Source organism: Stegostoma tigrinum, chromosome 10 (genome assembly GCF_030684315.1).
Source record: "Stegostoma tigrinum isolate sSteTig4 chromosome 10, sSteTig4.hap1, whole genome shotgun sequence".
Lineage (NCBI taxonomy): Eukaryota > Metazoa > Chordata > Chondrichthyes > Orectolobiformes > Stegostomatidae > Stegostoma > Stegostoma tigrinum.
This window is the reverse complement of record NC_081363.1, coordinates 61735104-61879282: the sequence shown is the minus strand read 5'-3', so window position 1 is coordinate 61879282 and position 144179 is coordinate 61735104.

Sequence of the window (144179 nt, the reverse complement as noted above, 5' to 3'; positions counted from 1 at the left end):
CTTCAGAACAGAGCTCCTCAGATCAATGCACTTTACAACTCCACTCATTCATTTCTCTCCAGATATCTGATGACCTCATCTGAAGAGCCAATAGTGGTACTCATCCTTGCCCTGTTGGCATGATATAGCTATATATTACAATTACTCTCCAACATGATGTCCTTCCATTCAATCCTTGCGAAAGCATTATCAACACTTAAGATCTCAGCTGATGGTGACACCTATCAGCCAGATCCGAGAGTGAAACATGGTTTGATAGATCATAAATTTAACTTTTGGTTACTGCACTGGTTGGTCACTGAGCACATGAATCACATGAGGCTGTCAATGTTCTTTAACGAAAGAACAAGTTAACAAAAAAGCAAAGCAAAAAAGAACTGAACTATTTGCAATACAGTTTGGAAAGGCCTTTCCTTAAGGAAAAATAAAGTTTCAACCTTTTTCCCAGCAAGAGTAACCTTCATGGTTAATCAATATTTTTAAATTGAATTAGCTTCATTGTCCATGTATTCACATGAACACACTGAGAAGCTTACAAGTCGCCACTTATGGGGCCATCTTCGATACGAAGGTACCTAGGTACAGACTCTTGAGTGCAGGTTCTTTGGGAAAAAAAGAATTTAGAAGAATAAAGAAATAAAACTTCCAGCCTTACAGACATTCAAAAGTACAAAATCATAGCATAAATCTGAAAAATAAAAAAAATTCACAATAACAGTTCTTCCATGATAATACAATAAAGACAAAAAAGAATTTTTTTAATGAAAGAAGAATTTAAGACAAAGTCCACTCAATCCATTAGCTCAGTATTACTCCAATTTTAATTATTCTTTATATATCCGATCTCTTCTCAGGTCTGATGACCCAATCTTTTTTCCAATTCTGTCAGCTTGTAAACCTCTACACAATCTCTCCAAGCATGGGGACTTTACAAACTAAAGCCCTTCTATTAGTGGGAATCTGTTCTGTTAAACAGAACTCCTGTTTTTTTCTGAACTGAAATCAAAGCTAAACTAATAGCCTCGGGTCTGAGTTCTTTCTCTGCATTAAATTCAGCAGTAGAAACATTCGGCCTGATTTTCAATCCAGTGTACTTAAAAGTCCCAGAAGCCTGACTTCAAATTTTGAATTCTGCTTTGGGCCTATTTATGACAATGGTTCCAAATTCACTGCTGTCACCCCACCAAAACTCATCTTCATGTATCATAAAAAGAGGTCTTACTGAGAAGTAACAAACTCTAGAGGAGTTCTTTAAGTTTTATGCACATTTATTAAACTTCCAGCATTTTACTGGTGTAGTTGATGCCTCTCCTGGAAGATCAACAAACTTCCCTCTTGAGCTTATCTCCCTGTAGAAATGTAGTTTTAACATTAATTAATCTACACTCCCAATTACTTGTCGATAACAAAGGCTAAAACTTCTCAAAACTGTTTTTCCTGCTCTGATGTCTTGGCCCCTAAGTTTTTCATCAAAATCTTGTGCCTCTTGCCTTTGCTTTAGCCTTTTAAGTGCCATTAGGAGACAACTTTTCCCTACATATTCACCAAAGTGATCGGGCTGATTGTCCCCATCTAAAACATCTGCATACATGTCAAATTCTCTCCATGTAATTTTGTTGTTTGGCCTCATTTATTAACAAGCCTTCTCATTTGCTCTTGATCACTAAGACTTCCTGATCATCTGGGTTTCTGCTGCTGGTGCTATTGTTGGTTAATATTAAACTTATTGTCTGTGCTAAACTGTACCTTCTGTTCTGCCTTCCATCTCTTTCTGCACTCCTTTCCTATTATTATAATTTCTTTCAATGGTTCATGATCTCCTGTTTTTCTTGGGAGCATCTTCGTCCTCGAACCACTATTTGAGTTTACACTGCATTTTTTTGTGTTCTGACTTTCTACTTCACACTCCCTATTCATGAATCCAGTCCCCTGCCTTCATCCTGTACATTTATCCAGCTTTTATAGTTTTCTTTGAGCTTCCATACTCTCCTTGTAATGATCACATTTCTACATTCACTAACCTCTTCTGGTAGATATTTTTGTTGCCCACTTTTGGCAGTTCTCCTTTGGGATTAATGGCCTCATATTGACCACCAGAATTAGGTAGAATTACAATGTTAAACTTGTCCATATTATTCAGAGATGTGTAGGCAAGGTTGTTTCACTATGGCAAATGCAGGGATAAGGTTGGAGGTTTGTCTGGGTAGGATCTTCTTTGGAGGCTCAGTGTGTACTCAATGGCCTGAATGGCCTGCTTTCACATTGTAGGAATTCTAGAATGGATCTATTTATCATCAGATAAACTGTCAATTGTGGCTTCACCACATAAAACTCTCCAAACAGATTACTAGCTCGCCATATTTATACAACCAACGCACACCCAATTAACCCTTAATTAATATCCACAATTTATTCCCATGTTCTATGAAGTCTCAAGAATCACTTCAAACCTTATTAGATTAAAACATTCATGATCTCTTTTCAAAAAAAAGTTACCTTCATAGAATTGAAATGAAAATCTGCCTCTTGTATAAACAAAAATCCAGTTTCCCAAATGATAATGATGTATGCTCTCCACTATTAATACTTACTCTTAACTCGTTCTTTTCTCTCCATGCAGGAGAAGAAAGCAGACAACCTAGAAGGAAAGGAAAGGCATGAGAGGGGAGGACAGTCAGTGTAAACCCCCATACATCACTGTGGCCTCTGGAAAAGCCCGGATGTCAGCCTGCACTCTAATGCACTCTGCAAACATGAGCTCCCTGACGTCCCATTGATATTCAGGTTGTTTCGATATATTGTTAGAGTTGATCCAGCTTTAAGCTCTATTTCTGGATCTTGCCTTCTAGGAGATAGGACTCTATGTTCTTTGCATCTGTCATGCAGCTGGGGTGAGAGCAGTTGAAGCTGATGCTGCTCCTAATGTTCTTCACTAAAGGTAGTGCTCACAAGTTGACATGTCCAGGGTTAACAGCTAGGAGTAAAGCTGAAGGTAAATGAAGTACAAGGCAGGAAGGTAGGAATAGGAGTAGGATATTTAGCCCAACAATCCTATCCCGCCATTCAATGCGATCATGGCTGATCGAGAACTTCAATGATTTTTCCCCACCCTGTCCTAATATGCCACTGTTAAGCAAAAAATTGTCAATCTTTATCTGAAACTATTCAAAGACTGAACCTTGTTACGGCTGATGCTCTTCAATTGCACTGATCAAAAACTTCCAGGTGTATGCTCAGTGAAGCTGGCAAGTTGCCGACTGCGCAGGTAATATGTGAAATGGCTGTTAATACCACAACAATTGAATAATAAATATGAAAAGGAGTAGAGCATTCAGCACTGGAGTCTACTTTGCTAGTCAATGAGATCCTAGCTGATCTTTTAACTTCAATACAATCCCTATAACCTTGTAGTCATCTATTGATCTTAGACTTGATGAACTGAGCGTCCGCTACCCTTTAGGTCAGAGAATCCCTAAGATTAACCACCCTCATCTCAGTTTTAAATGGCATACTCCTTATTCTGAGATGGTGTCCATCCGTTCTTGAAGCCACCAGCCAGGGAAATATTGGCCCAGCATCTATCCTGTCAATCCCTGGAAGAGTTTTGTATGTTTGAATGAGATCAGTTCTCACTCTTCTAAACTGAAGGCACCCAGTATGTGCAGTCTTTCCTCACAAGTAAAGCCTCTAAAGTCTCCTTTCCCAGGTATTAATTTGACAAACCTTTGTTACATATCCTCGATGGCAAGTATATCTTTCCATTGTGAAAGAGGCCAATGCTGCATCCAATATTCCAGGTGTAGCTTTACCAAGGCCATACGTAATTGCAGTACAAGGTCTTTACTCATACACACAAAATGTCTTGTATTAAAGACTAACATACCCTTTACAATCATAATTGCATGATATACCTGCACATTAATTTCCAGTGACTCATGAACAAGGATTCTCCAAAGATCAACACCCCCCCACCACCGATTTCTCAACTTTTAAGCAATACTCGATTTCTATTTTTATGACCAATGGGGAGAAAATCACAATTCTCTCAATGTTATTTCATCTGCCAACTTTTTGCCCACTCCTAATCCTCTTAAATCATCCTAACAACCTCCTCACAATTCACACTCCCATCTAGTTTGTGTCCCTATGTGTCCTTGTGTCCTATCCCTATGGCGGGATAGGATTGTTGGGCTAAATGTCCTACTCCTATTCCTACCTTTCTGCCTAGTAGTACCACCTACTAAGCAGCAGTACACCAGTGGAAATAGACTGCCTACCATTCCCGAGTCTATGGAACTTTGAAAGATAAGCTCCAATGTATGTTTTATCTATACAGCAACTTCTTTCAACACTCTGTGTTGTAGATCATCAGGTCTGGGGGATTTATTTATTTTAAGTCCCAATAATTTCTTTAGTACTTTTTTGTATTAATAACATCTTGCAGATTTGCACTATTTCCTAAATTCTCCGTTATTTCTGGAAAATACAGAAATACATTGAATGTAGATTTCATTACAAGACTTAATGAGCTGTTTACATGTATAACCCTATAGGGATTCCCTGCTCTCTTTCACACCAACCCTGATAAACCCTGAAGATGGCATGATGATGTTGACCCCTGACCCAATATCACTTTTAGGCAATTTAACTCCCCACACAAATTTAAACCTTTCTTCTTATGCCTGGGAGTTTTGTCCCACCTACATGTTTTCATATAGGTGAAATCAGTTAGATAGAATAGAAGAGTTGAGTTCAGAATGCTGAGTTACAACATCCTGGTAGCTATACATCAAGGGACAATTAACGTAGTTTCTTCAATGTATCATTACTCTTAAACTACAGAGTGAGTGAATAAGCCCTTTCCTACCAAATTATCAATGAAGAAGCCAGACTATTATTCATGCACAAAACATGGTGTCAGTTTTTGAGTATTGTTGGAGCTGCCCTTATCTGGTCAAGTATTCTAATACCCTACCAAATTACTCCTTGTTCTGAGGAATGGTCACCGGATCTGAAACGTTAACTCTGTTTTCTCCTTCACAGATGTTGCCAGACCTGCTGTGCTTTCCCAGCAACATTGTTTTTGTTCCACATTAATATTACACCTTCTTTGTTCATCAAGTCTTAGATCTACAAATACAGAGTTTCTGACTTAAAGACAAGGATGCTACATTTGCACCAGAAGTCTCCACTTAATGCTGAAGAATATGTTTAAGTATAATCAGAGCTAGTTAGCAGTTGGTCAACAAATTGTTACGGGTAGGGGTTTGAACAAAATTAGTAGCAAAATTTACACAAAAAGTTCAATATTATGTTAAGTCAGTGCAGATGTCTACTGTGTTTTACCACAGCATTGATTCGAGTTTGAGGTTGTAAATTGGTACAATTGCTTCCAACAAAATTCCTCAGGTAAATGGCAACAGTTAGAATAGCTAATACATTGAATAGTTCATGTCAAGACGTGTGATGAACAACATTCAGAGCTAACACAATCTCATCTTCAGGAGTGTCGTGGTTGAATCTGTCTCTTTCATTCAGTCATTAGCTTCAGGAGTATTGAGACTATGAATCCCTTTGCAACAGGGTTATCTGTTGGTCTTTGTTTCAAATTAGAGCTATTTTAACAATGAGTAATGATATCTAGGCGAGATTCACTTCCACTTTTCTCCAAGTCAGACTATTTACAATAAAGTAATTTTCTTCTCGCTGGGGTATAGACAGCCACAAATTAACTTCAGACCTCTGACACTTCCTTAAAATACCTCATGCTAATAATAGAAGTCTCCTGAAGCTGATGGGTATTAGTTCTGATGGAAATAGAACAGAGAAAATAAAAGTTAATTTCTGTTTTAAAAATGGAATCTAATAAAGAACACTACTTTTAACATTTTTTAAAAATTCTGAGTGGCCAATGTTCTCTCTTTTTATGTGTGACAATGCTTTGGCTTTAAGAGATGTATTTTGTCCTGGTTTCTTTTAAGAGAGAGATTGAACGAGAGACACCAAATAGTCTGTGGTACATAAACAGCTTGTGAGGCCTTGAGATTTTTTTAAAGTTGAGACAATAGAAGCAGCCTGAATGGTTGTAGCCAATTCTCACAGACAGGACTTCTCATTTATTTTTAGCTTTTACATGCAGCAGAAGCTGGTGGAGTGCTGAAGCAGTAGAAGCTATTTTCCTCTCTCTTGGTCTACAGCTAAAAGCTGGAGTTTCTCTTCCTTACTGTGACCATCGCACACGAGAAAATCTGTTTATGAAATAGCCGTTTTGCCAAACGGTGTGTTTATGAGAGGTTACTATACTGAAATAGTTAATTAAAAATAGTACTGTATCTATTATTTCATTAAGTTTTCCAATAGAGTTATTATTCTAAGTTCTTCTTCCTTTTCTTGTATTTTAACTACAGAGTTTGATTAAATGATGTTTTGCTTAACATCAAACAGTTCAACCAGTTGCGTTGCATCTGGAACACAGCACTTAATTTGTTTTAAAATAATAAATCGTTAGGGTCTTGGCTACCTTCTTAAAATATTTTGAGTGGGTCTTGTCTGGTCCATAACAGTGTCAATCATCATCATAAACCAGGACTGAGTCATTGGCTTCCAGAGTAGTTGATTCTACTCATATAATGTACCACATGTTACTACTTTAAGTTTAACAAAGGAACCCGCACAGATATAAGCCAGCGGCCTGTCAATATCCTCCTTCAATTTTTCCTTCCCTGGACCTGAATGGATGAAAATGATTTTATCACTCTACTAATCAAATCTCTGATTCACCTTTGACTTAGCAGCACCAGTTTAATACCTGAATTCTGTGTTGAATGGATCTTCACAGGTAGTTCATAAACATATTTTCCTTGCAAATCTCAACAGTCATTCAAATCACTTTAAGGCGTTATGATTGTATGGTTATGGCACATTGACTGAAAATGTAGAGAAAGATCCATCCAAGATGGTGCAAGTCATTTAGGCAGGCTGTCAAATGACTTTCTTCATCAGTTTGACAAATCAGACAAGCAGCTCTGTCTGTGTGGAATTTGCACATTCTCCCCATATTTGTGTGGGTTTCCTCAGGTGCTCTGGTTTCCTCCCACAGTCAAAAGACGTGCAGGTTAGGTGGATTGACCGTGCTAAATTGCCCGTAGTGTCCAGGGGTGTGCAGGCTCGGTGGATTAGCCATAGTAAATGCAAGGTTACAGGGATGGGATGGAGGGTGTGTCTGGATGGGATACTTTTCTTAGGGTTGATGTGGACTTGATTGGCCAATTGGCCTGCTTCCTCACCGTAGGGATTCTATTCTGTAAAGTCATCCCTACTAAGCTGGCATGCGTAATTTCTAGTTCTGCTTTTGATAGATTACACATTTGGAATTTTGAACTAATCTTAATATCCAACAGCGTTATCCTGAACTTTTATCTATAAATACAGTGTTTTAAGTTCATTTTATATCTGGGAATGATTTCCATGTAAATGAGACCAATAATTGTATCCCATTGTACCTGACATTTCCCAACTTATGGATTGAAATATTGCATGTCCATAAATTAACCGTGGCAATTGGATATGGAATTTTCTGGCAGCACACAATATTTATTTTAAAGTAAATGTTTCTTGACTCTTTTAATATTTAAACTATAATCTATTTTATCGGAACCCATATTGATGTCGGTGTTCATGGTGGCTGATAAAGCATCTTGTTCAATCTAACAGTGGCTTAGCATAATCATCTTCTATTGCTATGATTACAGTAATTTTTCCATTATAAAAACAACTTAAAAAAGAAATTACTTTAAGTTGGTATGCCTTTTCCTAACATCCACACACTTGCTAAAGTTGGTAAAACACTGGTATGGAGAGCTGAAAGTACCTGAGTATTAGTTGGGAGCTGCAAGATTTATGTAAGATCATTTCTCATGGCATATCATGGTTAGTGAAACCTTGCAATGTTTCTAAGACTATAAGGAGTTGCTGAATTCATAATATTTGGTGTTCAGACTAGCAAAAGAGTTCGATAACACTTTGGAATATTAAACAGGTTGTACGATTCTTGACCCTATACAAGAAGCCAGTCCAATGTTCACAAAGCCACCATTCTTGCAAATGTGCTAAAAGCACCAGAGTTCAATCATGGAGTTCTTCAATTACTTACAAAAGGTGCTGTGACAATATCAATGGCTCTAAGTTCTCTAAAATATACAAGAGAAAAGGCTCTGTAACCATGGCAATAGAATCCAGCAGCAGTGAACCATCTATACTCAAATTATAAAAACACAATGGTAGGTCACTGTAGATTAAATTGTATTTAAAAGTACATTTTAGTACAACCAGATGTATTGTATTCTAAATTTTCAAGAGGTGTCGTAAAAGTAATATTTGTCACTGAAAGACAGGCGTAAGTATATATTATAAACGACAATCAGAAAATTGCAGACTTTGTATTTACTTTTACTATAGGGTATAAGTACCAGAGATTTTAAAAAATCATGGAGAGAAACATATTAGATTTGAAATCAATTAAAAATCGATAGTAAAATAATTATGTGACTAGAGATAGATAAATATCCAGTGTCTGATGGTTTTCACTCTGGCTATTAAATGAAGTTAGTAAGGAAATTGCAAGTGCTTTGGCTTTGATTTTCTAAAATAGTCTTAAATTGGAAAATTGACAATGTTACATCATTATTTAGGAAAGGTAGGAATGAGAGATTAGAATATCAAAGTTAACATTTCAGGTGCGGTGACCCTCCCTCAGAACCGGACCTGAAACATTAACTCTGTTTTTTCCTTCACAGATGCTGCCAGTCCTGCTGAGCTTTTCCAGCAACTTCTGTTTTTGTTCCTGATTTACAGCATCTGCAGTTCTTTCTGTTTTTATTTACAATATCAAACGCCTATTAGTCTAACGACTAATGTGCACATATTATTAGAATATGTTATTAGGGACAAAGTCAAAAATCACACAACCGAAGGCTATAGGCCAAGAGGTTTATTCAAAATCACAAGCTTTCAGAGTGCAGCCCCTTCATCAGGTGCAACGAGAGGGGAGCACACAGACACAGTTTGCAGGTAGAGAGATCAAAGCATCATACAATTGGTGTAAGTGGAATGAATACATTTAAAATGGCGCACAGTGACTAAGCACTTGACCAATTATGAATGAGGTAAAAAAAGTCAGAATAGTTTTTTTTAAAGGGCGGCATTGTCCAAAGCGATTATTGTTTGAGCCGATAATAGATCTGGTAGACAAGGGAAAGCGCATGGATTTTATTTTGATGGATTTACTGGAGAGGTTATAGTGTAGATTCACCAAACTATAGCAAGATTTTAAAGGTGAAATAATGAGGACAGATCGCAAAATATTAATTCATAATTTAGAAGTTGACAGTGCCCTAATACAGACATTTTAAACTGATAGCAGAATTCAGCGGAAACTCTTTCATCTGACGGGAAATGCAGAATAACAAAAAATAATTTTAAATCTAGAGCTAAGAATTCAGTTTTTGTTTTAATTGTTCATGGCATGTAATCATCACTGGCTGGCCAGCCTGTATTTCACATCCCCAGTTGCCCGGGAGAAGGTGATGGTGAGTAACATTAAACTGCTGTAGTCTTTGGAGTGTAGGAAAAGTCACAGTGCTATTAGAAAGGGAGTACCAGGATTTTGACCTAGCAACAAAGAAGGAACCATGATTCAACTCCATGTCCAGGTTGGGTATGTGCCGCAAAGGAGAACCTGCATTTCCCATGTATCTGCTGCCCCTGTCCTTCTCGGCCATAGAGGTAGAGGGCTTGGAAGGTGCTGGCAAAGAAATGAAATCAGTAAATACTTTTTCATACAAAGGGTAATGGAAGGCTGAAACACTCCACATAAAAAAACTCTGGGTACCATTAAAATTTGCCAGACTGAGATCATAGCTGTCTTTTAGGATTGGCATCAAGAAATATGGAACAAAAGAAGGCAAATGAAGTGAAGATGCAGACTGACCATGATCTAATTAAATGGTAAATGAGCTGTTCTATGTTCCCAGATGCGCCCGCAATCTGTCCTCATAATTTAGTGTTTAAAGCCTTGGCGTAATTTAATGAATATGCCCTATAACTTACTGGCCTTTTAAAAATCCATCACGGTAACAATCATTCACAACAGACAATCCTGGAGATGTAGTTAAACAAGGTAATCCTGAAGAAAGTATCAAGTTATGAAGCATAAAGAAACACTTCACATGTATGCAGCAAATCCATTTGAGGAGGTTGCTGCTCATGCAAATGATGTTATCTCCAAGGGGGTGTTCATGAATAAGAATACGAAAGACATTCACTGGACTGAGGGAGAGATGAAGAAGTGTAATGTTTGCACACTGATGGTAATGGATTGGTTCTACTGCTTGTGCACAGGGCACTTGAACTACAATATGTTTCCGAGCCTACATGGCATTTCTTCGATTCTCCTAAGTATTTGAAGATGCCTTCCTAGCTTGCTGGCAACCAAAGACTCTCTCAATGAGAGCATGCTTTCTCACCAACTGTCTACATGATTCTTAAAGCTACTTGAATATCTTTTTTTCCCCAAAATTCGGAACAAGTGCTACGTTGCCTCTTAATACACAAAACATATTTTTCTTTTCTATTCAGAGCAGAGGGACGCACATTAGCATCAGCGATGAGGTTTTGTTGGAATGGTCAAGCTGCAGTATTTCACACATCAGAAAACATTAGCATTCCCGCTGCCCAGATGGATGTGAGCCACGAATTGTATAAAGGACATCTTGATAGCTTTATGCCAGCCTGACGGGCTAAGTGTTCAATTCAAATTTTCTTCTCTCTAGCACCTAACACTGAGTGAATGGCAGAAACAACCAGAAGTTCTGAGGAAGGGTCACCAGACCCGAAACGTTAACTCTGTTTTCTCCTCCACAGATGCTGCCAGACCTGCTGAACTTTTCCAGCAACTTTGTTTTTGTATCTCTTATGTCTTGTTTTTCATCTCTTTTTCATATTTTCTGCTTCCTTTTCTTCCTCAGTGTGCAAGTATGTTTGTCTATTTTTAAAATAAGACTCTTACAGCATGGAAGGTGGCCATTCAACCTTCAGTGTGTATGGCGACTCTTCAAAGGGTTGCCCAATTTAGCCCCAAAGCCCTGCTTTTTCTCTTTAACTGGGCCTGTTGCAAAAGCAAATTGGCACAACAGGTGGAAATAACATTTTAAGACTTTATTTGGATTGTCGAGTGGGAGGTCACTTGATTAACATTGCTTTACAATGCCACTTCTTTATTATGTCACACATGAACAGAAATCACTTTCACACTTCTTAAAAATTTAAAGGTACATATCATAAAAACAGAAGAAATAGGAGCATGAGTCAGCCATTCAGCCCTTTATACCTACCACGACAGTCAACAAGATCATGGTTGGTCAGCCCCAGACCTCAACTCCTCATTTATGCCACCTCAGCATAGCCGTCAACTACTGACATGTCAAAAACATATCTCTCTCCTCTTCTAATACTTTCAGTGATCTAGCCTTCACAACCCTCTGCAGTGGAGAATTCCAGATATTCACTACTTTCTGTGAAAAGAAATTCCTTTGCATCTTAGATTGAAATGAGTGTCTCCTTTTACTGTAACTATGCCCCTCACTGTGAGATTCTCACACTAATAAAACATTCTCTCAATATCTACCCTGTCAAGCTTCCTCAGAATCTTTCATTATCATCTCTCCTCATCTTCCAAACTTTAACCTTACCTGCTTAAAACTTCTTTGCCAGTCTTCTATAGAATAAAGTAGCTAAGAACTACTGGTGAATAAGTGTTAGAAGAATTTAAATTGAGAATGGGAAAATGAGTGCAAATAATTCAGATTATTATGAAGCACATTACTTTACTCATCAGTATTAACTATAATGCAGAGTAAAATTGCAGGGCTTATAAGCACACACATTACTGAGACTTACTGATTTGAAAGTATTTGGAATGTGAATGAACTTAGATATTAGTTTTACAATCTGAATATGGCAATAACTTCCCTAGAGATACAAGCTTCGACAACGGCTGAAGAAGTCCTTCATTAGCATTATATGTGTGTAAATGCATACAGCATCCTCAAGCACCTTCTTCCCGACCACAATCTAATTTTGTGTTTTTAGATGGATGACTGGAGTGACTATTTTGCTATAATATGACCAAGTCATTATTCTCTGTTATACATCATCAGTTCTCCAAAATTTCTGATAGTCCTGAATATATTCTGTAGATACTGTAGTGATGCTTGAATCTCCTAAAAAAAAGACAGTTGCTATGGTAACTGTTGTTTCCTAGCATTTTTGTAGTGTGCTTTGTGTTCATTGGCTGAGCTAAGAGCATTGCCACACTTAATGTTGAACCTCATTTATTTGTCAGCCTTATGTACGTTATCATTAGTGACCCTGGGTAGATATGAAGGAAATGTATCACACTATACGGCTGCATTGTTAACTCCCTCAGGTCTGCAATATCAAAAAAGAGCTGTGGCATGTCTCGAATGCCTTAATTACAAAGCGAATTGTCTTATTCCATTTTTAATTATTTTTAAGAAGTCAGTGATAAAATATACATTTCAATTTTTAGAAGACATTTCCAAGTAGTACCAAAGATTTTCACAATTCAGTAAATGGGCTGCTAAATAACTTTTATTTTCTTAATATCTCTGTTGAATGTTTAGCACTGGGTTGTTTGTTTTATTTTTCACAAATTGAGAAATGAGAGCTGTTCTAAAAGCTCTCACCACTACAAAGCCCAAATGACATTAAATATCACATACTCACAGAACATAAGAGAACCGATCCAATATTCTGTTGTATTCTAATACTGATCAGGTTAGCAAATACAAAAATCTTTTATCATTATCAGTTTTTCCTTTGAGACAGGAAATCACATCCAAATCTTATAGACATTTCCCTTTCTTTTCTGCACCTTTGCCTCTTACATTTCTTTGCCTCACCTCAGTAAAAAAGGATGACATGAAGTCACCCAACTCTAAAACGTTTCCAAGTTTATATCTTTTTCATTTTTCACAGGACAGAGTAGCTTTGTTTACTCATTTAAGTGAATCCTTGGTTTACTCAGGCAATCTTAAACAACACGCTGCTATAGGAAGACCTGTTAAATGCTTTCAACTAAACCAGAATGTGAAATCTGGTTCCCTTTTGTGAGTTTTTATCCCAGTTCATGACATATTTGTGTAAATTTGTACGCTGCCTTAGAAATTAGACCCAGATTACTTTATCTCCCTGAATTTGTGAAAATGACACTGGTCCACTTCCATCCGGGAAAAAGGTAGGAAGTGGCTATGGGTTTCTGCCAAATCCACTCAGGGTAAAAAGTAATTTGGAAGGGGGTATGGTGAGATGAGGTTAGAAAGTAAGAAGACATAATCTCGAGTAAAGATGTACAAAGTAGCAATTGTGCACCTGTTTTTCATCAACTCAATGTCTACTCATAATAAAGGAATTTTCATCGAATCATAAGATTCCTATAAATTAATATGAATATGGCATTGCAAGTGCATACGACGTACATATGAGTTTATTTTGGGTCAATTAGTCTGTTACTCATGCACAAAGAGGAAGTTAATGTTAAACTGAGGTGCCAGTGTAAGTGAAACTGGACAGAAGATCATATTGGAACTGGCTGACCCACCAACCAAGCAAGCAAGTTATGATAACAAAGTGTGGAGCTGGATGAACGCAGCAGGCCAAGCAGCTTCTCAGGAGCACAAAAGCTGACGTTTCGGGCCTAGACCCTTCATCAGCAAGTTATGAGTTGGCTGACAGAATATGCTTTCCCTTCTTTGGTGCTCCCTCTTAAATGAAGAACAAACTGTGGCCATTCTCTGTTAAATCGTGAAATAATATTTCAATTAGATTTGGAACAAGACCATTTGTGTATGGTATCACCTTGAAAGTACAATAATGAACCAAAACTTTGAAGAACCGAAAACTACTCTTCAAAAAGTGGGGAAGGAAAAAATTAAAGTTAGAGGTGTGGGTTTTCAAACATACAGCATATTTTAAAAGTATTTTAAAATGACTGCCCAATTACTTGCAAATTGTGAATGGTGTCACAATGTTAGGACATTTATGCACAACTCTGTTAAAATTTCTGGACCTATACTACCAGTCCAGAATTCTTAAAAGATTTCAGAAAATCTCAAGTGCCCAGAATGCTTCAGGTGTGAAATTCATTTCAATCATCCTTTAATTTGTATAACTAACTTTTTGGGAAAAGTGATCTTGGGGTTCATGTTCACAGTTCCCTTAAAGCTGCCACCCAGGTGGATAGAGTTGTTAAGAAGGTATATGGTGTGTTAGCTTTCATTAATGGAGGAATTGAGTTCAAGAGCCATGAAGTTATGCTCCAGCTATACAAAAGCCTGGTTCAGGCACGTCTGGAGTATTGTGTCCAGTTCTGGTCACCTCATTACAGGAAAGATGTGGAAGCATTGGAAAAGGTGCAGAGTCGATTTACCAGGACGTTGCCTGGAATGGAGGGAAGGTCTTATGTGGAAAGGTTGAGAAAGCTAGGGTTTTTCTCTTTAGAACAACAAAGGATGAGAGATTACTTGATAGAGGTGTACAAAATGATCACAGGTATAGTTAGAGTAGACAGCCAGAGACTTTTTCCTAGGGTGGAGGTAGCTTTTATGATGAGACATAGTTTTAAAGTGAAACGAGGTAGATACAGGGGAGACGTCAGGGGAAGGTTCTTTACTCGGAGAATGCATTTCCAGAGAGGGTAGTATAAAGTTGGCCTCATTAGGGGTATCTAAGCGGCTATTAGATAGGCATATGGGTGATAATATAAGGTAGCGGTGGAGGTTAGATAGACCCTTGGTTTGACGTAAACATTCAGCACATCGAGAGCCGAAGGGCCTGTACTGTGCTGTACTGTTCAATGTTCTATGTAAATCATGCTGTGCAATATTTTCATTCTCCCAAACAGGTCTAATAAATTTTTAGGCTAAGAATTTTTAATCTGTTCCTCCCAATCACTTGGTCTCCCCTCAAATCAAATGGAATTCAGAGAGGGATAGTTAAAATTTCATTTGTGAAACATTTATGAGTCACAGAATGTCTGATGACCCTATAGTTCCTAATCCTTGTTAAAATGTTTATTTGAACTGGATCAGCTTGTTCACCTTCACTAGCTATGTAAGAAAGAGAAAGAAAGATGTGCTTTTGAGTTAGCTGTTGTGTGCCTTCCTGACTGGAATTATGAAGCAGTAATGAAGCACTTCACGGAATGTGCTAGCCATCCCTCCTAGTTTATGTCAATGACAAATTTAAATCAGAGAAGATATAAAAAATGAATTTCAGGAGGATATTTTGTCTCAGATATCAAGTGCTGCAATGGTTCTACAGATCCCCTTGACTAAAAAATATGCAGCATTAGAGACTCTCAGAATTTCTTTTAGAAATGTAATATTATTTGTATTGCATAAAATTGCATCATATCAACATGTCTGATGAGTTCCACGGTGAGTTTTTATTTATAGTAGTGTTGCGCATTAAATATGCCTGTTATAATGGGAAAAAAATTTTAACCTGAAAAATCAGGAACAACATTTAGGAATCAACGAACAAAGTGCATAAATATCAAAAATGATTCAGGATTGAAATAAAATCAAAATCTAGCCCTGGAAATCCCATGGTATAAAGGAGGTTAATTGTTGCTGCCATAAAGGAAAGCCATGCATTCATAGTTATAATGAAGTAGTAGTCTGTTATATGTATATGCTTGTAAAATAAAAAGTAAGGATATTTGACCATTTATATAGTTAACAGAGAAAAACAAATTGAAGAAACAATCATACTTCTACCATCTGTTTGCATTTCTAAATCAACTGAACTTTTGAACTTAGTAAAACAGAGCGGGGGTTTGAAGCACTCGGATTTTGTATTGTGTTTTTCTGGTAAGCTCCATGATGTTAGTGACAGGATGAATAAGGGTTTGTTGAAGGATCCAGAGTTTAATGTCAGTACACAGTAATTTATGTACAGTACATATTGAGAAAATTAACAACAGTCTAAATACCAACAAAACAGCCACGCAATAGGATAGATCTCATTGACCCCAGAGCAGACTCACATCTGACAGGATAATCTCCACAAAGAGCAAGCTTTCAGAGTGCTCTTAGCTATCTGTCAATCATAGGAACATCAAAGATACACAATCATGTAAAAATTATAAACAAAGACTTAAAATGACAGTTTAGAGGTGTGGCACTTAAGATGTCATTTCGCACCTCTGTGGTTGCAGATTAAATTTCCAAGGTCAGTCAGCAGGAAAACCTTATAGACACACATAATAGAAGTGCCCCATAGTGGCACAATGGTAGTGTTCCTACCCCTGGACTAGGAGGCTGGAGTTCAAGCCCCATTCTGCTCTGTAGGTGCGTACTAACACCTCTGAACAGGTTGATTAGGAAAAAAATTAAAAGTGACCAACCTGTAGCCACGTGATCAATTGCATTTCATCAATTTGCAGAACCTTACCCTGAGGAAATTATCATATGCAATATGCTGTCCACCCCTTTTCCATACTGACCTCAGAATTGTACAAATGATTAAAATACTCTCACAGTCTGCTCAAATAAAAATTACATTTCATTAAGATCCTTTGAAGAAGGCAAGTAAACTGAAGATATTCTGACAGCAGGCTAATCCAATTAGTATTTTGTAGGCCTACTGAAATGAAATATCCTCTGAGCAGAACTGATATCCCCTCTTACCTTTAACAATTGGAAAAAAAGACTGTAGCAATGAAACTTGTTTGTGGCTGGCTGGCTGTCTGCCAAATTTCCAAAGGTTTGAACCAACTTGCTTGACGATCCCATAGAATATATAATCACACATCATGTCATGTCTGCTATGTTGTCTCAGTGTACATTAATGTGGTTGTCACAGTAAATCACAAACATTAAACTTCATAAAAGCGAGTTTAATACAACACTTACAAAATGATCAATCAGCAAATGGCAATTTCACTTGTTTAAATGTTCCCCTTTTGTTGCTATCTCCAGCATTTCTTTTGATTCCTACACCTCACAGACATTACAACTGCTGACAGAGCAACCTGGCAACCTACACCCATTAGCTTTTTTACAAGACAAAGGGAAATCCCTTTTAATGGTGTTAGATTGTACAAACAATGCCCTCTATGACACAGCATTTCCCTGGGATCATGCTGTCCAGCCTCCTAGTGCATATATTCCCCCAATACTCAATTCCTTAACATATTAATTCAATTCATTAACATCTATAACAAATTATATTAATGTTAAGTCACTGAGGCCAGCAACTGTTTCTAGCTGGAGGGAATGTCACGACTATTTATGAATTTTGTCACACCTGGGCATCTACCCAATTTGTGACGACTTATAGGAACCCAGTCAGTCGTGACAATGTTCCACACACCTTGAAGTTAGAATCACTTCTAATGAAATGAAAAGTGATGAGATAGAATGGTGCATTTGTATTTTCATAGTTTTGCCCTTAGCTGTGATAACCTTGTTAATTATGGAGTAGACTGCATTAACTTCTCTTTGAAGTCGACAAGTAATAGCTGAACAACAATAATCCTGTATCAATAAATGAGGATGTCTAATGAAAGAATAGAGTTTTATCTGTGTTACAGATATCAATGGGAACGTTTACACAAAATCTACTTGATCATTATGAAGTAAAGCAGGTTGGTACCTGACCCTTTGATCGAGGCAGTATGAAGATAATATTACATCAGGTACTGATTTTCAGCTCCGTAGACCAAGAAAAAGCAAAATAACATTGAGATAAGTATTCTATATGTTTCAGCAACTTCTGGTTCATTTTTGTTTGCTTTGAAGATAATTAGAGATAATTAATGGTAATTTTTTGTTTGATATGTACTTATATCAGACAGAAAAAGATTTTGAAATTGGAGAGAACATGGGGGAGAATCATCTCTTGAACCATTGACATCCATTAGGGATGGTCAGTATATCAGTATACCTGTAAGTGATATGCCATGATATTATCGCTGTATCGAAGTACATGACTTAGGATATAAAGATCTCATACTCTACCTTATACAGGGTCACTTGAAGCATGACATGCAAATGGAAGCATGCTGTTGATTATAACTTAAAAGCTTAAGTTAGCCCAAACACAAGTACCTCTGAATGTAAAGTTTGTAAATAACAGCTGGACATAATAAATATCTGAAGGATTCTTCAATCCCACGATACTCATGGATCTCAATTTCTTATGATGCATTGCCATGTTAGAAACAAAACTCCCATGATGATTAGCCATGGTGGTAATCTACACAAAGAGACTCCAATATCTTAGTGGCCAAAATTTGGAAAATTAATTGAAGACCAAGTGGGCAGCAGCATTGAACATCAGATAATTCAGATAATCAGCAGCATCAGTATATATTAATTGAGACAACATACAGATCTAAAGATAGGTCATTGACCACGAAGATGGGCAGTACAGTGGCTCAGTGGTTAGCACTACTGCCTCACATCCCCGCCAGGGACCCAAGTTCAATTCCAGCCTTGGGTGACTGACTGTGTAGAGTTTCCCCATGTCTATGTGGGTTTCCTCTGTGCTCCAGTTTCCTCCCACTGTCCAAAGATGTGCAGGGTAGGTGGATTAGACATGCTAAATTGCTCGTGTGTTCAGGGATGTGTAAACTAGGTGGGTTATAAATTAGGTGGGCCTGGGTGAGATGCCCTGAGGGTCAGTGTGGACTTGTTGGGCTAAAGGACCTGTTTCCACACTGTAGGGATTCTGTGATTCTACGAGCTAAGTATTTGGATAAAACCCTGAAGAGGTTACTTGAAGGTGAGGATTTTTAACCTCAGATGTCTGGCAACTCCAGGAAGAAGCTATTAACTTTCATGATGAGGAGTTGGAGTTAAATAAACCACATTGAGGTATTGGGGAATGTGATTTTCAGGCGTGACCAGCAATGAAATCAGCTAGGATCATAACAGAAGTTTTAGATGTGGCCAGATATTGGTCAGTTCCACCATTTCATTTCTCCAAATCAAATAATTAAAAGTTGCTCAGGCGACATTATTATTTGAAACAAACTACAGGATAAACTGCAACTATAATCTTACAATTTTTAAAGCAACAGTTTTAAATGGACTAAGGAATAGAAGTTTCAGGGAAAAGAGCTTTTGAAATTTTTTTTGCGACTTGAAAGGAATTGACAGAACTACCAGAATTCTCAGAATTAACACAGTTGGACTTGAAGACCAGTTCAAGGCAAAAAATTAACTTCAGGATTAACAAACCACAATTCATGTCATGCAGACAGCAGACCAAAAATCTGTTGATGGTTTTGTCAGAAGATGCTGCAGCGAAGGGTATTAGTGTGACTTCTCTAAAAAAGAACAGTCACAGAAGCTCAATGGATTAGTCACTGCCACAACAGCGATGAAAGCCTTTAGGAGGAAACTTTTTGGCAAAACATTGTACTTAAGTATGGACATAGGTTTGGAACTATAGAGGCAAACTAGCAATAATTACATGCTGAAAGCACAGTCAACACTATTGCTATGATTAACAAAGTGCACCAAACAAAAAGCTCTAACTGATGTAGTTTGTCACACCAAAGCAAAAGCTTTCAGGTGTTTGCGATTTCTGTAAAACATGTGCTACCAAGGGATATTGGGTTTGCCTGTGTGGAAAATCTGGTTCCCAAGGCCAAGCCAGACTCCAGAGCAACATTTAAGTGACCAACATGATGATGGAATAAAACACCAGCAGCAAAGAAAGTATTTAGAATGTACATAAACATGAATGAGTTTCTGAGCCCAACAAGAGAAAAGCAAAAAAAAAGTTGCTGGAAAAACTCAACAGGTTTGGCAGCAGCTGTGAAGGAAAAAAACAGAGTTAACAATGCAGGTCTCATGACCCTTCCTCGGAACTTTGTTATTGTTATCCACAAACATTATGTTTATGGTATAAGCTTTTACAACCATTAATTTCATAAATCCTGAAAAGCATGATATCACTCCTTAAAAACTAAAATCAACACAGGAGGCTATTGTCAACACATTACTACCAGACACCCTGAAGAATGTGTACCTCACTCAGTGGCAGTCTATTGTACAACAACATCTAATAGATTACCAATTCTGTGCATTGGCAAAATTACATGGCAGCACTAATAAGAGTTGTAAAAGCCCTCTCTGTTTATCTACCAATGTAAATATTACTGGTGCAAAGACCTCTCTTTTTATTTTTCTGTATTTTTTGATTGTGGACTGAAGTGGGAAAAGGACTGTTTCAAAAATCAAGGATTCTGGAAATATTACTATACTTTCTAAAAACAAGTTTTAAAAACAACTGACCTTCATTTTAAGTGCTAGTTGCAGTTGGATGAATATATGCACTAAATGACACATATATCTCAGAAGATACAGTGGAAAGTGTTTTGTCACCACAATGTGGTGCATTTTGCGTTACAAAAAGATTTTTAAAAATTACTTCAGTATATTTCACCTTCTGCTCAAATTGGGCCTCAAGCACGGTTTCTGCAAGGCCTCTGCAATGTGTTCCGGGCTTCAGGAGCCCCCTTTCCAGGTACAGCAATGATGACAGTGATGCCCCAGGAGACACCAGCTCTGCCACTGCTGCTGTTTTGCCAAGACCATCAAGAGTCCCCACTCAGGGCCTAGCGCAGCTAACAGTCCCCACTCTAGGCACTGACCCCATCGGGATTCCAGGCTCTTGCCCTATCGCAGCCAGGAGTCTCCAGTCTGGGCACCACCACCACCAAGTGTTCAGGTTCCAGGCTTAAAGCCATCAGGAGTTCCGTTTTTCAAGAAGTGGTTTATTTCAAACAGGCTTCATCCAGAGTGTGTATATGAAGACAGATCCAGCTGGCAAAAAGGAGCTGATTGGTTCTGTGGATTGGTGACTTTTGTCAGTGAAAATGAGTATTTGTCATTGCCTCAGTGACATTATATTTGAACAGTGTGCTAAAATTCAGGAGCACTCCTGTCATAGTATCATGCTCTACAAGTGTCCCTGAAAGAGAAAATTAAGGTCTACAGCATCACTTTATGGTTATTCATCATCATCCTCAGTGCATCTTGTTCCTATTTTTGTAAGATGTAAGATGTTAGATGTGCAAAATGGTCCTGTGGTGCTGGAGATGCCTTTCCATCAATGAAATCATACTCAGCAACGAGTTAACTTTGACCTTTGCTGTACCTGAAGATTAAACAAGGTTGAAAGCTAATACTGGAACTCTGTTTCATAAAGGATGATGTGATTTGGGAATAAGACACAGGGCATGAATAGTCTCTTTCACCTTGCAGTGAAGGATCTGAAAGGATGGATACAGTCTCCTGCGCCCAATTGAACATTAGTTTTCTTATTATCAACCATTCAAGAAATGGTCTTGTCACTCTACCAATTTACCTTGCTGATCAGTAACTATTTCTTAGACCATAGTAGATTGGAGCAAAATAAAACAGTAAGTTCTGGAGTAATTCAGCAGATCTATTGGCATCTGTGGAGACAGAAATAGTTAATGTCTCAAGTTCAATCATTCTTCCTTGACTCTGAAGAAGAGTCTTTAGGGTCAAAACATTAACTCTGTTTCTCTCTCCACAAATGTTGCCCAAACTGTTGCATTTCTACAACACTTGCAGTTTTTGTTTCATTTCAGATCTCCACAGTATTTTGCTTGTATTCATAGCAGATAAAAATTATATGTTTTTCAACCCTTTGAGCTGAGGCCACTTTTTCAAGTCTAAAGGAAATGCATTCTGGGAAAAGTGTTAAATGTCTAGACCACCTGCATTTATGAAGTCAGACACTTGGCAGGTGGGGGAGATAGAGTAGTGGAAAACGTAATATAGTTAAATACATGACTGTATAACAGAAGACTTTTATGGAAAACAGCTTGGGGAGAAGTTATATAAGGATGTGATTCTGCAGTGGTAGGTTGAAATCTATTATTGCTGATTCAGTAAACCACTGCAAAGTGTATCATGACCCAGTGCACGTGTGGACATACAAAACTTTTTATTCCAACAAAACAGAAACTGAAAAATAACCCAGATGACTACAGATGCAAGTACAGTGGCCGTCTGCAGAGAGGTTCTGGTATGTCAAACCGATGTAGTCATCCATTGCTCACAACTGACTCACAAACTGGCCCATACATTTTTTTTTCACCTTGTTTTTTGGACTGTTCTTATTCCTACATTGAATATGTGGCTATTATGTTATTATGGCTTCTCACATTGAGTATGTAACAAACTCTTTTGTCTGCTCAGGAAAACCTGGATAAGTTAGCTGTTTTTAAAACAAAATCAATTTGGCCTGCGAGACAGGTATTGATAAGAGGAAGGGGTCCTTTCTAAATTAATGTTGTCATGACCAACCGACAGGAGCAGATTAATAAAGAAGGGAATCAGTTCACTTCTCTGTAGCTGAGATCTTAGTGATGTTGGGGATTCCGAGTGGAACCATAAGAAATTTAACAAACTTAGCCTGGAACTGAATGTAACATACAGCATTGGGAGCTGGGTAGAGTGCTGTTGATGTGAAGATTTGCTAAATATTAGGGCCTGTTAAATTGTATTTTGCTGGTAGTTACTGTATAGCAGTGAGATTTTACTTAACAGCTATTACAGCAGCAATTAAATTACCAAAATTCAGGCATAGGAAAACAAAAGGAAGAGTTACAAAAAAAACAGAAGTCATGATGCCTACAACTAGTATCAACAATTCCTGTGGTACCAAGTTCACCCTTTTATCAGTGTGCTGCTTGTGGAAATAAGTTTAGAAAGAGTAGTAAATGGACTCTTCAGATGACAGCGGGCCAGGGAATCATGATCATCCTACGTCATGACTCACTTTCCCATGGCCATCAGACAAAAGAGTTCAGACAGTTTGATAGACACAGTGAAAACAACCTGCTCCTAGAATTATGGAAAAACAATAAATGCCAGGCTCAGCAAGGAGTACTCAGGATAGGGGGCATCGGGGGAAGCTCACTGGGATTAGGCCAAATCCGTACGGGAAAAGCCGCTCAGAGGCCAAGAGACAAGGCAGATTTTGTGTTGGAATATCCACGCCAGGGCAAGGTAACCTCAGCACTGGAGGATCTGCACAGGGACCGAGAATGGTGTACACCTGGGCAGAGGGGAATTCTCATCGAGCACACTCAGTAGGCAGGAGTTCCAATCAGGCAACCCCCAGAGATCAGCCTTCACCAGGCAGATGGAAAACAGAATGAACAGAACAGACTCCCTACTGACCAGAAGAAGAGGACCCAGGGAAGATTTCCCTAACACCTCAGCTACAGCGCTGGATGCTACCACCAAACACTTTAACAGGACCGAAAAACTTCACACTGACAACTGTTTTGTCCTCTGGTATCGGTGAACCATCCCCAGTTGTCATGGTTAATTACCTTTTATCATCTAATTAACTAATGTATCACAGTTAAACTTTGTTCACTAAGTTTGTTCAGAATATCAGAAAATTCATTGCCATAAGTTGTTAACTGCCTAAGTTAGGTAATTGTGATCATGAGCCCCTAAAATTAAAAGCCACAGCGAAAATAAGAAGCAATCTCTGGAGCTACCTTCCAACTGCGGCTCTATCTTGCTGGCCCACTGCTACCTCCCTGATTAATGACCTGGAGTCAGTTGTCTTTGCTCCAAATAGTGGGCAGAGGAGAATTCAAGAGAAGTGACATTTAGAGAAATCAAAAAGAAATAAGGGAGTAGAGGTGCAGGGTAGTCAAGAGGCAAACAATAATTGAAACGTTACAGGAATGGGCAGGAAGTATAAGCAGGAGAGTGTAGAAGAAATTAGAACCAGTGTAAGTATTGATTAAAAAAGAAACCAATTCTTAACGCTTTTTATTAAATGCAAGCAGTATTTGTCACAAGATAGATGAGTTGGCAAATAGAAATAAATCAATATGTCTTAAAGCTATTACAGAGATGTGGTTATTCAAGGGTATTTGGCTTTCTGGAAAAATAAATAAAAAGAAAAGGGTTGTGGTAGCACTGTAAATGATGAAAGATATTAATGTGGTGGTGGTGATATCAGTACAATTGTGACGTGGAATCAGTTTGGGTGGAAATAAGGAATAATGAGGGAAATGGTGGCAATAGTCTTTGCATCCTCACTGCAGCACAAAGTATAGATCAAAATATAAGCCAGTGGGAGGTGGCTCAATGCATCCACATTTGCTATTTGGCTTCCCTGACAGTGTTCCAATTTGTAATTGCACAGTACACACTTAGTATTAGAGCCTTACCACTGAATATGGCCTGACACTATGGGCAACACTGATTTTCCCTTTTTAAGTAGACCTAATATGGGTTTATGGTCTGTTATTATTATTGGTAGAACTCCTGACTCCAGATATGACTGCCAAATCTTCCTTCTCCATCTGGGCATATTTACCTTCTGCATTTGCCAAAGACCCAGATGCGTATGCAATTGGGCGTTCCTGGCCATTGGGTCACTTAATGAGCTAATACAACCTGATGCCATATGGGCAGGCATTGCATGTCGATACCAGATCTTTGGCAGGATTGAATGGGTCAAGCTACCCAAATGATGGCATGATGCCAGAAATGCTTATCCCCACCTCATACAGGACTGGTGCAAGTGAATTGCTTCAGGATCATGCTTTTCTTTCGTTAACACTGAAATAACTCCACAGGGGCCAATATCCCGTCACCAAGTCACAGCCTTTTTTTATACGTGAAAAGTCCTTGATACTAAATAAGCTTTCTTTGAGCCAGCTCTTAGACCGAACAGAACCTCTAACATTACAGCTTATTATCTGTCAGCCAGTGCTCTCTAATTGGACCAAATTAACAACCCTAATCAGGGAACTAATATTCTATGATGTTCATCTGGCTGATCTTGTTACAATCACTAGAATTAGCATGCAGATGGAACATGTAATTAACAAAGCAAAATGGATTTTAAAAATGGGGAGGTCTTGTTACAGCCTTATGGTACTGTTAAGGCTGTACCTTAAGCTCTATGTATAGTTTTACCTGCTTTGCCCATCCCTTTTAAAATAGGTTGGACTTGTAATTAAGGCTATTTGAAAGAGATTCGCTAAGCTGGAATGATGGACTTGATTTAGCAGAAATGGTGAAACAGGTTATGCTTTTATTTATTACAGTATTAAAGAGTGAGAAGTGATCTTATTGAAATGTACAAGATTCCAAGGAGACAAATGTTGAGAAGATGTTTCCATTAATAGGTGATCTCAAGCTAAGAGACATAATTACAGAATAAGGGGACATTCATTTAAAATTGAGGCACACATAATTTTTTTCTCTCAGAGTGTTGAAAGTCTGGAATTCTGTACTTCAGGAAGATGTGGAGGCTAAATCACTGCAAATATTTAAAGAGGTCGTAGGCAGATTTTGAAATATCATGGAGTAAGGACTATGTGAAATTGGAACAAAAGAGGAGTTGAGACAGAACAACCATAGACTTAAAGAATGTCAGGACTGGCTGAATGACCTAATTTCTTAATCACATAATTATGAGCATATTTTCTATGTTCCAGGGAAATTCTCAATACTTCAGCTTACTGCACTGATCTTGGTAGTATAAGGCTGTGAGAATTATAATAAAGTTTCATCCAGCACTCCCACTACAGTACTGTACTGGCAATGAGTGCTGACAATTTTTTGTGAGGTGGTACAAATCACTTATAAAAGTATCAGTGGTTTTCATGGCACCTGCTTGTGTTGGCCAAACTTTGCCTGGTCGAGAATGCCATTTTGTCGTAAACTGAAATACGAGTGGAAGGCTGCAACTTCTTTGTTGCAGGCTGTGCATTTCGTCTTGTAACAGCGGCATTGCTACTGATTAGTACATGGTCTTTTGTTTTGCATTTTAATTGAAATGTGAAGCAATATGGTATCTGCTAAACCATCAGCGCCAGTTTACTAAATACTCAATCTGGTCATGGCTGTCCATAGGCAATAGAAAGTTTGGTAAATTTCTCCATCATAGATGTATTTGCTATGTGGGCTAGAGTGACAGAAATGCTTTTCTTTCCTGCCCTTGTAAGTACCTTTGATTTTTATGAAAGATTTAACTCCCATTTTGATTTGTTTCCTTGCCATATGCTCTGCCTTGGGCCTTTTCCCACACGTTTTCAGCTTTTGAATATTTAGATAAATATATGGATGATGATGGGATAGTATAGGGGGATGGACTTAGATTAGGTCACAGGTCGGCGCAACATCGAGAAGGGCCTGTTCTGTGCTGTATTGTTCTATGTTCTGTAAGTTCTAAACATCATGTTACTTTGGCTCCACCCATTCTGCTGACATCTTGGGCGTTCTCAAAGAAATGTACAGGATCTTCCTCCACGTCAGCTTCTTCCCAATGGCAGTTCCCCACGCATTGATATCAATGTTACATTTCTTGAGGGAAGCCTTCAGGGAGTCTTTGAAACTCTTCTTTGGTCTTCTTTCATTCAAGTGCCATCCTTGAGCTGGGTGAAGATGATTTGTTTTGGCAGTTGGAACTCAGGTATCCAAAGGACATAGCTGGCCCAGTGGAGTTGGTTTTTATAAATCATAGCCTCAATATTAGTGCTATTGGCTGCTGCAAGGGTGCTGATGTTCGTACACCTGTCCTCCCAGCTGATGTGGAGAATCTATCTCAAACAGCATTGATGGTACTTCTCAAGGAGCTTACATAAGCCAAGATCTGAGGCTCAGAGATGAGTTGAAAGAATGATTGCCTTATACACAAGTGTCTTGATATCAGCACAGATGTCATATTCATCAAAGATGCTCACCCTTAGGCGTATGAAGATTGGATGCATTGTTGAATATCTGCATCAATGTCAGTTTTGGATAAGAGGTAACTTCCTGCATCAGGGAAATGTTCCAAATTTGGGAGGATTTCTCCTTTGATCTTATTCAGGGAATAGACTTGACCCTGGATGAGTTGGTAAAGGATTTGAGTCTTGAAAGTTGAGTCTTCTTGATGTTGTGACTGAGACCAATTCTTTGCTGTACTTCAGAAAGTATTAAGCCAGGCTAAAAGATTCTTTTCCAGGAGAATAGAAATAACATTGTCATCCATATATTGAAGTTTTCACAAGAGAGGTTGGGTCATTTTCTTCTAGGATTTCACTCGGTTGAGGTTGAAAAGATTTCCATTCACCTATTGGCACCACTGGGAAACTTGTTCTTAACAAGATGAAGATGGAGAAAAGGGTGGGGATGATGACACATCCTTGCTTGATTCCTGTCTTGACCTCAAATATTACTTATTATATTACTGTTGGTGTGGACCTTGGCTAATGTGGAGGAGACAGACAATGTTGATGAATTTCACTGACAGCTAGCCTTTGACAGAGTCTTTCATTGCATTTCCCAACTGACTGAGGCAAAAGCCATGCTCAAATTGATGAAGGCCATGTAGAGTGGTTTGTGTTGTTCCTGGCATTTGTCTTAGAGTTACCGAGCAGTGGAGATCCTGTCCATAATCCCAAGGTTTGGTCAGAAGCCAAGCTGACTTTCTGGATGGATTACCTCAGCTACTGGGAGAAGTTGCCTGAAAAACATTCGGGTGATGACCTTCCTGATAACGGAATGGAGGGAGATTCCTCAGTAGATTCTATAGTCCCCTTTTTCCTTTCTTGAAGATGGTGGTTATGGAGGCATCCCTGAGATCAGCAAGAGTTTTTTCTAGATTTCTGAGAACAAACCATTGCAGAGTGCATGAATGGGTTGCGAAGGAGACTCAGATGATCGTTCTCCAGGCTGGTCAGCAGGAACCTGTCTGTGTTCCATCAATTTGGGCTCATCTGACATTGGATTTCATGTTGATTTATTTAGAGCTGGCATCAGCAGGTGTACAGCCTTCTCAAGATTGCCCGTACATTTGTCTGGCACCGTTTAATTGAATGCTAGAAATGCAATGCTTCAAGTTTAACATTTAGGACAACTTTAATTTTTTTTTCATTCATTCACAGGATGAGGACATCACTGGTTCAGCAGCATTTATCGCCCATCCTTTACTGCAGTTAAGTGTCAACCACATTGCTTTGGGTCTGGAATCTCATGTAGGCCAAACCAGGTAGGAAGGCAATTTCCTTCCCTAAAGGGCCTTAGTGAACCAGATAGTTTTTTTTTTAACAACAATCGAGAATGGATTCACAGTCACCATTAGACTTTTAATTCCAGATATTTTTTGAATTCAAATTCCACCATTTTCCATGGTGGGATTCGAACCTTGGTCCCCAGAACATTTATCTGGCTCTCTGGATTAACAGTCCAACAATAATACCACTAGGCCATTGCCTCCCTTATTTGAACCAAAAGAAAATAATTGTGAATACCAAAGTCCCAATCACTGACCTCTAACCTTAAACAGTTGCCAGGCCTCCAAGAGTCATTGCTGCCAGTGCCTGATCATGACAGCACTTTGCTGATATTGGAACATGCACGTTAGAGTCGCACTAACAGCTTTAGGAATCAGCAGAGAGCTCAGTGCAGTCTTTGACTCACGGCTATCTGCTGGCACTTGCTGGAAGGTGTCCTAGTGTCACTGAATGGAGGAAAACAATGGTGCCTGGCTCTCTGAGAAATGAATGGTGTAGCAGCAACATGTTTTGTCACTCAAAAGGTGATATTGTGTATTAACGCAATGGGGTTTTGATGGGAAGTTGTGTAGAAATTGCATTTAACGAGAAAGTGAGTGGGGGTGGAGGGCAAGGGGATATGTAACACTATCATTTACTGAAATAAGTTTAGTCTTTTTATATGTGAAATAAATACAGAGGATGCTGGACAAGCTCAGCATCTGGCAGCATCTGTGATTTGTCCAGCATTCTCTGAGTTTGTTTCAGATTTCCAGCAGACACAGTATCTTGTTTTCATTAGTTTTTATATTTTCTCAGTGATATAGGTCATTTTAAGGAATTCTGATCATGATTGAAAAGTTGTTTGCATATAATATGATCTTTAATAGCAACAAAGCATTGATACTCAGCTTTTAACTTCCAGCAACTCCAGATTTTCTGACTACCTCAGTTGCTATGGCCTGCTTCCAGCTGGCTCTGGCTTTAGTGGGCAATCTTAAGCACCGTAAAATAATCTCTATGCAGGACTATTTCCAGGTTCAGCCCACACAGTGCCAGTGGACAAGGTGGCAGGATTTTTCAGGAGGCAGACTCTACCTACACAATTCAATAAAAGACAGCAGATGGGTTGCTGAGGCAGCAGGCAGGGCACTGGCAATGTGGAATGAGGAACAGGGCTCTTCCATTGTCAGGCACCTTCTAACAGCACCTTATACTGTTTTTAGTGGTATGGCCAGAGCAGCCAGACCAGCACAGCTAGACAGAATCTACCGCTACTTTGATCAGTGGCAGTGTCTCACACATCCCTGTACCCCCTGGTGAGATGAGTGTAAGATGTCATGAATACTCTCCCTGCCAAGGAACAAACAAGATTTCTACAGGCACATCTCAGGCTTCGCTCTCAGCAGGAAGCTTGTTTTGGAAGGTGAAGTGCTTTCCCCAATCTATGAATAACTGGACATTTAAAACATGTCAATTGGTGACCCATTGTCATTCCCACTCCACTGAAGGAGCGACATTCATTTCATTGAGTAACACCTTTACCTCTGGTCTCACCATCCAAGCCACCTAAGGTGGAACAGGAAAGTTCTGTGTCAAATACTCAGATAGGGCTTGGTTTTGGTTATTGGTGCTGAACATTGATATTGACCTGAAGCTAGAGTAGGGGTGTCTTCTAATCCAGGATAAATCTATTGGGGGCTGCATATGTACTAGAAAAAGGCAGATAAGACTAAATTGTTTTTTCTTCACATTTTTTGAATTCTTGGAAGATCTGCAGATCCCTCATCCCCTGCAGAACATGATCACCCCATGATTTTTCAAGATTAATTTATGTGAGAATCAGGGACTGCTCTATTGTGTTTCCAGAGGCAGTTTCCTCCCACATTCTTCCTCCTGTCCATTACCCAAGCTGTGATTTCCACCCTGGCTTCAGGTAGGAGTCTAATTTACTTCATGCAGATCAAGACTGCAAGTTAGAATCATTTTGATATTCAAGCAACTCTGGTATTTGAATGTGTCAATCATTGCCAGCCCATCTGGCATCAATCACACCCTCTGGTAAAATCATCCATTTGTTTCTATTGCAGATTTAACGTTAATCCTTCCACAACAAAAGTGGAATACAACCATCAAGCAGCAGTATATGAAAATTATATCTACTACTCTGTCTTCATCTCTACCATTGCCTCAGTCCACCTCATTGTCTCAATCCCCTTTCTATGTTCTCCATCTCTCTCATTCTTTGTTTCCTTCCTCTTGTTCTCCTCTTTGGTTTGTCTCTGACCCTCTGGACTGGATTTTTTTTTATTATTTGGCATTAATTTAATCACTTTTTTAAATAACTGAAGTCACCATTAAAGTAAAGCCAAACTGAGCATCTTTGTATGTCTCATCTTTCTATCTTCTTATTTTTGCACTTCTTTGTGCACTTGCAGTCTGTTTTTTCTCTCTATCTCACAAACAGAGTCCCGACCCGAAAGGTCAAGCTTTCCTGCTCCTCTGCTGCTGCTCGGCCTGCTGTGTTCATCGAACTTCACACCGCGTTATCACGGAATGTGGGAGATCAATTTTAAATTTTGAATTGACTGTCTCAAGTGTTGTCGCTTTGCACCAAAACAACTGAGATATGGAAGCTACAGTGAGTAGAGATTTGAAAGAAGGGAAACTTGGAATAAAGAATAGTAAAAGATTACTGCATCAGAAAATTCATCTCTATAATTACACAATGACCTCTATTTTTTATTTTATACTTGTAAATGAATTGCAGTGTTCTCTTGAATTTGTGTCAGTGACTTTTCTCATCATAGTTTTCCAGTTTTAAAAACTCATTTGGTTCCCCTTCTGTTCATCCATGAAATAATAAATATTGTTTTTATTTTCTAATTGCACGTCAACGTACATGACTATTTTTAATAGATGCTGAAGTATCCCTGTTGTTGCTGCTAAAAGCTAATTTATCACCTAGTGTTCAGGGCTGGCCTGTATCTAACCAATCAATAAGGCAGTCCTCACAGTGTGTAAGGATGGTATGATGGATGTAATTGCATCCCACAAATACTGCAAGTCTTCCCTCTCTCTAGCAATAGACACATGCACAAAATGGTTAGTATAAGTAAAATAACGCAAATCCTTACTGCAGAGAATACGTGATCAAACTCAACTTAACCTCACATGAGGACAGTACTGCTGAGAGGCCAAATAGAAGAATGAGAAGTGATCTTATTTAAACATTTAAACAAGGAAAGGGTACTTGACTGGTACAATGCTGAGTGGATTTTTCAAAGGGCAATCTAGTACTGGGAGGTGTAGTTTCAGGACAAGTGGTCACCCATTTAACATGGAGATAAGGAGGACTTCCTTCACTCAAAGAGTTATGAATCTGAATTGTCACCCCCAGACAGTGTATGAAAGCTAAGGCATTGGGTGTATTCAATGTTGAGATGAAGGTTTTTGATCTACAATGGAATCAAGGACCATGATGGGAGGGGTAGACAGAAAGTGGAATTGAGGTTGAGATGAAATCAATTATGGGGCAAGGCAATGTCCTTGTGATGTTATCACTAGACTTTTAATCTACAAATTCAACAAATATTCTGGATATCTGGTTTTGAATCCCCACGCAGCAGATGCTGGAATTTGAATTCAATAAAAAACAATTCCGAAATTAAGAATCTGCTGATGAAACCATTGTTGGCGATCGAGAAAACCCATCTGGATCATGAATATACTTTAGGGGTGGAAATCTGCCATCTATATGTGACTCCAGACTCAAAGCAACATGGTTGACTCTGAACTGCCCTCTGAAATGGCCAAGCAAGCCATTCAGTTGTATCAATCACTGTGAGGTTTTAACAAAGAAATGAAACCGAGGATCACCTGGCATTAACCAAGGCACGGGAAAAGACAGCGGCAGAAACAGCTCCGTCGATCCCGCAAAGTCCTCCTCATTAATAGGTGGGGGCTAGTAACAAAACTGCTAGAGCTATCTCATATACTAGTCAAGCAAAAACTTGGTGTTGTCATACGCATAGAATCATACCCTACAGACAATGTCCCAAACATTAACATCACTATCATCATCCCTGGATATGTCATGTCCCACCAAAATAGGTGGCAGCAGTTTTATGCATTTAGGAGGGAGTTTCCCTGGGAATTCTCAACATTTACCCTGGACCCCACGAAGTCTCATAGGACATAGAACAGTACAGCACAGTACAGGCCCTTCGTCCCATGATGTTGTGCTGAACTTTTACCCTAAGCCTAAGGTCTACCTAACCTCCACCACTACCTTATACTATCACCTATATGCCTATCTAATTGCCCCTTAAATGCCCCTAATGAGGCTGACTTTTCTCCCCTCTCCAGCAATGCATTCCACGCCCCTACCACTCTCTGAGTAAAGAACCCACCTCTGACGTCTCCCCAATATCCACCTCCTTTCACTTTAAAACAATGTCCTCTCATAAAAGCTAACTCCACCCTAGGAAAAAGTTTCTGGGTGTCTACTCTATCTATACCTCTGATCATTTTGTACACCTCAATCAATCAGCTCTCATCCTTCATCATTCTAAAGAGAAAATCCCTAGCTCTCTCAACCTTTCCACGTACAACCTTCCCTCCATTCCAGACAACATCCTGGTAAATCTCCTCTGCACCTTTTCTAACGCTTCCACATCTTTCCTGTAGAGAGGTGACCAGAACTGGACACAATACTCCAGATGTGGCTGAACCAGGCTTTTGTATAGCTGGACTATAACCTCATGGCTCTTGAATTCAATCCCTCTATTAATGAAAGCTAACACACCATACACCTTCTTAACAATTCTATCCACCTGGGTGGCAGCTCTCAGGGAGCTGTGAACATGAATCCCAAAATCCCTCTGCTCCTCCACACAGCCAAGAATATTTCCATTAACCCTGTATTCTGTTCAAAATGAATCACCACACACTTTTCAGGGTTAAACTCCATCTGCCACTTCTCAGCCCAGCTCTGCATTCTATCAATGTTGCTTTGTAACCTAGAATAGCCCTCTGCACTGCCCACAACGCAGCCCACCTTCATATCATCTGCAAACTTACTAATCCACCCTTCCACTCCTTCATCCAAATCATTTTAAAAAATCACAAATAGAAGAGGACCCAGGACAGATCCTTGTGGTACACTGCTCGTAACTGAGCCCCATGTGGAATATTTTCTGTCCACTACCACCCTTTGTCTTCTAAGGGTCAGCCAATTCTGAATCCAATCTGCCACATTTCTCCCTATCCCATGCCTGCTTACCTTCTGCATGAGCCTACCACGGAGAACCTTATCAAACGCCTTACTTAAATTTGTGTATACCACATCCACTGCTCTACCTTCACCCACATGTTTGGTCACCTCTTCAAAGAATTCAATAAGGTTTGTGAGGCATGATCTAGCCCTCACAAGCCCATGCTGACTATCACGAATCAAGCTGTGCCTTTCCAAGTGATCGTAAATCCTGACTCTCAGAGCCCTTTCCTATAATTTGCCCACCACTGATGTAAGACTAACTGGGGTTATCCCTGTTCCCTTTATTGAACGAGGGAGTTATGTTTGGGTCTTTCAAATCTTCCAGCACTATACCTGTGGACAGTGAGGACAAAAAGATCATTGCCAAAGGCCCTGCGATCTCTTCCCTCACTTCCCATAGAATCCTTGGGTAAATCACATCAGGCCCAGTAGACTTATCTACCTTCAACTTCCTCAGAATTCCTAGCACATCTTCCTTACTAACATTAACCCCCTCTAGCCTACCAGCTTGTTTCGTGCTGACCTCCTCTACAACTAGGCCCCTCTCAGTTGTGAATACTGAAGAAAAGTATTCTTTAAGGACCTCTCCTGTCTCTTCAGTCTCTGTGCACAAATTCTCTTTGCAATCCTTGATTGGCCCTACCTTTTCTCTGGTCATTCTCTTGTTCTGCACATACTTGTAAAAAGCCTTGGAGTTTTCCTTGATCCTATCCACCAAGGTTTTCTCGTGGCACTTTATAACTCTCCTAAGCCCTTTCTTCAGCTCCTTTCCGGCTAACTTGTATCCCTCTAGATCCTTTTCCATTCTTCTTTTCCTAAACCTTACATAAGCCTCCTTCTTCTCTTAGCCAGTTGTTTGACCTCTCTCAAGAACCATAGCTCCCTCACTCAACTGCATCTTCTCTGCCTGGTAGGGACAAATATATCGAGCACACACAGTATGCATTCCTTAAACAATCTCCACATTTCTGTGGTTCTCTTCCCTGACAGCATCTGTTCCCAATTTATGCTACCGAGTTCTTGCCTAACTGAATTGTAATTACCCTTCCCCCAATTGTAAACTTTACCCTGCCTTATGTACCTATCCTTATCTATGACTATCGTGAAAGAAGCAGAGGCTTCAGGTTAAACATGGGCAAGGAAACCACCTGCTGACTACCACATATCAACATTTCCCAGCTGATAAATCAGTATTCCACCATGTTGAACATCACTTGGAGGTAGCACTGGGGTTGGCGTGGGTGCAAAATGTATCTGGATTTGGGATTTCAATGCGTCTGCAGCAGGTAGTGAGGGAATGAACAAGAGGGAAAAAACATTCTCAACCTCATCCTTACCAATTTGCCAGCTGCAGATGCATCTGTCCATGACAGTATCGATAAGAGTGACCACCGCACAGTCCTTGCAGAGACAAAGTCCCACCTTCACACTGAGAATAGCCTCCATCATGTTGTGTGGCAGTATCACTGTGCTAAATGGGACAGACTTCGAATAGATGTAACAACAAAGGCTGGGCATCTATTACGCACTGTGAACTGTCAACAGCAGCAGAATTGTGCTCCAGCACAATCTGTGACCTCATGGCCGGGCATATCCGCCACTCAAACACTACCATCAAGCCAGGGGATCAATGATAATGGGAACTGCAGATGCTGGAGAATCCAAGATGAAAAAGTGTGGAGCTGGATGAACACAGCAGGCCAAACAGCATCTCAGGAGCACAAAAGCTGACGTTTTGGGCCTAGACCCTTCACCACAGCCCGAAACGTCAGCTTTTGTGCTCCTGAGATGCTGCTGGGCCTGCTGTGTTCATCCAGCTCCACACTTCTTTAAGCCAGGGGATCAACCCTGGTTCAATGGACAGTGTAGGAGGGCATGCCAGGAGCAGCACGAGGCAGACCTAAAAATGAGGTGTCAACTTGGTGAAGCCACCTAACAGAATTACTTGCATGTCAAACACCATAGGTAGCAAGTGAGAGCCAGTGCTCAGCAATCCCACAATTAACGGATCAGATCTAAGCTCTACAGTCCTGCCACAATCAGTTGTGAATGGTGGAGAACAGTTAAACCACTCACTAAAGGAGGAGGCTCCACAATGATGGAAGAGGCCAGCAAATCAGTACAAAGGAAAAGGCTGAAGTATTTGCAGCAGCCTTCAGCCAGAAGTGCCAAGTGCTAGACTCATCTCAACCTCGTCCAGTGGGCCTCAGCATCATTGATAGCAGAATTCAACCAATCTGATCCATGTGATATCAAGAAATGGGTGGAGGCATTAGATACTGCAAAAGCCATAGGCCTTGACAATATTCCAGCAATTGTACTAAAGACTTGCCACTCACCTCGCCGAGTTCTTCCAGTACAGTTATAACACTGGCATCTATATGACGATGTAGAAAATTGCCCGGGTACATCCTGTACACAAAAAGCAAGACAAATTCTACCCGGCCAATTACCACTCCATCAGTCCACTCTTGATCATCAGTAACGTGATGAAAGGTGTCATCAACAGCGTTATCAGGTCGCTCTTGCTCAGCAATAACCTGCTCAGTGACGCCCAGTTTGTGTTCCGCCAGGGCCCCTCTGCTTCTGGCCTCATTACAGCCTTGGTTCAAACATGGACAAAACAGCTGAATTCCAGAGGTGAGGTGACAGTGACAGCCCTTGATGTCAAGGCTGCATTTGTCGGAGTTTCACAATGATGACTCCTAACAAAACTGGAAACAGCAGATATCAAACGAGCAAAATCTCCACTGGTTAGAGTCATAATTGGCACAAAAGAAGATGTTTAATTGTTGGAGGTCAGTCATCTCAGTTCCAGGACATGTCCACAAGAATTCCTCGGGGTAGTGTCCAAGGTCCAACCATCTTCAGCTGCTTCATCAGTGTCCTTCCCTCAAACATAAGATCAGAAGTGAAAATGTTTGCTGATGACTTCACAATGTTCAGCATCATTCATGACTCCTCAGATACTGAAGCAGTCTGTGTTCACATGCAACAAGATCTGGACAATATCTAGGTTGGGGCTAACTACTGGCAAGAGACACTCGCACCACATAAATGCCAGGTTATGACCATCTCCAACAAGAGATGATCTAAGCACTGCCCTTTGACATTCAATGGTGTCACATCACTGAATCCCTGCCATCAATATCTTGGGAGTCAGTATTGACCAGAATCTCAATTAGGCTAGTCACATAAACACAGCAGCTAGAAGAGCAGGTCAGAGGCTCAGAATACTGTGGCAAGTAACTCGTCTTTTGATTTCCCCAAAGTCCATCTACCATCGATGAGGCACAAGTCAAGAATGTGATGGAATACTCCCCGCTTGTCTGGATGAGTCCACTCCCAACGACAGTCAAGAAGCTTGACACCATCCAGAACAAAGAAGCCCACTTGATTGACACTACATCCACATGCATCTACTCCCTCCACCACCGAAGCACAGTAGCAGCCGTGTGTACTATCTACAAGGGGCACACTGCAGAAATTTACAAAGATCCTCAGACTTCACCTTCCAAACAGAAGACCACTCCTATCTAGAAGGACAAAGGCAGCAGATGTATGGGAACACCACCACCTGCAAGTTGCCCTTTCAAGCCAGCCTGACTTGGAAATATATCACCGTTCTTTCACCATCGCTGAGTCAAAATGTGTAAATCCCTCCCTCAGGGCACTGGGAGTCCGTCAATAGCAAACGGACAATAACTGTTCAAGACAGCAGCTCATGACCACCACTTAAGGACAATTGGGGACAGGCAATAAATGTCAGCAAGTCACCGATGCCCAGGTCCCACAGTGAATAAAATACATTATCTTGTTGAGTGACAGAGTGGGCATGTGGGGCCAAATGGCCTACTTTTGCTCCTATTCCTTTGGTTCTGTCATAGTAATATTAACCGAATTCATCTGTAAACAAATGACAAACTTCAAAATAAACAATCTGAAAAGATTACTTGAGTCTGATGTTAAGATTGGGAAATCTGAGCGCAATTCGAACCATGAGCAGCAGCATTGGTGGAAGATTAATTCTACTTATGACTTAATGACAATAGACACTGCCTTCCGGTAAAACACAGAAGTTGCTGGAAAAGCTCAGCATGCCTAACAGCGTCTGTGAAGAAAAAAAAAATCAGAGTTAAAATCAGAGAACTTGCAGTTCTGAGGACGGGTCACCAGGCTCAAAACGTTAACTCTGAAGTTTTTTTCTTCACAGCTGCTACCAGACCTGCTGAGCTTTTCTAGCAACTTCTGTTTTTGTTCCTGATTTACAGCTCGCACACTTCTTTCTGTTTTTATTTATACACAGCTTTCAATTGATTAATGTGATAATACATGGAATAATTTAATGGAATATTCAAATAACATTGCAATATTGATGTCTCAAATGCAACAGTAAACACATCTGCTGTGTTTCTGCATCAGTGTAGCATCTTATTTATTTTCCACTGGGTTAACTCTTAACACAATGCCTTACTTGTCCCTGCTTACAAATCATCCAGCTGCACAAGTACCAATTTGTCGTGTTTAATATCTCCATGTCTGCTATGCCTATTGCGTGCCAGTGTTTTATATGCATCAAATGTCAGTTGGGCCAACTGCTAATATTTCTTCCCCCTTTGACAGTAAAGTGCCTGTTTATAGAGGCTGCAATGTCAAAACGTATTAATGCCACAAGCAGGAGCTGCGGTTAAGAAGTCTAGTGCACTTTAAGTTTCAGTGAACCATGTTGTGATTTTTTTAATTCTCCTTAAAGCACAGTCATTTCAGGCAATGCACTTTGTGCCTGCAGCTCCTGGTTAAATTTAAGAGCCATGCTATGCACCCAATTCAGGCCCTTTTTCTGTAATTCTTATATTCATATGTTTTTGTGTGGTTAGGCAAGGTATTAAGGGGAGTTCATTGCAGAAGGAAAGCAAATTATTTTGAAGACAATCTTGTGTTGAGTAACACCAATTAGACCCCAATGGAAAGCAGTGAATTGATTTTGCTTTCTGGTTCAATTTTTTTTCTATCCTATCTGAATGCTGAAAGGTACAGAGTAGATACAAAAAACACTTTATACATTTTTTAATGTAAAGCATGGCATTACATACTGTGTGGTCAAAATGCAATGCTGCCAGTTTCCATTAGGGGAAGAATACTAGGTTTTCCCTGCTAGTATCTATTATTAGAATCAAGCAGTCATGAAAGAATCAAGGAACTAATAACGTAAAGTGGAGCAATGTATTATGAGTAAACTTTATACATGATGTCAAGCAAGCCAAGTAGCTGAAGTAACACATAAAAGGGGACTGTTGATTTTCCTGTAGCCTTTAGAAAATATTATTGTTGTGAAAAAATCTGAATTATTCCTTTTCTGATTTTTACTTTGAAGTAGACATTTGCAATTGTTCCATCGTGCCTGCTCATTTCACCAAAGGACATGAACACGAAGATGTTGGGGATCAATTTTCACGTCTGTTATTTCTATGATATGAGATTGCGATGCACAAAGGAGCAGCAATCAGTAGCATTTCACTTTCACCTGTCCCAAATGCAACACTGACAATTGAAGGGAGTTTGTGCGAAACAGGCAGAAACTTTATTACTGAAGCAAAATACTATGGACACTGGAAATCTGAAATCCAAACCGAAGATGCTGGCAATACACAGCAGACCTGGTAGCTCTCTGTGAAGAGAGAAACACAGTTAAATTTTGAGATCCATGACATTTTGTCAGACTGTTGGAATGTAATTTGCACCAAAGTCAGTTCTTCATAATTTTCCAGCCATCACAGGGAAAATTTACTCAGTAACATTTGTATCCTCCACACCTCACATCAACTCTGATGAAGAGTCATCTAGACTTGATATGTTAGCTTGCTCTCTCTCTCTCTTTTTACGCATGCTGCCTGACCCACTGTGATTTCCAGCATTTTTTGTTTCAGTTCAGATCCAACATTTGCAGTAATTTGCTTCTTCTTTATTTCCCTGTTGCTAATCTACACCATTTCATGAAAAATCATGAAAAATATTTTAGTGGCAGGCAGAAAATTCCAATAGCAATTTAATATTAGTTTCCTGAGATGAAAGGGAAATGTGTTTTTTCTTCAGTTCCTTTGCTTGAGGGCCAAATGGTTTCAGGGGTTTTGAAGTTATCCTTTATTGCTGCTACCAAATAACTTGACCCAATGCTGCCTCAATGGCATTCCCCTTTTATTTGTATTTCTCAGAGGGAGATAAGGGGAAAGAGAAATATCAAAATGCAAACGAAACTGTATTGCAGTTGAAACCAACAAATGAGGGAGATCACAGCAGGTTAGACAGCATCCATGGAGACAGAGCAAGCTAGTATTTCAAGCCTGGATGACTGTTCATCTGAGCTGAAATGAAGTGTGGAGGGGACAGCATTTATGCTATATTTTAAGGGGGATGGAGTGTGGGTAGTTGGTGTAGGATGCTGGTGGAGAAAAGACATTGGTAGTTCAGATTAAGTGATTGAAAGTTGAGAATGGCAGAACAATGGCGTGTCTCCTGCCAGACTTGAAAGAACACCAGCATTTGTTGATTTCAGAAGACATTCCAGCATCTGCAATATATGTTGCAGTTGAATCCCCATCTGCAATTACCTTTGTAATCACATTTGTAGAGTGACTTTGTTCGAAGAACAGTGGATGTTTCAGAGGTAAAAGGAAGGGATGCAGTTCAGTCTTTCATCCATTACTACAGGACAATCACTTGGCCCAACAGGATAGTTACTGTGGCTCAGGGTGGCAGCTTCTGTAGCAGATATTGATGCACCCAGCAAAGATTCCAACACAGTTTACTGAATAGAAGGCTGCGCAGAGTTTGAATTGTTTGGATCCAATATAGTGTCATAAAACTGACTAATGGAACTTTCCATCTTGATCCACAATGATGGATATCTCCACAATGGCCTCAACATAGGATTGATACAACATTTTGCCTCTGAGTCCTGTGACTCCTTTGACTAAACAGGCTCTTTTTTATTTTTCTAATCAATTGATCAGTGATGTTATTGCACACCTCTGTAGCAGGCGGGACATGAATCCAGGTCTACTAGTCATATGATGGGGACTCCAGCTCTGAGCTGCAAGAGCTACAGTAGCGCCTCATGAATCACTTATGCTTCTCTTTGCTTTACCTATAGAATAACTGTTTCATCCTGAGTGGGTAGTTAGGGCTATTCCTTACAAGGATAGGATCCAAAATAGATACTTTAAGTAATAAAATGAGAATCCTTTGCTCCCCTGAGAAGATACCACCTCCACAAAAAGAGTTTGCTTGGGTTAATGAGCTAATAGAGTGCCAAAGCACTTTTAGGATACGTTACATAGTTATTTGTTAACAAATTATTTAGGCAAAGATATTACATTTGAGTGACAGGAACTGTCGATACCTATAGGGGTCAAATTATCAATTTTGTTTCTCTCTCCAAAGATGCTATCAGACCTGCTGAGTTTCTCCAGCATTTTCTGTTACTATTACTGTTGATGCATGATAAGTTGACTTACTGACCAAACTGCAATCAGTGCTTCTAATTCTCAGTTACCTATCAATACATCCTGTGCGTTTATCATCAGCTCTACAGCTCTTTTCCTGAAAGAGATGACAAGACACAAATTTAGACATCCATTCCTAATGGCATCATCATATTGGGCATTAAAAGCAGTCTTCTACCTCAAGAAGAATACATTGAATGTGAATTCATCCTTCCTGCTTTCAGGATGTAGCCCAAATGTCAATGAAGATTGGGATGAAAACATGTGCCAGATGCTGATGTAAATATAGCACTTTGACTTTCACATCTTACAGAATATGCTAGGAGGTGAGTGATGGATCAGTTATAGGGAGATAATATGAAGTGTCTATGTTTCTAAATCATTTAGTTTACAATCATATTAAGCCTATTATTGTATACCAATTAAAATATTTTCCAAAAGCTGCTCTCCAGTGATTGCATTTCCTCCTGATTTTGACACATTCTGTATAATTTGGGGTAATAAAAGTATTGGCATTGAAAGTGGGGAGTTCTCCAGGTTTTTGAATCTTTTACAGTGGATCTATGGGAATGTGACTGTAAATAGACTGAAGATCCCTTGCAAAGAAAACTTATAAATCCTTCATTATACAATGGGTGACTTTGATGCCAATGCAAATTGTGCACTCACTGTGTCTCCTGAAGAGTTTCCGTTGTGATATCACATCACTTATAGACATCATGACATTTAAAAACATTTCACTTCACGTTAGAGATATGATTCTTCAATAAAACATGATATTTTAACAGGAAATCTTCTAGAGCAATACAAACATTGAGCAGAGACTAAATTTTAAAAATGCTGTTAACATTTATGTATCCATAGTTATCTGTGCTTTTTAATATTTAGCTAATACAGTAAATAACTAAATCATCAAATTATCTAAGTAGTTGGTGCTAATGCAGCACTCTACACAGTTAATATTTTAACAACCTTACATTTTAAAATTGTTTAGCTTCTCTGCATAAATGTGTAATCATGTTTCTATTTCTTTGTATGAAAGCCTTTTCATTTTTAATTTCAAGTGTCATAACAAAAGTGACAAGATGAGGTAAACAGCATGAATAGAAAAAGCACAGCAACACAACTAGGTAATGCCAGATGAGCACAGGGCTGTCATTCACAATCTGATGCCTTGGTCACATAAAATAACTTGGCAGTTGTGAGAGAGAGTGGGGAAGTGACAAAGCTCAGCATGCTTCATCTCAGTCAATCCAACTGTGAAGCATAAATGGGGCAGGTCCTACAGAGAGATTAATTCTCCCAGGTGAGAGATCAAACTATGTGGGGAAGTGCAACAAAATAGGTAAAAAAAAATTGATGTGAAGTAACTTCTGTTCATTCTGCATTTTCCATCATTGTGTCTTTTTGACTGCTGTCATTTGGAGTGGAAAGGTAAAGTTTGGGTTTGACCTAATTCTATATTGTAACACTGAAGCTTCATTTTAGTCATGGTTATAAAGATTGCTACAGTTTTAAATATCTACTTGTTGCAGCATGTTATGATGATGGATTGGACCCCAAAGTTTAAGATTTTCAGCTTCTGATTCCAAAATGTGATTTTAGAAGAGAATAGCTACATTTATGGTCAGAACATTTATGGACATAAATTCAGTCACTGTCTGGCAATACCCTGTGTGGAACACATGCGATATGTACCTATAGAATGTCGGGAACATTCCTGACGAAACAGGAAGAGATATTGAGGGAGCTGAGTATCATACACCACTGGGCAGAAAGCCAACTCCTGCAGACATTTTTGTGCTTTGCTCTCCCAGGAATATAAAAAAATTGGGTTAAAAATTGACTGCAACCCCGGCCTGTCTGTTCTAGCAGGAGAAGATGTTCTGTGAACTGAAGTTCATGTGTGCTAGCCAAGCACTAGTGTGTTGGCAAGGTCGCAACCAATGAACCGTGTGCTAGTAAACCCTGTGTTGCAGGTGAAATAACTGTCTTGCTCTAAGTGCTAGATGTCAACTGGCCAGCAAGCCATCCAGAAGGAAACAGGATAAGAAGAGCACTCTCACTCTAAATGCTGCCAATCAACTACAAAGGAAACCAGACAAAAGGGCTTCAACTATCTTGATAAAGGATCCCAAAATTGGCTGTTTAAGTGTCGCATTCCGACATCTACTCTCCGTAAACCACCCACAGACACTGATGCATAGTTCTTTTAACTTTTATCTTGCTTTGGTCTCACTTCTTATTCATAATCTAAGTGTTTGTGCTTTTGCTTATTAACACTTTTAGTGCTCAGTAACTAATAAACGCTTCTGTACTTTAAATAGAACTTGTAGACATTCCTTCAAGCTTGTCTGCTGTTAAGAAACTAAAAGCGGGTAAAGAGCAGCAAGTTATCTATCTTTTTTCAAATGTATGAAGATTAAATATATAATGAAACTGGTTGGGCCTGTTGTTAAATGACATAAAGTTTTGTGGACTAGTTTAGTGATTTTATTTTTCCAAGAACCCACAACATGCCATTTTTACTACTTTTCTTCAGAGCCTCTACATCAGCCCTCCAAAAAACACTACAGTCCAGTCTAAATCTGACATGCAGTCACTCAAATAACAACATATTCAGTCAAATACTGAAACCATGTTCATCTCTCAAGGTCCGGCAACTAATAGCCTGTCTTTGCCACAATCTTGCCCCTGTAATGAGAGAAAAGGAGCTGAAAATTTTACAAAATCTCATAGACTTTTCACTGACAGATATGATTTGAATGGGATCCTTCTCAAATAAATGGGACGCAGGATAGAGAAATGAGAAAGGAAGACAAGTTTTTCAAACTCTGGCCTGCATTCTGTTTGGCCAGCCATGATCTCACCCACAGTTAGAGAACCAGCAACGAACCCTGCAAAGATCTGGGGGAGACCCAATGGTAATAAATGCCCTCCTTAAGTGGCAACTGGGTGTTTCTCATGTTTGAAATCCCCAGCAGTATCCATCTGCCTAGAGCTGCTGGCCAATCAGAGCCCAGCAGATCCCCTTTGCTGCCATCACCAAGGTATCAAGTGGCCACAGCTGGCAAAGCACCAACCAGAGGTCAAGGATCAATGCAAGAACCAAGGTTAAAGGTGAGTGAAGGCAAGATGAGGTCATGTAGTGGGATCAAGGGAGGTTGTAGGCAAGTGCATGGAATGGTTTTCTTCATCCCGCCTTCATCAAACCATACCTCTCATTCGGAGTGCCTGAAAATAAGAGACTTTCTTATCCCCAGGGCCTCATTAGCAGTACAAATAGGTTTTGCTAGATTGTCTTCTGAGATCATATGAAATCTGTTTGGCTCTCATTTAATCCCTGAACCATCAATAAGTTTCGGCGAACTTAACCACTCAAGTTTGGAACAAGCTATCTCTTCATTGGTATCCTACCAAATACAACTCCGTTCTTCCCTTTCATTCTGATGAGGTTTTTCCAGTGGCATGCGAAAGCAGCTGGTCTAGGACCTCTAATGGTCCACAGGGTCTTTTACTCTACTCAATTAATCAATGATCAAAAGCTTTGAGAATTGATCAGACCAGCCTCTCAATATTGTGTCCAGTTTTGAATGCCTAGGACTCTTTAAGCAAGAACAAGGGAGAATGCTGACCTCTGCTATGAAATAAACATGGTGAGATAGACTGTGTCTTGAAAGAGGCTGACTGAGAGTGTGTCTCATGCAAACAAAGTGGATGGAAGATAAGCGTGAATTATTATCTCAAAGTAAACCATGGGGCATAGGTACGAAGTTGAATTTAGGACCAGTGCTAAAAAGGTGTTCTGAAGTATTTATTCTGGATGGTTTATCATCTAAATTTTTATTAAAACAGTGAACTAAAAGAAATTAAACAGGAAGTTGCACTTGAATTCATGTGCCTGGCTGTAAGGGTAGAGTAGATTGACTGGCTGCATGATCAATATTTTGCTCTCATTTGGAATCAACATTGAATTAAGTCACAGTTTTAAGCTTAGGTTTAAGAAATTGATTGAACACTGAAACCAAGGCAAACTAGTAAAGTGGATTAAATTTGAATACGTCCATCACTTTAGTATTAACTGTATAAGCTAAGTTGCTTGCTTGTTATGTAGAGACAGTAACCTTGCATTTTATAGATTTCTTTTGTTGGCAGACTCAGAGATTATTTTCACACAGACAGTAATTTAACAACAGTACAGGCATAAAGAGTTGAATCAATAAAATCAATATTCCACGACTTGTCTGTGTGATATATGAAAAATCTTTGGCTGCATTTATTGGAAGGATTCCTATCAGCTATCAACTGCTTCATTGGTGTTAACAGCCCCTGCTATTAAGTGGACAAAGCTGGTTTAACAAATGAAGGACAAGGAATCTTCTTATGTGCACGTGATTTGTGGAGTGCGAATGCCTCTTTCCGCTCAATATGAGGACTGTATTAATTGATTTTAGCCTGTTTTTTTAAAAGTGCACTAAAATAACAATTGGGACAAGATGAAAGAACTGTATGTTTTGATACTAGTGAAATAATACTGAAATATAAAAGTACAAGGCTGCTGTTGCCTTTTCCTCTCTCTACTTGCCCAGTGTGATAATCATGGGTCAATAGTCACATGATTAAACTTGAGGATATGTAGATGTCAAACAGTCAGTATGAAGCTCAGAAGACCTTGCAGTTCTGCCTTTCAGTTCTGTTCAAAGTTTAAAAGAGTTCCTGGGAAAGAAAAGCTGGTTGACAAGCATAGGGTCATGGGACACAATCAACCCACGTTGATATATTAATTGCCAGCAGCAAGCAACTGTGTGCAGATGGCATTGCCAATGCTCTATATTAACTGTCCACATCAGCAAGGACCCCATCATTGTGCATCGCAAATAATATTTAATGTAGGGATTATAAAATATTTAAACAGGGAAATTTTGCAACTGACTATGCAGATAATTGATGAGGGCACAATACTGTACTCCTTATTTAAGAAAAGATAATCTTGCATGGAAGTAATTCAGAGATGATCATGAGGTTGATTTCCGGATTTGAAGGGGTTCTTTTATGAGAAGCAATTGTGCCTGTTGAGCCTCCGGGAGAATCAATTGTGATCTTATTGAAACTTATAAGATTTTGAGTTGTTTAATAGCGTAGGTGCCGAGGGGATGTTTCTCCTTTTGGGTAAATCTAGAACGAGAGGCCACAGTTTCAAAATAGTCAATTTTTCATTTAATGTACAGATGAGGAAGGATTCATGTGTATTTTTGGTATTTTGTACATGAAAGATCTGTGAAAGCTGCATCATTGAATGTTCAAGATAAGAGAGTTTTTGTGAACATAAAGTGAATCAAAGGTTATGGAAGACTAGGTTCCGATCAGACGAGAGCTAATTAAAGATCGGAGCAGGTTTAAGGAGCTGTATATCCTACTGCTTCTCCTATGTTTTATGTTGTTAGGTAAAGAGAGTCAGTGTATGTACCTCCTATTGGGTGTCATCTACTCCTACTCTCTTCCCTCATCAAGCTGTTTGTTCTGCGCTGCATGGCCTCTTTTTTTTTCTACCAATCACATTCAATTCCTAGAGGAAGTATTACCAAGTCACCAAAGTATGGAAGCAACATGTTTAAACCTACATATCGTATCGCATTTCTTTCAGTGTCAGAAAGTCAGTTAGTACCTAAAAGATGAGAAGAAAAATTGGCTCTGCAACCCAGTTTCTCTCTCCTCTGTTATAATCTTATCTTGAATTTCAAACCACTTTAATAGTTGCTGAGCAAATCCATCGCCAAAGACAGTTCTTGTGCATCCTTCAGAGAAATACCAACCAAGACACTGCCTGGGAAGAATCGCCAGGGACACATTTGAACACACAATCTTCATAAGTTTTTCAATATTTAGGCTTATTCTAAATCTATACTGGTATAGACCAAAGTCTGTTCATTTTTTATTTGCATCACTTCTTCAAGGATCTCCACACATTACTCAGTGAGTCTGGTTCTGCAGATTAGGCATGCCAATCATCATACTGCAGTGTCCACCCAATCAATGCCATGGTGGTTTTGACTGCCAATGACACCCTACCCCCACAGTAACTGATGTCCTCCACCACACTATCATCTCCCACCCTCATGTGTTGTGATGCTCACCTTCACACGTATTGGCCCCTCTGCTTTCCAGCATGCTTCTTCGAATATCCACAACTGATGTATCCAGCATCCCTGCTGCAGCGCACAGGATTCAAAGCCCGCTTGCTGTAAAGATGCGCGGTAACATCTCTGAACAGGTTGATGACAAAATATCTGTCTACTGCAGCAGTGGTCTCAGGTAAGCTTCCTTGACTTTGAGTGAGCAAATCCCCAGGACTAACTGTGGGCCACTCCACTCATCAACTTTGAAGGACTGTGCTGACTGATGACTAACAGTACGGTCCGGACCTACAGGACTGACCATTGGCCACTCCCCAAACTGTAAGGATATGGAAACCCTGACTTTAAACACGATAAGCAACTGAATGACCATTTACAAGAGTCTAGATTTAGGTTCAAAATGAGCATCTGACCAGGAATTAGCATGTGGACTCATAATACACACTGTCATTGGCTGTCTGTTTTGACACACTCTGACCGATGAGTATCCTCCTTGACTTGATCCTCTTAGACTTTCAGAAACAGTCATTTGGCTGAAGCATGTTCAGTATGTTTGTCATGTAAAATGCTGGCACACACTGTAGGTGTGACAATGACAGCAATGTGCAGTCAGTGACATTTCCACCTAATTGAATGATGACTGATGATAACTATTGGACTGAGGAATGCCAGATGGAGTTTAATTTGGATAAAAGCGAGGTATTTCACTTTGGTAAAACAAACACGGTTAAGACTTAGTCAGTTAATTGTAGGGCCCTGGGTGGTATTGTGAAACAGAGAGAGCTAGGGGTTCAGGTACATATGCTTTGAAATTTGCATCACATGTAGACAGGGTGGTTAAGAAGACATTTAAAACATTTGCCTTTATTGCTCAGACTACTTGAATATAGAAATTGGGACTCATATTGAGGTTGGACAGGGTGTAGGTGAGAGGTGTTCTAGAGCATTGTGTACACTTCAGGTCGCCCTATTGTAGGAAGGATATTATTAAATTGGAAAAGGTTCAGAAAAGATTTACAAGAATGTTGCCAGGAATGGAGGGTTTGAGCTATAAGAAGAGGCTGAATAGGCTGGGGCTTTTTTCACTGGAGCATAGGGAGGGATTTAGGTTTCTGAAACATTGAGACCAGTTCTCGGACAAGTTCTGGGACCGAAGTCCTCACAGGGAGATTTTCTGTTACAGTTTGGGACCATTTAAACTACCTCAGGAGAAGTTGGGAATTTGAGAGGGAATTTAGACAAAAGAGACAATTGGTAGGAAGAAAAGTAGTAAAATGAAATTGGAAGGTGTCAGAAACAAATGACAACATCAAATTAGGTCAAAATACAGAGAGATGTTAAAAAGGCAGAATTAAAGGCATGCTATCTGAATGCACACAGCATTCACAACAAAGTAGATGAATTAATGTAAAGAATTATAATAAATAGGTGTGATCTAGTTATCATTACAGAGGGTAATGGTACGCTCGGATTGCCTGGAAGGTAATCTTGGTTGGAGACTGAATATTCAAGGATATGTGGCATTTAGGAAGGCTAGACAAAATGGGAGAAAAAGGTGATGTAGCACTCTTAATGAAGGATGACACCTGGATGAGTCGATATTCATGGACACTAACTTAGGTCAGAAGAGCAAGATATAGGAATCAAAGGTAACAAAGTGTAGAGCTGGATGAACACAGCAGGCCAAGCAGCATCTCAGGAGCACAAAAGCTGACGTTTCGGGCCTAGACCCTTCATCAGATATCCAGGCAATCCGAGCGTACCATTACCCTCCGTAATGATAACTAGATCACACCTATTTATTACAATTCTTTACATTAATTCATCTACTTTGTTGTGAATGCTGTGTGCATTCAGATAGCATGCCTTTAATTCTGCCTTTTTAACATCTCTCTGTATTTTGACCTAATTTGATGTTGTCATTTGTTTCTGACACCTTCCAATTTCATTTTACTACTTTTCTTCCTACCAATTGTCTCTTTTGTCTAAATTCCCTCTCAAATTCCCAACTTCTCCTGAGGTAGTTTAAATGGTCCCAAGCAGTAACAGAAAATCTCCCTGTGAGGACTTCGGTCCCAGAACATGTCTGAGAACTGGCCTCAATGTTTCAGCTGATGAAGGGTTAGGCCTGAAACATCAGCTTTTGTGCTCTTGAGATGCTGCTTGGCCTGCTGTGTTCATCCAGCTCCACACTTTGTTATCTCGGATTCTCCAGCATCTGCAGTTCCCATGATCTCTTATCTAAGATATAGGAATAGTTTAGTTGGAGCTAAGAAACAGTAAAGGACAGCAAACATTTTTGGAGTTATTCATAGGCCACCATACAATAATACAGCATGGTAGAGACCAGGAAATTAGAAGTTAATGTAGCAAAGGTAACACAAATCATAGTATACTTCAACATGCTGTCTAATTAAGTCTAATTGGCACATACTGCGATGCTCCATGTTTATTCTAATTTCCAATGTCTCCATAGGCTGTGACTGCTTCCACCCATTGCCCAAAAAAGTCAGCATTGACAAAAGCCCCACCTCACCACATCATTATGGCTGATCTTAGACCAACTCATTACATTCTTCAGCACTACACTTCTGCACATCAGAGCTCACTGATACCTTACATTGCCATGCTCCTTCCAGGCTGCTCTGCACACAATAACACATACCTATCTCATGGATGTGCAAAGGATGCACCTCAAGCTATTAACTTATTTTGCTTTCGGGCAGTCACAGCATCCCTGCATTGTGTTGCTTCTTACTGCAGACAGAAAACTAGGCAGCTTGTCATTGTTGCCAACAAAGTCAAGAGGTTGGAAATGTTTCTGTACAGCACTGTGCTACCTCAGTATCACACCTACAATATGTGCCAGCAGCTTATACAACAATCAGACTGGTTACATGTGTTTCAACCAAATGGCCATTTTTTTTAAAGTGATGAGTCTTTCGTTGAATGAAGGGGGATTATGGTCTGTCAGAGGGATGCTGTCACATTCATTCAAGGGCAGTGTCCAATCTCAGTTCAAGGGTTGACCACAGTCAGTTAGTGTCAAGTAGGCTTTCGGGGTCAGTCCTAGTTGTAATGTAAGAAATGGAAAACTCAGATATGTGGACTACAGTCATTTCACTCAGAGAAAATGAATATGAAGGGGGAGCGACTTCAAATATAAGACTGATATCACATGGGAGAGCACATGACATTGCTGGAGATGGAAGATTTCACAAGTCTCCACTGGCCCAGAGAAAGAGGGAACTGAGAAAAATGAAAGTGACTAGAAGAGCTATCTGTGGTGCTGCAGGAAAGATAATGAAGTGTCACTGAGTTTCAAAAAAAGATTGTTAGAGCTTGTTCTCATTGCAGAGAGTTATTGCCTGACACTTTAACAGCATTGTGACAAAGCCATAGTGTCACTAAAGGTGTGCGTTTACCAAATAGACTGCAGTGATTCAAGAGGGCATCTCATCACCACCTTCTCCGGGGCAATGGGAGATGGACAATAAATGCAGACCCGGCCAAAGATACCCACATCCACTGACTGAATAAATAGAAATGACTCGCCATTTACAGTCCTGAACCCAAATGTTACCCAGGTGCTGCTGCGTTTGGACATGGACTAATTCAATAAGTGAGTCACTGTGAGCAGTATTGAACATTGTGCAATTATCAGCATATATTCCCATTTCTGACCTTATGATGGAAGGAAAGTTATTTATGAAGCAGATGCTGATGGTTTGGTTTGGACACTAACGTGAGGAAGTCCCGCAGCATGATTCTGAGACTGAGATCTTTATGATTATATAGCTTTGGACACCTCTCTGTCTGCTGATTTGATGATTAGTGCATAATATCCAGTTGGAGAGAGAGAAAAATATCATGAAACTGACGGACTTGATGAAAATTCAGTTGACAAGCAATTCCACGAATACCAGTAAAATCAATGAAAGGGCTGCCATATCACTTAGAACGATTGCCCAACCTTTGCTCAGAGATGAAAGGTGGGAGTATAATGGTGTTGGAGTAATCAGTCCTATTTCATTCACTGTGAGCCTCTGCTGCTGCCAGCTCATTATTCTGTCCCATCTGTGAATCAGGTCTTTGTGGACCAGAGAGTGAACCAGCAGGATGCCTGCCAATTTAACACATTCCTAAAGTGTAGAGACTTAATAAGAGTCCCAAATGTCTGTATGATTACTGTCATATGCAGTTTATTCTAAGAATATCTGTAATATCTTCCAGATTTCCTGCACATTTATGCATTTTTCATTTTAAAAAGTTGTTGGCAGATTTTACAGACGTGTTCTCAATTTTATTCGTCACCTGGCCATTACAAATAAAAGTTAATTTTAAAAATACTTGCAAATCTGTTTGTTTTTCTTTCATGCCTCAGTCAACCATTCCTAGGATTTCATGAAGTACGTTCAATTACTTGTTTGTATGTAGAAGCAGAAAATGGGTGGTAGGTGAGAGAAGAGAGAGTCGGAGCCAAAGGGATCAGAATGGGATCTATCTCAGATTCCAGACAGAAATATGGTGGATATAAGCTGTTGTTCACCAAATATACTCTTCATAGACATTTCACCAGTTAGCAAGAGCAAAATCAGGTGTTAGTACAGTCTCTTTCATGACTATTAAACAGCAGCATAAAGAGGAAAGATCTTTTATGTTGACAGAAGACAGAAATGACACATTGGAGCTCTGGGACAATAACTGTGAGCAATATGTTCTCAGAGGTGAAGATACTGGGAGAGCAATGAACCATAAAACTGAGGTTGTCTTCTTTAGATGGAATAGATCGGTATCACAACACATTGATGAGCTAGCATGTAAGCAACTGAAAAGCATATTAGTGCTGTCACCATTTTTGTAATGATCTGTTTGTGGTGTCATAAAAAGTTGTGATACTTTCCACTAACAGGATCACTAAGATGGCTGAGATAGGACAAAGCTCTTTCTCGCATCTCTCTAGTCTGCGCAGCTACTCAAAAGCCCAATTTTTGTTCCGACAGCCTTGCTAATTCACTTTCCCATTTGCTGCAGCTGTCATAAGCTAAGAAAGAAGACATCACTGAACCTCATTTTTAACTTGTGACCACCTCCTCGATATCTGCCCATGTTCCATTGTTGAGTACGTTTAGGATATGAAAGACACATTTTTGAGCTCTGAAGTAATGCAGTGGTTAGGCAGAAGAATGGAGTTAAGACAAAAGGTTAGCCTTGATCAGAGTCAATGGTAGAGCAGAGTCCTCAACTGGGTAGCCTACTCTTCTTGTTTCTTACATTCTAGGACAGAAGCTGATGAAACGGGTGCACAAATAAATTAAATATAAGCAGGAAAGTGTAAGGTGTTTTAGAGCCTCTGTAACTAACTATCATTTTTTATAATAAAATCCCTACACGGCAGAAAGAGGACATTTGGACCATTGAGTCTGCACAAACACTGAGAACAGCAACCCACCCAGACCCAGCCCCCCAATCTAACCCTGCATTTACTATGTTTAATCCACCTAGCCTGTACATTCCTGACACAACAGGGCAACTTAGCATGACCAATCCACATAACGTGCACTTCTTTGGACAGTGGGAGGAAACCAGAACACCCAGCAGAAACGCACATAGACATGAGGGAAACAAACAAACTCCAAATAGATAGTCACCCGAGTCTGGACTCCAACCCAGGTCCCAGGCACTGTGAAAGCAGCAGTGCTAACCGCTGAGCTACCAAGCTATCATAAAAGTGATTCAAACTTCCAAGTGATCAGTTAGGAACTATTACTGCTGAACAATGTTCAATCTGTAATGAACTGGCAGAAACACACCCCAAACCTTCACATTCTTGAACAAGAACAAAATACCCAGCATATCAAAAATAATTAAACATACTAAGACCTATTAATTTAATGCTATAGAATAATGCTATACATACCTTAAGAATTTATCTCATAAACTCAGTTCTACCTATTTTCATTGCTTCCCAGGCCCCATACCACCAAAAATTTCCTTACCTAACTAAATCTTTAAAGATTCATCCAGCTATAGGGCAGCATGGTGTGTAGATTAGGTGCATTAACCATGGGAAATGCAAGGTTACAGGGATAGGGTAAGAGGGTGGGTCTGGGTGGGATGCTGTTCAGTGGGTGGTGTGGATTTGTTGGGCTGAATGGCCTGTTCCAAACCTTGGGAATTCTATTTAAAAAAATGCACCAAGCAGTAACTTGGAGTGACATGTCCAAGTGTTTTTGCTCAATTTTTGGATATTCCTATACTCACCACCAAATTGGATGATTCTTCATCCAATTCTAACCATGTCAGAAAAAAATCCTTAAGGGCATCTTTGCAATGTATCTCTTTAACTAGAGACAGGCTCCCTTCTGCATCTGGCCATGGTAGCCAAATCAGCCTCCTCTCTCTGCCGACTGTTATCTCCAAACCGATATTTTTCTGGTTTTACTTATTGATTTATAGTGAAGATTGTAATCTCAAAATAATAAAGAACTGTGGATGCTGTAAATCAGACTTTGCTGAAAAATCTCAGCAGGGCCAACATTTGGGTTCAGTGACCCTTCTTCAGAACTCAGGAAAAGAAAGAGTTTTTGTTAGAACGTCGAATGAGCGGGAGGATGAAATGTAATGAGGGGAAAGGCAGCTCTGTGCCAGCATTTATTTTTAGAGGCAGTTGTGGTGCAACATTAATGTCTCTCTCTCTGAGCCAGAAAGCCTGGGTTCAACAATAATGTTAGTGACAATTCTGAAACACCTTTCCAGAAATTTGGGAGATGCAGAGTAAGTGCCACCAATATCTTTAACCACAAGTTACATTCATAAAGATTTACAGCACAAGACGTCCTTTGACCCATAGAATCTGTGCTGTCAAAACAAACCCTGTGCCCAATGTAAACATCTTTTTCATCTTTAACTATCCAGGCCTGTCATTAATCAGATTTCAAAATAGGTTACATGACTCTTCTATTTTACTTTAAATTGCAGGCACTTCCCCAAAATGCAACAATCTTGTAAACCTCATAATTGCAGTTCATTTTATATGAGAAATGAAGGGAGATAATAGTTGCTAAATGATATGTGACTGTTATAAAACAGATTTCGGGATTGAATTCAGTGGGAGGGTAGATGACTAAGGTGATCACTAAGAGCCCCACTGGAAGTAGAGTGTTACCTCCTACCTTCCTCCTGCTCCTACACTTTGTTCTCCAATTCCTGCTCCTGAGCTGTTTGCTGTATCCCTGTTGGCAAACTCAACACGGTCTCCATGGTCAGATTGTGAACAATGCAGCAGAGTATCATGGGTCAGGACACATTAATGATTCCAGATAGCCCAGGAAGAAGAGTTCTGCTTCACTGCCCTAGTGGTCTGCTTTATTGTGTTCACTGTCCATGTGATACTGTTGACACCACATATTTGACTTTGCAGGCATTTCATTGAAATACTGAGATGTGTCCAAAATGCAATAATTACAACTAACTTAATGTTTAGTGTGTGAACATGTTTAAAATATCATTCAAATAAATATCTGTTATACTGGGAAGAATCATGGTGCTGGTATTAAATGGATAAAACTTTACCATCCTTTATACAATCTCTGATTTGACATTAGCCCTTGAATATTGATGGAACAGAAGACCAGTGTAGAACTGAAGGATTTCTGCAAAAAGCAGGTAATCAACTACATGCTGTACTGAACATGGTCACAGATCAACTCTGTATTGAGTGAGTGGTAACCTTCGTGGTGGTTGTGCTTATAAGTATTTAGATGCAGCATCAGTAAAGACAAGAGTGTGAACACAACAGCTATTACTTGATAAACTTTGACTCCTGTTCTTATCTGTGGCCCTTGCCTCTGCTGCAGGACCTAATATAGCTCAGATATCCTTCACTGGGGACATTTCTCTTTGTAGGCATATTGTTTATCCATTACCTTATGTGGAAGACCCTCAATCTCATCAAATTCCTTCCTGAAAGAATTTAGCTCAATAAAATTAAATACTTCCATTTTCTGGATGAGGCAATATCTTTCTCATTAGAATAGGTAGTGTCTTTTCTTGAACTTTACTAGATATTTTACCAGGCAATACCTTGTTCGAGACCATGTACTCAATGAGTAGCCATTGGAGTCATCTGCAGATTATTACCCTTGAGTTGTCCATCAGGCTGGATGCATGCGATTATTTGACTGGGAAGTTAAACTTTTTCAAAGGCTCCGTCACATTACTGAAAGATTACTGCTCACTCAGTGCAATTTTTGTCACTGGAATTAACTGCTGTGTTGAATCAATTTGCATTGCTTTCTGAACATCTACCTTGGATTCTTGAGTAGGTTCAAGTGGATTGTACTGCTCATTCTTGTTCTCAGCATTGGTTGCTTCTCAAAACCTTTGCTGAGTTTTGTCTTCTGCAGTGATGACAGGAGTGTTTTTCAAACCTGGCTAGCCAGTACAATCTTAGGTGATCTTCAATCTCTTTTAAGGCCTGTAATGCACCAGTAAGTCATTTTGATTGAAAAATATTGTTGGCATATGCTCTAATCCAACTTGCCAGACATTTGATCTGGCTATCCTTCAACACAATTTGGGAGCACAGTTGGTCACTCTTCTGGTTTTGTTGAATGTAGCTACGTATCTTTTGACTTGTTTGCCACTTATTCTTGTTGGCCGAATGAAATGTTTGTTTTCTTCCATCAGAGGTAATCCTTACAGAGTCTATATCTCTTTTGGGTTTTGCCATAAGCCAAGGAGGCCCAGTTCAATCTAATATTGATTGTCATTCAACCAGTTTGTTGGCAGTGGTTTCTTTCTGGACAAGTGGTTTGACAGTAGTTTGTTTCTGGACCAGTTGTTTTCTGGTTTTCAGTTGAACTCTTTCTATTCTCCTCAAGAAGTTGAAATTGTGGCAAGTGTGCAGGTTCACAGGTGAAGTTAGTTGATAGCAAAGAACACAGATATTTTTAACTGCTTCATGTGTGAATGTTCACATTCTTATGTTTCTGACACTTATTGCACCTTTGTCATGTCATCTCATCTATGTACATGGTAAATTCTGCTTTTTTCAGTCATGGCAATTGGTCTAAAAGGGCAGTGACCCTGGCATTTCTATCAAACTTAAATGTAATAGGACCTCCATTACATAAGCAAATTATCCAAAACCCAAATTGTTCGGATATCTACTTCCCGTATGAATGCCTCAGTTATCCTTTCTAATTATACCCGGTTCTACAACATTGAGCTTTTTTGATTATTTCACTTCCTCCTCTTCTGCATCTTTGTAACTGCGTTCTACTTCAGCACATAGGCTTATATTTTCAGACAGTGCTAGACCTTAACAACTGTTGCTTCTATGAAGTCCAAACTTGTGTTCTGTATGACACAACTTTGACTTTCATTCTGCTAGGAAGTTTTTTTTTCATTTCTTCTCAATGTGCTGATGAATTCTATTCTAATTATGTTGCTTTAAGTATTTATCATCACAATAACATGATGATACTTGAGCTTGTTGTCTTATAATTGTGAACACTATTTCAAAATGAATTACTAAAGACGTTGCTTAACTATGTGGAACATTCCTTTTATTTGCCAGATTAAGAAAAAACTTTCTGTATTACCGTATGACTTTTTTCAATTCAGCCTTATTTGTATGTTTGGATGTTATACACTAATCCTTTGTGATACAATACCTCTGTACTGCTTTCTGGGTTTACCACTTACTTTTCAGGGTTCCACCTTTTTCACTAATCGGTAAAACTAGCTGACAGTGGAGTTTCCAAGATAATAAAATGTGAGGCTGGATGAACACAGCAGGCCAAGCAGCATCTCAGGCGCACAAAAGCTGACGTTTCGGGCCTAGACCCTTCATCAGAGAGGGGGATGGGGGGAGGGAACTGGAATAAATAGGGAGAGAGGGGGAGGCGGACCGAAGATGGAGAGTAAAGAAGATAGGTGGAGAAGGTGTGGGTGGGGAGGTAGGGAGGGGATAGGTCAGTCCAGGGAAGACGGACAGGTCAAGGAGGTGGGATGAGGTTAGTAGGTAGCTGGGGGTGCGGCTTGGGGTGGGAGGAAGGGATGGGTGAGAGGAAGAACCGGTTAGGGAGGCAGAGACAGGTTGGACTGGTTTTGGGATGCAGTGGGTGGGGGGGAAGAGCTGGGCTGGTTGTGTGGTGCAGTGGGGGGAGGGGATGAACTGGGCTGGTTTAGGGATGCAGTGGGGGAAGGGGAGATTTTGAAACTGGTGAAGTCCACATTGATACCATATGGCTGCAGGGTTCCCAGGCGGAATATGAGTTGCTGTTCCTGCAACCTTCGGGTGGCATCATTGTGGCAGTGCAGGAGGCCCATGATGGACATGTCATCAAGAGAATGGGAGGGGGAGTGGAAATGGTTTGCGACTGGGAGGTGCAGTTGTTTGTTGCGAACTGAGCGGAGGTGTTCTGCAAAGCGGTCCCCAAGCCTCCGCTTGGTTTCCCCAATGTAGAGAAAGCCACACCGGGTACAGTGGATGCAGTATACCACATTGGCAGATGTGCAGGTGAACCTCTGCTTAATGTGGAATGTCATCTTGGGGCCTGGGATGGGGGTGAGGGAGGAGGTGTGGGGACAAGTGTAGCATTTCCTGCGGTTGCAGGGGAAGGTGCCGGGTGTGGTGGGGTTGGAGGGCAGTGTGGAGCGAACAAGGGAGTCACGGAGAGAGTGGTCTCTCCGGAAAGCAGACAGGGGTGGGGATGGAAAAATGTCTTGGGTGGTGGGGTCGGATTGTAAATGGCGGAAGTGTCGGAGGATAATGCGTTGTATCCGGAGGTTGGTAGGGTGGTGTGTGAGAACGAGGGGGATCCTCTTGGGGCGGTTGTGGCGGGGGCGGGGTGTGAGGGATGTGTCGCGGGAAATGCGGGAGACGCGGTCAAGGGCGTTCTCAATCACCGTGGTGGGGAAGTCCCCACCACACCCGGCACCTTCCCCTGCAACCGCAGGAAATGCTACACTTGTCCCCACACCTCCTCCCTCACCCCCATCCCAGGCCCCAAGATGACATTCCACATTAAGCAGAGGTTCACCTGCACATCTGCCAATGTGGTATACTGCATCCACTGTACCCGGTGCGGCTTTCTCTACATTGGGGAAACCAAGCGGAGGCTTGGGGACCGCTTTGCAGAACACCTCCGCTCAGTTCGCAACAAACAACTGCACCTCCCAGTCGCAAACCATTTCCACTCCCCCTCCCATTCTCTTGATGACATGTCCATCATGGGCCTCCTGCACTGCCACAATGATGCCACCCGAAGGTTGCAGGAACAGCAACTCATATTCCGCCTGGGAACCCTGCAGCCATATGGTATCAATGTGGACTTCACCAGTTTCAAAATCTCCCCTTCCCCCACTGCATCCCTAAACCAGCCCAGTTCATCCCCTCCCCCCACTGCACCACACAACCAGCCCAGCTCTTCCCCCCCACCCACTGCATCCCAAAACCAGTCCAACCTGTCTCTGCCTCCCTAACCGGTTCTTCCTCTCACCCATCCCTTCCTCCCACCCCAAGCCGCACCCCCAGCTACCTACTAACCTCATCCCACCTCCTTGACCTGTCCGTCTTCCCTGGACTGACCTATCCCCTCCCTACCTCCCCACCCACACCTTCTCCACCTATCTTCTTTACTCTCCATCTTCGGTCCGCCTCCCCCTCTCTCCCTATTTATTCCAGTTCCCTCCCCCCATCCCCCTCTCTGATGAAGGGTCTAGGCCCGAAACGTCAGCTTTTGTGCGCCTGAGATGCTGCTTGGCCTGCTGTGTTCATCCAGCCTCACATTTTATTATCTTGGAATCTCCAGCATCTGCAGTTCCCATTATCTCTGACAGTGGAGTTTTTCTGCTGCTGTAGCCAAAATGGAAAGTTTCCATTTCTTCCTGGGTTAAATGGATTTTACCTTGTCTTTCAGAATGTAAAAAACCAAACACTTCCTTCTACATATTTCTTTTAAAATAAATATCTCTGGCTGCATCCTTTTTAAATCTTTCTGTCAAAAATATGGCTTAATTATTGAGTTCCGGTCTGTTTAATTTTTTAACTTTTCTGGACTTTTATGTTTAAATTGTGCATTTTCAACTTAAATTAATTCTGGGGCCTTCTTGATCTGTAACCTTGATGTAAATTTCTTCTCTGACCCTATGCACTTGTGTGTCATGGTGCCCAATGCCAATGGCTGTGATTCTCATTGTGTGAGGTGAGAACTTTCTTTTATAATACTTTTGTCTTCCTTTTCTGAACCATTTTTGATTCACTTGCACCATTGTTCATAAAGTTTTTCACTTTTTTTAAGGAGCTCAAACTTTACCTTCTAGAACCTTCTAATGCTACCAACAAATCTTTCTTTGCTAAGGCCTTTGTCTTTTCTAAACGTGGTTGGCTTTTCTCTCTCCTGCTCCCTCACTCCTTATCAGCTTTTGAATTACCTTTTATCTTTGGTGTGTTGAGCCTGCCTTTTTATGGCTTTGACAGCTGCTGCGGTGCCTTCTGTTTCAGGGGCTGACTGTCTCTTCTTAAAGCAGTGATGCTCTTAAAATGTTATAAACTCCTGCTAGATTTTTTCTTCTTTACATCTGAGCTTTCTGGATTTCTTCTCCTCGTGGTGCAGAAGTCTGAACTACACAGCTGCAACCATGTGGTATTTCATTTGGGATTATGTTCTACGTGGGCAGGTTGGACCGAAGGGGCTGTTCAAAAACAGAAATATGCTGGAAAAACTTCAGCAGGTTTGGCAGCATTTGTGAACACAAATCAGTGTTAATGTTTCGGGTCCAGTGACCTTTCCTCAGAACTGGGGTCTGTCCCCATGCTGTATGACTCAATGACTCTATGAGTCTATGACCACTCCTGGTTCCTGTGGTTTTTTCCATGTCTATCCATATAGGGTAGTGGGTTAGGGATGATTAATTAACGCCAATCCTCCTTTTTTCTTTGCTTTGATTTGAGTTTATCTGGTGATTAGTGGAAGAGGATATGCCACCATAGCATACCTAAAACTGATGTATGGTTGTTTGATAGTAAGAGCATTTATTGCATGATAATAGTAAATATAGCTGCATTTAGACAGGTGTATTTGCTAGGATTTTAGGGAGACAGAACAGGTACATCAACCTTCACAAACACTGGCTGCTGCCCTTGCCCTGCATTGAGCCCGCAGTTATAGTTCCAAGACATGGAGATTTTTTTACCAACACTTCCTTTGTAAAGCTCATACCAGTCCTGAATTGGCTGGGGGATTTTGTATGTGTGGATTATGGGTGTTGCCTTTAAAAGGCTTCATTTTTCAGGCCTCCAGGTGTTTTGAATGTGAATGTGACTCCATCTACTTATGAGTATAGCCGTAGGTGTTCAACTGAACACATCTAAAGTTTTGCTGTTTCAAATTAACAATGCCACGGAACGAATCAATCCCTGATGAGTGAGTAGTTAATAAAACGTTATTATTAACATGACAGAGGCAATAGACTAGCTCCTGGAAGACCCTGACTGGCTAACGCCTCCTGTTGAGACTTTTCTTCTTCCCTAGGATTGAGCAGTTTATCATCCCCTGTGTTGCCTTTGCTGCTTCTTCCCCTCATTCCTGATGGGAGTTGTTAACTATCTATCTTTGACTGGAACAGAATGATCTGAACAGAACTCTTGAAATCACCAGCAACGCCTTTGCCAGAAGTAGCTCTTGTCAATTTCATCAAATTTAACCCACCTTGCAACCTGGCAAGCACTATTACAAACTCAAACACAGCCAATTAATTACAGGGATGCAGAGGGAAAATGAAGGAGTGATATTAACTTTATTGCTCTTAGGAAGAGCTTACGTAGACTTGATGGGCAAAATGGCCTCCTTCTGTGTTGCACTGTTTATTACATGAAGAGTTTAGGAAGACACTGTGCAATGTCAATGAACATGCCCAGCAACTAGTGATAAGGGTGTGGAGTGCGACAGTAGAAGAATGAGATCATGTGATAAAACTCCAGGATTTTTTTCCAACTGGAGTGTGAAATCCTACATTTGGGGAGCATAGGGTTGGACACCTGCTGCCACATATGATCATACAACAGCTAAATGTAAAGAATAATTTATATAAATGTGAAAAGCTGCATTTTGGAAGGCAAATCAGGACAGAAACTACAGATTAGATTAGATACCCTACAGTGTGGAAACAGGCCCTTCAGCCCAAGAAGTCCACACTGCCCCTTACAGCATCCCACCCAGACCGATCCTCCTATAGCCCACACACCCCTGAACACTTTGGGCAATTTAGCATGGCCGATCCACCTAGCCTGCACATCTTTGGGCTGTGGGAGGAAACTGGAATGCCCAAAGGAAACCCACGCAGACATGCAATAGTAAGGTTCTGAGGAGTATTGTCAAGCAAAAAGACCTTGGGGTGTAGGCTCATAGTTCCTTGGACGCACAGTCATAGGTAGACAGGATAGTGAAGAAGGCGTTTAGTACTCTTGCCTTTGTGGTCAATGGATTGGGTATAGGAGTTGGAGGTCCTGTTGTGACAGTATAGGACATGTGTTAGGATACTTTCAATGCTGGTCTCCCTGCTGTAGGAAAGATGTTGTGAAACTTGAAAAAATTTTGAAAACGTTTACAAGGATGTTGCCAGGGCTGCAAGGTTTGAGCTTTAGGGAGAGGCTGAATAGTCTAGTACTATTTTGCCTGGAACATCGGAGGCTGAGGGCTGACGTTACAGAAGCTTATAAAATAATGAGGGACATGGATAGGTGTCTAGCCAATGTCTTTTCCCCATTGTAGGGGAGTCCAAAGCTAAGTTAAAGTTGAGAGGGGAAAGATTTCAAAGGAATCTAAGGGGCAACTTTTCATGTAGAGGTTGCTGCATATATTGAATGATCTGTAAGGAAAGTGGCAGCAGCTGGTACACTTACAACATTTAAAATTGATGGGTATATGAATAGGAAAGGTTCAGGGGATATAGGCCAAGTGCTGGCAAGTGGGACTAGATTGATATCGGATATCTGGTCGTATGGAGGAGTGGGACCGAAGTGTCTGTTTCTATGCTGTACACCTCTATGACTCCATGACTATTTTCAGGTCTGTAATGGTCTTGATAGCAACAACATGCGGCAGTGAAAGTCTTGTCACATAACATCACTACCTCCTGGGCAAATTGAATTATGCACTGATCCTCAAAGAACCACTGCAGCTCCTGTAAATCCTTGGGTAAGTATCCCTGTGAACATTCCCCATCTCCTCTTCCTGTACTGTTATCTCCTTAAAGGTGCCAGTCCTCTTTAAAAAAAGGTAGATTCCCAGAAGGAAACCCAATAAGAATTCACTGCAATGCCTTTAGAATTCCAAACCTATAAGTGCTCCCAAACTATTGGGAGAAAATACATCATTCTCTCTGAAACATTTTTCTTTAAGCTCAATACAGTTTTAGCTGACAGCAAATGATGATCCATTTGAATCATATTTAAATGGATAGGTTTAGTGGGTAAGAACAGGATACAGTAATTCACTGGTAGTGAGGGCAAAGAAATACATTGTCAACATAGTGGCATTGTTTCAACCTGGAGACCAGAATATTAAAGGATCTGGATGAAAGACTGGTGAGCTGCTCGCCTGACCTTAACTTCAGCGTCTGACGCACTATATCCCAACACACTGACTTTTGTTCACAGCTCTGACTCAGAAAGTGCTAAAACTACTAATTTTATTTGAATAATATGCCAAAAAATCACTGTCCCATGAATTATTCAAAAATAGACTTAAAGTCTACTTTATTAAATGTCAAAAAATAATGTACTGTACAATGTTTTGTCAATTGTAAGTACTTCAGTAAATGAACCTATGAGGTATAAGAGAAAGCCGAAATCAGATACCCACTGTGTCCTTTGCTCAATGATTCCTTCTCGAGCTATAAGAGCTTGCGTGCAGTTTTTTTTTAATGTTGTCATTGATGTCAAGATCCTGGTATAAAACATGAAGACCACTGCTCTAATTTACTCTAGAGTCCCCAGCATCTTCCTGGGCTGAATACTTCAGCTACTGACATAACTGTAGGACTGTTTACTCTATGCCTTATTTCACCTTTATCTTAGATGTCCCAGGATGTCAAAGGCTGTGAATTTAATATTGATATGATAAAGTACTTTTACTGTAACTTGTCAAATCAAATTAGCTTCAACTACATGGAAGCCCAAGCACTGAGCTGGGTTTGCACGCAATGTGGCTCTTCAGCTCTCCAAGAGCCCTCTGCTTAAATGAATGCTTTATTTATTAGAGTGACAGTCTGCTGTGAAAGCAGAGACAGCACACAGCCCGCAGCTATCTTTGTGTCTTGTATACACAGTGCCAATGTCCTGTGTATACATTAGAATTGAAGATGTAAGTGGATCAGAGAGACATATCATTTGCTGGTATGTAAACAGACAGATGAGTTTATAGATCACATTAAACCCCAGTGGCTGTAAATAGAGAGCAAGACGTGCCTTTCTCTGATCCTTCACTTCCTCCCCATGCCCTCTACTCCTTATTTTAACTGAATAGCACGTTGCGAAGTCAGCATAGAGTCAGCAGTACAAAGACTAGCTCTGATAACTAACTTTTGCTGCTAATGCAGAAGGGAGCAAACCTAATCCAGGAGAAACACAATATTGGTTTACAGCAATTTTGTAATCAGACAATAATCTTACTGCCTGCATTAAATGAGCCCATACACTATTGAAATTAAACCTGTCTACTTTCTCCCTCATACATGCTTTGACTCACTGTCACACAATAGTTTCTGCCAAAACAGCCTTTCTGGAGACCAGAATTTTGTTTCAGTTTAGACCCAAATCTGGCCTCTGTACACATCCAAACACTAAACAGACTGAAGAAATGGAAACTGTCTCAATGATCACCTGTAGAAGAACTGTTTGTATAGAAAAACTTCAAGTATACGTAAATGAATGCTTGAGATGTGGTGAGAATGGAAAACATACAGATGGGAATGACACTGTAAACTAGAAATGTTTATTAAAATGTTACAAAGGTTTCTTCAGAATTTTAAACATTGGATCGAAGGAAAAATTTAAAAATGGGCTGTCGATGCAATTTGAGTAACATTCGAATCTGAGACGTCAGCATTAATCAAGTAATTTCACTAGAAAAGGGCAAATAAAGCTTAAATGTTTAACTATGGTTTTGCTAAAATAAACTTGCCTCATCAATATAAACTTAACTGAAGATTGCAGCTAGATCAGATTAATTATCTGTTCATTTTAGTTAGAAGGTTTACCCAGTGATGACTGAAATATAAAAATCCTCATTAATATGGACAATATTTATGCAAGCAGATGGCAGCTTGATGCATTAAAAACTGTAACATGGATAGGCTATTATGCCCTGCAAGGTTAACGCCCAGATTCTTTAGGTCATTTTAAATGCTGGTCAGGTATACAAGGAGAAATTTTAATTTTGTCTGCCTGGTGGAAGCCAAACAGATATGCAGTTAAACTGGCCAAATCTTTTGCCTATTAATCCCACTGTCTTTAAAGTTAACCTGTACTTCTTAATAAATGGTGACCTATCTGAAGGTGGTGATGTTACCTTCAGTACACAGTGAAAAGTCCAATGTACCATCATTCTCAACTACCATTTTAAGTTGGGAATCTATTGTAGCAAAGCTGAAGATGTCAATCCAAATTCAGAAGAATAAAACCAAAGAATAGTTACAGCACAGAAGAGGTTATGCAGCGTGTCAAGGTTAAATTAGCCACATTCCTATTAAATAATGGAGATGGATCAACGGCTTGAATGCCTACTGTAGCCCCTCGAACGTATGCCCATATGTTCATGTCTTCACTGACCCTCTGAAGAAGCAATTCACTTGGTGACACTCCCTTGCCTTTACCTCACAGCCCAACAAATTTTCCTTTTCAGGTAGTGATCCAATGTTTGAAACTGTGAATTAATCAGCCTCCATCAAACTCTCAGGCATTGCTGTCCTAACCGTTGCCGAGTGAAAATGACTTTTCCTCATGTCACTTTTAATTCTTTTAGTAATTAACAGTTGTTCCTTATATGCTGTGCCCTGATCCTTCATGGGTTGCATCAAATCTTGGCTCTCTCTTCTCCAAAATGAACAATCCCAGCTTTTCCAATCTATCTACGTAACTAAATTTTCTCATTCCTGGAACAGTTCTTGTGGATCTTTTCTGCATTCCCTGTTATACCTTCACATTCAAAGTATGGTGCCCAGGATGCATGCAATACTTCAATTGAGGATGAACCATTGCTCTAAAAAGATTTGTAGAGGAGGTCTATCCAAGTAAAATATGCTTTACAAATAAATTGTGTTCTATTGAATTTTACTCATGTTTTGAAGTTTTATCATACCAGGCTCAAAACACTGTTTCTCTCTCCACAAAGGTTCCAGGCCTGCTGAGTTTTTTTCCAGCAATTCCCGTATTTCAGATTTCCAGCATCCACAGTATTTTACTTTTAAATGACACCACATGAAGATATGTTGAGAATGCATGATTTCAATGTGAAAATAGCTCACTATGCTTGGCTCCACAAGTGCTGTCATGGAGATGGCCATTATTTCCAATCTCTGCCCAAAGCCCTGTGCCAAACTCATCTGTGCTCTTTGACAATAGTTTTCTGCCAGACCTGTCAATGTAGTCATTTCTGCACGCGCTCACACAACTTTCAAAGTCTTCATGTCAGTCCTCGACAGCAGAGGTCATGTATGACTTCCCAGTCTAATAAGCTGGTATCTCTGTACCTTTATCCACTGCCCAGTCAATTTGTGGAATATCATAATTCTTTGGATACATTTTGTGCATCACAAGTTGCTGGACAATCTACACATGAACAACAGTAAGCCATTTAGTGGCAACAAAACCTAGAGCAATGAATTTGATGTGGAACATTAGTAACATAACTTCTCCTTCACATTCTCTTACATAATCAACAATTTTTCCTTTAAGTTATTTGTTCCCCTTCACCATATGTTCAGCATTTCATTTGAAGGATTATCCATCATTGAAAAGCAATAATCAATCATTGAAGAGCTGTTTCACAAAGCATGAGAGAGACACTTAAGTTAACTAGATTGAAACAGGTGTCTTACAGACAGAGGTTAGGAAGAAACTGTTTACTTGTTTTCTACACACAATGTTAGTCCATTATTTTAACAGTAAGTCCATTTTCCCTTTTTTCCGTACTAATTAATAACAAGAGGCTTGCTTTTATATAAACCATAAAGTGAAGCCTGATTGGGAGATATTTCAGCAAGTCAAAAAGAAAGAAATTAAAAATTTATTTTCTTTTCTAAAAGACTGGGAAAAAAATCTGAAAACCCTGTTAGAAGACTTGCTTATAAAGGAACAGCTGCCTTATGCAAAATAAAAGCAAGTAATCATTATTCAGAACCCACCTCCAGATCATTTGAACATGCTCCCATCCAGCAGTTGTGCAAAAAATCTTTTGAGACAAGAATTGTAATCACATAGCCTCCTGACAGAGCTCAAAATAAAAGAATTAAATTATTCAAATTAGGTTGTGACACTCTTCTTAAGAAGAATCCATAAATTGTTGACTGAAATAACGGTATTCCTGGATAGATTTAAATGTTTTTAGCTAATCATACTGAAGTTCAATCAATTCGAACTGCTGGATAGCCCCCTTCTGTGTTAAAGCAGACAGATTTTATTGGCTTTTTGTCCTTACACCGCGAAAGTAACCAACCTGTCCAACTTTAAGAACAGGAGAATGGGATGACTGGAAACACTGATACGCGCAGCACATAACCAGCCAACTGTCCCCTGAAATGGTTAACAGCTGGGATTGGCTTTCAAGCAGGAGACTGTTCAGACCCAAACTCTCTTGTCAATTCTGCTTTTGCTAGTTCCGCAATGAAAAAAAAAGACTGTAACAGAAGCAAAATACTGTGGACGCTGTAAATCTGAAACAAACGCAGAGACTGATGGAGAAACTCAGCAATCTTGGCAGCCTCTGTGGAGAGAGAAACAGAGTTGATGTTAATATGCTTCTTTTTCAGAACGAGCGGGGCTGGGGTGGGTGGGGGCATTGCACGGGCGTGGGGGTTGGAGGTGAAATGATTTGTATGGCAGAGAGGGTTCCTGACCAAAGAAGTGGGCACGGAGGTGATGATGATGGAAGAGGAGTTCAGCATCATGCCATGCCTGAAAATCATTGGATTGAGTTCAGTGGTACCTTTTTCAGAAAAAAAAGGCCCCTCCCTTCAAAATGACTCTTCTGAAGAAGACGCGTATGCCAGGCTTGAAATATTAACTCCGCTTCTCTCTCCACTGATGCTGCCAGACCTGTTGATTTTCTCCAGCATTTTCTGTGATTGCGTCACTTATTATTAGACTGCTGCTGTCTTGGCTTGGATATCATTGCGCAAAGGAGTCTGCAGGGCATTACAGCAATCCAGCAATCATTGAAGGATCACACTGTGTGAGTAGCAGTGATCTCATGGTACAGAAACCTTCTATTCCCTCTCAGGGCGAAAGCATCATGCTTCCAGCTGCCTTCCCACCAGGACCTCTGCTTTGACAATGACAGAAAGCCAACCATCAAAACAGCTGCCTCCCATGTCAAGAAGCTGCAGTCTAAAAGTGGACCTTCTATCCTCAGAGCTACTCAACGGCATCCTTTATGTGCAGGCTCCTCCACTGAAAGCTAGCACCCTTCAAATAGCCAGGCTGAAGCACTGGGGAGGCACTGTATAGGAACACTAGGACAGTCAAAGTCACTGCCTGAAAGACAGGCACTAAGGCAATTCATAAGAGTGATTTGGTGGCCGTTACATATTGGTTGGTGGGGTTGGTTGGATTTCTACAGAGGGTTTGATATGCTTGTTTGGTTGCCGTGTTCTTTTCTTAAGTTCAGTATTTGTGGCTAAAGGGATGTAGATTGGGAGACATGCTGAATAGGGATTGGGTTGAACCTGAAAAAACTGCAAATGCTGCAAATCAGAAACAATAAAAGAAATTGCTGGAAAAGTTCAGCGAGTCAGTCAGCATTTGTGGACAGATTGGGTTGAGTTTAGTAGTACCTCCTTCAAATGAGCTGAAATGAGACATCCTACTTTGGGGTGTAGAACAGAACCATTAGGAGAGCAGTTGGGTGATGTCAATACTGCGACCTACTGCTGACAAAGAGTGCTCAGCCAATTTCACAATAACTAAGATAATAAAATGTGAGGCTGGATGAACACGGCAGGCCCAGCAGCATCTCAGGAGCATCTGATGAAGGGTCTAGGCCCGGAACATCAGCTTTTGTGCTCCTGAGATGCTGCTGGGCCTGCTGTGTTCATCCAGCCTCACATTTTATTGGATTCTCCAGTATCTGCAGTTCCCATTATCACCTTCACAATAACTAACTCTCTTTGCCACAAGATCAACAATTGCAAAACCAACCATCCAGCATCCTATGTTGAAGCATTTTCAACTCCAGGGTTGTGTTACTGTTTATGTCAAACCTCAAACTGATCCATAACTGCAGATTGATAGTTCCAAGACAGATCGTAGACTTGCTCAATTAATTAGTAATAAAGATCCCACCAACATCAAGACATTGCAATGGCCACAAATCCAAAAGAGAGAAGGTTAATCTCTCACTCCTAAATAGAAGAGAGAAATTTCAAGTACAGCTCATGAACAGTTTGGAAAATACTCCTAACAGTGCTCGAAATGTTCCAATTCCAGAGCAGTGGTATCAAAGCTGACCAATTGTGCAGGATAGCTGTGTCCAAAAAATGGGTTCAAGCATTATCTAGGACTGGTTCGATGAAAACAGTACTGAAACATGTGACTCCCTGGAACAAAGACCATGAAGCCTTTATTGTTTGGCAGAACAATCCAAGGTCACAAGAATTCCAACAGCTCAAGGCTGAAGCCAGAGAAAAAAAGCTACAGAAGACAAAGGAGATACGGTGGGAAGAGCAGACCAGATCCAATAACATTCTGACCATGGTGATGTGAGAAGCCTTTTTTGAAGTAAAAGCCTTAACCATTATCATACATAATTCACAGTTTGCAGATCATTCTAGTGTCGTTGCCATTTGATTATTACTCCTCCCTGGCCATACATTTTCATCGTTCTTTCCGATTTCTAGAATCTCCAGTCTGCTCCCACACTAATCTGGTGGCAGATGCGTTGAATATGATCTGTTTCTCTTTTTTTAGAAGATCCATTGTAATATGTTGTTTTTAAATAACTACTGCCAGACTTGAAAGGAAAGGGGTGGAGGGAAAAGGTCACAAACAAAAATAAATCAGAATCACAGAATTGTTACAGTGCAGAAGGAGGCCAACTGGCTCAATGTGGATCCTGAAGCATTTAAATTTTGAGCCAACAGCAACAACAACAAGAAAAACAAAGTTGCTGGAAAAGCTCAACAGGTCTGGCAGCATCTGTGAAGAAAAAAAATCAGTTAACATTTCGGGTCCGGTGACCCTTCCTCAGAACTGGGGAAGGGTCACTGGACCCGAAACCTTAAGTCTGATGTTTTCTTCACAGCTGCTGCCAGACCTGCTGAGTTTTTCCAGCAACTTTGTTTTTGTTCCTGATTTATGGAATCCGCAGTTCTTTTGGTTTTTATTTAATTTAGTGCCAATCTCCTTCCTTTACCTGTAAACCGGCAAATTGTTTCTATTAAAATAACATTCAATGCCCTTTTGAATGTCTCAGTTGAACCTACACTTCACCACCTTACAAGTAGTGCATTCCAGACCATAACTGCTTGTTGTGTGAAAAAGAATTTTCTCACCTTACAATTATTTCTTTTGCAAAACACTTTTAAACCATCCCTGGATAATAAAATGTGAGGCTGGATGAACACAGCAGGCCAAGCAGCATCTCAGGAGCACAAAAGCTGACGTTTCGGGCCTAGACCCTTCATCAGAGAGGGGGATGGGGGGAGGGAACTGGAATAAATAGGGAGAGAGGGGGAGGCGGACCGAAGATGGAGAGCAAAGAAGATAGGTGGAGAGGGTGTAGGTGGGGAGGTAGGGAGGGGATAGGTCAGTCCAGGGAAGACGGACAGGTCAAGGAGGTGGGATGAGGTTAGTAGGTAGCTGGGGGTGCGGCTGGGGGTGGGAGGAAGGGATGGGTGAGAGGAAGAACCGGTTAGGGAGGCAGAGGCAGGTTGGACTGGTTTTGGGATGCAGTGGGTGGGGGGGAAGAGCTGGGCTGGTTGTGTGGTGCAGTGGGGGGAGGGGATGAACTGGGCTGGTTTAGGGATGCAGTGGGGGAAGGGGAGATTTTGAAACTGGTGAAGTCCACATTGATACCATATGGCTGCAGGGTTCCCAGGCGGAATATGAGTTGCTGTTCCTGCAACCTTCGGGTGGCATCATTGTGGCAGTGCAGGAGGCCTATGATGGACATGTCATAAAGAGAATGGGAGGGGGAGTGGAAATGGTTTGCGACTGGGAGGTGCAGTTGTTTGTTGCGAACTGAGCGGAGGTGTTCTGCAAAGCGGTCCCCAAGCCTCCGCTTGGTTTCCCCAATGTAGAGAAAGCCGCACCGGGTACAGTGGATGCAGTATACCACATTGGCAGATGTGCAGGTGAACCTCTGCTTAATGTGGAATGTCATCTTGGGGCCTGGGATGGGGGTGAGGGAGCAGGTGTGGGGACAAGTGTAGCATTTCCTGCGGTTGCAGGGGAAGGTGCCGGGTGTGGTGGGGTTGGAGGGCAGTGTGGAGCGAACAAGGGAGTCACGGAGAGAGTGGTCTCTCCGGAAAGCAGACAGGGGTGGGGATGGAAAAATGTCTTGGGTGGTGGGGTCGGATTGTAAATGGCGGAAGTGTCGGAGGATAATGCGTTGTATCCGGAGGTTGGTAGGGTGGTGTGTGAGAACGAGGGGGATCCTCTTGGGGCGGTTGTGGCGGGGGCGGGGTGTGAGGGATGTGTCGCGGGAAATGCGGGAGACGCGGTCAAGGGCGTTCTCAATCACCGTGGGGGGGAAGTTGCGGTCCTTAAAGAACTTGGACATCTGGGATGTGCGGGAGTGGAATGTCTTATCGTGGGAGCAGATGCGGCGGAGGCGGAGGAATTGGGAATAGGGGATGGAGTTTTTGCAGGAGGGTGGGTGGGAGGAGGTGTATTCTAGGTAGCTGTGGGAGTCGGTGGGCTTGAAATGGACATCAGTTACAAGCTGGTTGCCTGAGATGGAGACTGAGAGGTCCAGGAAGGTGAGGGATGTGCTGGAGATGGCCCACCCACAGCCTCCAACCTCATTGTTCCCCAACCCCGCACAGCCCGTTTCTATCTCCTTCCCAAAATCCACAAACCTGCCTGCCCTGGTCGACCCATCGTCTCAGCCTGCTCCTGCCCCACCGAACTCATCTCCACCTATCTGGACTCCATTTTCTCCCCTTTGGTCCAGGAACTCCCCACCTATGTCCGGGACACCACCCACGCCCTCCACCTCCTCCAGGACTTCCAATTCCCTGGCCCCGAACACCTCATATTCACCATGGACGTCCAGTCCCTGTACACCTGCATTCCGCATGGAGATGGCCTCAAGGCCCTCCGCTTCTTCCTGTCCCGCAGGCCCGACCAGGCCCCCTCCACCGACACTCTCATCCGCCTAGCGGAACTCGTCCTCACACTCAACAACTTCTCTTTTGACTCCTCCCACTTCCTACAGACTAAGGGGGTGGCCATGGGCACCCGCATGGGCCCCAGCTATGCCTGCCTCTTTGTAGGTTACGTGGAACAGTCCATCTTCCGCACCTACACAGGCCCCAAACCCCACCTCTTCCTCCGGTACATTGATGACTGTATCGGCGCCGCCTCTTGCTCCCCAGAGGAGCTCGAACAGTTCATCCACTTCACCAACACCTTCCACCCCAACCTTCAGTTCACCTGGGCCATCTCCAGCACATCCCTCACCTTCCTGGACCTCTCAGTCTCCATCTCAGGCAACCAGCTTGTAACTGATGTCCATTTCAAGCCCACCGACTCCCACAGCTACCTAGAATACACCTCCTCCCACCCACCCTCCTGCAAAAACTCCATCCCCTATTCCCAATTCCTCCGCCTCCGCCGCATCTGCTCCCACGATAAGACATTCCACTCCCGCACATCCCAGATGTCCAAGCTCTTTAAGGACCGCAACTTCCCCCCCACGGTGATTGAGAACGCCCTTGACCGCGTCTCCCGCATTTCCCGCGACACATCCCTCACACCCCGCCCCCGCCACAACCGCCCCAAGAGGATCCCCCTCGTTCTCACACACCACCCTACCAACCTCCGGATACAACGCATTATCCTCCGACACTTCCGCCATTTACAATCCGACCCCACCACCCAAGACATTTTTCCATCCCCACCCCTGTCTGCTTTCCGGAGAGACCACTCTCTCCGTGACTCCCTTGTTCGCTCCACACTGCCCTCCAACCCCACCATACCCGGCACCTTCCCCTGCAACCGCAGGAAATGCTACACTTGTCCCCACACCTCCTCCCTCACCCCCATCCCAGGCCCCAAGATGACATTCCACATTAAGCAGAGGTTCACCTGCACATCTGCCAATGTGGTATACTGCATCCACTGTACCCGGTGCGGCTTTCTCTACATTGGGGAAACCAAGCGGAGGCTTGGGGACCGCTTTGCAGAACACCTCCGCTCAGTTCGCAACAAACAACTGCACCTCCCAGTCGCAAACCATTTCCACTCCCCCTCCCATTCTCTTGATGACATGTCCATCATGGGCCTCCTGCACTGCCACAATGATGCCACCCGAAGGTTGCAGGAACAGCAACTCATATTCCGCCTGGGAACCCTGCAGCCATATGGTATCAATGTGGACTTCACCAGTTTCAAAATCTCCCCTTCCCCCACTGCATCCCTAAACCAGCCCAGTTCATCCCCTCCCCCCACTGCACCACACAACCAGCCCAGCTCTTCCCCCCCACCCACTGCATCCCAAAACCAGTCCAACCTGCCTCTGCCTCCCTAACTGGTTCTTCCTCTCACCCATCCCTTCCTCCCACCCCCAGCCGCACCCCCAGCTACCTACTAACCTCATCCCACCTCCTTGACCTGTCCGTCTTCCCTGGACTGACCTATCCCCTCCCTACCTCCCCACCTACACCCTCTCCACCTATCTTCTTTGCTCTCCATCTTCGGTCCGCCTCCCCCTCTCTCCCTATTTATTCCAGTTCCCTCCCCCCATCCCCCTCTCTGATGAAGGGTCTAGGCCCGAAACGTCAGCTTTTGTGCTCCTGAGATGCTGCTTGGCCTGCTGTGTTCATCCAGCCTCACATTTTATTATCTTGGAATCTCCAGCATCTGCAGTTCCCATTATCTCTTTAAACCATCCCTTTTTGTTTTCAATCTGTTTATGAGCAGGAACAGAGTCTCCCTATCTATTCTGTCCAGACCCCACTCCTCTCCAAAGAAATCAGTCCAAGCTCCACCATGTTCTTTATACCAAAGTGCACACTTGACTCGTTCCTGCATTGAATTTCATGTGCCACCTATCTGCCCACTCCACCCATGTGCCAATGTCCTTTTGAACTTCAATACTGTCCTCGTCACACTTTATAATTCTCCTAACTTTGTTACCTCTTCAAAAACACTCCAGCAAGTTAAATACATGCAATTTCGCCTTCATAAATCCATGCTGACTCTTCTGAATCAACCCACATTTTCACACGGTTAGTCATTTTGCCCTGAATACTTGTTTCTGGATGTTTCCTCACAGCCAATGTTAAACTGACTGGTTTGTAATTGTTGGGCCAAACTTTATAGGCATTTTTAAAACCATGAGAAATAGGAACAGGAGTGGTCTATTTGGCCCATTGAGCCTGCTCCTCTATTCAATATGATCCTGGCTGATCCGACACATCTCATGTCCAATTTCCTGCCCTTTCCCCATAACCTTGTGTTCTGAACAATTGTGTAATGTTTTCAATTCTCCAGCACCACCCTTGAATCCAGGGAAATTTGAAAGATAATTGCCGATGTCTCTGCAATTTTCCCTCTCACTTCCTTCAATATCCTTGCACCATGTTGTCCAAACTCCATACTTTTTCAAATTGAAACACTGACAGAATATCCAAAAACTCCTTCTTATCAATGTAAGGCCTTCTTGTGACAGAGCTTCCTCCTCTGTCACAATGGTCTGGGCAACCATCATCTCCTGTTAAAGACAGATGAAAAGTATCCATTTAACACCTCACTATGTCTCTTCCCATTATGTGCAAATTATCTTTTAGGTGCCAATTTGGCCCCATTCCTTCTTTACCATCCTTTAATTATTTATGAGCTTCTGGAAATCTTCGGAACTTCCCATTATGTTGGTAGCCAATCTTTTTCAAAATCCCTTTTCAATTGTCGTATCTAGTATTTCACCTCCCATCTGAACCTCCTGTATTCCTTTCAGTTCCCAATAGCATTTTTGACCTGACACCTGTAGTAAGCAGACCTTTATTTCTTTAACTTATTTCTCTCCACTTTGTCACCTCTTGAATTTGTTAGTTCAGCATTTCCTTTTTGAGAGAATCTATCTTGGCTCTGTCCGAGCCATCTTCTCTTTCAAGGTAGCCCATTGACCAGATATTGTTTTTCCCACCAACCTTTGTTTTCAGCCCATCTCTGTTCTTGCCCATGGAAGTCACTTGGTTATTCTTACATTGGCCAATGTCATTTTCCTAAACCCAATTATACAATGATGACTGTCCACAAATGACTCCCCCAGTGTCAGCTGTTCTATTTGTTCCACCTCATTCTCATGAACCAAGTCTAATAGCACATCCTTTCTTATTGGACTGGACAGAGGCTGGTATAGGAAATTCTCCTGAATACAACCCGGGAACTCTTACCCCTCACTCTTCCTTGCATTACCATGAACCCAGTATATATGTGGATAATGAAAGTCCTCTCTCATTATAATTACTCTATAATGTTTAAACTTCTCCATAATTTCCTTGCAGATTAATTCCTTTGTATCCTTCTCACTAGTTGATGGTCTCTAGATTACACTGACGAATGCAATTGTTCACTTCCTGCTCCTTAGCTCCAACTAAACCAGGTCTGCCTTTGAGCCCTCATAAATATTATTCGAGAATTGCTATGCCTCCCTTAACCAAAAATTCCACCCTTCCTTATGTTCCATTCCTATCTTTTCTGAATGCCTTGCAACCAGGAATGTTAAACACCCAGATCTGCCTATGCTTGAGCCAGGTCTCTATTATGGCCATTACTTCATAATCATAAGGCAATCTGTATCTGAAAATCCCCTCATTTTGTTAAAGATACTTGATGCATTCATGTACACGCAGTGTAACCCCAACTTAAACTGCATTACTTTCTCCTTTATTCTACTCCACATATTCATTTATTATTCTCCATTTTAGTGCTATCTGCCTTTTTCAGCAATTTGTTCACTAGTTCCATCATCACTTCAGCTGAGTTAGTTTAAACATTCCCCAACATTAGCAAAATGCTCCATAAGGAATGGGATTTTCAAGTACAGATTGTCTAAAATATTCACACATTACATAGAAGTAGATTTGGAAATTTTACTTCACAATGTCATGGAGATAAATTTTGGTGAAGAAGGCCTTTCTAGCCACCTTGTGAAAGTTGCCTGAACAGTCTTTGTGTGAGTAGTTTCATATCATCAGTGCTGAACTCACCATTTATCAGATGCAAGATGAATCATTCCAAGTGTCAGGAAAAAGAGCATCATGCCCAAATATTGGACACTTTAAGAGAAAGTAAATCTGTGCAATGTTCCTTCCAAATTCTTTGACACTGAAATATCCAGCAAGTGGAAAATTAGACTTGAGATCTAAAATCTGTTGTGACTATTCAGGTTTATCATGTAATGCCTGACATAACTGACTTGGCATGTATAAATTACAGGCTTTATTTTGATAAAGTTGGCATTGATGCGATACATAAGGCTCCAAACTTTCACAATTCTTCCAAAGCACTGGAAAAACATCAATTTGCAAAAAAAAATGCATTAAAATCAATGTGACCATAATATGTGATTGAAATGTTAGAAGAAATTTCAACAATTAATTGATTAAGAAACTTTTAATGAAAAAGCAATAGTCCAAGTGATCAGCACAGAGGATGACTGTAATATTTTGTTTTGTAGATTAGAATCTGATATTTCTTTAATTGCTGTGAGCGTTTGGTTATTTCATCAACTATGATAACATGCATATTTGTGGCATTCTTTAATGCAGAAAAACATTATAATCATTTTAATCAAAATAATGTCAATGTCAAACAAAATGAGATGCAACTAAAATTTGATCTTAATGATGGGTCTTTGCAAAGAACAGGAGAATTTAGGAAATTAGCTTGAGACCATTGTCTGCAAGCAACTTCAGGGAAAGGGAGAGAGAGGAACAAGAAACTATGAATCAAAAAGATAAGGTTTAAGAAGAATGGTTAATAGCACTGGACAAAATAATGGAGATAGAGAGGGGGGAAACGCTATTTAAAGAGAGGCAAAGAATTCTTTGTGTCCTTATTTTAATAGAACTGGCACAGGCGGACTAGGACAGATGGCCGCCTTCTGTGCTGTAAAATTCCATGATTCCATCATTCTAAAAGTAAATTTTGTTTTTTTTTGCATATTTTCATTATAGCTGACAAGAATAGTGCTGCGAGTGAGAAATTTGATTCTCATCTAAAGGGACAGAAAGTCAGCAAAACAATGGCATGCTGCTTTGTGTTGGCTTGAGGTCTGAGCCAGTTTTGGCTTTGTCCTCATTTAAATGCTGCTGGCAAGCTGGGAGTGCCCCCGACATTCCTGCTGCAGTTTGCATATTTGGAAGGACAGGATTTCGGTGGTTCTCACACTGAGTCCACTGACAGAGAAGGAGAAAGTGGTCAAGCCGGGTAAGGGTTGGTGGTGGTGATGAGATGCTGAGTACAAATAATGCTTCAAAAGTAGCCAGGTGAACCTTTTCTTTAATTCAAGCAAAGACTTTCAAAGTCCTTTTTTTTTTGATTGACATTCATACGTTGCCTTAAAAATTGCTGGTTAGGACCCTCCAAGCTTGGTGCAACGAGCCAAAACATCAGATGAAAGGTCATAGAGATGACACTTTTTTTCTGTCCACAGATTTTTGCCTACTTGTTGATATTTCCAGCAATTTTTGCATTTATCCAAGATTTCTATTTTCCGCATACATGCAGTATTAGGAGAAATATTTTTGGTTACGTGGTGTTTTGTAAAGCATTTGAGGCACAACCTCAAATTGTGCCTCTGTTTCTGAGTCTTCCTTCAGAATTTAAATCCCAACTTTCATATTAAGACCCTGAACAATTGTTTTGGGGCTGAAGACCTCTGGATGAGGATTAATTGCGCAAACCAGTCTGGAAGCTGGAGTATAAGGGCTAAATCTAATTATGTGATATGCTAATGAGGCACAGCATACATTATCATTGGAATTACACTTTCTCAGCCTTGCAGACTCATGGGAAGCTGAAGCCGTAGTAAGATGTTTCTGAAGTAAAGTTAATGTTCTCCTTACCTTAACGAATGCTGTGAATATTCTTTAGCAGCACAAGAGTACCTAGAATATTATGACTTTTTACTCACTGAATTTCCTGCTTTGTCACCGTGACTTGTGCAGCATTTAAGTTTTAGGTGAAGATAGATATAAAATATTTGGTTAACACCTCAGGCTTTCTTTGCCACATTAGATTAGATTCCCTACAGTGTGGAAACAGGCCCTTCGGCCCAACAAGTCCGCACCGCACTTTGGACCATCCCACGCAGACCCATTCCCCTATAACCCACACACACCTGAACACTATGGACAATTTAGCACGGCTGTTTCACCTAGCCTGCACATCTTTGGACTGTGGGGGGAAACTGGAGCACCTGAGGCTGGAATTGAACCCGGGTCCCTGGTGCTGTGAGGCAGCAGTGCTAACCACTGAGCCACCGTGCTGCCCCCAATATGTAAATTGCCGTTTTGGAGCCTAATTGGTCCTGCTCCTCCTATTACCAACTTTTTGCTCCTGTGTTCTAAAGAAGGGTCACTGAACCTGAAACATTAACTCTGCTTTCTCTCCACAGATGCTGCCAGACCTGTTTGACATTTTTAATTCATAATATTGTTTTTCTTTCTGATTTCCGGTAACCACCGTTCATTCCAAAGAAGTGTCCCGACCCGAAAAGTCAACTTCCCTGCTCCTCTGATGCTGCCTGGCCTGCTGTGTTCCTCCAGCTCCATACTGTGGTACCACAGTTCTTTCTGGGTTTTCTTTGCTACTAATGTTCTCATAGAAGACTTTAAGACTTCTTTTTATGTTAGCTGCCAGCATTTTCCAAATCTTTTCATGCTTCTCATGTTTAAATGTTCACCTCCATCTGAACAGTTTGTATTCACCTTGGTTCTTAACTTACAACCTGATGCTTGTCATTAGCACACTTCTTTAACTTAATTTTTCTCCCCTTTATCATCCAAAGAGTTCTGGGTTTGTTTGTGTTACCTCTCCCTTTGGAGGGGATATACCTTGACCGTGTCCAAACCATCTTCTCGTTCAAGTAGCTCATTATTCAGTTACTGTTTTATCATCAACCTTAAGTTCTGGTGTGTCTGGCACAGTTGTGTTCTTATCCCATAGAAAGGCTGCTCTCTGTCAGTTAATTATTCCTACTCTGAATTGATCAATGTCATTTTCTACCATCATCCTAAATCTAATTATACAGTGATCACTGCCCTCTAACTGTTCTCTACTTGGTCATAATTGAGAATCACAACAAAAAAGTTTGGAAATCTAAAGGGAAAATGGTCAACTATGATTTAATGTCTCCCTCACTATCACCTGTTTGACTTGTCCCACCTTAATCCCATGAACCAGATCTAGCAGCACATCCTTTCTTTTGGATTGGAGGTAGAAACACAGAGCTGCAGGAAACTCTCCTGAATAGGATCTAGGAACTCTTATCCTTCACTGCTCCTCATCAGTATCCCAGTCTATATATGGGTGATTAATGTCCTCCATAATAGCTACTCTATGATGGTTACTCCTCCCTGTAATTTCCTTGTAGATTTGATTCTGTACATTCTTCCTCTATATGGTGGTCCCTATGTTACACGAAGCATTCTCTTATTCCTTAACTCTAGCCAAAATTGGTCTGTCTTTGTACCCTCTGCCAAAATTCTTTTGCTATCCAGCACCTTACCCCATACGACCAGAGTTTTTGTTTTGTCTTCTTTCCAATCTTTTCTGAAAGCCTTAATCAAAAATATTTAACACAGGGATATTCCCTTCTTTAATGGAATCAGTCAAGTGGCCCAATTATGCTCCTCCATTTGATGGTCCTATGGTGTTAAGCAAGTATTTTTATAGCCATGGCATGCAATCCTACATGATAATCTGTGCCCGTAACTTCTCAGTCTTATTATGAATATTATGTGCATTCACATACATACAACATTACCCTAATTTAGACTTTGTCACTTTCTCCCTTATGCTGACTCTACCTATTAACTCATTTTATTTTGGTGCTTTCCCAGAAATTTTTTTTTTAAATGCTACTTTGTAATATCCCCTCCCAGCTGATTTTGTTTAAACCCTCACCAACAGCTGTAACAGACCCAGCAAGGAACTTTGAACAAGAAAATATGCAAAAGTTCTTTCCATGGCATTTTTTAAAAATCCATACAGAAACCTTTTACTTGATGTATTTAATGGCTTGTTACTTATTTCCAATGATCCCAAACTAACATTTCCATGTGACATAATTCACATAGGATGTAATCCTGAATATAATATAGAAATGTGAAATATCACCAGTCTTTAAAATTTCATTCTCTTTATTTCAGCCATTTGAATACATCTACCAGATTTAACAAGACAAATCAAAATCTCCCAGTTTATGTAAACATGAACTGTAGAGTTTCGGTTTCTGAGAAAACATGTGAATGAAACATATTTCGTTTTTCCATCCCCACCCCTGTCTGCTTTCTGGAGACACCACTCTCTCCGTGACTCCCTTGTTCGCTCCACACTGCCCTCCAACCCCACCACACCCAGCACCTTCCCCTGCAACCGCAGGAAATGCTACACTTGCCCCCACACCTCCCCCCTCACCCCTATCCCATGCCCCAAGATGACATTCCACATTAAGCAGAGGTTCACCTGCACATCTGCCAATGTGGTATACTGCATCCATTGTACCCAGTGTGGCTTCCTCTACATTGGGGAAACCAAGCGGAGGCTTGGAGACCACTTTGCAGAACACCTCCGCTCAGTTCGCAACAAACTACTGCACCTCCCAGTCGCAAACCATTTCCACTCCCCCTCCCATTCTTTAGATGACATGTCCATTATGGGCCTCCTGCAGTGCCACAATGATGCCACCTCCTTGACCTGTCCGTCTTCCCTGGACTGACCTACCCCCTCCCTACCTCCCCACCTCTACTCTCCTCTCCACCTATCTTCTTTTCTCCCCATCTTCGGTCCGCCTCCCCCTCTCTCCCTATTTATTCCAGAACCCTCACCCCATCCCCCTCTCTGATGAAGGGTCTAGGCCCGAAACGTCAGCTTTTGTGCTCCTGAGATGCTGCTTGGCCTGCTGTGTTCATCCAGCCTCACATTTTGTTGAATGAAACATATCTTTGATAACTAATTTCAGCAAAAAATAAGAATCAAAACATTTATTCAAACATAACTCCATTTTCTGTATTGCAAGTTGTGTTCCTTCCCAGAGCTATTATATTATTGATGATCTCAGCTCTTTGCAAATCTGTATATTAGAATACACCTGGGTCAATCCATTTAACTAGCCCAGTTACTAAAAGGAAGATAAACAAACTCCTGAAGCTTGCATTGGTGTGTGATTCAAGTCTAGTGGGAGAAACCCAGAATTAAATGCATCAATCAGATCAAATAATCGTGTTGTTTGATTTATTGAAATATATTTAAATGGTGAAGCATTCATCCAAAATACATTACATGCTAATATTTTATTGTCCCTTGAAGGCCAATCATAAATGATGAGCTGAAATACAAATTCGTTAGATGAAGCTAATTGAGGCCCTTTTAAAGGTACAAGTATGATGATAATCCAATTCTGAAATAAATGAGCCTCTAATCAAAAAGTTCACTGATTTGTTTCATTATACATAAGATCAAGAATAAACTTACCAATAGACACATATATTTTAGAACTATTGATCTTAATTCTGAGCAACCATCAACACCTTAAAATATTAGTAAAAATATTAACCTTTATTGTGCTGAAGTAAATGGGATCTTCACACATTTACTCAACAAATGTCATGATGAGTATTTAAAGGATTGATAAATCAGTGTTTGTGTGCTTTTTAATGCCAATACTTAAGTTCATGATAACAATTTAACAATTGATAGGGTGCAATTTAAGTGGCAGAGAAATGAGCCACTTGGCTCTGAAGTCTGAAGCATTGATGTAGTCATCGTATTATTTAAATCTCTGCAGCATGACAGGATGAGGCAATGAAATTCTTCCATTTGGGTGAGTTATCTTCAATTAAAGAAGATGTCTGAATGCTCCACACTGTTGTGAGGTAGTTTTGACTGAAGTCTCAGTCTAACAACCATCATTTATTTAATGATTTCACTGTGTTAAAGCCTTTTGGAGCAGTTTTAACTCGATATGCAGACATTTAAAATCAACTCATGAAAAGCAGCTTTATGTGTGTGTGTATAATAGCTACACAGATTTAGCAGAAAGGTATCATTGCAATCCTTATTGTTTAAACTGTGTCACTTCTACATGGTTTTCTCCTAAACTGACATCATTAACAAGTAGAGATTACAAGGTGTACAGCTGGGTGAACACAGCAGGTCAAGCAGCATCAGAGGAGCAGGAAGGCTGATGTTTTGGGCCTAGACCCACCCTTCTGAGGAGGGGTCTAGGTCTGAAACATCAGCTTTCCTGCTTGGCCTGCTGTGTTCATCCAGCTCTACGCCTTGTAATCGCAGATTCTCCAGCATCTGCAGTTCCTACTATCTCTCATCGTTAATCAGTATGTGGCTCATTGACTACAATCACCTTCTTTCCAGTTTAATTATTTATGTATGCAAATATTTGTATCACTATACCATTTATATCAATTCCAAATCCAGGCTAGTATGTTGCTCATCCCTGTCAAGGATTCTGGTTTTATATTTGTTAATATAGTGCTTTGGGATTTTCAATTAATTGCTTTCTACAAAACTGCTCTTTTTGGGTTATTTTGTTTTTAATTTTAAACATGTGGATTAAAGTAATACAGATCAGTTTGTGGTTGTCATACTAAAAACTGATGAAGGTCAATTTTATTCAGCATTTCCATTGTAAGCCTAGTTAAGAGTAGTTAACCATGGCTAAGGAAAATTTAGCTGGCTTTTTAAATCTGATCACGAATGGTGAGGAAAATCAATGATATGGCTGAGCTCAGTGGGAATTAAGGGCGTGGGGGTAGGGAAACAGACAAAGATGTTTAAGCAGAAAGAGAAATTTTTTCAGTTATCTTGGGACCCTAAGGCACGAGGGCTGCAGGTAACCCTAAGGTGTGCAAGTTTGCTAGCTCCATCAGGTCTCCAGCTATTTTTTCAAAGATGGGATGAAAAGACTACAGGGTAATTGGCCACACAAGGTAGTTAGCTGAGAAGGTGAATCAAGGGCCATATCAGACCAAACTCTGACTTTTTAGACAACATCTTGGTTCTCTTGAGTAGAGGGGGCCAATTTACCTGTCCAGAACTTGGCACACAGCATCAGCCTAGGTAGAGGGAAAGGTGTAGGGTGGGTGGTTAGCATGCTAGGCTGGCCCATACACCCTCTGTCAGCAGCCACAGGCACCTCAATGGAAGGGCATTCTCCAATGGTGGCTTAACTGCAAAGCAGTCTTTTATTAAATCTTTAAAGATTTAGACAGGAAGCCCTTTTCCATTTGAAATCCTTCCAGATTCAACAGGCCACCTGCCATTTAGAATTGGTAGCAAACCTGTCCTCTTGCCATCAATCAGTTGTGCCAAGAAATATGGGGCCTGATCACATTTAAGGCCTGATTGCCGATTTCAACTTCTGCTGTAAAAATCATTCACTAAACCTCTGCATTAACCTAAAACTTGAAAGGCAGGAGGCCCATTTTTGCAATTAAGACTGCTGCATAGTGTTACAAATATCACTTGTGTGTACTGTTGTAGGTTAGAACTAGGAAGTAAAGTGCTGTGCATTAAGGTTTCAGTCAGGAACAATTTCATGGCTGTTCCTGCAAAGCAAGTAGAGTAAAGGAAGAAGTTGGAACAGGTGCAGCATGAACTGAGATATCCCTCATGTACCAGCAGCCTGCAAAATTAAACAGACAGAGTTCTTATTTCCTCAAGTTTGTCACATGATTCTTCAAACATCACAGAACTCCTAACAGCTGCTCAAAACTAAGGAACAAAAACAAAGTTGCTGGAGAAGCTCAGCAGGTCTGGCAGCATCTGTGGAGGAGAAAACAAAGTTAACATTTTGGGTCTGGACACCTTTCCTCAGAGCTGTTGGTGGCTGGGAAAACATCAGTTTATATGCAGGAAATAGGGAGGTGGGTGGGGTAGGGAGTAAACGATAGGATAGAGCCCAGAGAGAGAAAGACAGATAGTAGGAACTGCAGATGCTGAAGGATCAGAGATAACAAACTGTAGAGCTGAATAAACAGAGCAGACCAAGCAGCATCAGAGGAGCAGGAAAGCTGATTTTTTTTTCAGGCCTAGACCCTCTTCCAGAAATGGGGGAGGGGAATGGGATTCTGAAATAAATAGGGAGAGGAGGAGGTGGATTGAAGACAGATAGAGGAGAAGATAGGTGGAGAGTAGACACACAAGTTAGAGGAGGGGGTAGAGCCAGTAAAGGTTAGTGTAGGTGGGAAGTTAGGGAGGGGATAGGTCAGTCAAGGGGGCGGGATGAGGCTAGCAGGTGGGAGGAAGGAATAGGTGGGAGGAACAACAGATTAGGGAGGTGGGGACAAGCTGGGCTTGTTTTGGGATGCAGGGGTGGGGGAGAGATTTTGAAGCTTGTGAAATCCACATTGATACCATTGGGCTGCAGAGTTCCCAAGTGAAATTTGAGGTGCTGTTCCTGCAACCTTCAGGTGTCATCGTTGTGCAGGAGGCCCAGGATGGACACGTCGTCTAAGGAGCAGGAGTTGAAATAGCTCATAACTGGGACGTGCAGTTGTTTGTTGTGAAGAGAGAGAGAGAGAGAGAGACAGACGGACAGATAAAGGAGTTACTAACGACAAGGCTGTGATGGTGAATAGTTGTTAATGGGGACTGTTAGTGACTAACAACTGGGGATTGTAATGGCAGGCTGTGTGGTAACAAGGCCTAGTATGTGGGGTGGGGAGCTGGGACATGGGAGAGTTTAGGCCCTAAAATTATTGAACTCAATATTTAGCCCGGAAGGCTGTAGGGTCCCCAAGCAGAAAATGAGATGTTATTCCTCCAGCTTGTGTTGGGCTTCGCTAGAACACTGCGGCAAGCCAGAGAAAAAGATGTTGGCCAGGGAGCAGGGTGGTGCGTTAAAGTGGCAGGCAACGGGTAGTTCAGGGTATTTTTTTTTCTGAGCAGAATGTAGATGTTCTGTGAAGTGGCTGCCAAGTCCATGCTTCATTTTCCCTAATGTAGAGGAGGCCACATTGTGAGCAGCGAACGCAATAGACTAGATTCTGGGAAGTGCGGGTGAAGTGGTGCTTCACCTGGAAGGTATGTTTGGGCCCTTGGATACTGGAGAGGGAGGAAGTAAAGAGGCAGTTGTTGTACTTTTGCCGGTTACAGGGGAAGGTGCCATAGGGCTGCAGAGAAGTGTTGGGGGCGAAGGAAGCGTTGGACCAGCGTGTCCGGGAGGGAATAGTCCCTGTGGAAGGCTGGCAAGGGAGGGGAAGGGAATGTGTGTCTACTAGAAACTAAGGTTGCTACAATGTCAGGTTACGTTTACATAACACCACTTAACACAGGAAATATCAAGCAGTGATCCGGTGAAATGTTATCGGACAAAATTTGCAAATGATTAATTGGAAATGAATCTGCCACTTCACAAAAAAGCACACAAGGTTTTTTTTCTCCCCCCAACTTTTATGCAGAGAGGAATGACAGTGGCACAAGTGAGCACAATTTGCTTTGGATATTCAGCTATATGCTCATTTACCGTTTCTGGAATAAAGCAGGCAAATGATTCATTCCAAACTTACAGTTCCAGATGCCGCTCACTCCACCTTTTTTAAAAAGTAACACTGCTCTTTTGGGAGTGTCCCAAAAGCACACCTATCCGATTCCTTGGCTGTAGTTTGTACAATTAGGTTTTGGATAATACAACTTGAATGTAAGATTTTCAGGCTTCTAGAAGATGCTGAGATACCTAGCTTTGCTACAGAAGAAATAACATTTAAAATAGATGCAAACTTGCTGTAAGGGTATGGGTTCGGCATGAATCAAAATTTCATTGTGTTCCAGTCTGTTAGAATGTGATTGTGGTTTTTTATTTTCAATACTTTAAAAATGTTGAAAAAAAGCACAAAATCACAATGTTAAGTTTCAATAGGCAGATAACACAGGGTGGAGCTGGAGGAACACAGCAGTCCAGGCAGCATCAGAGGAACAGGAAAGTTAACGTTTCTTCAGAATCTTCTCTGCACTTTAATTGCATTATACCTTTTACCTGGGTCGTAAAGTCAAAAATCCATCTCTCTCTCACACACACACACTCCATTGACGGACCCAATCTGCCCCCCTGACTTTACTGACTGTCACCCTATGACCCAACTCTCAGACTTACTGGCCCCCCCCCACAGAAGGTGTGATACTGGCTGGCTGTGCTGCTGGGCATTTAAACCATGGAACACAGCAGACTGACTTCTGCACAAGGGGATTTGGTTTTGGTGATGATCTTTTTCTGTGCTGTCTGTGAGGATTCCTAGGCAGGTCTTCCCTGTTATGAATGGACACTCCGTTCAGGAATTTCCAGAGTAAAAGTCATCTAAAACTATTTGTATACTTTTTGTTGTTTTTGTCTAATCAGGGTCAGAAATATGGTTTGTCTATCTGGTACACCTGAAGTCAAAACATCCGACGACGGAGCACAGTATGCAGGCAGACCTGGCAGAGACGTATCTGCCAAATGGGACTGGAATCACATAGAAGCCCCATTACAGTATTCCCAGACCAAAGTGTTTTACTGAGGAAATAGCCCACACCAAGACAGTGCTAATTGTAAAATGCAGTGAAACAAAAGACCTCTGCCTTGCAATGTTACATTTAAGAATAATACGTTTGATATGGGGCTTTCCATCACCACAGAAATCATGCTTTGGTGGCAGGTTAGGAAAACTTTGCAAAGTTATTACCTGTCCAAGCCCCAGGAAAATCTTTTCAAAATCAATTAAGAATGAAGGCAGTATATGTCTGATTAGGAACTGTCTAGTCCATGAGTTAAACATCATATTCAGGCCTCTACACAACCTGGTTTTTCAATAGGTGCTATCTGAAGGGTGCAGCGAGGCTAGTTCCTATGAGGTCATAACATTGAATGGATAATGCTGAGGAGCAACAGAAACCAGCAAAGGGTATTACCCAACTATCTAGCATGCAACATTTCTGACCGCGTCTAGAGGTTCATTCCAAAAGTGAAGTTGTGGGAAACCAGCACCAAAAATATTAGCAATCTGGTGATACACAGGATAACAGTGAACTTACAAGTCAATAATGCTAAAGTAATCAGGTTAGATCTCAGATACCATCATAAGATCCAGTGGGTTTAGTTTTTGGAAAGGGGTAAGGAGTAAACAACGGGTGAGGATAGAGCCCAGAGAGACAAGAACAGTTTGACAGACAAAAGAGTTGATAACAATCTGGCTAGGAGGATGAATAGCTGCTAATTCATTGAGACTGTTAGTGGCTGACAACAGTGAGCGTGCAATGGCAGACTGCGTGATAACAGAGTGACAATCCCAAAACATTAACTCTAATTTTTCTTCATAGATGCTGCCAAGACCTGCTGAACTTTAACAACATCTTCAGTTTTTGTTCCTATATTACAGCATCAGCAGATTTTTTTGTTTTGATCACGACAGTAAGATAGCCTCTTAAATTCTTAAATGTTGAACCAAACTCTTTATTTTGTGTAAAAAGCTTTCGCAACATCCATATTGTACATGTTTACATATTTGGTCTTAATGCATATAATTTTGGAAAAAACAGCTTTTGCAGTATCCCTTTAAGAGACCACACAAATGTTGTACACGTCATTGAGGAACCAGGACGTAAAGCAATAAGCTATCAGTTGTTGGTCAGTGTAGTTCGAATTGTTTGTGGATTAATTGTAATTGTTGAATCCCTGGAGTAAATAGGTCTGTGAACTGTCCTGTCACATGTAAACATATTAGTTATAGTGCTCACATTGGGGTTGAGTTGGCTGGATGGCTGATTTGTAATGCAGAGTGATACCATCGGTGCAAGTTCAATACCAGCTGAGGTTACCATGAATGTCCCACCTTCTCAAATTCACCCATTCTCCACATTGAGGTGACCCTTAGGTTAGACCGCGAACCACTGTCTCCACTATGAGAGCAGTCCTATGGTCATCTCGGACTATGGTGACTTTATCTTTACCTAACCTTCAAATAAATTAAACTTAGTGAGAGTATGAGTGTAATTAGTGAGTTTGCAAAAAGCAAAGCAAAGACACAACAGGACTGACAGGTTTGATGTTGAGAGACTTTGTTCTCCCTGGCTAAGGAGTTTTGAACACACGACCACATGCCCAGGATTAAGGGTCAACCATTTAGGAGTTGTTGAAAATTTTCTTCACTCTGTGTGATTCTCTTCCCCAAGAAACTATGAATGATTAATCAATTATATTCAAGGCTGATATAGCTTTTGAGCAAGAAAGGAATGACAGGAAAATAACATAATACTGAAAATATTCAGCAAGTAGAGTCATACAGCATAGAAACAGGCCCTTCCATCTATTATTTCTATAATGACCAACAAACACCAAACTACACTTATCCCAGTTACCCGCACTTGGTCCACAGCCAACAAGGCTTGGGATTTTAAGTACTTATCCAGAAGCTTCATAAATGTTACAAGAATTCCTTGACTCCCCACCCTCCCAGGCAGCACATTCCATATTTCTACCACATTTTGGGTTTAAAAATAAATTTTCCCAGATAAAATCTGGCAGAACTTGGAGGGACAAATAGAGATAATCTTTTGGATTGTGACTTTTCATCAGAACTCAGTGACCTGGAAAGATTTGGGGGATACCATTTTTAAAGTAATTGTCAATGTTTTTTTTGCCAATGAGGACCTGGAATAAAATACCTGAAAGGATGGTCGAGGCAGTTTCAAGTGAGGTATTCAATAGAGTACTAGATCATGAACTGAAAGAAAGGATGTGCAGGATTACCTAAAAAGGACAGGGGAGTGATGCTAAGTGAAATGCTGCTGCAAACTGCTAGCACAGAGGTGATGTATTGAATGGTCTCCCTATGTGCCATGGCCATTCCCTGAGTCTAAATTTCCCCAACAAATAAACAAAATCCACAATCAATTCTATATGAAAACTTATTGCTAAAACAGTCTGCAAGTTTGGATCCATCTAAGAAACACAGTAACTAACTAAGAACATAACACAGAGCTGCCTACAGCGGTACAATGCAATTTTCCTATTTCAGTCAACCGACGGCATGACCATTAGACATAAGAACAGAAGTAGGTCTTTCAGGCCATCAAGTCTGCTCAGCCATTCATGGCTAATCTGCTAATCGTCAGCTCTGCTTTCACATCTTTTCCCCATTATCTTTTGACTGAACTTAAGTACATGTGACAATGAATCAATCAAATTAGCTTCAATTCTCTCAATGATTAAAAATCTATCTATCTCAGCGTTGAATATAGAGAAAGACCCATCCTCAACAGGCCTCTATAGTAAAGAATTCTATGGATTCATTGCCCTTGCATGGAAGAAATTCCTCCTCATCTCTGTCTTAATTTTACAACACCTTACTCTGAGATTATGCCTTTGGTCTTAGACTCTCCCACGAGTGGAAACAACCTTTCCGCATTTAGCCTGCCAAGTCCTTTAAGAATCTTTAATGTTTCAATAAGGTCACCTCTCATTCTTTTAAGTTCCAATGAGTGCAGACCTAATCTACTCAACGTCTCCTCATAAAACATTTTCTTCATAACCCTGCTTTGAATATTAGTCTAAAGGTACTGTCAACTCTGTAATTAAATGATACAATAATTGTAAAATTTACAATGGGTAGCAATCTATATTTAATTACATACTCTTAAACAAATTACATTTGCAAGGATTCAGCAGTACTAAACCTATGATAGACTATTTTTTGTTTATGTTTGAATGCCTAATCTTAAAATTTTACTTTAGATAGTTTAGTTAAGACAGCATTAACTACTTTTTTATGAAGGATTTATCCAAGTATTCTAACTATATACATATATCAACTTTCAATTATGTGAGCTTAAGTTCTTAAAATCATTTGTTTACAATAAGGTGTAACAATCTGAAAGTGAATTAGATTTATGATGGCACAACACTGCTACTTCATATGCTAGGAACCAAGGTTCAATTCCTGCTTTGGGTAACTGTGTGGGTTTTTGTAGTGTGCTCCAATTTCTTCCCGCAGTCCAAAGACATGCAGGTTAGATGGATTAGCCATGGCAAATTGATCTGTATTGTGCAGGTATGGGGGATTAGCCATGGTAAATATGAGGTTACAGGTATAGGGTGGGGCACTGTGTCTGGGTGGGATGATCTTTGGAGGTTCAGTGGAGACTCAGTGGGCCAAATTGTCCCTCCCTACAATGTCGGGATTTTAGATAAAATGTGGAGCTGAAGGAGCACTGCAGGTCAGACAGCATCTGAGCAGCAGGAAAGTCAACGTTTTGTGTCTGGATCCTTCATCAGGGCTGACCTGCTGTGCTCTTCCAGCTCAATATTTTATTAACTCTGAATTCCAGCATTGGCAATCCGTCCTATCTCCTAGTATCACTGGATTAACCAGTGTTTTGTCAAATTGTTTGATTTTGAATTTGGATCTATCATGATTGAGAGTTTATTAAAATAAAATAATTAACTTCAATCTTGGATTAACTCAAATAATTTTCTTAGTACTAATCAAAACTCAACAGTTGAAATCATGCATAACCCATCAACACAAAGATAACAGCATGAATGGGCTATAGTAACCGTACCCGTACACCTGTGTACCAGAGAGACTAGGCTGGAATAGAAGCCTGAAAGGCCAAGTTTCTCAGATGTCCCAAGCTGAGAGCAGGTAGATCCAGTTGGGAAGGATGCTGAAGAAATGGGAGGAAGAGTGGCTGTCAATAATTCCAATGATGGATTATGGAGGAAAGATGGTAACTTGAAGGAAGGATCAATTGACCTCCTTTATCATGTCTGCTTTCCCAGGTCTAGAGTACTGTGGTTAGAAATAATGCCAAGGCATATAGCCTTAAATATTTCATTGACTGATCCATGTTTTGAAAGCATTCAGAACCTTGGAGCAACCTTGCGGTTGAACACCACCCCTGTCACAGAGCTGCACATCTCTCTCATAAACACCATAATGGGAGCACAATTAGATAACTCTGGAACTCTCTTATCTGTAAGACTCGCATGGCACATGTACATAAACAGACAAAGAAGCTAGATTAGTCCATACCCAAGTAACTGTAAACTCAAAGCATAATACATCAATCATTTTCATTCATTACAGTATTAATGTATAATAAATGGTGTTATTTTAAGTAAGAGCCCAAAGACAGTTCTTAACTTTGCCTTCACTCAAGCAGTATGTTGAACTCAGAATCATGGAACAGAATCTTGTAAGGGCCTGAGTGATGTGGGCTATGGCGTGCATTATGGAGAAACATGCAAGACGTCCAGTAAGCTCTGTCTCAACATCACGAGCAACCTGTTGCATTTTCCAACAGAGTTCAGGACATTCTCATGAGGGAGAGGCAGGAGGCCAATTAATGGGGATAACTTCTTGTTATCACCTTCATTAGCTGCAAATCTTGCCTCATAAATATGCTTTTTCTGTAGTATCGTGGCACAGATAGAAACAGGATTCCCAACATGGAATTCAAAGCAATTCTAGCTCACTGCTTGCTTATCAAAACGCCCATATTGGAACCCCAGTGCCAACATTACAAGGCATACTCCATGTACTAATCCCATGCATCCTATGTCCATGGATTCTGTGCAACTGATACCTGCTAGTCTATCTGCACCGTTTATGTTCTAATTACAGGACGCTTCTGCGCAGGCATGCTGAACTTTGAAATTCACCAGCAACTAGAATTGGAATACTGCCACATGGTCACACTGCACACAGAAACAGGCACCCAGCTCACAGATTAGACTTGGCTGTAACTCAGGGCTGCTTGCTTATTCTCTTAGCACTTTCTCACTTAGCATTGACCAAAATGCTTGTAGCATTCCTGCCTTACATTGCCTTCTTTGTAGTTTTGTCTCCTCAGCTGCAATTTAAAAGTGCTTATCTGTTGACTAGCTGTTCAGTGCAGACACAATGCGAGGCAGCTTGTCATGCTGATCAGTGGGCATCAGTCAACAGCTGAATATCTTGCTTTATGCCACAGTGTGATCTCAATCTCCTACCTTGACCCTGTACTAGCAGCTTCCACTATATAGACAGTGTGATTGTACTGTGGCTTTAAAAGATGCATTTTTGTCATGTTCTTTTTCTTTTTGATGAAGAAAGGTTGAGACAGAGGTGATGATCAGTCTGTTCTGAAACCAATAAAATAAACAACTTGTGAAGCCTTGAGATTTTGTTTTCAAACACTTTTTTCATCATTAGAATAATAGAAACAGCCTGAATGGGTGGCACCAAGCTCCCACAGAACCAGGATTCTTTAATAATTTAATCCTTCAGTAGCAGTTGCTGGGATCTTGAAGCTGTATGTGGAAGCTTTTATATTTCTCTCAGTTACAGCTAAAAGCTGGGGGTCTCTTCCATGTGAGACAATCTATTTTGCTGAATTTGGCTTTGCCAAGGCTGTGTTTGTGGGCTATATATAATATAACCATTTCAATAGAGTCAATAGTTAAGCCAATTCCTTTGACTTATTTTTATTTTCCCTATATGTTAATTATAGTGTGTGACTGGTTTTTATTTCAAGCCTGGAAGCTGAACCAATCAAATTGTATCTGGAGCACAACGCTTTACACTTACCTTTAAAAAATAAGAAAAAATAAAAAATCTAATCATACTTGGTTTCTACAGCAGGTAATGCTTGATTCAGCTCTGTAGATTACAAGTAATATACACAGAATTAGCCTCGTTAAAATACATGAAATGACAAAGCGCAAAAATCACAACTTGTGACTGAATAAAAGTTTGAAATGTAGTAATTGAAAGTATTTGGTCCAATGAAGGAAGAGTTGTGTTTTTCTAAGGTTTTACTAAAAATGGAGCTGGAGACCAGCAGCAAGATGAGGAATGTATTTTGGAATGATTAATGAGATGAATAGCTGGTGATTGGTTGAGTTTTAATTAAACTGCATAAATAAAAATCGATGATCATTGAATTAGGCTCCTAACCCTAATTTGTGAAATGAGACAGTAAAAATGGCAGGTCAGATGACGTGTTGCAACTGTAGTTTGGAGAAGGTGACCTCCTGGGAAATCCAAAGCAGCTGCATCTGTAATAAATACCTGAAGTTCAAGGAACTTTGGTCTGAATTGAACTGGATTTCGGGTTTTGGAGATTTGAGATACAATGGTGGTGATGTGGGGGAAAACATTAGTGGACGCTTTGTTCCAGGAGACAGTTAACTTGGACTAGGTACCTTTGAATTTGTTCTGTGGCAATGAGGGAAGAGTAAGTGCAATTGAGACAGTATAATGATCAAAAAAGTATCAACGAAGGAGATTGTTGCATTTGTACAAGAGGTTTGAGGTTCTTGCAACTTGTGTGGTTGAGACCGGGAGGGGGACAACCAATCTGATCATGTCATCGTGGTGCAGGAATACATTCAAATGGGGTATTAAAAAGGAATGTTGCTGTAGCACAGGAAATATAGTTACTGTGAGATGTATTATGTTCTGCAACAAACAGCATGAGTTCCCAACATTATCTTGCATTCCTGGTGCAAATGTTAAGAATATTTGCATGGCCCTGGAGAGAAGTGATGAATGATTCAGTTTTTGTGTTTCTTTTGGCTATAGTTTAGGAAGGATTAGACTTTTTAAAAAAAAAAAATTTGCTAAGTGTTATGAGTGCTTGGAATCTAAGTTTTAAAAAGCAAAACAATAAAGGTAATAATATCTGAACTATTACATGACCCATAAGCAAATTTAGGTTAGGAAAAATCAAGTCAAAATTGAATGCATGGTTCACAGATTGGCATGGGAGAAATGGGAAACAGTGAAATTCACTCTCTCATGAATGGCTGCAATTGCATTTGAAGCAGTTCAGAGAGTGATTTCTTCAATGAAAGAGTCTGCTTATGTGAAAAGCTTCAGTAGTTTGGACCTATACCTGTTTGCATTTAGAATCATGGGAAAGGTATAAAGATCCTGAAGAGTTGTGAGAGGTTGAATACTGAGAGATTGTTTTCCCCATGTGAAGGAGACAAGAAATAGCGAATGCAATTTCAGAATTGGGGGCCTCTTGTTTAAGGCTGAGATATGGCTGTTTTTCTCTCAGGGTGTCGTTAGCCTTTAGAATTGTCTTCAGTTCCAGAGTCCAGTGGAGGCAGGCTCATTGAACATATTTTTGACCAATTTTGGTAAACAGGAAGTCGACAGATATTGGAGATAGATCAAAATGTGGTGTGAGGGTCACAATCAGATGAGCTTATATCATAAATATTAATGCTCAGCAACATTATAATACAACTCTGCAGCAGTTAGGATTTGATTTGGATATTTTTAATTTTTTTTTATATTTTATATATTTTCCTAGCTCAGAGATAGGGATACAACCACAGCACTACAAGATGCCTATCAAACATATACCATATCGAAATGGCAAAGCGGACTCAGCACACGTTGGCTCCTAATTCTTGTGTTAGGGAAATCCGATTAAAACAGAGTCACTTGTTGTACTGCAGCTTAACACTTCACAGATGGCTTTGTCTTTTCAAGCAGCCTCTCAGTCTTTCTGGGAAAAGATTAGAGAGACACATGTGTGCACCTGCAAAAGACATGGCACTCTGGTTCTAAGTGCCCACCATAACATCGTGTTTCTATCATTTAAGTCAAAAGCATGTCTTAGGAGTTTCTGACATTGCAAGAGGAATTGGATTAATTTATTAATCATTTTGGGCATACCTGCCCAACTCCGGTAGCTCCTGAGAGTGCGGTGAGCTACCTTTTTTGAGTCACTGCAGTCCTTGTATTGTAGATACACCTACAGTACTGTTAGGAAGGAATTTTCTGGATTTTGAGCTGGCATCAGTGAAGAAGCATCAATTAGAGTATTTTTCATGGTGGTGAGTGATTTGGAGAGGGAGTTTGCAAGGATTGATGTTCCCAGGTGTCCCTAGTACTGTGTCTGCTTGGTGGTAGAGGCTGCAGGTTTGCAAGATCCCATCAAAAGAACCTCTGTGAATTGTAACCTTGCATCATACAGATGATGTATATTACTGCCATCATGTGTTGGTGGCGCAGAGTGAATATTGAAGTTGTTAGATGTTATGTCAATCAAATAAGCTGCTTTGTCTTGAATGGCCTCAAGCTCCTTGAGTGTTGTCGGATCTGCATTCACCCAGACAAGTGGAAGGCTTTCCAACACATTCCTGAGACTGGTGCTTTGGATCTGGTAATCAGGCTTGGACATTTGGGAGATGAATTATTTGTAGCAGAGTTCTATTGAAGGAGATGGCCAAGTTCTGTCTTCAAGTAGATGGTTATTGCTTAGCATTTGTGTTGTGCAAATGTAAGGTGGCACTTATCAACTCAAACCTGAATGGTGTCTATATGCTGCTGCATATTATCATCAACTGGTTTTGTGTCTGACAGGTCATGCATTAATTGCCAATTTTAAGACGTCACTTGGCAGCAAGACATCAAGATCATCCACGAGCCCACTCATTCCCTGCTTAATCAGGCCAGAAGCAGAAAGATGACAATACTCCCACCTGGCACCCACCTGCATAATAAACTGCCACCCCACCAACCTTCACACCCACCTCAGGGAAGGGCTTTATAATACCAACTGCTGAATGAAAAGCCAATTGATGTTTTATACACCTTGGTCTCGGCATATAATTTCCATTCAATTTGAATATAAAATAAGCTGTCTTTTTATTCCAAGTATATTCACTTAATGGTGTGTCGTGCCAAACCAGGAATCCCATTCGCATTCAGCAGGATGAGTAGATGTGCATTCGTTTAAAATCACATTTTGGGGCTGACAAGTCATCAGAGTTAATTGTTTAAGCGATTCAGTACATTGTAAGCAGAATGTTAATTTTGTTCTTTTTTTATTCCTAATTGCTGTTTTCCTTCTAACAACTAAGCTAGTAGTGTTGGTACACTGCTGTGACAGTAAAGTTTGTGCAATGCCTGAAGTATCCAAGACAATAATTAAGACTGTGACAACTTTGTTTCTTCTTCATTTGCACTTCAGTTTCTTGCATTGTTTCACACACTATGATAACATCAAGAAATTTGATGCAGAACTGGTTTAAGAATCAGAGATAGAATTTATTCCCTGTACTTTGAAATTTATTGTCAAACACCTTTCAGGAAAAACCAACTCAAAATGAGTTCCCCAGTGGAATGTGTCATCGGCTTCCTCAGTATGTTCTCATCTATTGCTGCATTTCTGGAAATAATGAGGCTGTTCATTGTAAACTGGGGTTATTTGTGCTAAAATGTGTTAAATATTGATGTTTTTATTTTCTGTTGACATCCTTGGCACTCCACTGTTTTATCATAGTTGATAAAATGTTGTTTTTGACAATAAATCTTCACTTATCAAAGGGGTTGTGATTCTTAATCAACCAACATTTCAGGTAAAGCTATATGATAATTACCTTCCCACATTTTTTACATCTTTCACATATATTTATGTCAATGGCTTTCCATTTTATTGACCTAGTTGCCTGTTTTATTAACTTTCTGTGAAGAAACAATTCCCACTGTATCTATTTTTCATGTTTCCAGTTTTAGTTAAATGACTATACCTCATTGATGATCACAAGTAAGACTTTCACTGTCTTGACCTCCATCAACCAATTTGCTGAGATGAGAATTATCATTAATGTTCTGTTAGAACACTGTTAACAGTCCATCTAGATCCATCAGGTACATTTCCAAAATATCACTTAGACTCAAGAAATATGAACAATTTATTCTTACAGTGCTTCCACGTATTCTTAACTCTTGTAGAATCTATTATTTATTCCACATTCTTTCTGGGTTTCTTCTCCAGCATCTGAATCACTGCTATTTCTGAAACCACCCCAGCTATCCAACATCTTTAACTGAGTCAGGAGTTGTCTAATGCTAATTTAAAGGGCATAACATTTGAAACAAAAATGTTCGAACATAGAGTTGAAAACAAAGTTTGATAAGACAAATTTCACCCACACTTCACAGCAGCACATGCATGACCGTTTAATATTTACCTAAATTTTCTCTGGAATGAAACTGGAATAATTTTCAAACACAAAAGAAGATATTGCAATTTGAAAATTTAAACAGTATTCAGAAGATATGCCTTCAAACTTAGGACATGGCAGGTTTTATTTTAATGTCGGGAATTCTCTTTCCTTGCCAAATACCTATTCTGGAGATAACATGATTTGGAAAAGAAAGTCTGTCTCCTTCTCAAACCTTACCCAAGAAGTCATGACAGAGTCCAGTCATATAAATTGTCACAATGTTAGGAAGTTTACCAGCAAGCTATGAGACTTTCCCCTTCGACTGTGGTTTTCCTGCACTCGAGTAACTCCCAAGAATTTTTCCAAGGTTTACAAATTGCATTCCACAAACCTCATTCATGTGAGCTATGCACAGCAATATCCTTGACCTTCAAGAATAAATAAAAGCTAGCTGTAGACAGATCACAGACAAATCTGATCTTATCTTCCAGTAATATCCATCCATGCATGCAAACTTCAATCAGGTAGATGCTCATAGTGAGTGGGAAACCTGACTAATTACCATTTATTCACAGATATGCAGAAGTTAATATTGCTGCTCCTATCATCACACCAGCTAAGATCAGCAGCAATAGAACCTGGGAGATAACTGTTCTGTACGACACTTCTGCTCAGTGGCTACATCTATGCTGAAACATCAATGAATTTACAGCAAGAAAAGGAATAGTTTCTGTCCATACAGTACCACAAACACCTTTGAGAATACTCTCTTAGAACTAATGAATTAATTTTGAACTGTAGTCGCTGTTGTTCTGGAAGTAAAAAAAGCATTCTTCTACCTCTGGTGATTTCCTACACAGTGATTAAATAAAGGGCCAACTTGTTTCTTTGAGAAAAGTGTTGACAAAGCTGCTCGGATAACCCACCTTTTTTTTAGTCGTGCCATTGCATTGTTTATGCTGCAGAAGGGGTGGCACAGTGGCTCAGTGGTTAGCACTGCAGCCTCACAGCACCAGGGACTCTGGTTCGATTCCAGCCTTGGGTAACTGTCTGTGCGGAGTTTGCATGTTCTCCCTGTGTCTGCGTGGGTTTTCTCCAGGTGCTCCGGTTTCCTCTCACAGTCCAAAGATGTGCAGGCTAGGTGGATTGGCCATGCTAAATTGCCTGTAATGTTCAAGGATGTGTGGGTTGTAGGGGGTTGGGTCTGGGTGGGATGCTTCAAAGGCTGGTGTGGATTTGTTGGGCCAAAAGGGCCTGTTTCCACACTAAGGGAATCTAATCTTGGGTTAAGCCTGAGCAATCTCTCATAGATTCATAGTAATAATAACAGAAATAGTAACATGTCTGTGCGCTTCACAAGTCGGAAACTGTATCATATACATCCCTCCAAGGTAGATTTTTTTTGAAGCAAGCTATCAAAATATTATTATTTTTGGGTAGCTACGTTCTGAGCTAGATTTAGAATGATACTATGATATTGTTGCCCTAATGAATAGCTTTGTACTGAAAATCCAACCCATTCATTTTATTAATTGGATGTATTAGGTGACATAGCACTTATGCTACGTCAGTGTCTTGGAGATGTTATTTTGACCATGATCTTTGGTATACATAACATTTTAAAGCATTTTAACAGGTTTTTTTTTCAAGTTTGAAATCTCTTCGGATTCTCATTCATGCTGCAACCACTTAGCTCTTATAACTCAGAAGGAGGCCATTTATACTATTGAGTTTATGCCAGCTTTCTGAGAGTAACTAACAATATGTGTTGTATGGTCAGGACAGTCGCAAGAAAACAGTCTATACATAGCCTACACTAAGCTAATAAAAGATAGTGACATTAATAGATGAGAATCTTTAGAATAAAAAAGATAAGGATTTAGATGTTGTACTGAAATTAATTGAGACCAATTTTGCTAGAAATTTCATAAATTGTTCAATTATCATACCTTCCCTTTTTATTGAATGTATTTGTGTTATTTAATTTGACTCTTCTCAGCCCTGACTTTTCTTATTAATTACATTTGCTTCAGTTTCAAACTACAGCTTTCCCTGCCCATTTTCACAAATAACAGACACTGAATATTAAAACAAAATCAAAATTACAGCTACAAACAAACCTAACCCAAAGGCCATATATGATTGGTCAACAATATTTTCCAGAATAGAAGGCGAAAATTGAGAAAAAATGATTAAGTCGTGGCACAAGCAAGTATTATCATTCACACTTACCAAAAGTCAAATGAGGGCAGAGTAAGGTGTAGGACAGACAAGCATATCAAATTGTCAGAAATCATTGATCTAATGTGAGTTTTATTGGCCAACAATACTAAAGCTGGCCTATTAGACACATCAGCAATGTAGCAAAGATAAAAATGATTTCAATTGTTTGCATAAAATATCACATCAAAAAGCAATGGCTGGTGGCATAACAGTTTCAGTACAACAGTGTTAAACTAAGCTGGAATATCTCCCACCAAGTACCAATTACCGACTAATGCTAAACCGTGTCTAATTTTAATGACTACTGCAGCTCTGAAATACACTAACTAAAAGTATTTAATTAACAGCACAGAAATTTGTACTGAATTTTAACCACAAACCTTGTGTCCCAGCTACTGGTCAGGGGTGACAATTAACCACAACATTAACTGTGAGGAGCCTGTTTTATTAAGAGGTTTTGCTTCTGATTTACAGCAGAGAATTTCATGTTTATTTTGGAAAACAATTTCATGTTAATCGATGCAGTGCTAACTTTGTGTTCCAAGTGAAACCCTATGAAGGCCCTTACCTGCTATTCCTAGGTTTGAAAGTATGTTACATTTTTGCATTATTGATCTGTGCTGAAATGTCAAACAACAATTTGTACCAAATTTTGTTCTGAGCAACATTTTGTTTTACAAAGAATGTGAGGTATTGCAGTTATAACAACTGGACTCAGTCTAGTAAATTTGCACATGTTAAAACATAGCGTTATCCCTGGAGTGAAGAAAGAAATGTGTCTTCACTTAGCAATATACAGATTAATTCCATTCCAGAAAGAAGGTTATTATGTCATAAATAAAATGAGATGACATTTTCTCTTGTTTCTCCTTTAAAACTTTTCACTTTAATTAAATAAGACAAGCAAATGATTAGACTTAACATATTTAATTTCTTAAGTAACTCATATTGGGTCTCTTCCTTTAAAATTATATATAATTATGAATGGACTGAAATTAATGTTTTAAAATTTCTTGAATTGCTATTTTTGATCCCAATCTCATTTTACTTTAATCAGAATGAATTAGATACCTTTTTACCTAAAATTTAGACGAGGCTGACAATTGATCACTATTGGTGCAAAGTGAGAATTGGCTGAAAACAAAATAAGAATAAATAAGTCACCATCAGGATTTCCAATTATAACTAGTGGGATAGCACAAAGGTTGTGCTTGAACATCAGCTATTTATAATCCATATCAATGTCTTATATCAGTGGCCTGAATGTAATGTGTCGAAGTTGACTGAAAATACAAAGTTAGCTGTGAGGAATCCATCCAGTGTGGAAACAGGTCATTCAGCCCAACAAGACCACACCAATCCTCCGAAAAGCATCCCACCCAGACCCAACCCGCCAACCCATCCTACATTTCCCATGGCTAACGCAACTAACCTAGACACCCCTGAACACTATATGGGTAATTTAGATTGGTCAATCCACCTAATTTTCACATCTTTCAACTGTGGAAAGTTGGACCACCTGGTGGAAACCCACACAGACAACGGGAATCTGTGCACACTCCGCACAGACGCTTGCCTGAGGCTGGAAATTAAACCCGGGACTCTGGAGCTGTGAGGCAACAGTGCTAATCACTGAATCACCATGCCATCCTAAGGAAGGCATGCAGAGGCTGCAAAAACATGCTGAATAAACAAAATTTGCTGCAAAATTCTGGTAGCATCTGTCGGAAGAAAGCAAAGTTAAGATTTCAAGTCTGGTGACTCTTTTTCAGAGCTTCATCAGTCACTGACTCAAAACGTTAACACTGCTTCTTCCCACAGATGCTGCTGAGTTTTGCCAGCATTTTCTATTTTGTTTCAGATCTCCAGCATTTTCTTTTATGCAAAATGGTGTAAATTGGTCAAACAAGCAAGATAGTTGCAGATAAAATATAAATACCACAAAGTGTGAGTGACACATTTGAAAGGAAGAGTCCCAAAGCAAAATATTTTGTTTACTAGTGAAATCTTTGTTTATAAGGGGATTTTATAAGGGAATTGGAATACAAGAGCCATCAAGTCTCACAATAAATTTATAAAGGCTTGCAGTGAGCACATCCAAAATGTTGTGTAAGTTTGGTTTCCAAATTTAAGGAAAGATATACTTATCATAAACAGCATGCAATGCAAGTTCACTAAATTGGTTCCTGGCATGAGTCGGTTGTCCTCAGGAGAAATTGAAAAAACTGGTGCTATATTCCTTAAATATTAGAATAAGAAATTATTTCATTGAAACAAAAAAAATTAGGAGTTTGAAATAGAGGTGTTTGGCTGTGGAAGCATACATTTTCCAGCAGAGGAGTCTTGAACTAGGACTACTGATTAGGATAAGGGGATTATCTATTAAGAACAGAGATAAAGGGAATTTTCTTCACTCCAGGAGTCATAAGCCTTTTGCATTTTTGACCCAAAGAGTTGTTGAAGACCCTGCCCTGACAGATTTCATGCTGGAATCTTAAAAGAAGTAGGACATGAAGTTGTCGATTTATATTGAGTTTAATTTTCCAAAACACACAATTCACACTTCCCTTCAATTTGAAAATAGCTAATTTAACTCCTTTATAGAGAAAGGGAGGGAGGCAGAGAGCAGGAATTTAAAAGCCAGTTAGCTTGACATGTGTCAGGACCTTGGATAATTTCCTAGTCAAGCAAAGTCAGCATGGTTTTGTTAAAGGGAAATCATGTTCAACTGATTTATTGGAGTTCTTTGAACAAGAAATTTGTGCTGTAGCTAAAGGGGAACCAATGAATATAGGCATTTGATATGGTGCCACACCGAAGGTTTTTATCAAAAATAAAATCTCGTGGGTTTGGGGGTGCACATTGGCAAGAATAGAACAGCTGCTGGCTAACAGGAAGTAGACAGTAAGAATAGATGGGTCTTTTCAGGCTGCCAAAATATTACGAGGAGTTCAGTGATAGGTGCTCAACTCTACAATTTAAATACATGATTTGGATGAAGGGACCAAAGATAGTAGCTAAATTTGCAGGTGACATCAAGATTGGTCAGAAAGTGAGGTCTGTAGGGAAAATGGCTAGGTTAGGTAAGTGAGCAAAGATCTGTCAAATGAAGTACAATGTTAGAAAGTGTGAATTTGTCCATTTTGTAGAAATAATAGAGAAGCATATTATCTAAAAATGAGATTGTGAAGCTCTGAGATGCAGAGTAGAGGAGTCATAGACTCCCACAGCGTGGAAACATGTCCTTCAGCCCAAACTGGTCCATGCTGAGCAAAATGTCCATCCACACTAACATCATTCCCCTGCACTTGGACCATATCCTTCTTAATCTTTCCAATCCATGTATTCATCGAAATGCCACCTCAACCACTTCTGCTGGCAGCTTATTCCATATGTGCACCATCCTCTGTGCTTTTTTTAAAAAAGTTTCCTTTCAGGTTCCCATGTAATTTTAAACAGATGTCCTCTAGTCCTTGATTCTCTGACTCTGGGAAAAAGACTGCATGCATTCATCCTATCCATGCTATCATGCTCTTATACACTTCTATAAGATCCCCCTCAGTCTCCTACACTCTGAAGAATAAAGTCCTAGTATGTCGAACCTCTCCCTATAACTCAGTGCCTTGAATCCGGGCAACATCCTTATAAATTTCTTCTGCACTCTTTCCAGTTTAATAACATTCTTCCTATAGCAAGGTGACCAAAACAACACAATACTCCAAGTGCAGCCTCGCTAATGCTCTGTACAACTGTAGCATAATTACCCACCTTCTGTAATCAATGTCCTGACTGATGAAGGCCAGTGTGCCAAAAGCCACCTTCACTGCCCTGTCGACCTGTGACTCCACTTTCAGAGAACCATGCACCTGAACTCCAAGGTCCCTCTGTTCCACTACACTCCTTAAGGCCCTACCATTCACCATGAAATTTCTACCTTGATTTGACTTTCCGAAATGCAACACCTCACTCTTATCTGTATTAAATTCCATTTGCCATTTATCGGCCCACTTCCCCAGCTGATCAAGATCCTGCTGCAATTTTTGATAACCTTCCTCACTTCCCATGGTGCCACCTATATTAGTGCCATCCACAAACTTACTTATCATGCCTTGTACATTCTCATCCAAATCATCAATATAGACAACAAATAGCAATAGGCCCATCACCGACCCCTGAGGCCCAACATTAGCCACAGGCCCCCAGTCCAATTAAGCATCCTTCCACTATTATTCTTGGCTTCCTACCAATAAGCCAATTGTGTATCCAGCTCTCCCTGGATTCCTTCTGATCTAATGTTCAAAAGCAGCCCACCATACGTAACCTTATCAAAAGCCTTCCTCAAATCTACATAGACTACCACTACAGCCCTGTTGTCATCAACCTTCCTGGATTCTTCATCAAAGAACTCTAACAAAGTTATGAGGCATGATCACCCACACATGAAGCCATGCTGACTATTTCTACAAACCCTGTCTTTCCAAATGCAATCTTATCCCTCAGAATCTATTCAAGTAACTTACCTACCACAGGTGTTAAGCTTAATGGTCAATAATTCCCAGTCTTTTCCCTACAGCCCTTCTTGAATAAGGGCACAACATTCGCTAACCTCTAGTCTTTTGAGACCTCATCCATGGCTAAAGATGATGTAAATACATCAGCCAGGGCCCCTGCAATTTCTTCTCTAATCTCTTGCAGGGTTCTTGGACATATATATGATCAGGACCAGGAGATATATTCACTTTCATACACTATAATACTTTCAACACCTCCTCAACTGTGATATGGACTATCCCCAAGATATTGCCACAAACTTCCCCAAGTGCCCAAATCTTCATGTCTTTCTCCACAGTAAACACAGAGGAGAAATATTTACTGAGGACCTTGCCCATCTCCTGAAGTTCCAAACATATGTGTCCACTTTGATCCTTGGGGTCCTATTCTCTCTCTGGTTATTCTTTTTTCCTTTAATATACTTAAAGAATCTCTTTGGATTCACCATAATTTTCTCAGCCAAAGCTATCTCATGCTCCCTGTTTGCTCTCCTGAATTCCTCCTTCAGTAAACTCCAGTACCCTCTCTATCTCCAGGGATTCCCTTGATCCCAGCTGCCTGCTCCTGAGCTCGGCCTGCTTTTTTCTGGACAAAACCTCAATACCTCTTGTCATCCAGAGTTCCCTATTCCTGCCAACCTTGCCCTTCACCCTCACAGGAGCATATAGACATTCAACTCTAGCTATCACACTTTTAAAGGCCTCCCACATTCCACATGTCCCTTTGCCTGCAGACAAACTAATCCAAGCAACCCCAGCAAGCTCCTGTCTAATGCCATCAAAATTTGCCTTGCCCCAATTTAGAACTTGAACCTGTGGATCAGTTTTGTCCTTCCCCATAACTATTTTAAAATTAATAGAACTATGGTCACTGGTCCCAAAGTGCTCCCCACTGTCACCTCGGTCACCTGTCCTTCCCTATTTCCCAAGAGTAGGTAGAGTTTTGCCCCTTCCTCTCTCTATAGCACTCTCTAGCACTCTCTATACACTGAGGAAACTTTCCTGAACACATTTAGCAAATTCCATTGCATCTGAGCCTCTATCACTATGGCACTCCCAGTCTATGTTAGGAAAATTAAAATTCCTCAGTATGGCAACCCTATTGTACCTGCAAGTCTCCCCAGTCTCCCTGTATATTTGTTCCTCTAATTCCCATTGACTATTTGGGAGCTTATAGTACAACCCAATAATGTCACCATCCCCTTCTTATTTCATGGCTCCACCCACAAAGCCTCAGTGGATGGCCCCTCAGTTACTTCATCTCTGACTGCTGCTGTGATACTCTCCTTAATCAAAATGCAACTCCCTCTCCCCTCTTTCCTCCACCTCTGTACCACCTAACACACCTGTACTCCAGTACATTAAGCTGCCAGTCCTGACCCTCCCTTAGCCATGTTTCTGTAATGACAATAATATCCGAGCCCCACATACCTATCGGTGACCTAAGTTCTTCGGCCTTACCTGTCAGCTCTCTTGCATTGAAATAGATACAATTTAATTCAACAGGCATTCCTTGCTCCATGTCCTGTTCCAGCCTGACCTATCTCTTCAGCCTGCTATTTTTGATTACTGTATCTCCTGCCAGCCTGACACTTGCTTCCCTGTTGTTGAAAATTCTGCCTCCCCATCCCTACCAATCTACTTTAAACCCTACCTGCAACACAAGCAAATCTGCCCACCAAGGTATTATTCCCCCTTCAATTCAGGTGCAACCCATCCCCCTTGAACAGGTCACCTCTCTGTCCCAGAAAAGATCCCAATGATCCAGGAATCTAAATCTCTGTCCCCTGCACCAATTCTTTAGCCACTCATTCACCTGCTATATCCATACCCTCATTTACACGTGGCCCTGGAAGTAATCTGGAGATAACCACCGTCGAGGTCCTAATTTTTAACTCTTTGTTTTCTAACTCTCTATAATCACTCCACAGGACTTAATCCCTATTTCTGCCTATATCATCTGTGCCAACATGCACAAAGACTCCTGGCTGCTTACCCTCTCTCTTTTGAGAACATTCTACAACAGCTCCGAAACATCCTGGACCCTGGCACCTGGGAAGCAACTTATCATCCTGGATTCCCATTGGCAGCCACAGAATCTCCTGTCTGTCCCACTAACTATCAAGTCGCATATCTCTAAGGCCCTGCTTACCTTTATCTTTTCCTGCTGTGCCCCAGCACCGGTCTGAGTGCCAACAATCTGGCTACTGCTGCTTTCCCTGAACGGTTATCGCCTACCTGACAGTATCCAAAACGATACACTTGTTTTTGAGGGGACTAGCTACAGGGGATTCCCACATTGTCTGCCTACTCCCTTTGCCTTTCCTTGTGGTCACGCACCTAGTCTCTGCTTGCACCTTAGGTATGACCACCTCAATAAAACTCTTTTATGTATGATGTGCTTAGCATCTCAGATGATCCTGATTGAGAATGGCTTCCATCATGTTGCGTGGCACTATCACTGTGCTAAAATGGGACAGACTTCGCACAGATCTAACAGCTCAAGACTGGGCATCAATGAAGAACTGTGGGCCATCAACAGCAGAATTGTACACCTGCACCAGTAACCTCCTATCACCCGCTGAAACACTACTATCAAGCCAGGAGATCAACCCTGGTTCAATGAAGAGTGCAGTAGAGTATACTAGGAGCAGCACCAGGCATGCCAGAAGATGAGATGTCAACCTGGCGAAGCCACCACACAGGACTACTTGCACACCAAACAGCAAAAGCAGCAAGTGATAGAGCTATGCGATCCCACAACCTACAGATCAGATCTAAGTTCTGCAGTCCTGCCACATCCAGTTGCGAATGGTGGTGGACAATTAAACAACTCACTGGATGAGGAGGCTCCAAAAATATTCCCATCCTTGATGATAAGAGATGAGTACATCAGTGCAAAAGATAAGGCTGAAGTATTTGCTGCAATCTTCAGCCACAAGAGCTGAGTGGATGATTCATCTTGGATCCTCCAGTGGTCCCCAGCATTACAGATACCAGTCTTCAGCCAACACAATTCACTCCACGTGATATCAAGAAACAGTTGGTGATGCTGGACCCTGCAAACACTACTGGCTCTGACAACATTCCGGCAATAGTACTGAAGACTTGTGCTCCAGAACTTGCCGTTTCCCTTGCCAAGCTGTTCCAGTACAGTTACAAAACTAGTATCTACCCCACAATTTGGAAGATTGCCCAAGTATGCCTCTTCACAAAAAGTAGGACAAATCCAACCTGGCCAATTACCACCCATCAGTCTATGCGCAATCATCAGTGAAGCGATGGAAGGTATCATTGACAGTGCTATCTAGCAGAATCTGCTCAGCAATAACTTGCTCAGTGACGCCCAGTTTGGGTTCTGCCAGGGCCTCTCAGCTCCTGATCTCATTACAGCCTTGATTCAAACATGGACAAAAGACCTGCATTCCAGAGGCAAGGTAAGAATGAAATCCCTTGATATCAAGGCTGCATTTGACTGAATGTGACATGAAGGAGCCCGAGCAAAACTGGATTCAATGGGAATCAAGGGGCAAAATCTCTGGTGGTTGGAGTCATACCTGACAAATAGGAAAATGGCCATGGTTGGAGTTCAATCATTTCAGCTCCAGGACATCTCTGCAGGAGTTCCTCAGGGTAGTGTCCTAGGCCCAACCATCTTTAGCTGCTTCATCAATGACCTTCCCTCCATCATGAGGTCAGAAATGTGGATGTGCAATCATTGATGAACAATGTTCAGCACTATTTGTGACTCCTCACATACTGAAGCAGTCCATGTTCACATGCAACAAGATCTTGACAACATCCGGGTTTGGGCTGACAAGTGGCAAGTGACATTTGCGCCACACAAGTGCCAGGCTATGACCATCATCAATTAGAGACAATCAACTACTGTCCCTTGATTTTCAATGTTGTTATCATCACTGAATCCCCCGCTATCAAAATATTGGGAGTTATCATTGACCAGAAACTCAACTGGACTCAATACATTAACAGAGTGGCTACAAGAGTAGGCCAGAAGCTGGGAATACTACAGGGAATAACTCACCTCCTGACTCCTCTAAACCTGGCCACCATATACAAGGCACAAGTCAGGAGTGTGATGGAATACTCCACCCTAGCCTGTAAGAGTGCAGCCTCAACAACGCTCGAGAAGCTTGACACCATGCAGGACAAAGCAGCCCGCTTGATTAGCATTGCATCTACAAGCATTCACTCCCTCCACCAGCGACGCTCAGTAGCAGCAGTGTGCACTATTTACAAGATGCATTACAGAAATTCACCAAAGATTCTCAGACAACACCTTCCTAACCCACAACCACTTTCTTCTAGAAGGAGAAAAGCAGCAGACATGGGGAATACCACCAGCTCCAAGTTCCCCTCCAAGCCTCTCATCCTGAATTTGAAATATATCACCGTTCCTTCACTGCCACTGGTTCAAAATCCTGGAATTTCCTCCCTCATGGCATCGTGGGTCAACCCACCGCAGGGGACTGCCGTGGTTCAAGGAGGCAGCCCACCATCACCTTCTCAAGGGAAACTGGTGATGGGCAAGAAATGCTGGCCCAGACAGCAACACCCACATTCCCCCAAAATGAATAGAAAAGAAACCAGCTCCAGCTCCCTAACACTGTCTCCCAGGATGTGCAGCTGGGAGTACTTCCCACAGAGTGTAGTTATCCTGGACAATGCAAGTCTCCGAGTTCCCACATCCTGCAGGAGGAGCATGCCACTGCCCTAACTACCATCTCAAATGCTCTAAAACTAAAGAGAAGATTAAAGGATTTTAGCTGAGTTTACCAGTGCAGAGAGAGATCTGTGTCCTAGTTCATGAATCACAGAAGGTTAAAATGCAGGTACAGCAATTAATCAGAAAAATTAATCGAATGTAATGTTTTATTGTGAGGAGAATCATTTCAAAATGTAAGAAGGTTATATCTCAAATAATAAGGACCTTGGTGAGACCTCATATTTGCACAGTACTAGTCATATTCTTACTGGACTGCTCTGACATCAGAGAGACACAAATAGTGGTGCTTTAACTTGAGGGTCACCCAAGCCTCAGGTGAGGCGAGAAGTTGAGAAGGAGAGTCCTTCATGGTAGCCTCAATTGGTGCAGGAAGTTAACCCACACTGAGCTAACTGACACACACCAACCCCCACCCCTCCACCTGTGCTGCACATGCAATGAAACCAACTACTAAACACATGCCCTCCTTATCTTTCTTGCAACTGGCTCAGCTAAACTGAACACTTACCAAATGAGTTCATTCAACCTGTACAAATAACCAAAGGATATTGATTCAGGTGGAGCCAGGTCAGACACAGCTGGTGAATTTTAACACACAGGACAGCAGGGTATTGTCATGGGATTAGGAGTCGTTTTAGGTCAGCTGCTATAATTCTTAAAACCCTAAACTCTGGCCTGTCTCCCACTTCAACCTTGGGTTTGTAGGAAAGGGATGAGGGCTGCGCAGTCAATCCCTTCCATGGAAGACAGACTGGCAATTTAATCATTATGATGAGACTTGTAGCTTACGACTTATTTAGCCCTCAGGAAAGCTCTATCCGAAATGAGAGGACAGCTTCAGGCAGAAGGGGAGTCCCTTTACAGCATTATTTCTGCAGTTTCAATAACTAATTTGTATGACTCAGAAAATAATGTCTTCAAATGTTTTAAGTGTCTGTTCTCTACCAATAATAAATTCCTTTTTGTCCACACATATGGCAATCTAGTATATCCAAGATTTCTGTTCTTCATGTCCTAGTTTCTTTGAATTCCATTACAATCAATACCTTTTTTTGTTCTGATCTGTATAAGTGGCTTTTACAAACAGCAAATTCACCCCAGCAGTGAAATTAATGGGACTAGAATGCCATTAAATTTCATCATTATCAATAGAGCAGTTGCTTTGTTTGTCTGTGTTTGAAGCTGTGGTCAATTGACAGCTCTGCTGTTCCTGATTACCCTGCTCAAAGAACAATGTCCCTTAGCACACTGACTATTGTTAAGAAAGATGTGGCCACTGACCTGTATTAAAATCTTCCTACCATACAGTATTGAGCAGGAAGTGGGTTTCTGAGTGTATTATTAAACCATAAGGTGCTTTTCTGAATTTTAACTCTGCCAGTAAAACCCAAGCATTTGTCATTTTTATCCAATTTCAGATTTTCCATTTTGATTATCAGAATGTTTACTGTAAGATGGAGTCTCTGGGTGGAATTTTCCGCTGGCTTGAGCAACATGGGCAGTGGGAAAGCAGGAAAATATGGTGAAAACAGAAAAATCAGATTCTCAATGTCAAACAAAAAATTCTGGCTCTCCCCTTACGGTTCAAAGGGCAAGTTCAGAATCTCACTAATGAGCAGCAACTACTTCATTTACATCTCATTAGTCAAACTCCCCTCATTTCTATGCACCTCTTTCACTCTCCTCTTTTTCTCTGAGAAACTAGACATCATGGATGTCAGTGTGGTTGCCTGGCAGCAGCAATTTGCCACTTGTTTCTCCGGGCCTTCAGCAAACTCTGTCTTTGCCACAGTGTTCCGCATGCTTCATGAACACCAACCCCCTCTACTTGCTTGCTTCTGCTAGATCACTATGTGTTTGGACACATTCATGGGCCGATACAGAGTGCTGGTGCAATGGACGGAATTATCTCCTTTGGCACCTTAACAATTCTGCAATTGTGTATCTAATGGCTCTTGCTTACTTTCTTAGTGCTGGATCAGCCTGTGCTTTGAACCCAAAACAGCATACAACAGAGGGCATTCTAGAACAGGAGGTTAAGAACCCCATGTGAGGCCGCAGGCTGAAAATTTAGACCTGTGAGCTCCAAGACAGCAATGGTCACCATGGAATTCCAACCAAGATACAACAGTGTGTTCTTGCTCCAATGTCCTCCCCGCCCCCGACCCGCGCCCCCACTCCCTACCACACTACTCTCTGCTCTAACAGGTTTCCACCTCTCCACCTCCACTTTTACAGCTCTCTAACCTTTCTCCTGCAACCTATCCCTTCCCGCACCTATGCTCACGGGACTCACTGAGCAATCGCAATCATTTTCAAGCCTTGAAGTGGAGGACATTTTCAGAAGCATTGATGAAAAAACAAGACTAGTCTTTGCATGTCTGAAATTAAGAAACATATGGACATATAAAAGGGAGCAGAAATTTTGAAATCTCTTCTGCAAATGACAATTGTTGCTCAAACCATTGTTCATTTTAAATCAAAGTTTGGTCACTATTTATTAATCGAAAATACTAAGACATAAGGACAAAGCAGATATATGGAGTTATTTGAGATAATGGGAACTGCAGATGCTGGAGAATTCCAAGATAATAAAATGTGAGGCTGGATGAACACAGCAGGCCAAGCAGCATCTCAGGAGCACAAAAGCTGACGTTTCGGGCCTAGACCTTTGATGAAGGGTCTAGGCCCGAAACGTCAGCTTTTGTGCTCCTGAGATGCTGCTTGGCCTGCTGTGTTCATCCAGCCTCACATTTTATTATATATGGAGTTATTTAACAACTTAACCAGAAATGCTTTGAGTGGTGCAACAGATTCAAGGGGCTAAAGGATCGCCTCCTTTTATTAGGAATATAAAATTTGCCTGGGACAAACTTTTAAAATTTGTTCTCTATCTTTTCAAAAGGAAGAAGCTGGCCAAAAGGGTTTTCCATATCATTAAGCCAAATGTTATTGATACTTCCTGGAAAACACTGCAAAAGTGCAAATGACGAGATTGCAGAGTCAAGCTTCAGTTAACAGGGTCATAGATTCATCAAGAATAATAATTCTAAGACTGACTTCACATAAGCAGAACCTTTCAAATAAAAAGATAGATGAAGGCATTTAAAAAAGCAAAGTACAACTTTCCGGTTTGAGTTAGAAGGTGACATATGTTTCACTCATTTGGCTGGTTTGTGATGAATAGATGCCAACAGTGAGGGTTCAACTCCCACACCGGCTGAAGCTACTACAAAGGACTCTCCTTCTCAACTTCATCCCTTACCTGAGGCTCGGATAAAACACCGACAATCAGTCTCTCTCTCTAATGGTAAAACAGCCCTATGGTCTGGTAAGACTGTGGTGAATTTACCTTTCACAAGACAATGATTCTGACCAAGTTAATGTTGAAATTCCATTAGCTCCACAAAATATGATGATGTCACATGATCCTTGGGTAAAGGCAGTGAGTTTTGCACCAGCCTTCCCAGGGTACAGATGTATTCTGTGCAGGTTCTCAGAATCCTATTCATCTGTCTGACTATTAACGTAAGTTGTACTTACTGCTATCATGCTATAAACTATCTTGTTAACTAAGGCAAGTGCTTCTTCTATTTAATCTCATGAGTGGGGGCTATCCTCTGCTACTGTAGTGGTTGTAACAAGATCAGTCAGGTTGTCATCATAATCTGACTGTTAATCTGGGCCAATCAGGGAGCCCTGCCTGAAAAATTAAAAAGAGGAGTGTCAGATACTCTGACAGTCTAAAAGTTGACTCTGAGAAAGCTAGACCATTGTCAAGGACTTTCCACTTGTAAAGAAAGGGTGACTCAGTTATGGAATACCCGCCTGTATGGGATTATTTCAGTGCTGACGAGAGTAATGCACGTTCCTGGAAGAAACTCAATTACAGCAGTTGTCTTTGAGTTCGGGTGAGCATTTCTGAAATGATGCCATCATTTGGGAAGCTTGGTTCATGCAGGTACCTAGCCTACAGTTTAGGCTGGGCCTGGGGAAGAGCTGTACATTCAAGTCTTTGCATAGCTTTCTGCTATAAGACCTGAGATGGGTGAACCCCTGGGTGGCCCATTAATTTGTTCATATACCTTATACACACACACCCTTACTAACAGCATATTCACTGTGATCAAGTTCACCAGGGAAGAGGAGAACAACAATCAATTCTAGTTTCTAGATGTAATGGTGGAACAAATAAACAAATGTGTTACCAGCATATACAGAAAGACCACACACACACACACACACACACACACACACACACTAAATCCTAAATTACAACAGTAACCACCCCAGCATCCACAAACAGAGCTGTATCAAGGCTCTGTTTAAATGAGTGACAACACACTGCAACACCCCAGAACTATGCAAAAATGAAGAGAAACACCTCTACAAAGTCTTTGCCAACAACGGGCCTCCTAACAGCTTCATTCACCAATGCTGGCAAATAAACAACAGCAAAAAAACATTGTATGCCCCAACACACTGATAACACTACCCTATACTAGAAACATATCTGAACTGACTACAAGACTGCGACAACCTCCTGGAATAATAATAGCGCACAAACCAACAGCCACATTTCACCAGCAACTCTCAAAGATGAAAATCCCCATACCTACAACGAGAGGACAAATGTAATATACAAAATACCATGCCTCAACTGCAAGAAGCAATACAAGGGACAGATGGGTAGGAAACTCGCCACAAAGATACACAAACACCAACTCGCAGAAAAAAACGACACGACCAACTCTCCCGCGTTTCTATTCATTCTGACAAAGAAGGACATCAGTTTAACAAGGACAATGTAACAGTACTAGAACAGATAAAACTAAGACAAACACTAGAACTCCGAGGAAGCCTGGTTTTCAACTATTGGTACCTTAAACAAACATGTTGAAATGGACCCCATCTACATACCACAATGGTGCAAAACTGGAAACAGAACTACCCAACATAACAGACCGGACCTTATAAATTCAGAATGGAACAGAATAACAGCACTTCAAATGGTGGCTAGACAGCACTGTAGATATAATAGAGAAGGGAGACAAAATGCTTACACAAAAACCAGTCAGCTCGGCAAACTGGCCAACAACTCCAGTGATAACCTGAGCTACATATCTTCACTAAGACATTGTTCAGGGGTATGCACTTGTACTTTGCTTTTTACAAAGCTCTGGATGTGAGTTTGCTCGCTGAGCTGGAAGGTTAGTTTTCAGACTTTTCGTAACTTTTTTTTATTTGAAAAAATATACTTTATTCATAAGATGTACAAAAAATAAAACATATTTGTACACCTACCCAGTCACGCAAGCCGCTCTGGGTTACCCAAGGGGTACATACGCCAACTAAAGGAAAAAAAAAGAAGAATAAAAATCAAAGCAAAGAAAATACCCCAGCAGTCATCTCCCCGCACAGTCCCATTTGGTCCCCAGACCAGTTGGGGAAGGCGCCAGCTGGGCCCAGCTACCAGATAGGGCCCTTTTTTCTATTCTGGACAAGGGGTTTCGTATTGTGGTCTTTCCCCACCGCGCCTTGGCGGCGGCTGCCCCAAGCTTTAGCGCGTCCCTCAGCACGTAGTCCTGGACCTTGGAGTGCGCCAGTCTGCAACACTCAGTCGGGGTCAGTTCTTTCAGCTGGCAGACCAGCAAGTTGTGGGCAGACCAAAGAGCGTCTTTCACCGCATTGATGGTCCTCCAGGCACAGTTGATGTTGGTCTCGGTGTGCGTCCCGGAAACAGCCCATAGACACGGAGTCCCGCGTCATGGAGCTGCTCGGGACGAACCTCGACAGATACCACTGCATCCCCCTCCAGACCTCCTGCGCATAGGCACACTCCAGAAGTAGGTGATCGACAGTCTCGTCCCCCCACCGCAGCCGCCTCGAGGGCAGCGTGCGGTGGCGCGGAGATTCCGGGCATGCATAAAGGATCTCACTGGCAGAGCCCCTCTCACCGCCAGCCAAGCAATGTCCTTGTGCTGGTTTGAAAGTTCTGGTGATGAGGCATTCTGCCAAACGACTTTGGCAGTCTGCGTGGGGAACCACACGACAGGATCCACCCTCTCCTTTTCCCGAAGGGTCTCGAGGATACTATGTGCTGACCACTGCCTGACGGCCTTGTGGTCAAAGGTGTTTCCCTTCAAAATTTTCTCCACGAAGGACAGGTGGTACGGGATGGTCCAACTGCTCGGAGCGTTCCGCGGCAACGAGGCCAGGCCCATCCTTCGCAACACCGGGGACAGGTAGAACCTCAGTAAGTAGTGACACTTGGTGTTTGCGTACTGAGGATCTACGCACAGCTTGATGCAGCCGCACACAAAGGTAGCCGTCGGGGCGAGGGTGGCGTTCGGTACGCCAGATCCCCCATTTTCCAGGTCTTTGTGCACGGTGTCCATGCGGACCCGGTCCATCCTCGACCCCCAAATGAAGTGGAAGGTAGCCCGGGTGACCGCAACGGCGCAGGTCCAGGGAATAGGCAGGCCTGCGCCACATACAACAGTACCGAAAGCCCCTCGCACCTGACAACTAGGTTCTTACCTGCGATGGAGGGGGACCGGAGCGTACACCTGCCCAGCTTCTGCTTCAGTTTGGTGATACGCTCCTCCCAAGTCTTAGTGCACGCCCCAGCTCCACCGAACCAAACACCCAGCATCTTCAGGTAGTCTGTCCTAACTGTGAAGGGGATGAAGGAGCGGTCGTCCCAGATCCATTGATCGAGACTGTGCTAACGATGTTGGCGTAGAGCAGCCAGATCCAGTTGCGGATGCCCTCCCCGAACCCCAATTTGGAGAGGACATCCCTCATGTAAGCATGAGAGACCCTGTCGAAGGCCTTCTCTTGGTCCAGGCTGACGAGGCAGGTGTCCACCCGCCTGTCCTGCACGTAGGCGATCGTATCCCTGATGAGCATGAGGCTCTCAGCGATCTTCCTGCCCGGCACAGCACAGGTTTGGTCAGGGTGAATCACCGACTCCAGCACAGACCTGACCCGGTTGGCTATGACCTTGGCCAGGATTTTGTAGTCCACGCTCAATAGTGAAATGGGACACCAATTCTTAATTTCTTCCCTCTCCCCCTTCCTCTTGTAAATGAGGGTGATGAAGCCTTTCCTCATGGACTTACACATTTCCCCTGCCCGAAGTGCACTATCGAACACCTCCAGCAGGTCCTGGCCGACCAGGTCCAACAGAGTGGAATACAGCTCGACCGGTAAGCCGTCACTCCCGGGAGTCTTATTCCTCTCCAAGGCCTTGAGGGCTCTGGTCAGCTCGTCCAGGGATATCGGCCGGTCCAGCCACTCCCTCGTGCCGTCATCTAAGACCTCCATGATAGACGACAGGAACGACTCAGAGGCCGTTCTGTCCATGGGCTTCTTGTCGTACAGTCCGGCATAGAAAGATCTGCTGATCCTCAAAATGTCGGGCCGAGAAGATGTCACCGAGCCGTCGTCCTCCTTCAGCCGGCTAAGCACAGAGCTCTTTGTGTACCTTCTGAAAGAAGAAACACGAGCACGTCTCGTCCTGCCCCATGGAGCGGACCCTGGACCGGAAGATTATCCTGGAGGCCTCCGCGGCGAAGAGCGAGGCTTGCTGGCCCCTCACCTCACAGAGGTCCTCTGTGACATCGACCCCCATCAACTGCAGACGGAGCAGGTTCTGCATCCTTTTCTGGAGTCGTGACAGCTTTCCCTGCCTCTCTCTCGCTTCCGAACACCCTTGGGGACAAAGAACCTCTTGATGTTCTCCTTCACCATCTCCTACCAGTCGCCCAGAGACTCAAAGAGGGGTTTCACTGTTCTCCAACCGGCGTACTCCCTCTTAAGCTCCTCGACGTTCTCTGGGGTCAACAGAATCGTGTTGATCTTCCACGTCCCCTTGCCATTCGGCTGGTCGTCTTGTAAGTGACAGTCGGCCAAGAGGAGGCAGTGGTCAGAGAAGAACACCGGCTCGACGCCGGTGGACCTGACCGAGAACTCCCGTGACACAAACAGGAAGTCTATCCTTGAGCGAATAGACCCATCTGGCCGCGACCAGGTGTACCTCCGCTGCGCTCCGTCTGCAGGGGTGCTGAAGACGTCGAGCAGCTTGGCGTCCTTCACCTTGCCCATCAGGACTCTGGATGTGACGTCCAGTTGACTCCCCCCACCCGCTGGCCCCACGCCGGATCTTCCATCTGCATCGATGACGCAGTTGAAGTCTCCGCCTAGGATGAGCGGCCTGGAAGTAGCCAGCAGGGGTGGAAGCCGCTGCAGGACGGACAACCGCTCACTCCGTACTGCTGGGGCGTACACGTTGATCAGCCTCAGGGGAGCGTTGCTGTAGGTGACGTCAGCCACTAGGAACTTGAGAGATGGTGAAGTCGCGCCCCCGCAGCAGAATAGCCAGGCCCGAAGAGCGACAGTCGTTACCCCCCGACCAGATCGAAGGCCCACAGGTCCAGGCGCCGGACCATTTCCTGTACCTGCTGAGGTGCGGTATCCCGCACTCCTCCAGAAACAGAAGGACCGCCTTGACGGTGGTCAGGTAGGCCAACGTGGATACACATCTTGCGGTGGACTTGACGCTGCGCATATTAATGCTCGCAACTCGTACCCCCATTGTGGGCAGTGACCGCAGTGCCCTCCCCAAGTTCAAGGTCCAGCCCCCCCATCTGTCCCTTCATGCCCATTGCACGGGATAACCGCTGGACGCTCTCCGGGCTCAGGAAACCATCCGTGCTGCCTTCCAGGTGTCATCCCCCCGTCGGGGGTACAGAGGCAGGAGAGTCCAGCTCTGGGTCAGGCTGGGGACGCGCTGTTTCCTCCTTCGCGCCTGGAAGTTCCGGGGAGCCCTCCAGTGCCCCAGCGGCACTTGGCTGGGTGTCGGAGGGAGCCTCAGGACGCCTCCCGTCACCTGGAAGCGTGGTGCTGCTTTCCTGCTCCCTCGAGATCTTTAACTTCTGCTTCGGGCGGGCCCTCTCCGAATCCCCCTCGTCAGAAGAGCTCTTATAGCCCCCCTGTAGCTGCCTCTTCCCGCCTGATGGTTGCGGTTCCTGGGCCCGCCGACGCACCTTCCTCCTCACTTTCCAGACCGTCGTCCACTCCCCTGGGTCGCCTGTCGCCGCCTCCATCGACTCCGGGTTGTCGGTGGTGGCGGGGGTGGGGGAGCGGAGCCTGGAGGGGCGCTTTGCTGGCCTTGGGTCTGTCCTGCGGGGCTGGGCCCTCCTGCACGACCTGGCTCTCCTGCGCATTAGTGGGGTCCTTGCTGGGCCCTGGTGCCTTCCCCTCCTCCGGGAGGGCTTGTCCCACTTTGCCCATGCCGGCGACCTGGGCATAGGTGGTCCCCCGCTGTGGGCATTCCAACCGGAAGTCCATCAACAAACACATTGATATGGAGCCAATCTACCATCCCCTGAGAAAAAGAACAGGAAATGACATCACCAATGCAGGAAATGATATCACCAACCCAAGGAAACCTAACCAGATAAATAGAAGGAGGGAAATAACACCAGTGCTTTGTCAGAGGCTCACTGTTGATGTTACCTAGAATGGTGACTGATTATCTGGGAACAAACCTTCCAGCTCAGTGAGCCAGCTTACATCTGGAACAAAATAAGACCCACTCTCTTGTGGACCGAGAGGAGGAGAGCACTGTGTTGGAGGTGAAAGGAAGACATTGGGTTGCCTGTGCACTCTTGCACCCGGTGGATCTTAATGCTGGCTTCGGCTTAAGGCTGGTTCAGGGGAGCAGCCAACCTTCAACGATGGCTGCGGCAAGTGCTCGTGCCCTGGGTCAGGGGGTCCGGAACACCATCCGTGTTTCCGTAAAGAAGGTGGATGAAGGTGCACCTGTGGACCGCACCTTCTTCGTGAAGAGGGTCGTGTTGGACTGTTGTGGGTTCGCTACTGCGGACATTTACTTCCTGCAGGATTTCCCCGTAGAAGGTTTTTACGATGTGACCTTCAGGATTGCCAAGCTTTGCAAGCGCTTCCTGGAGGTTTTCAAGGAGAAAGGAGGTGAAGGCCCCCTCTCTGTATTGACCGCTGTCCCGCTGTTCGTGATGCCAGCACAGAGGAGCCATATGGTGACTGTACACATGTACAACCCACATGTGCCAGCAGTTGACGCCTGACCTTCCTTGGAAGGTACGTGAAGGTGGAGGGGACCTAACTGACATCATGGACCCCTTTGGCATCTGGACCAGTAAGAGGCAGGTCAAGGTGACGCTGAGGATGGATGCGGACGGGAATGCCGTACACCCACCGTCCAGCTTCGTGATCGGCGGGAGCAAGGGCTACCTGACCTACGCAGGGCAACCTAAAGTCTGCCATGCCTGTGGTAGGTCAGGTCACGTGGCAGCCGACTGCAAAGCCACCATCTGCAGGAACTGCAAGGAGGAGGGACACCTTGCAAAGGATTACCCAAAAGAAAAAAGCTGCAACCTTTGCAGGGAAGCGGGCCACCTCTATAGGGCATGCCCGCAGCGGGGGACCACCTACGCCCAGGTCGCCGGCAGGGGCAATGCGTGCCAGCCCCCCGGAGGAGAGGAAGGCACCAGGGCCCAGCAAGGACCCCACTAATGCGCAGGAGAGCCAGGTCGTGCAGGAGGGCCCAGCCCCGCAGGACAGACTCGAGGCCAGCAAACCGCCCCTCCAGGCTCCGCTCCCCCCTGACAACCCGGAGTCGATGGAAGCAGCGACAGGTGACCCAGGGGAGTGGACGACGGTCCAGAAAGCGAGGAGGAAGGTGCGTCGGCGGGCCCAGGAACCGCAACCATCAGGCGGGAAGAGGCAGCTACTGGGGGGCTATAAGAGCTCCTCTGACGAGCGGGATTCGGAGAGGGCCCGCCCGAAGCAGAAGTTAAAGATCTCGAGGAAGAAGGAAAGCAGCACCACGCTTCCAGGTGACAGGAGGCGTCCTGAGGCTCCCTCCGACACCCAGTCAAGTGCCGCAGGGCACTGGAGGGCCCCCCGGAACTTCCAGGCGGGAAGGAGGAAACAGCGCGACCCCAGCCTGACCCAGAGCCGGACCCTCCTGCCTCCGCACCCCCGATGGGGGGATGGCACCCGGAAGGCAGCACGGACAGTTTTCTGAGCCCGGAGAGCGTCCAGCGGTTATCCCGTGCAATGGGCATGAAGGGACAGATGGAGGGGCTGGACCTTGGACTTGGGGAGGATACTGCGGTCACTGCCCACAATGGGGGTACGAGTTGCAAACATTAATGTGCGCAATGTCAAGTCCACCGCAAGATGTGTATCCACATTGGCCTACCTGACCACCGTCAAGGCGGACCTCCTGTTTCTGCAGGAGTGCGGGAAACCGCACCTTGGCAGGTACGGGAAATGGTCCGGTGCCTGGACCTGTGGGCCTTCGATCTGGTCGGGGGGCAACGACTGTCGCTCCTCGGGCCTGGCTATTCTGCTGCGGGGGCGCGACTTCACCACCTCTCAAGTTCAGGAGGTGGTGGGGGTGCGCCTCCTAGTGGCTGATGTCACCTACAGCAACGCTCCCCTGAGGCTGATCAACGTGTACACCCCAGCGGTACGGAATGAGCGGTTGTCCGTCCTGCAGCGGCTTCCACCCCTGCTGGCTACATCCAGGCCGGTCATCCTAGGCGGAGACTTCAACTGCATCATCGATGCAGATGGAAGATCCGGCGTGGGGACAGCGGGTGGGGGGGAGTCAACTGGACGTCACATCCAGATTCTGATGGGCACGGTGAAGTACACCAAGCTGCTCGACATCTTCAGCACCCCTGCAGATGGAGCGCAGCGGAGGTATACCTGGTCGCGGCCAGACGGGTCTATTCGCTCAAGGATAGACTTTCTGTTTGTGTCACGGGCGTTCTCGGTCAGGTCCACCGGTGTCGAGCCGGTGTTCTTCCCTGACCACTGCCTCCTCTTGGCCGACTGTCACTTACAGGACAACCAGCAGGCCGGCAAGGGGACGTGGAAGCTCAACACGACTCTGTTGACCCCAGAGAACGTCGAGGAGCTTAAGAGGGAGTACGCCGGTTGGAGAACCGTGAAACCCCTCTTTGAGTCTCCGGGCGACTGGTGGGAGAAGGTGAAGGAGAACATCAAGAGGTTCTTTGTCCTCAAGGGTGTTCGGAAGGCGAGAGAGAGGCGGGGAAAGCTGTCACGACTCCAGAAAAGGATGCAGAACCTGCTCCGTCAGCAGTTGATGGGGGTCGATGTCACAGAGGACCTCCGCAAGGTGAGGGGCCAGCAAGCCTCGCTCTTCGCCGCGGAGGCCTCCAGGATAATCTTCCGGTCCAGGGTCCGCTCCGTGGAGCAGGACGAGACGTGCTCGCGTTTCTTCTTTCAGAAGGTGCACAAAGAGAGCTCTATGCTTAGCCGGCTGAAGGAGGACGACGGCTCAGTGACATCGTCTCGGCCCGACATTTTGAGGACCAGCAGATCCTTCTATGCCGGACTGTACGACACGAAGCCCACGGACAGCACTCCGAGTCGTTCCTGCCGTCTATCACGGAGGTCTTAGATGACGGCACGAGGGAGTGGCTGGACCAGCCGATATCCCTGGACGAGCTGATCACAGCCCTCAAGTCCTTGGAGAGGAATAGGACTCCCGGGAGTGACGGCTAACCGGTCGAGCTGTATTCCACTCTGTGGGACCTGGTCGGCCAGGACCTGCTGGAGGTGTACGATAGTGCGCTTCGGGCAGGGGAAATGTGCAAGTCCATGAGGAAGGGCATCATCACCCTCATTTACAAGAGGAAGGGGGAGAGGGAAGAAATTAAGAATTGGCATCCCATTTCACTATTGAACGTGGACTACAAAATCCTGGCCAAGGTCATAGCCAACCGGGTCAGGTCTGTCCTGGAGTCGGTGATTCACCCTGACCAAACCTGTGCTGTGCCGGGCAGGAAGATCGCTGAGAGCCTCATGCTCATCAGGGATACGATCGCCTACGTACAGGACAGGCGGGTGGACACCTGCCTAGTCAGTCTGGACAAGGAGAGGGCCTTCGACAGGGTCTCTCATGCCTACATGAGGGTCGTCCTCTCCAAATTGGGGTTCGGGGAGGGCATCCACAATTGGATCCAGCTGCTCTGCGCCAACATCGTTAACGCAGTCAGTGGGAATCGGACAGTTTTCCCGTCAGATCTGGAGTCAGGCAGGGCTGCCCGCTGTCTCCTGCCTTGTTCATGTGCTGTGTGGAGCCTTCGCCGCATCCATCAGGAAGGACGTGAGCCTGAAGGGCGTGACTATCCCTGGCAACGGAGGCCTTCAGGTCAAGACCTGCCTGTACATGGACGACGTCACCGTCTTCTGCACCGATCACCGGTCGGTGAGTAGGCTGTTGGACATCTGTGGCCAGTTTGAACTGGCCTCGGGTGCCAAAGTCAATAGGGGTAAGAGCGTGGTCATGTTCTTCGGGAACTGGGACGACCGCTCCTTCATCCCCTTCACCGTTAGGACAGATTACCTGAAGGTGCTGGGTGTTTGGTTCGGTGGAGCTGGGGCGTGCACTAACACTTGGGAGGAGCGTATCGCCAAACTGAAGCAGAAGCTGGGCAGGTGGACGCTCCGGTCCCCCTCCATCGCGGGTAAGAACCTGGTTGTCAGGTGCGAGGGGCTTTCGGTACTGTTGTATGTGGCGCAGGCCTGGCCTATTCCCTGGACCTGCGCCACTGCGGTCACCCGGGCTACATTCCACTTCATTTGGGAGTCGAGGATGGACCGGGTCCACAGAGACACCATGTACAAAGACCTGGAAAATGGGGGAAAGGCCGTACCGAATGCCACCCTCGCCCTGACTGCTACCTTTGTGTGCGGCTGCATCAAGCTGTGCGTAGATCCTCAGTACGCAAACACCAAGTGTCACTACTTACTGAGGTTCTACCTGTCCCCGGTGTTGCGAAGGATGGGCCTGGCCTCGTTGCCGCGGAACACTCCGAGTAGTTGGACCGTCCCGTACCACCTGTCCTTCGTGGAGAAATTTTTGAAGGGAAACACCTTCGACCACAAGGCCGTCAGAGACCCTTCGGGAAAAGGAGAGGGTGGATCCCGCCGTGTGGTTCCCCACGCAGACTGCCAAAGTCGTTTGGCAGAATGCTTCATCGCCAGGACTTTCAAACTAGCACAAGGACATTGCTTGGCTGGCGGTGAGAGGGGCTCTGCCAGTGAGATCCTTTATGCACGCCCGGAATCTCTGCACCAACGCACGCTGCCCTCGAGGCGGCTGCGGGGGGGACGAGACTGTCGATCACCTCCTTCTGGAGTATGCCTATGCGCAGGAGTTCTGGAGGGGGACACAGTGGTATTTGTCGAGGTTCGTCCCGAACAGCTCCGTGACATGGGACTCCGTGCTGTACGGGCTGTTTCCCGGGACGCACACCGAGACCAACATCAACTGTGCCTGGAGGACCATCAATGTGTGAAAGACGCTCTTTGGTCTGCCCACAACTTGCTGGTCTGCCAGCTGAAAGAACTGACCCCGACTGAGTGTTGCAGACTGGCGCACTCCAAGGTCCAGGACTACGTGCTGAGGGACGCGCTAAAGCTTGGGGCAGCCGCCGCCAAGGCGCGGTGGGGAAAGACCATGGTATGAAACCCCTTGTCCAGAATAGGAAAAAGGGCTCTATCTGGTAACTGGGCCCAGCTGTTGCCTTCCCCAACTGATCAGGGGGCTAACGGGGACTGTGCGGTGTGACAACTGCTGGGGTATTTTCTTTGCTTTGTTTTTTTCTTCTTCTTTGTTTGTTTTTTTTCCTTTAGTTGGTGTACATACCCCCTGGGTAACCCAGAGCGGCTTGCATGACTGGGTAGGTGTACAAATGTTTTATTTTTTGTACATCTTATGAATGAAGTATATTTTTTCAAATAAAAAAAATGACGAAACGTCTGAAAACTAACCTTCCAGCTCAGCGAGCAAACTCACATCCAGAATCTCAACCTGAGCTACAAATCTTCTCAAAACTCATTTACAAAGCTGTTACCCTCTTCCTATCTTTCAATGAACCTGGAAAACATGCTTGTTGAAAAACCATACTGTCTGTCATTCCTTCAGGCGCTGGAAGTTTCCAAAGTTTTAATATCTCTGTTAGAGGATTGTTAACATTAATTGAGGAATTGAACTGGTGGTGCTGCAAGGTGACAAATGTCCAATGGCTTGCTCAATATTTTCAGTTCTAAAACTACAGTTTTTATTTGAATAGACCTGTGAGAAATGCAAAGTGGATCTATGCTGTTGCTAAAACCTTGCATATGATCTTGTTTACAAATGGCTATTACAAATTAATCATCAGAAGTACAATAAAACATCTGTTCGAACGCCAACTACTGGGAATTGCCATGAATAAGTGTGGACATTTGCATGTTAAAATTCCCACAGAAAATGTTTACATAATCCACCCTAATCAATGGCCCACATCGTAATGTCAAAGATAGATAAGAGAGCTATATCTCATGCGCAGATCTTTCTCAATGAAATCTATCCCCGAGGGATTTTGACAAAAGGGTGTCATGAGCAATTAGTATCTTCCCTTGTCACAATATCATTGCCGGTTACTTTCAGGGGAAAAAGCTATAATTCCTCAGTGAATGACAATTTGATTTTGAAGTTGTTTGTGCCTTTTCCTAAAAAATCCTAACAGGAAATTTAATGGCTAAGTGTATGCACCCAGCGTGGGACTCACTGATTATTTCAGTGTTATTGCAAATTTTAAAGTTAGTTCTCTGTGATAGGGTGATTTTCTTCATTATGGTCATTAAAAAAATGCATTTATATAATAGTGAGCAAACAATGTACCAAAAATGAGTTGCTGTATAGACAATCAAGAGAAATTAAATTGACTGGATAAATAAGCTCATTAATTCAATGTCAAAATGATTGCCATTCTTGAAAACAAATAACATTATTTCTCCCCCTTCAGTTAAAAAAATTAAATGTACAGTTTTCTCATCAAATTAAATATTTCAGATATCTCATTTCAATATGAATCTTGTCATAATTGTGTCTTTCAGTAAGTTCTTTTGCACACTTTACTAATTTAAAAGCAAGTTTAATTACATGCCTGCTGGAGTACAACATCAATAAAATATAATCAATGTCTGAGATAATAAAATGTGAGGCTGGATGAACACAGCAGGCCAAGCAGCATCTCAGGAGCACAAAAGCTGACGTTTCGGGCCTAGACCCTTCATCAGAGAGAGGAAAATAGTCATGGTTGTTGGAGGTCAATCATCTGAGCTTCAGGGCATCTCTGCAGGAGTTCCTCCGGGTAGTATCCTAGGCCCAACCATCTTCAGCAGCTTCATCAGTGGCCTTCCCTCCATCATGAGGTCAGAATTGTGACTCCTCAGATACTGAAGCAGTTCATTTCACATGCAGCAAAACCTGGACAGTATCCAGGCTTGGGCTGACAAGTGGCAAGTGACATTCACACCACGTGAATGCCAGGCTATGACCATTACCAGTAAGAGACAATCTAACCACTGTCCAGTGACATTCAATTGTGTTAGCATCACTGAATCCCCCACTATCAATATCCTGGGCTTTATTATTGACCAAAAACTCAACTGGACTCACCACATTAACACAGTGGCCACAAGAGCATGCCAGAAGCTGGGAATATCAAAGCGATTAACTCACCTTGTGGGTCCGCTAAGCCTGGCCACCATCTACAAGGTACAAGTCAGGAGTGTGATGGGATACTCCCCACTTGCCTGGATGAGTGCAGCCCGAACAACACTCAAGAAGCTTGACACCATCCAGGAAAAAGCAGCCTGCTTGATTGGCACTACGTCCACAAGCATCCACTCCCTCCACCACCAAAGCTCAGTAGCAGCAGTGTGTACTATCTACAAGATGCACTACAGAAATTCACCAAAGGTCCTCAGATGGCACCTTCCAAACCCATGACCATTTCCATCTAGAAGGACAAGGGCAGCAGATAAATGGGAACACCACCACCTCCAAGTTCCCCGCCAAGTCACTCATCATCCTGACTTGGAAATATATTGCCGTTCCTTCACTGTCGCTGGGTCAAAAACCTTGAATTTCCTCCCCAACAGCATTTGGGCCAACCCACAGCAAGTGGGCTGCAGCAGTTCAAGAAGGCAGCTCACCACCACCTTCTCAAGTGCAACTAGGGATGGGCAAGAAATGCTGGCCTGCCCTCGACACCCACATCCCACAAATGAATAAAAAAAATTATCCTACCTACCTGCAACCCCACTTTCAAGGAGTATGAACCTGCACTCTAAGGTGTCTTTGTTCAGCAACACTGCCCAGGACCTCACCATCAAGTGTATAAGTCCATACAGTGTGGAGCTGGAGAAACACAGCTGGTCAGACAGCATCCGAGGAGTGGGAAAGTCGATGTTTCAGGCTAATGAGGTACCAGGGTAGCACCTTACCATCTTTCTTAAGTACAGCACCACATTAACCAACCCACAGTCTTCCAGCACCTCATCTGTGGCTATCGATGTTACAAATATCTCAGCTAGGCGCCCAGCAATGACTTTCCTATCTTCCCTAGGGTACACCTGATCAGGTCCTGGGGATTTATCTACCTTCATGCATTTTAAGAAATTCAGCATCTCCTCCTCCGTATTATGGACATGTTTCAAGATGTTACTGTTCATTTCCCTGCTTCCTCTACCTTATATATCCTTCTCCAGAGTAAACACTGATGCAAAATGCTCATTTAGTATCTTACCCATCTCTTGTGTTTCCACATATAGGTGGCCTTGCTGATCTTTAAATGACCCTATTCTCTCCCTAGTTACCCCTTTGCCCTTAATGTATTTGTAGAATCCATTTGGATTCTCCTTCACCCTATTTGCCAAAGCCATTTAATGTCCCTTTTCTGGCCTCCTGGTTTCCCTACACTCCTACTGCCTTTATTCTCTTCAAGGGATTCAATTTATCCCTGCTGTTTATACCTGACATATGTTTCCTTCTTTTTCTTGACCAAAACCTCAATTTCTCTGGTCATGCAGCATTCCCTATATCTACCAGCCTTGTCCTTCACCCAAACAGGAACATACTGTCTCTGGGTTCTCGTTAGCTCGTTTTTGAATGTTTCCCATTTTCCAGCCATTCCCTTACCTGCAAAAATCTTCTCCAAACAACTTTTAATGTTAATGTCTTCTGCAAACATCCTAACCATTCATCTTAGATTATTATCCAAATCATTTATATAAATGACAAAAAGCATTGGGCCCAGCACTATTCCTTGTGGTACACCGTTGGCCACAGGCCTCCAGTCCATAGAACAACCTTCCACCACCACCATCTGTCTCCTACTGTCAAGCCAATTTTGTACCCAATTGGTCAACTCTCCCTAGGTGTCATGTGATCTAACTTTGCTAACCAGTCTACCATGAGGAACCTTGTCAAACAGCTTGCTGAAGTCCAAATAAGCAATGTCTTCTGTGTTGTCTTCATCAGTCTTCTGTGTTGTCTTCTTCAGAAAACTCAGTCAAGTTCTTCACATGTTCTTATGCCAAAACCATGCTGAATTTCCCTAACAAAAACCAAAAGAACTGAGGATGCTGTAAATCAGGAACAAAAACAAAGTTGCTAGAAAATCTCAGCAGGTCTGGCAGCATCTGTGAAGAGAAAACAGATTTAACATTTCGGGTCAGTTCTGAGGAAGGGTCACTAGACCCCAAACGTTAACTCTCATTTTTCCTTCAGAGAATGCTGCCAGACCTGCTGAGCTTTTCCAGCAATTTTGTTTTTGTTCCTGAATTTCCCTAATCAGTCCTTGTCTTTCCAAATACTTGTAAGCCATGTCCTTCAGAATCCCCTCAACAACTTACCACTCCCTGATGTCAGGGTCATCGGTCTATAATTCCCTGGCTTTGCCTTACCACCTTTCTTAAATAATAGCACAACATTAGCCCCCCCACCAGTCTTCCAGTACCTCGTCCATGGCTGTCAATAATAAAAATTCTTTCATGCATTTAATAAAGAATGTTTCTTTATTAGGTTAAGTCTGTCCCTCATTCAAAATAAACATTAAATATGTTAATCCAATTAAGGATGTTATGGACCAGTACTACAACGTGTTGAACTGCAGTAATTAAAAGACAAATATGAGCATAATCGGTCTTTAACCCCACGGTTGCATGTTAGATGCAAATTTCTTGTTTAGGAAAGCTTTTGCACAGCAACAAATGATAGTTCAAACTTTTTTAAAATTCCAATTAAGCTTTAACTCTGTAAAAACATGTGCATTGTGTACATAGAACAATGATAATAAATAATGCATTCAAATTAGAATGCCAGCCACTGATATTATGTTACTTTGCTTTCAGTGTTCAAGCTGCAGGCCAACCAAGGAATACCATTGCTATATAACTGAATGTATTTCTTTTACTTTTTAATTGTTATTTAGAAGAATCAATGCTTCTATTTTTGAGCAATTAAAGGTAATGACAAGGCATCAATTTTCAAACTAGTCATATCAAATTACAGCTACAGAAAGTGGATAAATCACATTCTATGGATACATTTGAGTATAGATGTGAAGGACTGTGCATTCCATTCCCTTCCCAATATATGACATTGCCAGTATACTTTAATAATTGGACACCAGTACATAAATGATGCCAAAATAGGACAGGGAAAAACATGTTTTAAATTAGCTTGTGTGTCATCCAGGCATAAATTAGCATAATAAAAAATACCTCAGACATTACATAGATTTCATGGTCAGCATTGAGTAGTGTATACCCCATTGAGACGTGTTACATTGATGATTAACAAATACGTTTTTGTTGCTTTGCAAAAACAATTTTCTTTTACTAAGTCACTGGTGATGGTGTGAAACAGACCCAAAAGTCATTGGCTCAGAATGGGAATTTATTGAGCAGATCAGAAGGTTTGATAATTGAAGATTGCAGTTTACTGACTTTTCTGAGGGCTGGAAGCAAGAATGCATTTAGTTTTGCTGGCAGTAATTTCCCCAAACCAATTGAAGTGTCTAACTTCATGCTGTTCCAACTGCGTGCTACAGAAACACAAAGCACTGGTCCTAGTTGGAGACTGAAATTTCCAATGCAAGTAACTTCTAATGAGAGTCTGATCACCTCAGTCAGCTCTGTGAAACTCTGCACGCTCATTAAAATGTAGTTGATTTGATCACAACTCATCCACTACCTCATCAGCATAAAATGATGTGGAAACTATGTTTTACTGAGTAGGTTGAAGTCATTGACTGATACTCACAAAATTGGAAAATTAATGTACATTCAATACTAGAAAAACCCAGAACAAAAAGAAAATGGGCGGAATTTTCTGATTTGTTTTTACAGCATGGGCGATGGGGAGATAATTGGGAAGATAGATTCTCAATATGAAGTAAAGGCGACTGATCTTCCCTTAAGGTTTAACTGGCGAGTACTTAATCTCACTAGCAATTATCTTATTTGTGTCTCATTATTAGTTAAACTCACCTTCATTTCTATGCAGCTTTTATTTCTCCTTTCCTTCCATATTAAACGAGATGGCGCCAATTCTCAACCCGACAGTCTAAACACTTACCTGGTGGCAGCAGTTCACTGCTTGCTTCTCTGTCATACATCCAGTTCTGTTTTCATCACAATGTCCTTGTATGCTCCATCAGCACTGTTATCTTCCACACTTCATCCTTACAAGTGGGCATCACCAAACAACCAGCGTCACCTCATCACCAAACAACCAGCAACACCACTTCAGGCCTTGAAAACTTCACTTAGGAACTGAGGATATTTGTGCTTCACATGTCTGGATGTTTGTGCTCAGGAATATACATGCAACTCTGATAGTTACAGAATGGACCTAATGGTTTTCAGTTGCCTTTCCTAGCATTCACCCAAAGAGGCATTTAAGTTCAGTGGGCACATTTTAACAATCACAAACCATTTATCATCTTTAGATCTGACAATGACAATCTATGTTATGTTGTAGAGTGACTTGGCAGACTCACGTGCCAACATCTGTCCAGCAGGCATCTTTAGAGGTGGCCTTTGCTTTTTTGTAAATATATACTTGTGTGAAAAGTAATTCAGATTCTTGTAATAAAAGCACTGCTTTCCCAATAAAAAAACGAAAGAACTACAGATGCTGTAAATCAGGAACAAAAACAGAAGTTGCTGGAAAAGTTCAGCAGGCCTGGCAGCATCTGTGAAGGAAAAAAATCTGAGGAAGGGTCACCAGATCAAAACATTAGTTCTGATTTTTTTCTTCACAGATGCTGCCAGACCTGCTGAGCTTTTCCAGCAACTTCAGTTTTTGTTCCTGCTTTCCCAATGCTGCGCATGCTTTCTTTTATGTCATGTGCTCCACTATATGTACAAGCCACACACCAGGGCCTTAAGCTTTCTGCTTTCTATTCTACAAATATTTATTCTCTCTCCTAATGTGTTGCTCTCATTTGCCTTGAGATGTGTGTCAGCATTTGGTCTCCACTTAATACATTTGAGCTTCTGATTAACAACACATGTCAACAGCTTCCTCCCCTCTCAGCAGACATACTTTTGTGGCGGAATCTTTTATCCCTAGGACTATTTTATCACTAATGAAATCTTATTTAGTTAACCAAACTCTCAGGTATAAAGCAGATACATCAATCACATCACAAATATTTCCCTCACCCCGTCAGTTCTGATATTGAACACTCATTGTTGATAAGCAATATGAATATGAGGCTTTGTTTAAGCCTCAAAGTCTCTCCTGTCCTTTTTCTCTGCTCCTTCATGAAGTTTAAAGCGCAGTTCATTGGAGCGTTTTGCCAGCACAGGCAACAATTTTATTTGCTCAGTCTTTTTCATTTACCTTTTTAGCTATTTTACAGTTTTTCCACTAACAGTAGAAAATAAAACTTCACTTCTGTCTCATATTGTTTTAAATTTCCACAGCAACAGAGTGGAAAATGCACTGCCATCCAGCTCATCTAGAATTTCAAAGATGCAGAATATTTTAATTCTTTCTTTCTAATTTTCTTTTAAACATAAGTTATCTCACTTACCACTGTGAGAATTCACTCAATTCACTTCACACACCTTTCAGGTAATGTGTTGTAATGGCTACTGTTTTTAAACTGAAAGCAAGTTACAGCAGAGGTGGGAAATACACAGGTGAAACAAACCCCGCCAGTGCACTAGATACAATGGCATGTCTCCAAACAAACCCCCTCACATTGTCCCATATGAGTTTGTGAAGTTGTGAGGATGTATAGCATGTGTAGTGATGTGGGAGGAAAGAAAGAGTCAGGGATTAAAGAGTTGAGTGGAGGGATGGAAGTTGTGTCTGGTAAGGGTACTCAAATGCTTAATGGTGAGTAAGCCTTTGCTGGCACATTGAGGGGGTCAGGTATAGGGTCTGGTGCTTCTAAATTCTGGGATTCTCCTGTCAGGCCAAACAAACCCAAGGTTGGGGTTTAAGTTGGGAAGGCAAACTCATTCAGGTACATTTGAGACTCTTCATTGTGGATGGCAAGCTACAGTTGATGGAGAATGTTATGGATCTTCCAGTTGCACTCAAGCCGTCATAGCCAAATAAAGGGAAGTTGTTGGGAAGGTTACTGATCCAACAACACTGTAGGAACAGTGATATTTCTCCAAGTCAGCATGGTGTGTGGCTTTGAGGGGAACATCCAGGCAATGCATTCTCATGTGTCTGCTGCCTTTGTTCTTCCATTGATAAGGTCGCGGATTTAGAAGGTGCTGTCAGAGGAGAAGCTCTCATACATTGCTAGCTTTCATTTTTCACAAGATACTTTCAAAAATATAATGAAGTTGAATGTAGTTCTCACAACAGTCTTAGACCTTTGACTATTTCTTTACTACTGTTGCCACCACCACTCCTCTGGTGACCCACATCTGATTTTGTGCTCAGTTTGGTCACCCTGGGTCAATTGGCACAGGACAATCGGGGCACCAGAGAGTGGCCTGAGAATAGGAGTAAGTACCAGTCAAACAAAAGGAGTGTGGCAAGTTCTTGGGAAAATTTTGAAAATGTGTTTATTTTTCCCATCACAACTTGTACAAAGCTACACTCCTCTCATGGCTGCTTTGATGCCCAGTGCCTGATTATCATTTTTGATTTCTAACAATCTTGACCACAAATTTAATAAGCAATAATGCTCTTGAACTCTTTTAAGCAATCTGGTGATCTCAGATTAGGATGATTGTGATGTTAATTGAGCACTTAATTGACAACAAATGAACACTGTTTCTACAATCAGATCTCATTCCAAATGGCGTTGTTCCATTGTAAATGATACACTGCCCATTTTCAGTGCGATCAATGCATAATCGATGTTAAAATGTTCTGTTACGGCAATGACTGATACATCACTTACAATTCACTGGATGTCTAGTTCGTGTCTGATGTGCATTTCTTTTAAACTGAACTGGCCAAATCCAGTTGTCTTAATTTAACCAGTACACCGTTTACTGATGGAATTCTCACTGTTACAGCCATTTTCCTGCTTAAAAAGTGCAGAATGTTGCCTCGATGGCTTCCAATATTTCTCTATAGCAACAGTCCTGTTCTTTAATGGACTGCATCTAAGAAAAACATAAATCAAAACCTCAGTGTATACAAAGGAAGTAACTGCAAACCTGGGAGCACACATGTGGAGCTATTCACCTTGTCTTTCTCTACCAGTGACAGCTGTGCTAATTAGCACTACAGATGCAGAGTCTAATCACAATGTTACTATATTTTTCTGTTTCTCCATGGCTAAGTATTTATTGAGGGAAATGCAGGCAGTAACTTAGAGCTAAGGTCTTTTTTTATTGCCTGTGTATACCCTCCTTTCATTTCTAATTGATACTTTCTGTTTGAATAACAATCTTAGGAAGAAATTCATTTATGTAAGTATATATTAACACAATCTTCTGAGTTTGCAATCAGGATATAAAATCATTGTAATCTAACTCTATGATGCTTAACTATTTGGCCACTGCATCAGCTCCCATCGTTTCAGTGATATGAGTGTTATTTTGATGCCAGAATGACATCCACACCATGTGTGCATACTTCAACTGCAGCAAAAGTCAATTGCTATCCTGGTGAGGCCATTGGTGCTGGCATTATAGAATCATTGGGTCATGGAGATGTACAGCAGGGAAACAGAGTCTTCGGCCCAGCTCGTCCATGCTGGCCAGATATCGTAAATAAATCAAGTCCCATTTACCAGCATTTGGCCCATATCCCTTTAAACCCTTCCTATTCATATTCCCATCCAAATGCCTCTTAAATGTTGTAATTGTACCAGGATTCACCACTTCCTCTGGCAGCTCATTCCATACATGCACCACCCTCCACGTGCAAATGTTGCTCCTTTGGTGCCTTTTAAATCTTTCCTCTCTCATCTTAAACCAATGTTCTATAGTTTTAGATTCCCCCACCCCAGGGAAAGTCACTATCCATGCCCTTCACAATTTTATAAAACTCTGTAAGGTCATGGTCCAGGGAAAATAACCCCAGCCTATTCAGCCTCTCCCTCAAATGCCCTATGACGAGCGACATGCTTGTCAATATTTTCTGAATGCTTTTAAGTTTCACAACATCCTTCCTACAGCAGGGAGACCAGACTTACACACAGTATTCCAAACATGGCCGAGGCAATGCCCTTACAGCTGCAACATGACCTCCCAACTTCTATACTCAGTGCACAGAACAATAAAGGCAAGCATACCAAATGCCTTCTTCAATATCCTCTCTACCTGCAACTCCACTATCAAGTAAATATGAACCTGCGCTCCAAGGTCTCTTCGATCATCAACACCTCCCAGGGCCTTACCATGAAGTGTATAAGCTCTAACCTGAGCAAGATCTGGAATATTACAGAGATCATAGTGTCAGTAAGCATCTTACATTGATTTGACAACAGTACTGCTATTTTGGATCTGAACTCTAACTGAAGGATGTACAATATAAGGAAATAATCATCCCTACACACAAAGTTATTTAAAGGAATCAGTAAGAATGTAAGCCTCTGTCCCGTCTCAGGCAATAAGTGAAACTCCATGTCAATCAGGTCTGACCAGGAGACCCTAGATCTTATCAATGGCCATTGGCCTGTTGGAAAGATTTACAGTTGATAATCAAACTGGTTGGCTGCATTATGAATGGACTTTCTTTGTCCATCAGGTCCTGGATGACTCAAAGACTCCTGGCTCAGAGGCAAAGATATTACTTACTGTGTGATTAAACTACCAGAATTTACAGGCAGATTATTGTTATTATCTCAGTTTGATTTGGAGGCGTGTGGGGCAGTTTGAGAAATTGGGTAAAATCAGTGAAATCTGCAGGGAGTGGAGCTGTGCTGGTTGAAACTGCAAGGTCCTTGGACACAACACTGGTTCCAGATTTGGATGCAATTTTGGCAGTTTCACTTAGGCTCCAGCATCAGAGGTAGATGAATGCAAAGGCAGCAAAGAAGACAAAGTGCTTAAAAAAGAAGGAAGAAGACAAAGACTTTTGTATGATACCGTATCTGCCTAGTGCTTTCAGTGAGCACTCCTCTTCACTGAACCTAAATCAGGAGCAGTGCAGTATTACAATCATGCCATACAATCCTAACAATTATCCAACAGAGCTACACAAGACTTCTTTTTTTAAATGAAAACAACATATATCTTTTGTTTTAGAGAATGAGACAAAGCAAGCGTTAAAGTAACACTATAGATTACAACTGTATTCACTATGAGCTCAGTTTTATCTGTTACTCCCCACCCTAAAAATTCTATTATACTTTAGAGTGACCTTAAATGTTCATTCACTTCTCCAGGGACCAATCCAAAAGATATGTCACAGCCATCTGGAATTTTTAATAATTCTCCTTAGAGTGCCTGATATCCTCAGAGGTAGGTTTCGATGGTTTCTTTGCCCATAAAACCTTTCACTTTTACTTTGCAGATCTCATGATTGTGGATTTCTGAACTCCTTGTTTGTTGTCAGCCAACTGCCTTCTCATGTCTCTTCAAGCTAATTGTGCTGGCTACTTTCTCCAATGCTCTGTGAGGCCCACCATCGACTTCCTTCACCAACTGCAAGAAAGGTCTAATCTCCCAGCTAATCTGCATGCCCTCACACGATCCAAGCTGAGATAGAGATCCACCTGCATTCCACATAATTGCTGAATATCGTACTTCCTCTGCCGAAAGTGCAGGCCTATCTGACCATCGCGTTTTTGACTGTTGGGATGCAGTCAAAAGCATAACCATAAGCTACTAATGCTTCTTTTCCAAAACTGAATTATTCGCTTTTGTCAAATATTGGCAAATAAATTAGCCAAAATAACCATGTTGGGGCAGCATGGTGGCCCAGTGGTTAGCACTGCTGCCTCACACTGCCAGGCAGCCAGGATCAATTCCAAACTTGGGTGACTGTTTGGAGTTTGTGCGTTCTCCCTGCATCTGCGTCCATTCCCTCCAGGTGATCCAGTTTCCTCCTACTGTCCAAAGATATACAGATTAGATGGATTGGCCATGCTAAATTGCCCATAGTATCCAGGGATGTGCAGGTGAGGTGGCATAGCCATGGGAATGTAGGGTTACTGAGATAGGGTAGGGAGACGGATATGGATTGGATGCTCTTTGGAGGGTTGGTATGGACTCAATGGGCCAAAATGGCCTACTTCCAAGCTGTAAGGATTCTATGATTCTATATATCTATGGCTTTGTCCTGAACCACTATTTCCTGAACAATGTGGGCACCTGTTGGAATAGCTTGAACAGAAATGCGAACAAAAAGATTCTATTTTCAACAAAAGCCTTTGATTCTGTCACCCATATGAATATTTTTTTCTAGTGGAATTTTATTACCCTCTATCATCAAGTTGCTAGCTTTAACTTTTTCTATGGAGAAGAGATAAACACCTGGCTCTACTAAGAGGTCCAGAAATCGTTCATCAATTGCTCAGTGTTTGCTTGAACTCTGACCTTATAAAAACAGGGTAACTTTTACTGTAATTAACTGTAAACCTCTTTGAATTATGTTTACCTTAGCATTGCTTATCAGTTTCATACACACGTCCAGTTATCTTACATTTGGCTCATTAACCTTCAACCCAAAAGTTGCATTTCTGAGATTAAAAGTAGTACTATTAAAATTGTGCAATGTGGAACAGAATTTTTGCAATTTGTGCTTAATGAAGGAGATTCTCGTAGTACTTTGCCACCTCTTGTAATCATATGCGTAATCTCAGAGATGGTCAAACATAGTACAATTAGTGCCAGTAAAAGTAACGATGCAGGAATGTTACCAACTGAGTCACAGCTGACACTTCCATTCATTCACCATATTTTATTTTGCAGTGGTCCACATTTTTCCTCAATCTTTCAACCACTAGGTCAAGTCAGATGGTGTCTGCTGGATGATGAGGTTTACACATGACTCCATTTCACAGTCTGATGACACTTGCCCAGCATACGCACAAGGAGAGCACTATCTCGACCAAACTGGAGTATCTGTTAATACTGCATGTGCATGGTTATCTGCTCACACTCCACAAAATACCCATCACATAGGTACAGTCCTTAAGGATCCATGAGCACGTCAGGAGGAGAGGTGAAGAGGGTTTAGTCAGCAAAAATCATCAAATTATTTAACCCTACAGTCTATATCCCATCTAATTATTTTCTTTCTGCTATGTAGGCCATGCACAGTAATGGCTTCAGAACGTGGAAGCCAATCTGTCATCATGTCAACTCGGTGTGTGCAGACCTTCCAAACAGCTGAGACGAAATGGTGCCTAGGGCTCCTCTTGACATTCTCCTGAGGACCAATTTTGATTTTCAGCAGCTATTTTTCCATTCTCAATAACTTCTGGTCCAGATGATACAGTCAAATAGTAACAATACCTTCGGTATTTACGTTCATGTACAGGATATTTGGACTCAGAATCAGAATTAGACAAGCTCACAGGTATCCTCAATAACCATCACCATATCATTAAACTTAAAGCCACAACACACAAGGTAGGCATTCATTTCCTGGGTACCACAGTTTTAAGAGATAGTAAGAACTGCAGATGCTGGAGTCAAAGATAATCCATTGTGGAGTTGGAAAAACACAGCAGGCCAGGCAACATCAGAGGAGCAGGGAAGCTGATGTTTTGGGTCAGGACCCTTCTTCGGAAATGGGGCCACAAGCTGGCACAAAGCAACATAATAAGTTGACAACAATTTTATTTAAAATTAACCATCACAAGCCTATACCCAAAAAAATCACCATTAACATGTTTACTGAGGACTGACGAGGTCACAATTAACAGCTCCAGATTTATCTCTCACAGAGTCAGTACACCTGTAGTAATTCACAGATGTTTTGAGATGTGATAACACGAATGCAAATCATTTTGAAATATACTAGTCAGTATTAAGTTATTCAATCATCTCAGCTCCAGCACGTTTCTTCAGGAGTACCTTAGGGTAGTGCCCTAAGCCCAACCACCTTCAGCCATCAATGGCCTTCCCTCTATCATAAGATCAGACGTGGAGATGTTCGCCGATGATTGTACAAGGTTCAGCACTATTCGTGACTCCCCAGATACTGAAGCAGCCCATGTTCAAATGCAACAAAATCTGAACAATATGCAGGCTGGGTTTACATGTGGCAAGCAATAATTGTGCCACACAAATGCCAGGCAGAGATCATCTCCAACAGGACAGAATTTAACCATTGCCTCCTGACGTATCTTCTAAGTTATTCATTTTATGCAGTAGGCCAAATGGTTTGATTATAATAGGCCCCTCATTATCAAATTGTTTTCTTTAGAGTAGAGAAGGCTGAGGAAAAACCTTTGTTGTGAACTTAGTTAGTGGATTGGAAGGCAGGACATTAGAATTTGTTTGTAAAATGAAAGGGAAATGAGTTGGCGGTCACTTTAAAAGATGACATGCTTTTTCTAGGCTTGGCAATTTTAAAAATGCCTGCAAGCAGCAGCAGACACAGAGAGTTCATGAAATCAAAACATTTGTATCAAAGTGCCGTGTGGTTAGTACCCCAGACAATAGTCTTGTATTGTTATTAAGACAACCAGCTTGACTATCTGCCAATTAATTTAAACCAGGCACTTAGTGACTAAAAATTAATTAAGTTTAAAAATCTGATGGTTTTGGCGACCTAGGGCCAATCCTATTGTAAGAAACTGATAGACAATCAAGAGTATAAAAGAAGATGGTATGTCAAAATTGGTGTGTGAGCAATTGCCACCTGTTAGAGTTAACAACCAGCAGCTCTAAAGGAAAAAAACACTGGCTGTCACAAAATTCTCTAAACTCTCAGAAAATCATCATCTGACTAAAGGCACTCTTAGCTTATATTCCTGACACAAGAATTCAATAGAGAGAGGCATTCCTGGCTGAAGAGCAGTGGAGAAGGCACCAAACATTCTGGAAGATATATTGTGGCTGCGACTTTGACAGACTAAGTTTCAAGTTTTTTTATTAATTTGGTTTATATAGGTGGGACTTTTATCTATTGGAACAACATATTATTAGCATTTTGTTTAATTCGGGAATAGTTAGTAGTTAAGGGGAGAATTGTTCAGTTTGTTAGTAGTTCTGTTCATTTGTTAGAGTTAAGTAACTTGTTACTTTTCGATTATAGAGTGGCTGTCAGGAGCTCGTTTCATTTGACCTCCCCGTTATAATTGAGTTGTGGGGGGGAGAGGCAGGTTTTACCACTTTCCTCATTTCCTTTAACAGATTATGAGGTGAGGTGAGATTCTTCAAGTGTTTCTGTTTTAGTTATTCAGCGGTGTTGACCCCTGTTTCATAACACCTTATTGAGCATATAAGGTTATGAGGGATAAGGAAGATTTGGATAGGAAGCAGCTGTTTTCCTTTGTTAGAGGGTCAATAACGAGAGAGTATATTTCTAAGGTGAAACGTATTCCTATCACTTCTAAACAAAATTTAGATTTCAGTCACTACCTAGAGGAATGGCAACAAGATTTGACATGTAAGAGGCTTACTATAACAAATGGTCTAAAAGCAATAAAGCAAACAAAATTCTGATGATGCCGCGAATCTGAAATTAAAGCGAAGTGCTAGAAATTCTCAAAACATTTGACAACCTTCTTAGAGAGAGAAATACAATTAACATTTCAAGTTGAATGGGATTCTTCAGTATATTTTCAGACCAAAAGCACTATTGACTGGACACTATTTTAGATGACAGTTCATACCCTAAATTACTAAACAAAATTTTAAATGTAACTGAAAAATCACTTTTCACAGGTACACATTATACTTTTCTTTAAGTATTCAAGATTCTGACATTCAACTTTCTGAATTACTTTCCTTTCCAAAGTTGGATGCTGTTAACACCAGAAGTATCTTTCACTGTGTGACTTTTCCTGTAGATTTCTCCTTTTAGTGTAATCTACTTTCAGATGCCATTGAAGTTTTTTATCTTTAGACATAATTAAGTTACTTTTTAACATGAAAAATGAAACTAGAACTTTCCTGTGCTTTTATCATATGGATTTTCTTAGGAATGGGGGTGGGAATAAAGGCTAGCTAAATGAAATAGATTACTTATGATACTGGAAGGATCTGAATACAATTTACAGATTGTCACTCCTTTATGTCCCACACCATCTAGCACATGCTATAAATAATGACAATTTGTAGGATGTAATTTAAATATTCACTTTCCACAAATTCCATTTATCTGTAAATTGTAACACAGTGGAAGCCACTTGTCATTATACATCCTTCTGCATTTAATTAACTGTTAACATCAAATTTTCAACCATTTCTTCTATTCAATATATTCTAGTTTGCTCTGTCAAAATAAATGTTGCTCGCAATTTTTCTCAGCTTCACTGCTTCTCCAAATCACCTGGTCCACGTGTATTTTTTTTAAATGCTGCCTTTTCCTACATGACAAGTTTGTTTATACTCTATGCTTTTCTGTCTTTGGTTCAATGCCACTGTGTCTATTACCATTAATTTACATATAATATACTTCAAGTCTAAAATGCTGTCATTCCTGTGTTGTTTGGGTGCTGATCCAAATTTCAGTCGTGAGTAATATCTGATTCAAAACATCGGCTAATTCACTACAATGAGCCAACAAGGTGTAGAGCTGGATGAACACAGCAGGACAAGCAACATCAGAGGAGCAGGAAGGCTGATGTTTCGGGTCTAGATCCTTCTTCAGAAAAATTTTTTTAGTTTCTGAAGAAGGGTCTATGCCCAAAACGTCAGCTTTCTTGCTCCTCTGATGCTGCTTGGCCTGCTGTGTTCATCCAGCTCTATACCTTGTTATCTCAGATTCTCCAGCATCAGCAGTTTCTACTATCTCTAAGTTATTGCAGTCTTGCTTTTAACTGCCACTTCAATGCGCCACACTGTTCCCTGGCCAAAATCTCTGTCTCAAGCTTGCTACAGTGCTCCAGCAAAGCTCAGCGCAAGCTGGAAGAGCAACACCCCATTTTCCAGCTTGAGAACTCTACAGCCTTCTGGACTCAATATTGAGTTCGACAATTTTAGGCCTCCTCTGCTGTCCTTAACCCAATCCCTACATACCAGGCCTTGTTACCACATGTCCTGGTATTGTACACAGCCCATTGTCAGCTGCTAATAGTCTCCATTAGTACCTATTTATTCTCCTAGGCTGACCTTTAACCACTCCTTTGTCTGGCCACCTGTACTCTCTCTTTGTGTTCAATCTCCAACTATCATTTAATCCTTATCCTTCTCTCCACTCCATCTTCTGCATAAAAAAACTACTTCTTCTTGTCTACCATCAGTTCTGAGGAAGGGTCAATGGTTACAAAATGTTAACTATGGTGTCTCCGCAAATGCTGTCAGACCTGCTGAGTTTTTCCAGCAGTTTCTGATTTTGTTTCTAATCTCCAGTATCCACAGTTCTTTCAGTTTTTATTTAGCTGGAGATTTGTCCTTGCTGCAGCTTTTCAATGATAGTCATCAATGCTCTCTGCAATGTAGGACTGAGCATTGAGAGCCCTGTAAATGTAGCAAACATTTTCCCTATCGGTCACGAGGAGCTAGAAAATGCTAGTGTCAATGTCTGTGACAAGGAGTATGTGCAGCTGATGCCCCTGGATCCGTTCTAAGGAAGGGTCACTGGACCCAAAAAGTTAACTCTGTTTTCTCCTTCACAGATGCTGTCAGACCTGCTGAGTTTTTTCAGCAACTTTGTTTTTGCCCTTGGATCATTCCCTGAGATATTATTTAGTCCTCAGTAATCTGAAGGTGCAAGGGTGAGCTGACTTCACCAGGTACCCGCGCTGATTTCCACGCTGAGATTTCTTGATATCCAGCTCATTTGATGTGTTTGGTAACATAGAAAGCTGAATATTAATGAGTTGAGTAGAACGTCACTTCACCACTTGCCAAAAACGTAAGAACTGGTGCGGGGGTTATTGTTGTGCATTGGTATTGTCACTACCTCTGAGCCAGAAAATTGGGTTTAAGTCCCATCTGTTCCAGATGTATATCATTAAATGTCTGAACAAATTGTCTAAAACAATCTAAAAGATGTAATGAGATGCTCCAGACCTCGAGATGCGTTTTGCTAAATTTCTCGGCTACATTTGCCACAAACCTCACCAGAGGGCATGTCGCTCAGACTACTAAAATGTTCCATCCTGTGCCTTTTGGGTCTTCTGTTCAGGATTCAATTGACACTACTTTTTCTGACAACAGTTTTTAACAGAACAAAAACATTGAACAAGGGTGATATTTAATGTGTTTTAATCAATGTTCTCCCCCTCCTGTCTGAAGGCAATGATTCATGCTCATGTGCTGTTGCCCAGAAGCTCATACCCAAATGATCAATTTTTTGAACACAATACTCAGGCACATTGCACTGTGGAAACTAATCTCCCTCTTGCTGAGCTGTGCACTACACAACCAGCTACCTATCATGCACCCAGAATGGCATAACTCCTTTTCAAAGGCACCTACACATGTTCTGGAAACAGCTGAACTAGTTCCATCCTGATGTTATAAAGCCTTACTGACAATGTGGCCGATAGCCCTAATTTAAATCACACAGATTCACTCCATGATTCACATATCATGCACCAAATTTCAAGACTGCTACAGCAAACAGTGAGTTTAAAGTATTTGTGCCTTGCAAAGTGTATGGAAGTACTTGGAACATTTTTGGGGCTGATTTCAGAAAACTACTGCTTATAGTAAGAGCGCATATTCATGCCTGGCCTAACACAAGGGGCTATATGGCAGTCTGCAGCATGACCAGAAAATGGAGAAAATTGGAACTGAAGAGCATAAAATGGAATTCAAGTTTAGCAAAAAATCTGTAACTGTACTGATCTCATTACACAAACAGTCATCTATTCATTCCCCTTGTGCATTCTCTGAGAGTTTTTAAACTTGAAAAAATTCAGAAAAGATTTATAGGGCTGTTGCCAGGTTTGGAGGGTTTGCGTTATTGAGAGAGGCTATGTAGGCTGGGGCTATTTTCCCTGGAGTGTCAGAGGCTGAGTGGTGACCTTATAGAGGATTATAAAATCATGAGAGAGACATGGATAGGGTGAATAGCCGGGGTCACTTTTTCCCAGGATAGGGGAGTTCAAAACTATAGGGCATAGGTTAAAGATGAGAGGGAAAGATATAAAACAGACTCGAGGAGCAACTTTTTGCACAGATTGTAGTGCACGTATGAGCTGCTAGAGGAGCTGGGTACAATTACAACATTTAAGAGACATCCGGGTGGCTATATGAATGGAAAGGGTTTAGAGGGATACGGACCAAATGCTGGCAACTAGTACTAGATTGGTTTAGGATATCTAGTTGGCATGAATGAGTTGGACTGACGGGTCTGCTTCCATAGTGAGTACGTTTGTGACTGTACATCCCATGAAAATGCCAGGAGCCAGCTGAGCCAAGGCACCAAACATCTTGACATTTATTTTCATAAACATAGTCCTGTAGAACTCCCTATTAAATTTCTCTTCCGAATCCCTTGTAATGAAACTCAACTGTGACCTTGCCCTCCATGGGCACTGTCCTCAAGCTACCCTATTCTCTTTATCTGGTTGCAGCCCACTCATGCCCAGTGACTCAGTGCATGTAATCCCAACTCAATACAACCCTCAAAGATAAGTGCTAATCTTTGAACTGGTGGCCTGTGACAATGAAAATTAACTGTCACTGACAGCTTCTCCTATTCACTGATTTGTGCTTTTCTTTTTTTTCCAGCTAGTTGTTCCTGGGTATCTGAAAGCAGAAGGGCATTGTTGGTGTGAGGTGGAGAGGAAAGGAGGAAGTCACACCATTTGCAGTTTATACTTCAATCCATATCTCAGGATGAGGGTAAAGGGGGAGATGAGAAGGGGATTGAGGTAGTACGTTGCCATGATTTTATCAGAGATAATGGGAACTGCAGATGCTGGAGAATCTGAGATAACAAAGTGTGGAGCTGGATGAACACAGCAGGCCAAGCAGCATCTCAGGAGCACAAAAGCTGATGTTTCGGGCCTAGACCCTTCATCAGAAAAAGGGTCTGATGAAGGGTCTAGGCCCGAAACGTCAGCTTTTGTGCTCCCAAGATGCTGCTTGGCCTGCTGTGTTCATCCAGCTCCACACTTTGTTGCCATGATTTTACATCACCTCAGAGACACTTGTGACATCTATCAGCTGTGCATAATTTGCAGCATCGTTCCCACAATCTAGTTGAGAGGATGAAGTCTTGATGGAGCATTTCCATTAATTCTCTGATTCTTCTTGTTTAATTTCTGATGCAAGACAAAAAGCAAAATGTATGTGGCTGTGAAGCATCCTGTTCAGGCCATGGGCCTATCATAGTTTAATTGTTAGAGGTAGAGGGAAACAGCAAAAGTCAGGAGTGGAACTGGCATCATTGGATGCTGCATATGGTTGAAGTGGATATTGGGAAAGAACCATAAGTATTAGTGAGTGATGGGGGTGTGATGCATCAGGTAATGTGAGCGGTTGATTGCTAATTGGCGATGAGAAACAATGTGAAGATGCATTCACCAGCTGTGACCATGTAAGGTCACTCAGCCACATTAGGGGCATTTAAACAGTCCTTGGATAAGCATATGGATAATGATGGGATAGTGTAGGGGGAGGGATTAGTTGACAGGCCGGCGCAACATCGAGGGCTAAAGGGCCAGTTCTGCGCTGTATTGATCTATGTTCTATCTCATTAAAAATATGCTAACACTGTTGCCACTTGAGCAAAACTCCAGGTATGGATCTCCTTGCTGCCTGTGTCATTTCCTTCACATGATCAGATGGAAGGGCATTCCTAATGGAAACAGGGACCCCTCATTAATGGAAGTACAGGTTAAAACAAGAAGTTCCACCTCAAAAGATTTTGTGTTAACAAAACCGATATGATTCAACAAACACCATCTCAACTGTATCAAGGCCTGGTAAATTTGGAATGAAAAAGGATCCTGGAATACCATTAAACAATGTGTCATGGCGTTTGAACTGGGGAAAATGAGGAAAGTGAATACATTTTATTAATCCTAACTTATTCCAGTTTCAAAGTGATTTCTCTATGTTAGTAGCCCTCTTAATGAAGTGTAAGATACAAAAATTAGCATGTCACAGTAATAGTGAAATGTGAGTGTCATAGTTTAGGATTTTGTGACCTTCTACATGGATAACAGAATGGTTTTAGCAGCATTTCACTTTACCAGCTAATTAAAAAAACTGCATCACGGACAGTAATAATGTCATGTTTTATAGCTGCTAAATGATTAAATTAACAATTTGTTTGCATCATGTGTTAATTTCTTTCTGTAATCAAGCACACAAACAGTATTCATTATCTCTAGACAACATTGAAATATCATCATGGGATTTTTTTTGCTAGTTTAGATGAAAAGATGAAATTTCATTGAATGATTACAGCTGGTGCATGGATGATGCACAGCAGGTAACCTAGTGAGATGCAGAATATTGAAGCTATGAATGTTTTCAAGATGGAGTGAGGTATGAAACAATGCCATCTGAAACCTAAATCTAAAATGGGCGCGCAGAAATCCA